At 55.2% G+C, this 126,457-nt stretch overlaps 4 protein-coding genes across 7 annotated transcripts; 2 read left to right on the top strand and 2 right to left on the bottom strand.

Moving 5' to 3' along the window:
* Window positions 1-6,808: 6,808 nt before the first annotated feature.
* On the top strand, window positions 6,809-63,979 carry Plch2 (phospholipase C eta 2). The gene is made up of 22 exons (XM_075945159.1): window positions 6,809-7,108; window positions 37,511-37,657; window positions 39,580-39,823; window positions 40,001-40,130; window positions 43,037-43,207; window positions 44,743-44,836; window positions 46,731-46,934; window positions 47,178-47,298; window positions 48,522-48,693; window positions 49,295-49,402; window positions 51,034-51,192; window positions 54,891-54,989; window positions 55,304-55,386; window positions 56,432-56,529; window positions 56,633-56,815; window positions 57,002-57,109; window positions 57,626-57,750; window positions 57,829-57,913; window positions 58,107-58,253; window positions 58,352-58,431; window positions 60,446-60,743; window positions 62,375-63,979. The coding sequence occupies exons 1-22, from the start codon at window positions 7,078-7,080 to the stop codon at window positions 63,667-63,669; spliced, it is 4,182 nt and encodes a 1,393-aa protein (XP_075801274.1). The 5' UTR covers window positions 6,809-7,077; the 3' UTR covers window positions 63,670-63,979.
* Window positions 63,980-66,010: 2,031 nt separating this feature from the next.
* Window positions 66,011-82,636, bottom strand: Pank4 (pantothenate kinase 4 (inactive)). Of its 2 annotated transcripts, XM_075945285.1 has the most exons (19): window positions 82,493-82,636; window positions 77,414-77,496; window positions 76,835-77,049; window positions 76,412-76,595; window positions 76,126-76,218; window positions 75,639-75,792; window positions 75,063-75,244; window positions 74,455-74,536; window positions 74,114-74,214; window positions 72,124-72,279; window positions 70,146-70,258; window positions 69,941-70,028; window positions 69,263-69,414; window positions 68,605-68,660; window positions 68,373-68,422; window positions 67,780-67,884; window positions 67,243-67,343; window positions 67,054-67,122; window positions 66,011-66,639 (listed from the first exon to the last, which is right to left on the bottom strand). In XM_075945285.1, exons 1-19 carry the CDS (start codon window positions 82,614-82,616, stop codon window positions 66,426-66,428), a joined length of 2,322 nt encoding a protein of 773 aa, XP_075801400.1. In that variant the 5' UTR covers window positions 82,617-82,636; the 3' UTR covers window positions 66,011-66,425. The 2 variants fall into 2 exon arrangements, with proteins under 2 accessions (XP_075801400.1, XP_075801401.1); XM_075945286.1 differs by lacking the exons at window positions 75,063-75,244; window positions 75,639-75,792; window positions 76,126-76,218; ... (2 more) ...; window positions 77,414-77,496; window positions 82,493-82,636 and having other exon boundaries at window positions 74,114-74,253; window positions 74,455-75,056.
* A 1,552-nt stretch (window positions 82,637-84,188) lies between these two features.
* Hes5 (hes family bHLH transcription factor 5) lies at window positions 84,189-85,705 on the bottom strand. The gene is made up of 3 exons (XM_075946405.1): window positions 85,519-85,705; window positions 85,267-85,432; window positions 84,189-85,184 (listed from the first exon to the last, which is right to left on the bottom strand). Exons 1-3 carry the CDS (start codon window positions 85,570-85,572, stop codon window positions 84,904-84,906), a joined length of 501 nt encoding a protein of 166 aa, XP_075802520.1. The 5' UTR covers window positions 85,573-85,705; the 3' UTR covers window positions 84,189-84,903.
* Window positions 85,706-117,714: 32,009 nt separating this feature from the next.
* Window positions 117,715-123,896, top strand: Tnfrsf14 (TNF receptor superfamily member 14). Of its 3 annotated transcripts, none has more exons than XM_075945876.1 (8): window positions 117,715-118,093; window positions 118,650-118,758; window positions 119,207-119,332; window positions 119,431-119,586; window positions 120,276-120,397; window positions 121,942-122,105; window positions 122,756-122,787; window positions 122,946-123,896. In XM_075945876.1, exons 1-8 carry the CDS (start codon window positions 118,025-118,027, stop codon window positions 122,984-122,986), a joined length of 819 nt encoding a protein of 272 aa, XP_075801991.1. In that variant the 5' UTR covers window positions 117,715-118,024; the 3' UTR covers window positions 122,987-123,896. The 3 variants fall into 3 exon arrangements, with proteins under 3 accessions (XP_075801991.1, XP_075801992.1, XP_075801990.1); XM_075945875.1 differs by lacking the exon at window positions 120,276-120,397 and adding an exon at window positions 120,398-120,488 and having other exon boundaries at window positions 117,725-118,093; XM_075945877.1 differs by lacking the exons at window positions 120,276-120,397; window positions 121,942-122,105 and adding an exon at window positions 120,398-120,488 and having other exon boundaries at window positions 117,722-118,093.
* Window positions 123,897-126,457: the final 2,561 nt, after the last annotated feature.

The following is a 126,457-nucleotide window of genomic DNA, read 5'->3' as shown; positions in this document are numbered from 1 at the left end:
GCCCAAGCAGGTCTTGGGCTCAAGGCCCTTCTCCCTCAGTCTCCTGAGTCCCAGAACCCTGGATTTTGATGGCTGCCTTCGGCACCCATGGGTCATCAGCCAGTGTCTAGTACATTTTGAAGTGAAACTACCACCAGTGTTGCTGCAGGGGAGTCTGGCAGCTTGTCCAATTTGGAAACTCGTTTCCAGGAGGCTGTGGGTATGAGGCAGCATTTGATGTCCTCTGGGTTCTTTGAAGTTCAGCTTGCTGAGCAACCGGAGGAGGGGCCTGGCTGTGTGAGTGCCAGTGAAGCCGTATGCTGGCCTGGCCTGGCCTGGAACCTGTGGGGTGCCCCATTGCCGGTCCAGCATTAGCCCTGCCGGGTGCAGAAGCAGAGTCTTTTCTTTTTATAAAAGAAATTGCATCTGTCTGTCTGCACGTGTGAGCATGCAGCATGGGTGTGGGGGTCAGAGGACAGCTTTCCTTCCACCAGGTGGGTCCTGGGGACTGAACTCTGCCTGACAGACTTAGCAGTTAGCATCTTTAGCTTCTGAACCATCTCGCTGGCCCTGGAACCTTTTCTCAAAGGCGGAAGGATGCATGGACTGTCCTGGAAGACATCTGTGACTAGGAACGTGGCCTAATAGCAGCCGCTTAGGAGCTCCCTGGGGCTGGAGGCGTGTGTGAGTTGGGGTGGAAGGTGGAGAAAACCTTGTCAAGAGAACCCGGAGCCGCTGTGGGATCCTCTGGGAGCAGCTGCTGGGCACTGGAGCCCAGGTGCAGTACTTCCTCTTTCTGATCTAAAGTGATTGGCTGGTAGCCCCAGCTATCCTTCTAAGGATGAGAGACTGGGATTCAGAGGAAGCCGCTGGCGAAGGATTGGTGGCAGGGGAGACCATAAGCCATTAAAGAGCTGGTTCAGAGACACTACTGCAGGAAGCCCGAGGCGTCCTGGCAAGGTTCCAGCTCGGGGTGGACTCAGTTTGGGATACCCGGCCAGAGGAGTTGGGAACTAGCTGGCCACCCGGGACTTTCACTTTCAGAGTCTCTCACTGTGGCTAGGTATAGGGCGCTGGAGCCTCCTCTCTCTCAGGGCACGCCACTGGGCCGAGCCTTGTCCCTGGGAAGGAGGGAGAGTTCCTGGCATGTGTGGCCAGGTACTAGGCTATTCTTGTCTCCTTGTCACTGGCCCTGGGTATGTGCAGGAGACCCCGTCCCATCGCAGTGTCTCCCGTGGGCTGGATTTCAGAGGTCGGTGCAGGTCTGCAGAGAGAGGAAGGTGTAGGCAGAGCGGTCAAGTCCAGCTAGGGTGTCTGGAAGGAGCAAGGGGGACATGAAGTCCTGTTTAGCCTCCGTCAGCTCTGTTCTCAAGAGTGGGTACATAGCCTGGCTGGGCTCTCTCTCGTCACTGAGATAGCTCTGTGGGCCTGGTACACAGTTGATGCTAATGGTTGGTACAGCCTGTTAGCCCATAAACAGTTGACCCCAGAGGGCAGGCAGTGTGGTCAGTGAATGAAGACCTAACCTCTGGGTGAGGAATCTATTGGTCCTGCTTTTTTTTCCCAGCCTCCCAGCGAGTGGTCAGCAGTGGTTCAGAGTCCTGGTGGGCTGCCACCTCCTCTTCTCCGAGCATGATGTTCTGTTTTGGAGACTCGGGTTCTCCCCTATCCCCAGTGTCCTCCCCGTTGCTTAGCTTCCATTCCAGCCCATGCCAACTGGGTGTGGCCATGGCCACCTAGATGGCTCCAGCTGAATGCCAAGCTCAACTTCAGCTCTCTCTGTCGCCAAATAGTGCCGACTCCACCAGAGTCCCTCTGCCCAAACCCATGTTATCCACCCACCCCGTGGGGCTCCTCTGTGCCTCAGGCTCGTCCATGTTTCCTGTCTCTTCAGCTTCTGCCCCATCTGAACAGCCCTCAGATCTCACTCCCTAGCTGAGCAGGGGCCAGTGATCACACCGTCTGCTTCTTCTCCCAACCCACAGATGTACACATAAACATACACATGAACGTGTAACACGCAACATGTTACACACACACACCGAACTCACGACACACACGTACATAGTCACCCACCCACCTGTCTTGGAGTTCACCTGCCAGCATCTCACCTGGGTGGCTAAGGGTCTCACTGACCAGCCCCTCTCTTCTCTCTAGCCTCCCTCTGCCCTCCCCCTACCCCCACTCTGCTCCACTACCTGCACTACACCCCACCTTTGTCCAGAACCCCCTGCTGGGCCCCCAAGTCCCCAAAGAATCTACTATTACAGCTTGGTTGCATGCTTACTTCACACCAGCCGCCGGGCAGAGGACCCTCCTGGCAGGGTACAGCAAAGGTCAGCCGGGTGCCCTGGGCATGCTCAGAGATCACCTGTGGCCAGCTGTAGAGCAGGAGGGTGATCCCGTGAATGAATGATTAGCCTAGCAGAGGGCGCTGCAGTGGAAGGAAGGGAAGGAGGCTGAGTCTTGCAGGTGCATCCTGTCCTACCAAGGACCCGGGATATCCTTACCCAGTGTCCAGGAAAGGGATGCCAGGACATCCCTGGCTTGAGCAACTGAAGAAATATCTTCACCCTGAGCTGAGAGTTGCCCCAGCACCATCCATACGTCTCCACTGGCATGGTGGTTCATATTATTTTGAACACTGTAGCAAACAATCAGCCACAGCATCCCAGTCCATGTTTTTGTCCCCCTCCAGGTTTTCCTAGGGTCTTGCAGGCTGGGAGACTTCTATCATCTACCCACCACCCTTCCACCTTCCACCTGAGCTAGAAGGACCTGATGGCTCTAGTCTCAGGAGCACTTTCTCTGAAGGTCCCAGGGGATGGAGAGGCCTAACGGGTTTGCTTCGGAGGAATGTCCAGGATAGTCTTATGTCTGCCTATCTACCTGGGGCTTCTCCTTCCTCAGGCCTTCTTACCAGGGATGCTCTGGTCAGGGGTCTAGGATGGCACAGAAGGGGCAAGGCTGGCTCATGGGTGCCCTATCCTGGAAGACCTAGATTTAGTATTGCAGTCTATCAAAGGAAGCGGCGGTTTGGGACAGGGTCCCCAGGTTTCAGACACCCCAAGCAAGTGACTTCCTTTCCAGGTACCTCAGTTTCCTCACAGGAGGGGCCAGTGAGATACCTAAGGGCCAGCAGTATCCAGAGAGATGCCTCTGAGCCTCCCAGGGTTTGGAGGCCTTTCCCTGAGCCAGAGGTCAGGTCACCATCCCCACAGTGCCGGCTAGGTCAAGACTTCCTTTCCTGGGTGCCAGACCTCAGGATTTGTGTGTGGGAAGCAAAAGCTGTGGGGAGAGAGAGCCAGCCCTGCACGTTATCTTGATTTCTGATTGAGAACGGGACGTCTTAAGACCAGATGCTGGTAGAAAAAGAAACACACACTTTCTAAATTTAGTCAGTTGAGAATTGCACATTTACCCAATTAGATGTATTGATTTGGCGAGCGTGTGCTTGCTCTCTCGGTGGTGCCCCGGCTGTGCCTCTTGCTGCCTCTCTGTGAGCATCCCTGCAGGCCTGTGTGTCCATGGTGGTGACCACTGGCTGCAGTCTAGGTCTCTAAGCTGTGTTCCTGCCCTGAGCCATCTGTCGCATCTAGAGCTGGACCCTGCTGTCAGCAGGGGAGTGTCTCAGGGTGAGGTAGCGGGGCCAAGCCGCCAAGGTGGGACAATACTTGAAGATCCCCAGAGCCAGAGCTGTTCGGTGTGTGTGAGAACAATGTGCACATGGCTCCCCACCTACAAGGAACTCACACTTTTACAAGGAAAATTGACTTAAAACAATGGCAATGCCACGTCCTGGGTCACCGTGAAGGACAAGGCAACCCAGGAAGCTGCCCAGGGTTTGGGAAGCAGACAAAAAGGATGGGGCGTAAGAAGCAGGAGGAAGTCTCTGTGCCATGTTTTTGAGGGAAAGGATTATGATGTAGCCAGCACCCCAACAGCCCAGTGGGTATTTCAGAGAGGCCAGCAGGCCTGGTTGGGATGAGAGTGAGGGCTGTATTAGAGACCTCAGGCAAGAAGGCTTACTGGGTCACGGGATCCTGGGAGGCTCTTGTGTTTCAGATAGTGGTGATCTAGGGGGCAGGCTGTCTACTCTGGATGCCAGAATTGAGTCAAGAGCACCTTGCTATCACAGTAGGTGCATGCACCTGCCACACTGTGTGTGCGTGTGTGTGCTCAGGTACATACATTTGCACATGCATGCATGCGTGCATGACAGGGATCCTGCTTCTAGCAACCCATGTCAGTTCAGGAGGGACCTTCCATGCTCCAGACAAAGCCATCACTGTCTGGGGAAGGTGTAAGTGAGCATGATCTGGAACATACTGCCTATTCCATGTCCAGAAAACAGAGGGAGCTGGTCTGTACCCAGCTCTGGGGATCTCTAAGCTTGGACAGAGGTGCTTGGGACTGTCACACTGAGAAGGAGCCTTTGGAATGGCTGGGGATGAGCAAAGCCCAAGAGGAAGCCCAGCCTTCCAGTGCGAGTGGTTACCAGGACAATACCCGTTACAAAGTTGCAGAAGCCAAGAAACATTGGCACCACAGGTAAGCTAGCAGAACGCTCCATGGTTTCCCTGCAGGAATCTCATCCTGGCCTATGTTTGGCTGTATCTGCTCGGGCAGGAGGCTGGGATTCAGGCACTCTCGAGACAGTTCTAAGAGCCCCTGGCTTCTACTCACTTACCCTGTCACACTTGATTTATTTTAAAGATTTTAGTTTCAATTGTGTGTGTTCGTGAGTGCAAGTACCTACGGGGGCCAGAATAAGATGTTGGCTCCCTTGGCAATAGAGGTACAGGCAGTTATGAGCTATCTGATGTGGGTGTTGGAAATCAAACTCAGGTCCTTTTCCAGAGCAATACTGTACTTAACTGCTGAGCCCTCTCCCTAGCTCCTCATGTACACTTCATTTATTCCTCCTTTATCCTCTTCTGGACACAGGGGTCCTAAGAAAGTCTATGCTGTCGGGGAGGGAGTGGAAGATGGGAGTGTGTGGTTCAGGCCTGTGCATTATTCCCTGTGTGTGGAAGTGGGTGGAGAGAGAAGTTGCTGGAGATTGCTTTCCAGGAAAGGAAGCCAGGTAGAGTCTGGGGACTATGTGTACCTGTGTGATCACGGCAGGAGAAGTACAGAGTTGGTACCACAGGCCCCTGGGAAGGAGGTCTGATAATGGCCTCCACAGCAGGGCTAAAGCGGCCTCAGCTCCTGGAGCAAGGCTCCGGTCATCTTTCCTGGTATGATGTATGGTATGACTGGGGGTTGTGGCTGTGCTAGGAATACCTGGTGCTACTTATCCCGGGCAGAAACTAAACACACCCAGCTTCAGTCAGATGAGGCATTCCAGAAGGTGTCTAACAGAGCCTCGAAAGCAGAGTGTCTTGGGGTTCAGGTGCCCCACAGGTATGACGTGTCATCTCTCGTGAGTCAGCTTTGGTCCCAGGATCTATGGCAGAGCTAAGGAATCAGAGGGTGGCTTAGGAGAGTCACGGATCTGTAGAGAACAGGGAGTTTGCATCAGGGGAAACTAAGGCTGGAGGGGAGGTCCTGGGCATCTCATAGATCTGTAGGGTCTGCGGCACGAACTCTTTATGTCATTAGACCACAGCCAATGAGTGGAGAAGATCTGTCCTGGGACAAAAAGAACAGACAATATTTGTCCCCAAGGATGCCCTTATAGCTCCATATAGCTCCATTCCACATGCGTCTCCTGCACCTTGCCTCATCCCGGCTTAGAAACCTGCTCCTGGTATGCAGCGATGGGTCTCATTTCAGATTGATTTTCTCCTGCTGGGTGACATTCAGGGTTTAAGTCTTCTCGTTGGGTCATATGCCCTTCTTTGGCTAAGATTTCCCATCCCGTTCTGAACCATCCCAGGCCAGACCATAAAACATAGAGTCCAGGACCCTATTTGGTATGGAAACAGCACAGAATGGGCGTAAGGGCCATGAGTCCTCTGCAGTCTGGGGTCTGGGAGTGACTTTCTGGCAGGATGGGACCCTGCCTGGGCTATAGTTGGCAAAGTGGGTTGACCAGGAAGCTGCTTCTCAGCCCCTAGCCAGAGCATCCCCTAGGAGGGCAGCACAGGTGTGATTGGGACATTTTCTCTTGGCCCTTCCCCCTCTGCCTCTCCATCCCTGCTCGCCACGGGCAGGGGTGAAGGTGGGGGCACCCTAGGAAGAAAAGAGCTAGGGGCTACCGAGAAGCCTAATTTGGTCCCAAGGATCCAGGGCCTGCCTATGCCAACAACTATGGATACCCTCCAGGACCTGGAACAGCAGGGAGAGGCCAGTATTCTGTTTGCAGTCCCCACCCTGGTCCTTTCTCCAGGCCTGAGCAGCGGTTTCCAAGACAGCAGCACCAAGCCCCCTCCCACTCTGACCCAGAATCAGTTCTCCAGAAGGAAGCCAAGGGATGTTCCTATCCAGCTCTGAGGGCCGAACAATAGTTTTCCACTGGTCTTGGGACCGTCAGCGCTCTGCATGTGACCCCTGACATTTTGTTTGGGGAGAGGTGACCCAGACCCTCCTCTTCAAGCACCTGGGGTAGAATGGGGGGCAGAGAGCAATGACCTCCCGCTCAGGGCTTTGCTTTGGCAGCATCCAGATGGGGGAAGCGCTCTCGGCCCCGCCCCCTCTGGTTCAAGGCTCTGGCCACGCAGAGGCAAGGGGGGAGGCTGCGGGTGCATCTTTGCAGAAAGAGTACTTTGGTTGCGGCGGGTGCGGGGCGGGTGCTAGCCCCGCTGTCCGCTCCGTGCCCGCCCGGCGCTCGGTCTCTGTGCGTTGCGCTTACCCGAGGTTCCACGTTGCGCCCCGCTCTATGCGCAGCGCAGCCGGGGGCCCCCCAGGCCCCCTCCCAGCGTGGGGCGGGCAGGGGGTGTGGTGCGGGCGGCACGAGTGACAGCGTGCTCCTCGCGCGGCGCCTCCACGGGGCTCAGTGTCACAGCGCCCGAATGTGCTGCGCGCACAGCCCGCCGCGGGCCGCCAGCCCTGGCGAAGCGATGCCCTCGGAACCTTAGCCCGAGTCAGAGCCCGGCCACTGACCACCCGAGTCCGCGCCCTCCTTGCCATCTCGCTGCTGTCAACGCGGAGACAATGGACGCGGGAGCCGCCCCGCAGAAGCACAGTAGGTGCCGCTCCTGTTGCTGCAGACACCGGGCTGGGGCGGGTAGACGCGCGGGGGCGCCGCTGCTCCTGGCCCGGGTAGGGGCTGCGCTCGGGGAGGGGGGACTTGCGGTTCCGAGCCGCATGCGGGGCTCAGCTGCTTCTTTTCTCCATTTGGGCACCCGTGCGCAGGTGGGATCGCAGCAGGACAGGCAGAGAGAGGTCCAAGGCTCTCTAGGTGGCCTCAGGTACCGGATGAGGGATCAGAGCGCTACCCCCTGCAAACTTTCCTCTCCAGGTTTCAGGACGGTGTCTTACTGGGACTGTGATTCTGTGTGGAAACTGACCCCTGCCCGGGTGGGGGTGGGGACGCCCCTACTTCCTACTTAGCGGTGCAGCAGGGCCACTGCCGCGTGAGTCCACCCCAAGTGCCGGGTGGACAGCTGCAAGACAGTCGAACACCTCACACATCTGCCTGGGCCGGAGTGGGCTGCACCTGCCCAGCCCCCAGCCTTGGACTCTGTGGGGCCAGGTGGGAACCACATGATCCTGGATGGCGGTGTGGGGGGGGAGAGTTCAAACGTCCACTCTGTGTGGTGAGTCCTGGGGCTCTGGGCCTTCAAGTCCTTATAGGGCGTCCTTTAGGGGATGGAGTACCTCTAGAACTCTCTAAAGGGAGATGGCAAAGAAATAGGCCTCCTCTCCTCTCCCCTCTCCCCCTCTCCTCCCCTCCCTCCATCTCCCCTCCTTTCTTCTCTTCTTCCTTCATTTCCAGCCCCTCTCTAGGCTGACTGGTGACAATTGAGGCATATGAAGTGATCACAGACTCTGTCCCAAATCAGGCCTTTGTCCCCGATCTTGTTGCGTCACCACGAAGAGGTACCAGTGTACACACCTTGCTTCCTAATGCCCTGGGTTCTGGAGGTAGTACCCACTATTCTCTCTAGCCTGGGTCACAGTACTGAAAACATCCATCCAGGGATGCCCACTGGTGTCCCACCAGGACCCCTGAACAAAGAAAGGCTCAATTTAGAAGCTGCAGCTGTGGAGGGAGTCTGGGCACCATGGACGGGAGCAGGTCAGAGGTCAAGCCTACCTTCTGAGCTCTTAAGGGTCCTGGCCCTAGTTACCCCTATCCAGAACCTCTGCATTTACTCCATAGCCACTTTTTCTCCAAGTCCCCGTGAGAAGGGCTGGACTTTAGATAGAATGGGGTTCAGGTGGCAGCTGGCGTGTGCCTTCGGCTTACGTGGGGAGCCCTATGGTCCCATTCCCAGAGGCTTAGCTTCTTGGGGGTCCAATGTAAGATGACAGCTGACCCCTCACACTCTTGGAAAAGGGGAGATTGGATAGTGGATTGGCCTGAGAGTCGCTCCACAGTGTGTGCTGTTTGGAGCTCCAGGGTTTGGCTTGGTAGCCTTGATGCCTTGGAGGAAGCTGAGTAAGCCTGGGACTGAGGCAAACACTCTCTCTTCTCTCTCTCTGTCATTCAGTAAGACCAATACACTGCTATTGGGTAACAGCCGGCTGTGGGGTCCAAAAAGGTTTTTAGAGTGACGGTGGGTCCTCCACTGGGTAACCCTTCAGATAATGCTTTGGCTAGACCCGTGGCCCTGGGCCCCCTGCAGGTCTTGCTGCTTACGAGGGAGAGAGCCCCCCCTGCAGACCCTCCTGGGAATAAGAAGCCCTGGTGCCTGAGGCTCTCAGTCCTAACACCAATAGTTCAGGTTACGTAATCCCCCACCCCACACATGGCTTGCTGTAATCGGCAGCAGCCAGGTTTGACAATGTGAGTTGTAATTGGATTTTAATTTTTAATGCCTGCAATAGATGAAGAGCTATGGGCCAATTTGTATAGACTCAGTTACTCTGCGCCTAACAGGACTACTTCATTAGCTGCCAACTATCGCACCCACCCTGCCTCCTGGGCTCCTGGGAGGGGTGATGAGCCTGGCCCAGAGCAAGGGTGACCCGAGGGCAGCCTGCCACCTGCTGCAGTGGAGGGACTGCCTAGGGAATGAGTTACCTCCTGGATCTCAGCGTGGACTGCGGATGGGGCAGAAGGACCCCTCCTGCTGCCTACCACTCCTCCTGTATCCCTGCAGCTCCCAGCTTACATGGGGCTCTGTCTGCTCTTGGCTGCCAGGAAAGGGGTCGCCATCCAGGACCCAGGCATCAGGATACCCAACCCAAGCTGCAGCTGCCTGCTCTTGGCCAGGGCTCTTGACCCCAGGGCCAGCAGGCACAGGTGGCTTTGGGTCCTCCGGACTCCCAAGTCACCCTGAGAGCTCTGGGTGGGGATGGGAATCAGGACTGCAGCAGGTCTCCTAGGTGCTGTGCTGGGGGGGGCACTGGGGGGGCGGCACCTGGCCTCCACATAAACTGAGTCTCAAAGAGGAGCACGGTCCTTTCCCAGGGGTTCCTCCCACCTCCCCAGCTGGAGGGGTCCCAGGGCGAGGCGTTCGTCTGCGACCGCCCTTTAGATTATTCTTAGGTCTGTTGTGTAACAGGCAGCTTCGCAGGCAGATGGAGGAAGGGCTCCTGGAGATGTCTCCAGTGGCAGCAGCTAGCCAGCCGGGAGCGAGCTTTTGTCCTTTCTGCCTGCCCAGCACAAAGGGACAAAGGAGACTGCTTCTGCCGCCCAGTCCCGCCAAAAGCTGGCCATTCTGGAGAGGGGCTCAGAGTCATGGGGTCTCAGTGCCCCTTGGCCTCCCAGGGCTCCCTGAGTTGAGGATGAACCTGACTGGGAGCTTCTCAGACTCCTGCCTCTGCAGCCTTCATGCTTGCACACGCGCGTGCGTGTGTGCATGCGTGTGTGTGCATGTGTGGGTGCGCGCACGTGTGTCTCTCTCTGTGTGTGTGCATGCCTATACTCTCCTCCCAGATGAATTCTGAGCAGGGGTTTGAGGAGAGAGTAGAAGTGCCCACCCTGGGTCCAGAGTTTCCTGCCCCTTGGTCTTCTTCCTTCCTCACCCCACTTTCCTCTCCCACCAACTTTCAAGCTGAATTCCAGGGTCTCCACCTCCACAGATTGGAGCAGGCTCCTCGTTCCTTTTTTTCTGAGCTCATACTGGGCATCAGACCCCAGTGAGCAGGGCGTGTCAGGAGGAGTCATTTCTGATGACAAGCAAGAGGGACTTTGGAGAGACTGAGAGGCCAACGAGACTATGGAGTGGACTCTTCCTGCCATCAGAGGCTGCTGGAGAAGGTCCCATAGATCCCAGTTCGCCTGTATCCTGTGGACTCATGGCCTTTGTCACCTCACCCTTCTCCCATCTTCTGAGATATCTATATATCCTGGAACACCTGTGCAAATACCTGGGCACATACATACATGAATATGTGTATATAGCTTACACATACATGCATAATCTGCACACTTACATAGACCTACTTCCAAGGCAGAGGCACCAAGTCAGCCTGCGGATGGAGCAAACTGGCTGGCATCTTTTTTTTTTTTTTTTAAAGAATCAAAACAGGGTATCACTTTGTAGCTCAGGCTAGCCCTGAACTCCAGACAATCTTCCTGCCTTAACCTCCCAGGTGCTGGGATTCCAGGCACGTGCCACCACACGTGCTGGCTTTAGCTTGCTGGGGTTCTCGAGGCTCATGCTCTCTCCCGGGGCCCTGATGTGCGTAAAGGGCATCAGAGAAACGAACTGTGCAGGGGCTTGAAGCTCTGGGTCGCTAATCTACTTATGACCTACGATTATGACCCATCTGCTGAGAACCTAAAATGCAGGGGTCGCTGGGGGATGGTGAAGGACAAGTTTCTGAGGTTCTTGGTTAGTGAGGACCCAGGGAGGCCACTGACCTAAGCGCTGTACCAGAACCTCCAGTTTAGACTCTTGTCATGGGCCAGCCTAGATGTGGACTGGGGTCACTTGCCGATCTGACGCTTTCATGGGGCGCCATGACATCTGGTAGTTGTTCTGTCTGTGTGAGTGCCCCCCTGAGCTGACGCAGAGGTGCCCAGAGGTGACACTAAGGATGTTTGTGCAGCGCATAGGAGCTTGGAGTCCCGTGGGCAGCGGGGATTGGGGGATGGGTTTGCTCTGATCCCTCTGACGGGTTATGGGAGCAGGGAGGTCACCTAACCATCTGTGAGTCCCTTTCTCCTCTTCAAAGTCACATTGGCAGCCACCCGCTCCAATGATGCTGCAAGCACTGTCTGGGCCATTTAAGGAAGCACACGGCTCTGTGCTGGACTGGGGAAGTCTCAGGGCCCTGTGGCTGCTGGGACCTTCCCTACAGGAAAGCCTTCGTGACAGCTAGCCTGGACTCTTCTTCCCGGGACTCCCAGTTGTCCACCCCAGCATGAAGGTTATCAAAGAGGTTGCTGGAACCAACTGCCACACACTGATACTAGTCCTGGTGGCCGCAGGCCTGACGTGTCAGGTGCGGGTGGGGTCGTGCTCCTTCTGAAGGCTCTGTGGGAAGGCCCTTCTGTCATCATCATGTGGCCATGGTCCTCTTTGGCATCCGTATGTCTGCACAGCTTCTCTCTTTGCCTCTCTCTTCGGTGTCCTCTGCGTTCTGCCTCCCACACTCTGTCTCTTGAACCTTCCCCTTTCTTCTGTGAGGCTCATTGCTCCTGGTGGAAGGTGCTGTCCACACCCTGGCCCCTGTACACTGCCGATGGCCATGGCCAAGGCTCCTGAGCCTCTTGCCCTGTCCTACCTTACCCCGGGTCCCCGATGTGACATGTGAGCAGGAACCTACCATTGGACCAGGATGGCTGCTGATACATTAGGCCCCTTGGGGTAGCCACAGGTGCTCAGGGTCATCACCTCAAGGTCACCAGCTTAGCCTTATTTGCAGAGATGCTTTCCCAATGTACCCACACTTGTGGGTTCCAGGGACACACACACATCTTTGTCATCACTCTGCCCACCTCAGTGGTCATGCCATCTACCCTGGCATCTCCCTGACTCAACACTGATGAGCCAGAATCAGGGGCACAGATCTCCTGCTACCGAGTCCCACAGGCTTGTGGCATGCTGACAGTCTGAACATGGCTATTCAGCTGGGGAAGTCCAGGTTCTCCCCACCCTCGTCTCTAACTGGGCTGCCACTGTCTTCAGAGGCTAGTAGGATAAGTGGAGAAAAGCTGGGTTCTCCCAAATGTCTTTTTCTTTAGGTCTACTTCAAAATAGCAGGTTGAGCCCCTGGGCTGCCAGGTATACACAGCATCTGTTCTTCCCTGGCAAGGCCATGAAGGCTGGGCAGTAGCTTTTCCAGGAAGACAGGATGGGGCCCAGCAGGGTAGAGACCACAATCCCGGGACTGGACAGGCAGGTTGGACCTTGGTAAGCTCAGCCATGGTGTCTTCTATTGTGTAGCAGCCTCTGATGGACAGAGCTGCCCACACTATGGTCCTTGAACATGGTAGAGGGCAATGGCTAAAGAGCTTGAACCTCTTACGCTGTCCCATCCCACCTCTGATCCTCGATGCTCCGCCGAGACTCAAATCTTTCCTGTAGAACAGTGGCCCTAGATGGCTGGTCAGTAGCTGCAGGTTCCTGTGACGTGTGAACAGGAGAGTGGCGTTGAGCCAGGATGGATGCTAGGACTCGAGTCTCAGTTCCCTTGAGCTTGACCCTAATGACTTGCCACTTACTGGGAAGAGTGGGACTGTTGCTTTGTACACAGTGTCTCAGCATCTCCACTGGGCTTTTCTGAAATATCCGGGAAAGCCTGTGGCACCTGTCCAGCTCAGCTGTGTCCCCAGGGCTTATCTAGGTAGACTGCTTGGGGCAGAGACAGCTCTTCTGGTGATTACTCCATTGTTGTGACCGACACCAGAGGAGCAGGCTGCTTTGGTCTGCAATGGTGGCCTGAGGCTCTGGTTCTTTCTGAGATTTTTCAGGTGGCTCCCTTCCTTGCTGGTGGCCCTCCCCCATAGGGTTGCTGTCCTCTGGGTACCTTGTTAAATTATGGAAGACCCCACTTTTCCAAGAACTCCGATCAATTCCTCGAGCCTCTTGCACACAGTGGGGACGTGCCGGTCTTCTGGGAGGCAAAGCAGATGCGAAAGGGGCCAACTAACAAGCTGGTCCTCCCTGGCTGGTCCTCCCTGGCGTCTCTTCTTGCTCCACAATCCCCATACCTGCCACACTGTTCCTCGCTCAGATGCTCCCGCCAAGTCGCCCACGACCAAGTTCAAGGTCCAGAGCAGGTGCAGGGATCTATGGCCCACCTAGGTTGTTCCAAGCGGCTCTGACAGGCCCCTCGGGCTCCACAGTGCTTCTAAGGATGCACAGGCTGGAGCTTGTGTCCTTTGGGAAGCCTGGCTCCAGCACTGCCCCAGGCTGCAGCTACTTCTCACTTACCAGAGGAAGCGAGGAAAGTGCAGGCCAGCCTGTCCCTGCTCCTGCTGGCCGTCTCTGGAGAAGTGTGCCTTCCAGTGAGCCTCTGGACTGACGCTGTGGAGGGAGTGGAGGAGGGGTGGGCTCGGGGCCAGGTCTACATGTGACCTCTCCTGTTCCTGGAGGGGGTTAGTTACCAAGAGCTCAGTTTTCTCATCTGTAAGAAGGGGATGGATGCCACTGGCCATGAAAGTGGTTAGAAAAGGCGAGGAACCTGCTAGAAGGCTTCAGTGCTGCCCGTCCTGGGCTTCCTGGTTCCGGGAGAAGAGCATTTAGCTCCAAGGAGACACCCTGCCCTTGAGCCTTGTCTCTTGGGCCCATTGCTTGGATATACTACCAACCCTCCCCTCCCCCGGTCCCTGGAACATGGTCTGGGATGAAGCTTAGATGGGTCTGTATAGCAGACAGTGGACACACTTGGGTGTCCCCATGAGTTTCATGTTGCCAAGATGCCAGGTTACTGCCCACCCCCCCCCACCCTCTTCAGATGATGGCAGGCTGCTGAGGCTTTGTTTTAGGTCCTAACTCAGGGAGTCCTAGCCGCATGTGTCTCCTCCAGCCCCGATAACGATATGCAGTATCCTCTTCGATGGATAAGACTTCCAGAGACAAGTGAAAAATTGTAGCCAAGAACACGGCTAATGAAGATGGATTTCAGGGCTGTGCCGATCAATGCCGGCCTTGGGGAAGCCTGGTTAGCTCCCAGCAGCTGGAGAAGGTGACTTCCATAGAGCCCTGCTTTCAGAGTAAGGCCCTCCTGCTTGTTCCTTATCTCTTCCAGCCCTAAGAAGTGTCACCAGGAACCACAGTCCATCCCATTCCATCTCTGTGGATCACAGCCCTGCCAGGGAAGTGACCCGGATCTGCTGTGGGCCCTCTAGATTTAGAGAAGGGGTAGACAGCCACCTTGGAACCTGATACCTGTGGTTGACCATGCCAGTGCCAGCCGTTCTGAGGGGCTAGGGGGATGGGCCTTGTTCCCCTGAGTTCCACTGGGCTGGACCATGGTGCTCTTGGCCTCATCCTGGCTGATGATTCAGGCCCCAACTGCAGGGGAGGTACTGTCGTCTGCATGCTGGTACGGAAGTGTCTGTTCACACACACAGAAAAAACACATTCTGAGCCCGGGATCTTTGTCATCTTAGAAATGCCATGTCTGTTAAGTGAGGGCTGTGTTCTGCCACGGGCTGGTGGGGTGGGAGAGGAACAGAGCCTACCCTAGGCTTCCTGGTTTTCTCATTGGATGGGGTGTCCCTGGGCATGGAAGTGGGGGTGGTGGGCAGCCCTTGCTGCACTCTCAAGCTGTTTGGAGTATTGCTCCGTTGTCCTCCAAAGTCACGGGGAGCTTCATATCCATCCAAGTTTACAGAAAGCTAAGACTAGAGAGGAGCTGGGATACGTGTTGGACCGAAGGCTGTGGACCCTCAGGGAGCAAGCCGGAGATTCCCTAGGAGCTGCGGAGGCCTGGGTCCCTCCACCTGGGCCTTGCCCAGTGGGTGAGCAGCACTGCGGAAGTATTTCATCTCAGTTCAAAAGCAGCAGCTGTTGTCCCGGAGTGAGCCTGTGGAAAAGGGCTGTCGTGGGGACTCGGAGTCCTTGATCCTGCCCCTTCCTGCCTGGCCTGCCCTATCTATCTGCCCCTGCTCCTAGCAAATCTTGAGGAGTGGAACTGTGAGCATGGGGAAGGCTGGGGTTGGAGTCTGAGGCTGGGGTTAGAACTATAGCCAGAGAGGCTGGGGCTGGGACTGGGGCTTGGGCTACTGCAGAAGGCTAGGCTGTGTCAGGAGGCTAGGTAAGCTTGCTTCTCTTAAGAGTACCTGTAAAAGAGCCACAGGCAGGCCTAGGGAAGTGTCATAGGGACAGAAGACAAGGCCTGCTAGTCCATCTTGGTTCTGGGAGGGAAGGTGCTGGGCAGCTCCCTTATCCAGCCTCCTAGGTCTTCAGATGGTCTTTCTTGGTCTCTGGTCTCATTCACAGCAATGCACAGTAAAAGCCCTTACTTGGATGGCCATGAGCTCCATGGAACCCTGAGAGAGGCTTCCCTCAGGGGGTCCTGTCTGGGCTGTACTGTCCAAGCGCAGGACCAGGGAAATAGCCAAGGAAGAGACCTTGCTGGTTCCCATCCCTCTTCTCCCTCGAACCCCAGCTGAGTGTTCCACAGCTGGTCACCCCATCCTGCTTTGGGCCACACCCACCCCACCTCACACTGTCTGACAACAACCTCTTGCTGGTCCAGTTCCTGAAAGCTGACAAAAGTTGGAACCATTTATCAAAACAAAAACAGGCCCACCCCTCACCCTCTCGACACCTGCTGTTTCCTCTGCTCAGAGCATGACCTGGGCTACCATGCTCCCCGATGGTGCACACGAGACAGAGGTCATCTTATGTGTGTGTTTACAGCTGGTCCTGTCTTGATCCCATCTTGATGATGAGGAACTTGAGTCTGGAGGGGGAAGGACTTGCTGGGGTCTCAAGACCCTGTGGAGGTTTGGACAAGGGTCTATGGATAGAGCAGGCACTTGCTATGTGTGCTTCCCTTTGTGCCTGGAAGAAGAGCTGTGAGGACTGGGCATGCTGGAAAGCAAGTGGCTCTCTCAAGGGTGCCTCCCACAGGGTCTAAAGCCAGGCCCTGTGGGGGGACATGGACCTCCTTACTCTACCACCTCTCCTGTCAGCTCCTCTGTCCCAGAGCTCAGTTCTCTCAAGAGGGAGAAAAGAGCCACATTCAGCTTCTGGCTCCTACTGTGCTTTTTCTGGGGTCCGTGAAGAGCTTGCTAGCCCTTCATGGCCGTGTCTGTCAGCGGTAGCCTCCATCAGTGAATTCAGCTGGTGCAGCTCAGCCAAGGCTAAGGGGTCCTGACTTCCTGTGCCCCAAGATTGCAGTGGGGCAGCAGCTGCTGAGAGTCTGGGTTACCTGAGGTGATGTGTGCTCTGACCAGGGCCCACAGGCTAAGGCCCGCGCTCCTGCTGCTGAGCCTGTGTGTGCTCTGACCAGGGCCCACAGGCTAGGGCCTGCTCTCCTGCTGCTGCAGGCCTGACAAGACACCCTGCGATGAAGCAAATCTCACGCTCCGCCAGTTTCTGAGCAACAGCTCTCAGGTCAGGCCTGTGGCTCACTTCTTAAGCAGTGGGGCTGTTGTTTACAGCAAAATTTCAGGGCAGCAGGGGTAGCTGTGGCCTGGATAGGTGAGGGGCAAATGCTAGCTTTGGCTTAGGCGCCCTTGGCACTCACTTGGGGCAGGAACAATGCTGAAAAGGCAGCCTTCCCCAAGGTGGAAACAACCTGTGCCATCCAGGCCTGAGTGATGCACCCATGCCCATTCTCCTCCACCATTTTCTTTAGTCTTCATGGGCCAGCAACCCCTCTGGCCAGTGCCTGCTGCCTGCCGGGCCCTCAGTGGATTTTGAGACTCAGTGAGCAGGGATAGACCTGATAACCAGGATAACAATCCTGTTATTAGACTGTCATTGCTCACAGATGACAGGTGGAGGGAGCTGTCTTGGCTATGGGTCCAGCCAAGCATTTCTTTCCTCCCCAACTGCTCTCCATGGCCAGCTGTGCCCTGCTCTTCCTTCTCCTCTTTCAGGGCTGTTGTGGACCCAGCCAGAGATGCAAGCTCAGATGCCTGGACCTCTCTCCCATAAATTGTTAGGTTGGCATTCAGGATGCCCCAGTGGCCCCAGTAAAGGGGTCTCATATAAGGCCACTGGGGACAACTATTCTGCTCTCTACCTTACTCAGAAAGTGGCTGGGTGGTCTCATGTGGTGTGGTGGCTGCCCTCTGGAGTGGGTTGTAGAGGACCAAGGCCATAGACCATTCCTTTTGGGGTTGAGACAGCACACCCTGAATGAACACCCCCCCCATTACCAGACAGGGATAGTCTGATGGCTAACCCTGCCTGAGTGGACACTACCCCCTGCATTACCAGATAGGGATAGTCTGATTGCTAAACCCGAGTGGACCCCCCCCCCCCCGCTGTGTTAGCCGACAGGGGTGGTCTGACGGCTAACCCTGAGCTTTCTACCCTCCACCCTGTATTTCCAGACAGGGGTGTTCTAATGGTTAACCCTGAGCTTTCCTGGTAGAGTCTTATGAAACCTTGGAGCTCCTGTGCAAATGAATCCCCGAGTCTGGAGAATGGCTCTGATGAGTTTTTCCAGCAGCTTCCAGGGCTTGTCACTTCCAGGCTGTTGCCCTGGCCCAGCCCACTCAGCATCCTGACTCCTGCTCAGTAGTTCCAGACAGGGGCCTATCTTTGAGATTGCTGGCCTGTCCCCGTGCCTCATTTGGAGTGACTGAGTGACTTTAGGTTCCTGGAGCTGTCTGTCCTTTTCACGAGTAGGGAGTATTCCCTATGAGCCTGCTGTTCAGACTAGAGTGCATAGCGGCTTGGGTTTCAAGTGGGGAAACTGAGGGCAGGAGAGGGCGGTCGTATATTGGCTCCTTTCCACAGCCTCTGCTGGTCCAGGTCCCAGGATGTTTAGCTGTGGGAACAGACTGCGTTCCTTCCTATTGTTCATATCTGTGCCAGCACTGTGTGAAATACCCCGGGGCCAGCCTGCCCAGGTTCTCAAGGCCAGTAGACCCTGGAACCACCTGCTGGCTGGATACTTGATGCCTGTGAATCCCTCCGCCACTCTGTCTCTGCCCCCAACCCCAAGAGTAAAGGTGCCAGCGACGTCCCCTTTGGCCTGAGAGCAACCGAGAGCTGGTCTCTCCTTTGATGTAGTGTTCCGTGCCAAGTACGCAGGTGCTGGGTACCCTTGGGTGAGGGGATTCTGGCCAGGAGACTCTGGATTAACAGGAGACTCTCATCTGCCTTCCTTTGAGCCCCAGGGAGTGAGGAGTAGGGTCCCCCTCCCTCATGTCCCCAGCCTCACCCTGCGTACCTGTTGAGCAGGGCCCGTGGGTGGAGGCAAACATCCTTCCAGGCAGCGCTCACGTATGCCCGTGTTTGTGTGTGCCTCCGTGTATTTTTAAAGCAACTTGCAGCTGTGTTTGAGTCAGTCCCATTCTCCCCCCAGAGCTCTGCAAGCCTCACACTGGGGTGTTATTTTGGGCTTGGCATTATTGGGAATTATTATATTCTGTTCGAAAGGAGACAATGCAACTTGGGGATCATGAGGCTGGCAAGTGGGGACTTGATGTGATTTGGGAAGTGGGATTCAGAGTGAATCCACCTATGTCCCTTTGGGTCATCAGAATCAGGTCTCATATCAGCACTTGACCTCAGATGTCTTCTTCTAGGGACCTCTCCGATTTGAGCCTCCTCTCCCTGACTCCAGGTGATATTGGAGCAGAGCGGAGCTGCCGGACTTCCTTCTTTGGAAGTGTCTGGAGATTGGCCCCCTCTCAAGGGCACTCACTCCCAGCTTCTCAGCAAAGCCCAAGGAACCTCGTCTCTGCCATCCTGCAAACACACCATTCCTGGTGGCCAGCTTCTGTACGACCCCTGTAGGACTTAAGGGCAGGCTTCTTCCTCAGGAAGGAACTGCGGACCAGGGCAGGGTGCAAAAGCATCCCACTGCGGCTGGCGTCTCCATACCCTGTTCTCTGCCGTGTGTTCCTGCGTCTCCTCAAAAAACCTAAATTACCCCTGCAGTCAGCTGAGCCTTAAAAAGCTGCAGGCATGACTCAGACGTCACTGCTGCCTCTGCCCCAGGAACACATGAGGTCACAGAGGTGGCGCCTTCCGGCAGCACAAGCCAGGCTGGACCCTGTGGACCTTAGATGACATTTGACCCTTGCAGGTCAAAGGATCATATGGACAAGGTGGTTCACCAGGAGAGGTGCCTAGACACTATACATTCTTACCACGGCTAGTGACTGCAAGCAAACCTCCACCTCTGGGTCTTCATTTTCCCATCTCAAACCAGAGAGCTGGGCTTTCCTCTGACTGGGGCTTGTACAGGAATCTTGGTGTAGGACTAGTTCCCACTGTGAACAGGACAATCCTTGCGTCCTTTCCGGGGAAGAAAAGGGGCTGCGAGGGACCCTCACTTGGAAGAGACCTCCGCCCCTTGACTCATGCCTTGGCTCCAGGGCTATGAGGGATGGCTGTACCTCTCCGACAGCTCTTGGTCAGGCTTTCTATCCCAGCCTATTGCTTCCTTTCTTAGGGGACAGAGCTGCTCCTAAAACCCACTTGACATGTCCAGTCCTCAGACATTCAGGTGTAGCTGCCCCCTAGGTATCCTGCTGTGGTCTAGGGTATTCTGTGATGAGAAGTACCCAGGGATATCAGGGGGTCAAACTGAACTGACCAATCACCAGCAGGGATAGGAATGAAGTCTGGCTCTTGTGGATACCGTCCTCATGGAGTACCTCCTGTTCTGCTTGAAGCGGAACCAGAGAGAGAGTGTCCCGAAAGCAGCTCCGCAGGCTGTGATAACAGGGTGAGGCACCTCTGCCTCAGTCTCCCTAACCGTGTGTCTTCTCTTGGGGCTCCTATTGCATGGTTATAGGCATTCCTTCCTTTCCCTCACACTCCAGGAACCGGTGGCAGTCAGGTAAGTGTCTCTGAAGGTGGCAGCTTTCTTAGAATGTCTAGCCATGAGGGAATGACAAGTTTACCTTGAGTGGTTGCCAGAGCCAGGCACCTGCAGCCTTGGGGTGGGGTGGGGGTGAGGATGTTTCCATTTCTACCCAGCGGCTTCTGGCTTGCTGGCCTCAGCCTTCTGCTTGAATACTCCCAGTGACTCACAGGATTTCTTCTCTCTCTCTCTCTCTCTCTCTCTCTCTCTCTCTCTCTCTCTGCACTAAAGGAAAAAAAATAAACATTTGCCTGTGTTACATTGGGTGGCTGCTGGGCCCACGCCATCTGCAGGTGGCACTTGGTTGGGGGGCTGGGCAGAGGGCAAGGAGAGGGGCTGGCACCGGGGGTAGGCAGATCAAATGGAGAGTCCCCATGCCCTGTGGGTGAGTGTGTGTGAAGGTGTGGTGCGGTGACAGCCATGGGGCAAAGAGAATAGCATGTTTCACCTAGACCCAGGACCCACACGGCAAAAGGGAAAGGATGGTTAGGGTTGAGGGCATCTGGCTGGCTTTCTGGGAGTCAGGACCAAGTTCCCTGCTGTCAACTTGCTGAATACCTGGCCCTGGTGGGACTGAGAATAGATGCTTTGGTGGGAAACAGTGGCTTTACCCAGGCCTTTGGCTGCTGGGAGTGAGGGAAAAAATCAGATCCTGCTGGCTGTGGAGGCCGAGCACCTTGACAATGGTGCATGGGTCTCAAGGACCGGATAAGCCTGAGAGTGCTCCCTGTGAGCACTCCCTCCTGAGCTCTGTGTCTGCCAACGCTTCTCTGTTTCCATACTCGCTCTCCACTCCTCGGTCGTGTGTCCACGTTTCCCCTCACCTGTTTGTTTAAACTTCCTCCGCGAGCCGTGTGCTCACACCCCTTCCCTGAGCTGTGTCTTGCTCATACCTCCCAGGTCTGTTCACACTGACCATTGGTGAACTCTGCTCACCTAGCCTGACCGCTTCCTTCTAGCCACTCTTGGAAGATGCTTAGGTATGTTTCCTGGCAGAGCGGCAAAGACTTGCCGCTTGGGTCGATATTCAAGGAGGATCATTGCACAAATAATATGAAAGAGCTGGCCATGTGCAAGGTCTCATGTAGTGTGGCCACTGGCTGTGCTTCCAGGGAAGACCCAAACGGACCTTCGTGCCACATGGGCACAGCCTCTTCAAAGACACATCTCAGAAATGGTCCCATGGCTAAGGTTCACGCCCTTCTTGTTTTCCCAGGGCCTCTTCACCTTTAGTCTCTGTTTTTACATCACCAAGCCACTGTCTACAGACGAGGTGGTGGGGATGGCACATGTAGGGCAGGATACGTGTTTATACGTGTTTATACCCTTGGAGAGGCAGCCCAGGAACATGGTTTGATGGTGCCCCGTGTCTTCAGTACCATTGGACTGCTGCCTCCTGGGGACCCAGTCCCCTCCGTGAAGTCTGACTCCCACTCCCTGCAGCCACTCTGGGCTTGGGACTCGGGTGGGCAGCAGGGATGAGCAGGGAGCCCAGCCAGTTTGCAAAGCCCTTACAGCCCATCAAGGACGACCTGGTACACAGACTTAGAGTTCTATTCTCTGTGGCTTCGTGGAATGTGGTAACCAGTTTCGCACTGACCACAGGCATGCTGTGGCCTGTGTATCCTGTTTTTTGTTTTGAATGTATGAATTACCACTCAGTATTTTAAATTCTACCACTGGCACTGGCGAGCAGTTTCCAGAGGAAGTGTTGGAGCTTGCGCCGAGATTGGCATGGGAAGCCCAGCATTGGAGGATACTTCCAGGCGACCGTCAGCAATAGGAATATTCATCCCATGGTACAGTGAGGGGCAGGTGCTGATGGCCAAGAGCAGGGTCCTATGGCTGTGCACTTTCTGAGTGTGTGCTCTGAGCTAAGTCCCATGCCAAGTGTTCTTTTGAACTGATGGTGTCCTGCTGGCAACGGCATGCCCTCAACTTCCTCAACTCTGGCTCCAGGTCTGGTCCGAGGTACCCAGCCCATACTCCAGTCTGATCTCCAGGGAAGAGGTCCCTTTCTCCCTGGCTTCTCTGAAGACGGCTATCTTATTCTTTCTGTCCAGCGTGGAGCCACTGCAACAGCCCTGCCCGCCCAGACAGGAGCCCCCTAGGACGCGGGCTGCTTCTGAGGAACGTGTTACTGCCTTCCTAGCCCTGAGCAATGCCTGTACACAGCAGGCGCTTAATAAATGGTGACAACCGAGGAATAGGCAGAAAGGAGAAGAACAAGAAAAGACACTGGATTGGCCATCTCTGGCCCTGAAATGGGGGATCGTGTGGCCTGAAGGACCCCTCAGGCCTGAGAACTAGGGAGCAAGGGCACATCTGCATACATTTGCATGCAGGGCGCATACTTCTCGGTTTTGAGGGATTTTTGATTGATTTATATATCCAGAGGGCATAGGGTGGCACATGGGCATATAAGACCAGATGCTGGTCATACAGCCCTGTGGTGCAGGATGCCAGTCCTGTGGGGTGAGCCGACCTGCTTTTGAGCAGAGGCTGTAGGTCTCTGGCCAGCATCTGGGGCTGCTGGAGCTGAGCTGAGGAATGGCCACAGCAGGCCTTGTGGCTTCACAGTCTAGGACCCCTCGCTCTAACCACAGAGCTGCCGGAGCGGGAAGAAGATGGCAGAGAGGGTTTGCCCTCCTCTGTCTTCTCTTCCTCTAGCAGGTGCTTGGGTAGGGGCCAGACCACAGAGTGGAAGCCAAGGGCCCCAGAGAGGGAGGGATTCGGAAGGGTGGGCAGCACACATGGAGCCCCACACCAAGTGTATCTTGGGGCCATGCTAGTGGCCATGTGGCTGTACTGGCTCTGGATCCTACCCACTTGTCTCGGTGCCAGGCTGGCCGCAGCTCCGCATCGCTGCTGCACACGGGCACAGAATCTAGGTCAGGCTGGTGCAGGGAGGCAGGGGGAGCTGCCAGGGCAGTGTCTGCCCACTTTGGCTCTATCCAGGCTACTGCCGCTCCAGGCGGGGCTCTGACCCATTGACCTAGGCCGGACCCCTCCCTTTGGTGCCTGAGCAAGGCTAAGAGGCCCTCCCGCAATGGATGCAGATGCCTTTGGTGCAAGCAAGATGCTGCCTGCCTATATGGCCAGGCCTGTAGCACGGGGGGGGGGAGAGGTCAGCCCCCACGGTTGTGACAATTTAGGCCAAACCCTTTCTAAAACCTCTTGACCCTCCAGCTGCCCAGGCTTATGCTCCCTGCCTCTCTCCCCATCATCACCCAGACTGTGCTGGTGTCTGTGTTCACTGCAGTCCATGGGCCCTGGGTACCAACCTGAGGGCCTCAACAACTCTTAACCTGGTCAGAGCATCCCTCTCCTATGCTGTCTCCCTCCCCCCGTGGATCCCACCTCTGGCTGTTTCTGCTTTGTCTTGTTTCTTTGTCTGCCTTGGAATCGAGTGATGTTTCTTTTGAACCTGACTCCACTCGGCTTGGGGGTAGGGCAGGTGGGCTCGCCAGACCTAGAGTGCCGGTCTCCTACTTGGGTAGTCCGAGGCAGCTGTGGTCCCTGGGGCAATCAGTTGTGATCAATGGGGTAGATATGGCCAGCCTGGACGGCCAGGGTCACTGGGGCAGCTGTGGTCACTGGGGCAGCTGTGGTCACTCCGAGGCATTTATGGTCATTGGAGCTGTTGTGGTCACTCTAAAGCAACTGTGGTCACTTTGGGGCAGCTATGGTAATTGGATAACTGTGGTCAGGCCAGTTCTCTTGAGGCCACATACCCCTCTGAAGCATTCATCCCGAGAATGAGGACCTGGGCTCGTCAGTATTAGTGTGACTCCATGAGGGGACCTGATGACCATGGCAGCGGGGGTCTTCTGTACTAGAGACACTACCTTCCACATTCTGTCACCTGCTACCCAGGTCAGGAGGTTGCTCAGCCTGTTCTGGTATGCGGAGTGTGCCGGGGGGGGGGGGGAGGCTGTGGGATGGTTGGGGGATCCTACCTCATCCCCTGAAGCAGCTTTGGTTCCTCACTAGAGGTGGTAACATCATTAGAACTCTCAGACAAGGCAAGAGACAACACGAAATTGGATTTGGTGTTGAATAATTAATAAAACGTCTTAGGCACAGGCTGCGGGGCCCGTGTCCCTCCCAGGTGCAGGATTGTCGGCACTGACTCGATACCCGAGGGGCCTGCACAACATTATCCAGCACTTCTGAGGTAATTACAGTCCACGTCAGTGGACCCTGGTGCTCATACTCCAGGGCTCAGGAGGGTCAGAGTGACGGTGGGACCAGTCCACCCCAGAGGGTTTCTCTCTCTGGAAAGGAAAGGGATTGAAATCAGTGGTTTCTCGAGCCTTCCTGATTTGGGCATTCTGAGAGGGACTCACGGGAGCAGAACTGGGGCCTCATTAGGGCCTCTACCCCTGTGCCTGTTTCCTAGAGACGTGCCCAGGCTTCTGTGCAGTGACCATTGCAGAGATGCGGAGCTGGGCACACAGCTGGCCTCTGGAAGCGTTTCCTTGGAGATTTATGTAGGACAGAAGTTGGAAGTTTAGATCTGAGGTGCCCCACAAAGACTTCAGAGGTGTGAATCGCTCTGCTGAGTTTGGGGATGCGTTTTTTTCTCCTGGCCTTCTGTTTCTGGAGATTATTGGAAAGTGGCAGCTGTTGCCCATCTACAGGCAGAGCTAATGACCCCAGAACCATGGAGCCAATGCTCCCAGGTCCCCTTCTTGTAGTGATGGTCATTAGAAGAGACTTGGCCCTTCTGCCTGTGGCCTGGTGGGCCACAGAGAGGGTCCTGCCTCCCACCTACAGGACTCCTCTTCTTCCGTGGAAGGAAAGCCTCAGCTCAAGTCTCCAGGCTTGCCCCTGCTCTTCCAGGCTGGCCCCTGCTCTCCCAGGCTGGCCCCTGCTCTCCCAGGCTGCTGGTTCTCCCTAGATGCTGGGTAGGAAAGTAGGCCGGAGAAGCATTGCATTCCAGCGGATTGCTCGTAGGTAGCAGAGCTCTAGGATGTGATCTGTAATGTTTCCTGGCCTTGGCGCTGCTTGCCACGTCCCTTCCTGGCTGAGCTCAACTCTGTGGTGGCATTTGCAGGTCTGGTGCTGTTTCCTAGGATATTCCAGCCTCCTCTCTACCCTACCCAGGTCCTCAGCTCAAGGACCCAGTCTCAGCTGAGCTGGCCAGCCTAACTTGTGCCTTGCACCACCCACAGGTTTCCTATGGCACTGAAAGATGGAGACACTTTCGTGTAGGACCGTGTGTGTGTGTGTGTGTGTGTGTGTGTGTGTGTGTGTGTGTGTGCGCGCGCGCGCGCGCGCGTGCTACTTTATACCCTTCAGATAAACTAGGAGCCTAAGCAAAAAGCAATGTCAGGGGAGTCAGGGCCCGGCTCTCCCCAGACTGCTGCCATTCACTGTGGGACACTAGAGCCCCCTGGCCTCTCTGACCTCTGTCAAAGCTGTAGGGCAAAAATGCTTACAGCTGAGAAACTAGAAGCAGGCCCTTTGGTGCCTAGGGTGACCCTGTAAGGTGTGCATAACACAGATAGGCCGGATGAGCTCTCAGCACATAGCCATAAACAAGGGGCAGACCCGGGGGTATGTGTGAATTCACGTGTAGTGTTTTCATGAAACGCTGAGGAGAAGGAAGAGGTTCTGTTCTTCTAAAGGCCTCTCGGAGTGTATCATCCTCCTGCCTGTCTCTGACAATGCCACTAAAGATAAAAGCAAGGAGAAGGCACTTAGATCCAGAAGGTGAGAACTGGTCCCCAGGGAGCAGAGTCCCCTTACAGAGGAGCTCGGGTCCGGCAGAACCTTCTGGCCTGCGGGCACATGGACGTCCCCCCTTATCTGAACATGTGGAGCTCACGCTGGAGGAACATTGTCACAGCAGGAGCCCCCGGATGTGTACCCTGCCCCTGTCTGTCTGGTGGTCCTCTTCAAAGGAGAAGACTAAACTTCTCCAGCCTCCTAACCCCTTTAAGGTCACAGGCTCTTTCTTTCCCGGGGAGTCTCCCTGCACGCGACCAGCCAGGCCAAACGCTTTCAGAGCAGAATTCTGCCAAAACGCCCAGGAAAAAGAGATCATCATCCGAGCAAATTAACATGTGCCCGGTGGGTTTTAATCACCGTTTTTAATCGCGGCCCTGGTGCTGGATTCATCTCCTGGCTTCATGGGGGAGGGGGTGGAGCCGACTATGCAATGGATTATTCATGGCAATGTGAACTTAGGTTTCACCCAACTTCTCCAGGGAGGTTCAGGGGCCTTTTGTCCATCAGGGAGAAGGTAGCCCCACTCTGGGTCGCTCTCCAGGGACCTTGTCACCTGCCTGACTCATGGGAGCATCTCCTTCACCCCCGCCTCTTGTTTTTTCTTCTCTCTCCCTGCCTCAGTTTCTTTTCTTTCTCCTTTCTTTCTGAGGGGGCTGCTAGTTCCTGGAGGAAACACATAAAGCTCAGCTGTGGGCGCCTTCCTGAGATTTCTCTCCGCTGTGGTCCCCCGGCCTCTGGTGCCCCCGTGTGACTGTGCTCCTTCTTCCTGTCCCGGAACCCACCTGTGCTCCAGAATGACCTCATCAGCCAATACATACCCAGAGGAAGGGCACCTTTCTTGCTCGGATCTTTCAGTGGGATGCACATAGACCCTGGAGTTGTACCTAGGCTGTGTGCCAATGAGAGACAGAGTATCTACCCAGAGGGGCAGCTCCTATTGCCCAGGACAGAGCGACTCTGATATAAAAAAAAAAAAGCCAGAGCACAGAAACAGCGAAGAAGGGAGGCTGCTCCTTTAAGGGTGCCAGGCAGCAGGGCCAAGGGCCTTTCCTGGCAGAACCCAGCTGGTAGTACCCACAGAGGCTCTCCTCCCCCTTCACACCTGGTGCCCTGCACGGCAGGAGGCTGTCACACCTTGGAGGTGGCAGTTCAGAGAGCCCATAGGTGGACCCGTGTTTATCTGTTCTTCTGGATCCCCACTGACTGTCCCTCTGGGGTGCGAGTTTAAAGCCCCACCAGATGCTGGGGGGGCAAAAGTCATACTTTTCGCCACCTCCCCTGAGCTGGAGTGAGCAGTCAGGAGGACGGAGCTTTGCCCAGATGCTGTGCATAGACCAGGCAGATCCCAGAGAGGCGAACCCAGGCTGGACAGACCATGCCCCTTACCCTGAGCCCTGCATAACCCAGGGCAGGTGTACACAGGGGGCATTGCCTGCCATGCCAACAGTCATCCCCCCACCCCCCAGACCACACAAACCTGTGCAGCTAAGCAGAAAGCACTTAACAATGGGCACATGGAGTCAGGCGGAGGAAACCTGGGTGGACACAGGGTGGGGCTTTTACAGAACTAGCCCTTGGGCTGAGCCTCTCCAAGCCTGGATCCTTCCAGCCAGGGAAGCTGATGGGAAGACACTTCAGCAAATTTGGAAGGTCTAGCCACAAAGTCTAGAGTGTGGTGGTCAAAAGGACTCTGTGGTCACCAGGAACTGCCAGCCAGATTCATTTGGCTTCTGTTCCTTGAGGGTGTATAACTGCCCCCCTGGTAGGAGGGACTGGCTTGGAGAGAAAGGTGGGCATGGTGAGTGGTCTTGCCACTGTGGGGGTCTCAAGCGGCCAGCACTGCCTCCTCTTCTGGCCCCTGAGCAATGCTGGCTTGGTGCCCATCTGAAACTCCCTCCTTGATTCAAACCGATGCCCCTGAACAGCAGCCGTGGCAGGCCAGGAGCCGGACATCCAAGAGTTAAGGGCAGGCGGGGCTCCCGTGGGAGGGGCGGTCCCAGTGGCGGTGAGGCCTCATCCCGCCCCTCCCCTCCCCTCCCCTCTTTTCCTTTGCTAGCAAGCAGCAGTGGCAGCTAGCTACAGCGGGCTTTGAACCGGTATGGGCGCTGTGCGTGGGGCGCCTTGGATCAGGCTACAACTCTGGGGACACTGGGGACCAGCACAGGGTCCCGGCCCCCTCGGGCCGTGCCGGTAACAGTGGGGCTGGTGCCTGCGGGCCATGGAAGAGCCTGGGTCCACCGGTGGGCTTAGCCAGGACCAAGGTAAGGGCAGGTAGGAGGGTGTCTGGAAGAGGCTCATGACTCCCAGCTGGACTCAGACCCCAGAGCAAGGGCTATGCTATGCTCGGTCCCCCTCTTAGGGTCTCTGGGGGGACAAGCCTGGTGACCCCATTCCCTGTCAGCTGCTATACAGTGCAGCACCCCAACTACCCCCATTTTGGCATCTTGCTAGTAGATGCTACCTGTGAAGGTACTGAGGTTCCACTCTGCAGGACGAGGTGCGCCTGCCCCACAGCCACTGTCCCCTGATTTCCAGACCAACCGAGGGGATGTCCGGAGGAGGGATTGTCCGGAGCTGTCAGGGGCTGTGGGCTGGGGGAGAGGGGCAAACGCCTTGAGATCTAGTCAGCACCATGGACAGAACCACCGCCTTCCCTCCCAGCGGCCCGAGGTTCTCTAGAGCTCAACTCCCTTGCTTGGATCTGTCCCACTTTCCCTGTCTAGGGAACTGGCATTGCCCTAGGCAAACAGCACGGACCAGCAGGGGTGCACGAGTCTTCCAGGCTGCCCACAGGAGCAGAGCAAAGGGGGTTGGGTGTGAGGAGGCATCTTTAGTGGGGGTGGGAAAGGGCTTCTCCTCGGCAGGGTCTCAGCCCCAACACAAAACTTGGTTTGGGGTCAGGGTGGGAGAGACTAAAACTGAAAGAGACCCAAGGCTATGGCTGCATCAAAGTGATCTGAGTCAGACAGCAGGAAGAACTTCCTGATCAAGGCCCGAAGTTCCAAGGGGAATGGGCTACACCGTCTTGATTGGTTTGGCTGGTTGATCTGGGAGTGGACTTGTTCTGCTCCTGACTGACATGGATGTTGAAGAGGGGCAGGGGAGCTTAAAGGGGTGTGTGACTTCCCTCCCTGAACCTGCAGGGAGGGGAAGGGAAGGTGCGGGGCCACCTCATAGAGCAACTTGTAAGGTATTCAAAAGCTGTCTGTGGTGTCCCACCACACCTGGTCTGTGCGGTTGCTCCAGGCTGTTCCTTTTCTCTGACTCTCCTATTCTCTCTGCTTAAGATGCTTTTTGTGAGTTGGGGACAGCATGGCCAGTGCGGTCAGGGTACTGAGGTCCCAAAGGCATAGAGTTTGGATATGCCCCTTCCTGAGCACTGTCCCTGTCCTAGCGTAGCAGCTGACCTGAGAAAACCTGGCTGGCCTGCAGAGTACCCATGGAGTCTCCACCCTGGGGTTACTGGACTTAGGACAGCTGCTCATCGAAGGGCCAGGGAATGGACACTGCCATGTAGCCTTAGGTGGCAGGGTCCAAGGGACTGGACGTGCATGGGGTTTTCAGCTGCCCGAGGAGAAGATGGGTGGCCACTGGAGGACTCCAAGCCCACTTCCGTCTTCTGGCGACCCCAGGAGAGACGTACGGCAGCTGAGTCCTTGCAGTTTCAACGTGCAGCTGAGGACGGAGCAGATGGGCTGCCGTCCTGAGCCTGGCCCTCCATCTGCACCACTAATGAACCGATGACGAAGGCTCCCTGGCTCCTGGCACTGCCCTGGGCAGGTGTAGGTACAGGAGCTCCTTCTGGGCCAGAACTTGTGGCTGCACCACAGAGAGAGATGGGTGGATGAGAGCTGTGAGGACTGAGTAATAGGATGAGTGAGCCTGCTTATTCCTGGGAGTTTGCTTTCAGCACAGAGTACGTGGGCTCATGGCTGGCTGGACAGACTTCCTGTGTGGGGAAAGGAAGGGGCAGGGTGGGGGAGGTGAGTACCAGCCCTAGGACTGGGTGTTTTCTTTGATTTCTGGGCATAGGAGCCTTTTGCCAGCTAGGAGACATTCCTGAGCTGTGGTGGGTAGCCGCAGGTGACTGAGGTAAGCGGCTGGGATAGCTCAAGGGACAGCCTTGAGATCCCTTCCAGATCGCCCCAAAAAGGAAGCCTTCAGGCATGAGGGTGGAGCCCTGACTTGGACAAAACTGGCCAAACAGTCCGTGGAGGAGGTCCTCAGCCTGCTTAGACTCCAGGAGCAAGGTGGGAACAGAGCATCTGCAGGTAGATGTCCAACAGAGTAAATGTCCAGACAGGTGTCTTCACCTTCAGGAGACACGGATACTGTAAAAAGTCAAACTTGGCGAGCCAGCTCAGCGTGCAGAAACGTGCTCTCTCCTAAGGCCCACTGGCCCGTTCTGGCCCCGTGGAGGGCCCAGTGCTCTCTAGCCTCAAGGTGGCTCTTGTTGCCCAGCGCTGGGCACTTATTCAGGGGCTCAGATCTCGTTCCCTGTTGCCCCTGACACCTGCTTGACCATACCCAGAGGCTACTCACCCGGTTTCAGCTGTTGCCATTCCTCCTGGCCTGGTCTGGGATCCAGGGTGAGCAGCCGGGCAGGATTGGCTCTTCTTGTTACGACTTGCACTCTTGATAGAGATCCCTACCTGGATCTGATGGTTTTCCCGAAGGGGCTTCACACAGATGGTTACAGCCTGCTTCCCATGACAGCTCACTCCTCCAAGGGTGTCCTGGGCAGTGGCTTGGGGTCAGACCTGTCCACCTTCAGGAACCCAGCATGGCTGCTGACCAGGCCCTGCTGGAGGAAGAGAGGGCAGCTGTGGCCTCAGGGAAGTGAGTGACTCTTGGCAAAGATAGGAACCCCCAGGGACACAGGAATGAGGGCCACCTGAGGGAGCAGAAAGCTGTGAAATGGGATATTAATAGAGTCCTTTCCCTAGCGGGGCTGTCGAATGTGATTGAAGTCACTCCTGTGAGCTGAGCTGCTACATGCCACCAGCTAGTGATAGCCAGGGATAGTGAGAGGGTCGGGGGTACCAGTTCTGCTCTGTAGTGACCCTGACTGTGGCCTTGGAGCTCTGCTAGAGATAGAGGAAGGCCAGAAGCTGGGACCTCTGTGGGCTAAAGGCGCCAGACCCCCATGGCCATTGCAGGCATAGTTGGAGGCAGGCTTGGCGAGACCGGTTTAGACCTGAACATGTGGGGACTTCTCTCAGTGGAGGCCTTGGGAAGTGTGGACGCTGCTGACCTTTGAGAATGCCTTGTCTGCTGCTGCTACTGTGGCTGCAGCTGAGTTCTTGACCTCCGACGCCTTCGCACGCAATGCGACGGCTTTGAACTTGGATTCACCGTCACTCCTCTTGGGCTAGGGTGAGAGGGCTGGACTGGGTTGGGGCTAGATTCTGAAGCTGGCACCACCAGCTAAGGATGGGCCAGGCTGCTGCCCGGTCTTCGCTGTGCAAGGCCAGGTCCCTGAGCTGCAGGAACGGTGGCAGCTTAGGTCAGCTTGTGAATGAGCAAATGAGTTAGCATGGTGACTGGGGCATGGAGAGCCTGTTTCTACCCTCTAGGCTGCTCATATGCTTGGCTGCCCCAGGCATCAGAATGAGGTCTGGTGGCCTGTCTCAGTCCTCCTCTGGCCCTGCCCACTGCTCGGTCAGGCGGTGCGATGGGTCAGGCCCACCCCTCCCCGCACCTGACAGAACTTGCCTCCTCCTGCTGGAAGCTGGAACGGCATGCCACGGGGAAGACACTGCTGGAAGAAAAGGCCACATCCACCCAGCAGAGCGGGCCTGCTGTTCCATGCCCAGGGCAGCCTCAGGCCTGGTCAGATGGCCCTGGGCTGGGTGGTGGCTATTGTTTCTACTGCTACTCAGGCCCTGCCTCAGCTCAGGTGCCTCCTGTGTCTGGCCGGGGAGGGCAGGAACAAACCGGCTCACACTCCCTGATACAGTAAAAATAGTTGGGGAGAAGGCGCCCAGACGTGCGGGGGGTTGCGTTGCTGTTCTCAGACGTTTAAATAAGCTTGGCCATATGTGTGTGGGCCTGTCCCTCCCTCCTGAGTGGCACAGGGCCAGGGGCCGGGCTCATCCCGGTGGGTACTGTGGGGCTGGGGCAGGACGGCTTCCTCCTCCCTCCACTCCACCCCAGGCACCATCTAAGTGTTGGCCGGGATGACCTGCAGGTTGGGAGGCGGCTGACAAGGCTCAAGGCTGCAGGGAAAGGGCTGGGTCAGGAGCTTTGCTCCCTCATGCCCCATGCTGCTGACCTGTGGAGCCCCACTCACCAGGGAACACACGCAAGTCCTGGCATGCTGGTGGGATGAGGGCCACGGTACCCAGAGGTGCCCCTGTGTAGGTATGCATGATATGTTGGTTTATTGGGAGAGTAAATTGATTTTCTAGCTTTCCCCGGGGAGAGGCGAGTCTGTTGAACGGCTGCTGCTGTCTTGTTCGCGGCAGCCATCAAGCCGAGTTGCCCACTGTGTTAGGACAAGATCGATCTCCCTCGCAGAAGTAAAATTGCACCAGTGGGCCAGCATGGGCTCCTTCTCCTTTCAGCAGCTGCTGGTATCTGTGGGCTCTAGGCAGGAGGAGCCAGGGCTGTGGGGGACTGAAGCACATAGGTAATGAGAACACCCGAGTTAGGGACCACGAGTACGAGCATGGCCTGGGGGGCATCGTTGCCCACAGCTCCCAGAGCAGACTGTGTGACCTTGGCTCTTCTTGGTCTCCCTCATCCATCCTGTCCCTTGCTTGCTGGGTACTGGGTGATTTGGGACAGAGCAGAGAGGAGACCCTCGGGGGCAGGTAGCATTCTGTGGAGGAATTGTGTAGGTCAGTGTAGGTCAGGTGAAGTTAGGACAGAGGCGTTACTGTCCTGCCTACCTGTCCTGGAGATCGATGGTTGAGGCAAGTGTGTCTCTCTTGGTAGGCAACCAAACGCACCTGCTCCTCTCACACATGAGTCTTTGTGGGGCTGGTACACGGCAGTAAGTTATAGAGGTCACACTGCAGCACCTGCCTGAGCCACAAGAGTGAGGTCCACGGTGGCTGCCTTAAACTTCTGGAAGCTGCAAGTCCTTGCCTCCTGAGGGTCTCTAGAACTTCTGGGGGAGCAGGGGGAGCTCCAGGGCCTGACCATGAAGGAAAGCAGGGGTGACTGAGCACGGCTCAACTGTGAAAGACAGTCCGGGGTCTCAGAGTCCCTCTGTGTCCCTAATATGGGAAGATTACTATCTCTGAACTCCGAAGGTAGCCTCAGTCAACCCCTAGGGGCAGATGGGAGTTTTACCCGTTCCTGGACCTGGTCCTAAGCATGACTAGGGGCTGCTGGGTAGCTCTGGGTGAATGTGGGGTCCTGGTGGCATTGGAAGGGGCCAGGGTGCTCCTCCTACTCCATTGCCTTTAGTTCTTCTTGGATTGGCTGTCCGTCTTTCTGTGCCGGGGTAGAGGGGTATGTCTCAGCTTCCTACCTGGCTGGGGTGGCCAGGTGGTCAAGTTCAGGCCAGCTGTTGATGGGTTTGAGCCCTGTGTGGCCAGTAACCTGGGTGCCTCTTGCTGCCTGACCCTGGTCCAGTGTTCTAGGGACAGTCTGCCCCTGGTAGCTGTTCTCCACAGTCTTCCTCAGCTAGGGCACTGGGTTTTTGCCTGACCCTGGTCCAGTGCACTAGAGACAGTCTGCCCCTGGTAGCTGTCCTCCACAGTCTTCCTTAGCTAGGGCACTGGGTTACTCGGTGGCCACAGTGACACTTCCACCTGTCTTTTGCAGCATCGGCGGTGGATAGGGTTACCTTGGTCCCCAGGACAGTAGGAGAGGCCTTACTAGCAGAACCCTGTGTGAGGGCGGATTAGCTGGGCCTCTGCCCGCCTTTCAGTGGAGGATTATGGCCTGGGGCCACTAGGAGGGTCAGAGAGTCCGGGTTCAGTGATCTACATTCCTCCGCTGGGGCTGCTGGTACCCCTGGATCTGTGTCCCTCCTACAGCCCCTGCCTAGGCACCTTCTCCGGCTGATGGTGGGAGACGAGTGATTAGCGACAAGTGGAGGGGAGAGGACAAAGGTATCCAGTTCTGGCGAGATTTGGGGAGCATGAATGGCCCTAGTCTGGGCTAGTTTGGGGGAGATCAGGTGTGTCCAGAGGCAGGGTAGCTAGAGAGAGCAGGAACTCTACACATCCTGGCACACAGTGAGCTGTGAGCACTGAGTGGGGCTGGGATGTGGGCAGCAAGCAGAGGGGAGGTAGCATAGCCGCCATCCAGGGTGGAGAATCATGTGACCCTGGGGCACTTGGAGCCTGTGCCCCATCTTGCCCAGCCTTAGCACCCCCATGGCTTTCCTGACTCTTAGTTCTTCCCTTTACCTCAGCTTTCATTCCACGACTCACTGGGGATTCTGGGCTTTGCCTACACAGAGGACCATGCTGTCAGGGCCTCCTGTGTCCTGTCTCCCAGGGGAGGGGAGCTGCTAGGGCTGTGCTCCTTCCTGTTCTAGCAGTAAATGGCTCCCTAATCTAATCTGTGGCAGAAAGGGCAGGCCGCCTGTCGACCTCCATCCAGCAAATGAGGCAAGGCCTCTGGCCAAGGCTCCTAATTGGGTCCTGGGTTTGGCTGTGAGTTGATTACACTGGACCTGGCCCAGTGGGTCCTGATTCCCTGTGGCTGGGCTTCCTGTTGCCCAGGACACATGAGCAGACAGCCAGGGTCAAGAGCATTCAGGGTGCCTTTTGAAGTGGGGTGCTTTGGCTATGGGAATGTGGAGTACCCCAGCAGGGATTCTCAGGATGAGGTTAGGGAGGAAGTTGGGATGCCCATGACTCGGAGGCAATGAAGCCAATATGGAACCCTACCTCCCATTCCTACTGTCTCCTCACTTCTGGTTGCCCAGGGAATGGGATGCAGAATTGAATGCAGCACTTGGGTACTTGGATGCCCCTTAAGGTTGCTTATGGCTGGTGTGGAGTGGTGGCTTCAGCTCTATGGTCAGTGTCCTGATAGGTGGATAGGTCCCCTAGGTCCTAGGACTGTCATATGGGGTCTGGCTGTCCAGATACGCCCAGCCTTGGGTGCAGAATACAGTGGGAATGTACCCTGGGTCACGGGATACCTCCATAGCTCCACTTTTGGTGGACACCAGGAGAGGCCTGGTGGGGGCAAGGGAGGGCTGGGCTTTGGAGTGGAACCTGCCCTGGCTCAGGGAACCTACATTGTTCTCCTCATGCTGGAGGTCAAAGTGGAAAGGTGTCACCTCTGCCCTGGGTCAAGTTCCTTTGGGTCACAAGGTGCTAGGCAAGTAGCCTGCCCTGGCTTAGCTCTGGTCTCCAGCCAGAGGGGGCTGGGTTCTTGGCCCTGGGCTTTCTCCCACCTGAGGACCAACTCACTGCCACACTGCGGGGGCCCACTTGGAGGTTTCTATATGTGCAAGGATTTCAGACAGGAGGAAGTGAAGCTTGAAACAGAGGCTCAGATACCAGCCCTGGCTGGGCGTGGTGGTGCATGCCTTTAATCTCAGCACCTCTGTGAGTTTGAGGCCGACCCGGTCTACAGAGAGAGTTCCAGGACATCCAGGGCTGCACAGTGAAACTCTGTCTCCAAAAAGAAAAGAAAAACCAAAACAAGAAATAAAAATCAAGCAGATACCAGACCTGGATACCTAGTATGGGCAGGATTTAGGAAGACAGCCTCATATAGGAGCAAACCTATGGATAGACAGCCCCTCCTAGGGGAGATCTCATAGAGGCCTTCACGCCAGGTCTTGCAGCCACAATTTTGTGTCCTACGAGGGTCCCTTGTCTGACCTGTTATCCTGCCTCAGCCTTAAACACAAGTCTGGTTTCTCAGACATGGGGCAGCCCTCTCTGAACTGGCAGCTGGGCATGCCCCTGGCCTCAATCCTTTGGCCAGCTGGGCTGGATCCAGCAGGATTACTGTGGGGATTGGCCAAGGATGACAGGGTGAGGCTTGGCTGCTCCCCCACCCCTGGGATTCGTCTCCAAACAGACCTGTGAATTGTAGAGCATGGGTGGGCTGGCCTGGGGACCAGCCAGGGCTGCAGGTAGCAGCTGGGTCAATGCCAGTGGAACCTGCAAGCAGCCCAGGGGGAACCTCAGTGGGCTCCAAGGAGGAAGAGGTAGAGGAGAAAAGGGGAGCCCCGAGGAGCCTCTGTGCCAGCCGCTGCCTCGGGTGAGCCTGTCACCGAGGCCCTTTCTGGCCTTGGGGAGCAAGCCTCCAGCTATCACTGGGATATGCCTGATCATCAGCCGGCTGCTGCCAGTTGGACCACAGGAGCTGTGGCCTGCCTGGCAGAGGCGCTCCTATGGGTTGGAGGGAGCGTGGTGGTGTCACCGCAATGGCAGCTCAACCTCTTAGGTAAGAAAGGGCACAGAGCGGGTCCCTCCTGAGGACTGGCCAAGCCCTGGAGGACCACAGGGTGCATAGCTTCCTAGGGTTTTCAAAAGGCCTGGGTTCTCTCCTGCCTCACACCGACCTCCCATTCCCTCTGCATTCTTAGCAGAGCTCGGAGGTCAAGTGGGGAGGGAGCCAGGCAGAACTGGAGTGAGAGCCCTGGTTGTACATGCTTCAGAACTCTTTCTGGGGGGTCCTTGGAGTTTTATGGGGCAGTGATACCTTCAGCCTAGTTACTGAGGCATGCAGGTATAGATACCATGGCCTCTAGATAGTGTCAGAAGCCCCTGGACCATGTGGCATCGAAGAGAAGGAAGAGGGCTGCTGAGTGGTCAGTGGGAAGGTCCAGGGCATCTCAGGAAGTCACAGACACCCTGGTCAAGAATGTTAGATTCACCACTCCTAGCTCCAGGAGCGGAGGGTGCACATTCAATTGCCTTTGTCTGGATCAGTATGAGTAGCATCAGGGGCTTGTCCTTGTCCCCAAACCCTGCCTCAAGTGTACCCAGAAGCCATACCTGTGTCTCCAAATTAGCTTTTTCCCCTAGAGAGTCCTATCTACCTTGCATGCTCACCCATGCCTACAATTCCCTTCTGCTTTTGGTCAATAATAGCTTCCTCCAGAAAATTCCCCCTGGGCTGGCACTACCCGTGGTTTTCTGCTCCGCCCACCTGGGGATGCCTCACTGTGGGCACTTGTGAGATGCAGTGCCCTCTGGTCCTGAGCTTCCTGTGTATAGATAGGTGTGCAGCCTGAGGAAGAAGGCTTGGCCCTGGCCTGGACTCTGGGATGTGCGGACCTTTCCCGGGGACGGGAGGCCGAGTGGACAAGGGTGGCAGGTGGCTCTAGGAAAGAGCAGGCTGTGGATTTGCACCCAGCACCTCAGCCTCCCAGTTTTGTGCCTCCCTATAGGGCATCTCTCTGACATTGCTGCCCATGAGACAGGTGATATTCCCGACGATACCACAAGAAGGGGCAGCAGGCTCTCAGGGTGGCTCATGTCTGGGAGTAGGAGCCAGGCTTGGTGCATGGTGCATGGTGCCTAGGCCCACCTTGTGCCGAGTACGGGAGCTCCATGCACAGTGCATTTGGGAATTGGCCTGGCCTCTGTTCCTGGACTCGGCTGGGCGGTCTAAGTGAAGGCCACTTAGGATCTCAGTGGTTTCTGGGACTGGTTGTGCGTAGCTGAATGTCCTCCCTGGTGTCTCAGCCCACCTCAAGTGGCCCAGGACATCAGAGAAGGGGTGGTAACCACGCTGTCTGATGTTTGAACAGGGCCATACAGGCACACAGGGCCCTTTGGAGAAAGGTGAAATTACCAGAGCTCTCATGGTTTCCGTCTTTCTGTCTGTCTGTCGTCTGTCCGCCTGTGTCTAGTGGAGCGATGCATGACTGCCATGCAGGAGGGGACGCAGATGGTGAAGCTCCGTGGCAGTTCCAAGGGCCTGGTCCGCTTCTACTACCTGGACGAGCACCGTTCCTGCCTCCGCTGGCGGCCCTCGCGCAAGAATGAGAAGGCCAAGAGTGAGTGAGCAAACAGCCCAGGGGAGGGGCTGGGTGGGCCTGAGCCTGGGAGCACAGGGCAGGGGAGGCTCCCGAGTGGGCTAAGACCCCGTTGAGATGGTGCGCTGGTCGTCTCTAGGCTCCGGTGGTCTAGGGCTTCTGCAGTGCACTCTGGAATAAGGAATAGGAACAGGTCATATGGTCCCTGGGCAGCTGTGCCCTGGCAAGGCTGTGGGACTCCATGGGGACCGGATGTCACACGCTGAGATCAGTGAGAGGCAAAGGGCTGTCAGGCCAGCCGAGGGGAGGAGATTGTTCTGAAACCACAGAAGCCCACACAGTCCGGTACACCAAGGGCAGGGTGGACGCCCAAGCTAACTTAGGCAGCACGGGTCAGGGCACCTGCTGTGGTTTGCGGGAGTCACTTGAATTGCTCAGCTCGGCTGGAAGTCGGAATTGGAGTACGCAGAGGATCTAGGATCAGGGAGAGACACCAGAGTCTCACAGGCTGTGAGAAGTGAATTCCTGAGATCCCCTGGCTTTACCAGGAGTGACACCCAGGTATGCCAGGGAAGGCTTCAGTTCAGCATTTACCAAGGATACCACTGTGGAGTCCCAGGAGATGGTCACTCTGCCAGGGTCCCAGGGGGCCCATGTGAAAAAGAGCCCCATGGTGAAGTCATCCTGGGCTGAGTGACTTCTGCTGGCCCCAGGAGCTGGTGTAGACTGGCCCTGCCCTGGGCCTGAGATTGGTGGAGCTGCACCATGGTTGCGCAGGCAGAGGGAGCCTGATGCCTGGCCGGGAGCGCCACACCCAGGGAGGTAACTGGAAGAATAGACTGAGGAACAGGGACTTGTTCAAGGGCCTTCAGTCCTCCCTCCCTACCCCTGGAGGCCCAGTGGGTGCTCCGGACTCAATGCAGAGGAATAGGGTGCTGTTCTGATCGCTGGACCAGACTGGAGCCCATCTTGACTACCACACTCATGCCAGGGAACTTGAGAGAGGACAGAGGCAGAGTGAGGGCTAGCTGGTGTCTAGAAGGGGACCCTGGCCACCTGTGGGCTGCATATCCGTCAGGGGGTCCTACCCAAGACATAGGGACAGATTATAAAAGTATCACCTGAGCTCATCTACTCCAGAGATTGTACTGAGCGGAGGTTCCATGGGGCTGGGATGGTGAGGCCTGCAAAAAGAGACCTTGTGGAACCTAACCTGGGCATGCGGATACTCCTGCAACCTAGCACATCTGTGAACTGCAGCTCCCTGCTACAGCTGGCTTCTCACCTGCAGTGCTAGACTTGTTACTGAAGTAGCTGCAGGATCTAGTCAGGGCTGGTGCAAGTGCTTTTCAGGATGGAGAGATGAGCTGGCTAGGGTTTGATGGTGGAGTGAGTTGTTCCCATGTCCCACTGTGGCCCCTCAAAAAAAAAAACTCGGTCCTGGAAAAACTGGGTGCTTGGAGGCATGTGTGCGTGTGCACACACGTGTGCATGTGTGTTTGTGAGCATGCATGTGTGCTTGTGTACCTGCATGTGTGTGTTCGTGTGTGTGCATGTGTGTGTGCCTGAGTGTGTGTGTGCATGTGTGTGTGCCTGAGTGTGTGTGTGCATGCATGTGTACTTGTGTGCCAGCATGTGTGAGCATTGTGTGTGTGCCTGAGTGTGTGTGTGCACGTGTGTGTATGTGTGTACGTGTGTGTGCGTGTGTGTATGTGTGTGTTCTCACTAAAGGGGAACTGGTCAACAGAACAGGACGAGGGGGGTCAACCAAGCATACTGAACTTTCACTTCTGAAGGGCAGAGAGAGGGCTTAGTGAGCAGATGTTGAATTAGGGTGTCAGTTATTGAGGGCAAAGATGCAATCTGCTTAGCTCATGGTGGGCCTAAGGGATAGTGGGACACTTGGGTCATTGGTGACCTTTTATCCCCCCACTTGCCCACAGTCTCCATCGACTCCATCCAGGAGGTGAGCGAGGGACGGCAGTCTGAGATCTTCCAGCGCTACCCGGACAGCAGCTTCGACCCCAACTGCTGCTTCAGCATCTACCATGGCAGTCACCGCGAGTCGCTGGACTTGGTCTCACCCAGTGGCGAAGAGGCACGTACCTGGGTCACTGGCCTTCGCTACCTCATGGCTGGCATCAGTGATGAGGACAGCCTAGCCCGTCGCCAGCGCACCAGGGACCAATATCCTTGGGCTCCGGGGGTGGGGAGAGTCTCCAGGAGCAGACTCCATTGTCCAGCTGGGTGGGAAGGGAAGACCAGAAGGGGTGCTTGGGCTGGGGACTCTTGCTGCCTAAGCTGGAGGGCGGAACAAGTAAGGCCAGGCCCGTGGACTGTGTTGGCCCCTAACTCAGCCCCAAAGTGGCTGAAGCAGACGTTTGACGAGGCTGACAAGAACGGGGACGGCAGCCTGAGCATCGGTGAGGTTCTGCAGCTGCTCCACAAACTCAACGTGAACCTGCCCCGGCAGAGGGTGAAACAGATGTTCAGGGTGAGTGCCGAGTGTCCAGGCTTGAGGCCGCTGTGAGAGGTCCTCCCAGTGTGGGCGGTCTGTGCCCAGTGCTGCTCTGCTGACTGTGGGCAGGGCACTGAGCACTGTGCATAGGCTGTAGCTAGGGAGACCACACGCTTAGGGGAGGCACCCAAATGCAGCTACACTCCATTTGTCGGTTTCCTATGGTCCCCAGCCTTAAAGACACATGGTCCAGCAAAGAGCTGAACTGGTAAGCAGCAGCTCTCGGTAACCACCCTGATGTTAGGAGCTATGAAAATGCATCCCTCAGACACGCACAGCTTTTATTGTCTGTAATTAGTTCTGTCTTTTGGGAACCTCCATGGGAGAGAAACTCTTACGTTGGCAAGTCCTGGTTTGGGGCAGGAATGGGCTGAGCCAGCAAACTCAGATCTTTGACCTTGTTTTCTTGCTGCAGCCTGGAAAGGGGTTTCTGTGAGCATGGATGCCAGACCTGTCCCTAATGTGCACACATGTGTGGACACACACGCACACACAAACACATGCACGCACACACACATGTGCGCACACACACGTACATACACACACATGCACGCACGCACACACACACACACACACACACACACACACGCTCTTGACCTGACAGCTCCGCTGTGTCTGGCCCTCAAAGGTTCCTGTGTGTGCACTCATGCTAGACGGGCGGTCATGCTCAGCTGCAGTAATGACAGCAACTATCGGGGTCTCTGTGTGAATGACGGGCAGCTAGCAGGACACTCTCGACTGCCCACTGAGGACCGTGGGAGTGTCTGCTGCCCCTCTGAAGGCCCCTGTTGGGTCAGTCAGCTGAGCAGCGGGGCCTAGCAGACAGCTTGTATCTGATGGGAGCACTTCCCATTCTCTGCTGCCTGCACTGAGCCGTTCTTAACCCTTCCAGGACAGCCCTGGGCTCAGGGTGAGGATGCACTAAGGACCAGGCAACACCTAGAACAGGATTCAGGGCTCAGAGCGCCCTGAGAGGAAAGAGGGGGGGAAACACTCTGGGTAGGTTGTGTGCTATTGGAGGGTTTAAGCTCCAGGCCTTGGTTGGAGCTACTCCATGTAGAATCACTCCGGAGTCTGCTTCCCAGCCCATTGTGAGAGGTCAGGCCTCTGGGTGCTGATTAGTTCCCGGGGTCTGTCTGGGTGATCTCAGACCTACCTCCTCCAAATTGCCTATAGGAAGGAAGCCTTGAACAGAGACAAAAGACCATGAGCAGAGAGGCAAACAGCTGGGGTGTGTGGGTGGGATGGAAAGGAAGCTGTGGGGTTCTTGCCTCCGAGACATGGGCCTTGTACATCAGCTCACACAGCTCAGACTCAGTAGCCTTTATCATCTGTGGTGGTCAGCCAGCCACAGAGATCCTAAACCTCCCTGCTCACACAGGGTCCCGTTAGGCCAAGCACCTCATGGTAGCCTCCGCAGGCACTTGGAACCCCAGGATAGGAATGATGCCCTCCGCAAGGCTCAGGTCACTCTGATAATCAGTGTTAGGATGGTCTGGATCTGTTTAGTCAGAGCAGAGGCCTGTGAAGTGGATACAATGGCTGTGACATAATTTCATTAAGTCTAAAATAAGATGGGAATGAGAGTCAGTGCACTGGTCCTCAGGTTTAATGGCCCAAGAGTATCTTTGGGCTAACCAGGGCTCAACCCAGAAGAGGCTTGGCAAAAGGTGATTTTGGTGGATTCCTTTCCATGCTGCCAGGGCTCCACTTGGGTTAAACAGTCAGTATCAGACTGGGTTCCTCCCATCTTTCCTAGGGAATTCTCTTCAGTCCATGGATGGCCAGGGGGAAAGAAGCCACTGGGTTAATATGAGTGCCCAAATGTGCAGAGCCTCCATGAGGCCCTACAACTGTGGTGTGGCAGATTTGGTGATGCCCATTTGCCATGCCACACAGGACATATCTAGAACTCCTACAGAGACCCGAGGAGTCAGCCAGTGTCTGCGGACAGCTGCTGACTGGCATCTGTATACCCAGATCTGGGATGACGAGTCACAGGATAGAACCTGACTTCAGGGCCCATGGTCAGTGGAGGACAAGAACTGAACCTTGGACAAGCTGTGGCTGGGATCCTGGCAACTCTGTGGTGGTTCTGAGCCATTCAGGCCACCCCAGTCCTGTACTGGGCACTGTCCCCGGCACTGAGCCGTGGTCCCCTTGGGGTAAACTCCCTACAGGAAGTGTCCACCCACAGGTCCTCGCAGAGCTAAAGCCCAGTCTTTAGAACTCAAGCAGCCTCTTCTTGGGCCAATCCTGAGCCCCTGAGGACACTGTTAAGTCCACTTCAATCCCTGGCATCCTTATTTTCTGAATCTTCCCCTGGCCTGGGCCCGGGGTATGCACTGCCTCAAACGTCAGCATCCTAGGGACTGGCACCCTTGGCAGATGCTTCTTATGGCTATGACAGATGGGAAGAAGTCGTGCTTCCTTGGGCCTCCCGTGGAATGGTTCCTGGGGGTATCTTGCGAGCCTCCCCTCTTTCTTTCAACAAAAGGAAGACAGTGACCAAAAGCACTTCTCTACTATTGATACCTGAGCCAGGACACTGCTGGGTCCTCCGTCAGAGGGCGGATGGCCAACTGTAGCTGCAGGGGTAGGCACAGAGCCCAGAGTGGAAGACACTCCGGTGAAAGCCTTCAGCTCACAAGGCAGGGTGTTGGTGTCCACAGCTTGGGTGACGGTGGGGTTTGGTTACAGGTTGGCCTTGCACTGCACGGCGGAGGAGCGGGGTGGCACCCATCTGTGCTTTTTCTGGTGGGAGGAGGGAAAGGGAGCCGTTGGAGGGGTGCCCTGGGTAGCGGCAGAGGAAGGGAAGCTGGGCTGGGGACCGGGAGTAGGAAGTTGCAGTTAGGGTGGTGATCTGAAGTTGGGTGTTGCAGGAGGCAGACACAGACGACCATCAGGGGACACTAGGTTTTGAAGAGTTCTGCGCCTTCTACAAGATGATGTCCACTCGCCGAGACCTCTATCTGCTCATGCTGGCCTACAGCAACCATAAGGACCATTTGGACGCCTCCGACCTGCAGCGCTTTCTGGAGGTGGAGCAGAAGGTGAGGCCTGGCCGAAACTGTGTAGTTGGTGGGCGTGGCTGGTGGGCGTGGTCGGTGGGTGTGACCGGCGGGTACGGCCGGAGGGTGTGGCTTCAACTTCAGCCTTAGTTTCTGCCATCACGTGTTCGGAGATTCATAGCCGAACAGGACTGAGCCTTTGATATTGCCAGACAAGTGAAGAAGCTTACAGTTTTTTTTCACAGACGAGGGGTCCCCTGGTCAGCTCCATTCTGGCATTGGGTCTCCACCGAAGCCTCCAGAGGGTCACACCTGCCCTTGGCGTTTCATGGGCCGGGTTCCATGGCCTAGCCTTCGAGAACCACCCTTCTCTGTGCCTGTCTAGACACGTGTCCTCCCTGACTTCAGATGTGGCCTCCTGCAACTACCTGTCCCTTCACCAAACATATGAATACCCTAGGACTGTTTACCTTGGCCCCAGGAAGTCAGTCCACCAACAGGGAAGCAACAGAAAAGTCAGGTGCCCCTAAGCTCTGCCCTGCTGCCTAGACCATTCACTTCCACAGCCTCAGAGCCCGCCCCTCCCACCTTAGAACTGGGCACGGATGAGGAGATGGCAGGGACACGGAGGCCAAGTGTACAGAGAGCACTTCCATGGAAAGTACAGTAGCTTGTGGCTCCCTCTGGTGGCACCTTGAGGTCAAGGGTCTTCCTGGATCTTTTCTCAGGAGGAGGGCTTGCCTTGGGGCGTAGGTACCGGCTGGGACTTGCTCAAGGTCCTCCGTTTTGCACAATTTCATGCCCAGAGCCCCCCTTACAGTGACTGACCATGTCTGACCACAGCAAGGAGGGGACTAGGTAGGTGAACAGCAGCTGTGAGCTTGGGGTTTGAGGTTTGGTTCCTGGCTCTGCCCAGGATTGCCCCCTCCCCACCACCATGGCCTACTTCACTCCACAAGGTTGCCCCAAACCCAACTGTCTTCATTTCTTTCCTGTAGCTGTGATAAAACACCATGACAAAAGTAACTTAAGGGAAAAGGGTTTATTTGGCTTACAATTCCAAGTTGTAGTCCACAGTGGCAGGGAAGTAAGTCAGAGTCAGCAGCTTGAGCAAGCAGGGCCGCACGGTTTCCACAGTGAGTGCACATGTCTGTGTGCCCAGCCTGCATTCTCCGTATTACACAGTCCAGGGCTCCTTTCCCAGCCGATGGTCCCACCCACAATTAGGATGGGTCTCCCACAGCAATTAACATGAAGACAGTCTCCTCTAAAGCTGTCCCACAGCCTAAGACAAGACATCTCACGGAGACTTCTTTTCCTGGTGACAGTTCACCCTTTGGAGTACCACCCCGCCTTCAGGTTTTCCCCCCCTAATGTCATGGCTGGATCCCACCCTATGGCAGCCATATTTTCCCCCCTTAACCAGAGAGTAACCCCAAATCCATGTGACCTGTAGTCCACTGGCTGCCAAGTTCCAGAGAAAGGGCAAGAAATGGTGATGGCCGCAGGAGGAAGGGGGAGCTGTCTGGAGGTGGCCCATGCTGTGACTAAACAGCCCTGCCTCTGCTCTGGCCTAGATGAACGGTGTGACTCTTGAGAGCTGTCAGAATATCATCGAGCAATTTGAGCCTTGCCCGGAAAATAAGAGCAAGGGGGTCCTGGGCATTGACGGTGAGTGGGGGGTGCCAGGCGTGGATGGTGAGTGGGGGGTGCTGGGCGTGGATGGTGAGAGGGGGGTGCCGGGCGTTGACGGTGAGTGGGGGGTGCTGGGCGTGGATGGTGAGAGGGGGGTGCCGGGCATTGATGGTGAGTGGGGGGTGCTGGGCATTGATGGTGAGTGGGGGGTGCCGGGCGTGGATGGTGAGTGGGGGGTGCCGGGCGTGGATGGTGAGTGGGGGGTGCTGGGCGTGGATGGTGAGAGGGGGGTGCCGGGCATTGATGGTGAGTGGGGGGTGCCCGGCATTGATGGTGAGTGGGGGGTGCCGGGCGTTGACGGTGAGTGGGGGGTGCCAGGCGTTGACGGTGAGTGGGGGGTGCTGTGCCGGGCATTGATGGTGAGTGGGGGGTGCCGGGCGTGGACGGTGAGTGGGGGGTGCCAGGCGTGGATGGTGAGTGGGGGGTGCCGGGCATTGATGGTGAGTGGGGGGTGCCGGGCGTTGACGGTGAGTGGGGGGTGCCGGGCGTGGATGGTGAGTGGGGGGTGCCGGGCATTGATGGTGAGTGGGGGGTGCCGGGCGTTGATGGTGAGTGGGGGGTGCCGGGCGTTGATGGTGTGTGGGGGTGCTGGGCGTGGATGGTGAGTGGGGGGTGCCGGGCATGGATGGTGAGTGGGGGGTGCTGGGCGTGGATGGTGAGTGGGGGGGTGCCGGGCATTGATGGTGAGTGGGGGGTGCCCGGCATTGATGGTGAGTGGGGGGTGCCGGGCGTTGATGGTGAGTGGGGGGTGCTGGGCGTGGATGGTGAGTGGGGGGTGCTGGGCGTGGATGGTGAGTGGGGGGTGCTGGGCGTGGATGGTGAGAGGGGGGTGCCGGGCATTGATGGTGAGTGGGGGGTGCCCGGCATTGATGGTGAGTGGGGGGTGCCGGGCGTTGACGGTGAGTGGGGGGTGCCAGGCGTTGACGGTGAGTGGGGGGTGCTGTGCCGGGCATTGATGGTGAGTGGGGGGTGCCGGGCGTGGACGGTGAGTGGGGGGTGCCAGGCGTGGATGGTGAGTGGGGGGTGCCGGGCATTGATGGTGAGTGGGGGGTGCCGGGCGTTGACGGTGAGTGGGGGGTGCTGTGCCGGGCATTGATGGTGAGTGGGGGGTGCCGGGCGTGGACGGTGAGTGGGGGGTGCCAGGCGTGGATGGTGAGTGGGGGGTGCCGGGCATTGATGGTGAGTGGGGGGTGCCGGGCGTTGACGGTGAGTGGGGGGTGCCGGGCGTTGATGGTGAGTGGGGGGTGCCGGGCGTTGATGGTGTGTGGGGGTGCTGGGCGTGGATGGTGAGTGGGGGGTGCCGGGCATGGATGGTGAGTGGGGGGTGCTGGGCGTGGATGGTGAGTGGGGGGGTGCCGGGCATTGATGGTGAGTGGGGGGTGCTGGGCGTTGACGGTGAGTGGGGGGTGCCGGGCGTGGATGGTGAGTGGGGGGTGGCGGGCATTGATGGTGAGTGGGGGGTGCCGGGCATTGATGGTGAGTGGGGGATGCTGGGCATTGATGGTGAGTGGGGGATGCTGGGCGTTGACGGTGAGTGGGGGTGCTGGGCATTGACGGTGAGTGGGGGGTGCTGGGTATTGACAGTGAGTGGGGGGTGCTGGGTATTGGCAGTGAGTGGGGGGTGCTGGGCGTTGATGGGGAGTGGGGGTGCTGGGTGTGGACGGTGAGTGGGGGATGCCGGGAGTTGATGGGGAGTGGGGGGTGCTGGACATTGGTGGTGAATGGGGGGTGCTGGGAATTGGTGGTGAGTTAGCTGTTCTGGGGGATGATGGGAAACTCTTGGGGCAGCTGCACACCTGTGGGGCAGGTAGTTCCGAGCTGAGCCCAGTGACAGAGCTACACTGTGCCACACTCTTGTGCTCCACTGCAGGCTTCACCAACTACACCAGGAGCCCCGCGGGTGACATCTTCAACCCCGAGCATCACGGAGTGCACCAAGATATGACACAGCCCCTGAGCCACTACTTCATCACCTCATCCCACAACACCTACCTCGTGGGGGACCAGCTCATGTCCCAGTCTCGGGTAGATATGTATGCCTGGGTCCTGCAGGCCGGCTGCCGCTGTGTGGAGGGTAAGCGCTCCTGGTCTCTGCGTCCTCCAGCACGGAGGACCAGTCTTGGCTGCAGATGGCACCTCCTTCGGAAAATGGGCTGGACTTGAGGAGCCATGGGGGCCTCTGGCAGGGTTCCTTCTCTTATCACTTAGAGAGCAGACCCCCGCCCCCCAACACACCATGGTTGGAGTCCAGGGACCCAGCCTTCCTAGGCTCACACAGCCAAGCCCCTTGGGCTAACCAGGCTCTGCTTGCCCACAGTGGACTGCTGGGACGGGCCTGATGGGGAGCCTATCGTGCACCATGGCTACACTCTGACCTCCAAGATCCTTTTCAAAGATGTCATCGAAACCATCAACAAATATGCCTTCATCAAGAACGAGTGAGTGGCCAGGGCTTCTGGGGGCCAGCTCCTGTGGCAGGCAGGGGGAGGGCAACTAGGGTCTCTTTCCTTCTGCGTTTCCCTGTGGGCTGTGACTGTAACATCCAACTGGCAGGTTTTGTTTAGAGATTATTCTCTGAGGAGAGTGGCGGGGGGGGAAAGGATGACTGTGTGCATAGCCTATCCACACACACTTAGTGGCATCTCTGGCCTCAGCCACCCATAGACATGACGATCCGAGTACTAATTACCCCCAGGAAACCACTCTGTGTCCAGACTCCATTTGCTGTCACTCAACTGTGGCCGTAGATGCTGCCGAGAAAAAAAAAATCCAATTTGCTGGCTGGAAATAGAAGACATTACCTTGTCTAAACAAGACTCTGAAGCAGGGGTGGGGCTGGTGAGATGGGGAACCAGGTGGATTCAGGGAACAGAAGCAGTTTTGGGGGGAGGTATCAGTAAGGCTCTCGGGATCGTGGCCGAGGAGGGTGCTACAGCTCAGGAGCAGCTGGGATGCACAGACGTCCTGTGACCGACTGGGGGTTGTTTCTGTGAGCCGGCATCATATTCCCCTCAAGGCCGCTGCTCTGTCTGTCCTTTCCACATCATGCAATTACCTACTTCTTGTTCTGGGCCCCTAAGGTTTCTAAACAGGTCATGATTGCCTTTTGGTAAAATCAAAGTCAGATGTGTATACATACAGTTAAAAATAAACAAACCGCACAAGCAAAGCAGAGCATTTAAAAAAGCTGCACCTCACACGCTTCATTCTGCACCGAGCAGGCAGCAACTCTTGTGCTTGGTGGTGCACGCCAGGCTTAGGTTCCTTCCTGGGACCCCTGTCGGGACTCGAGGGCCATCCGCTGTCTAGCTCACCAAGGTTGTGTTTTTCACAGTTTATTCATTATTCTCCATTATTTAATAATGCCATATTCAAACCATGACTTTTTCAGACACCCTACTTTCCCGGAGTTTATGGTTGCCTTTGTTTTTTTTTTTCTCACGCTTTCTTTACTCGTCCCCCAAAATTTCTCAGTTTCTTTCCTACCCGTTTATTTACTTTTCAGAGTTCTTGGTGGGTCACCTCTTAGAGCAGATGGCAGATCTTTTACCTAACTATTCTATCATTCGAAGGTATAGGTGGCCTGTTTGCCTACAGACGTAGGGCCTAGTCGCGCTCTAGGGTCCTGGCCTCTTCCCACCCTCTTGTCTTGGTACCACAGGTACCCAGTGATCCTGTCCATTGAGAATCACTGTAGTGTGGTTCAGCAGAAGAAGATGGCCCAGTATCTGACCGACATCCTTGGGGACAAGTTGGACCTGTCTTCAGTGAGCAGCGAGGATGCCACTATGCTTCCTTCTCCACAGATGCTCAAGGGCAAGATCCTGGTGAAGGTGACTTTGCTGGGGCCACCACTGTGATGGCCTGGGGCCAAGCTGGAAAACTGCAGTACCTATAGACAGATTTGGGGGCCACTCACTCTTGGGATGACCATGTCATCTTGAGAATTACAGTATCTATAGACAGATTTTGGGGGGCACTCACTCTTGGGATAACTATACCATCTTAGGAATTACAGTATCTATAGACAGATTTGGGGGCACTCACTCTTGGGATGACTATACCATCTTGGGAATTAAAGTATCTATAGACAGATTTGGGGGCCACTCACCCTTGGGATGCCCATATCATCTTGGGAATTAAAGTATGTATAGACAGATTTGGGGGGGCACTCACTCTTGGGATGACCATATTATCTTGGGGATTACAGTATCTATAGACAGATTTGTGGGGCCACTCACTTTCAGGATGACTATATGATCTTGAGCCACTTCCCTTATATGCCCACTGCCACAACAGCAACCGGCCTGGTTGTCCAACCCCAACCCACTTGCTGGCCTGAGACTCCAAGAAGGAGCTTGAAGAAGGCCCCCTCCCTAGTGCAGTTTCTCCTCGTGGGTACCAGCTACTGGTTTCCTGTACCCCTTTCCCCAGGGGAAGAAGCTCCCTGCCAACATCAGCGAGGATGCAGAAGAGGGTGAAGTATCTGACGAAGACAGTGCCGATGAGATAGAGGACGATTGCAAGCTCCTCAACGGGGATGTGAGTGGGGGCCAGACGCTTTGATGGGGGTCCTAAGGGTAGGGAGCCCATGGTCCCCAAGGGGATGTGCCAGACGCTCTGATGGGGGTCCTAAGGATGGGGAGCCCATGGTCCCCAAGGGGATGAGCCAGACGCTCTGATGGGGGTCCTAAGGGTGGGGAGCCCATGGTCCCCAAGGGGATGAGCCAGACGCTCTGATGGGGGTCCTAAGGGTGGGGAGCCCATGGTCCCCAAGGGGATGAGCCAGACGCTCTGATGGGGGTCCTAAGGGTGGGGAGCCCATGGTCCCCAAGGGGATGCGCCAGACGCTCTGATGGGGGTCCTAAGGGTGGGAAGCCCATGGTCCCCAAGGGGATGCGCCAGATGCTCTGATGGGGGTCCTATGGGTGGGGAGCCCGCAGTCCCCCAAGGGATGAGCCAGACGCCAATGGGGGTCCTAAGGGTGGGAAGCCTGTGGTCCCCCAGAGCAGCCTCTTGGCCTGGTTGACAGGAAGAGTGACAGCTGGGAGGGATGGCCATAAGGTTAATGCCCATGTGGTGTGCAAAGCTGCCTAGCTTCTGAGGTTGTTCTATGCTAGGGTCTGTTTGCCGCCTGCTTGGCCCTCTGATAAGAGACGTGAGTCTCCTGTCCAACCCGCAGGCCAGCCACACAGCTACTGCTGCCCCACTCTGGTGTCCATTGCTAGGCTGGCTCTTAGATTTTGTCTCTGGTGCTGACCTAGTCCTCTTGGCCATCCAGTGAGTGGAGGCACCACTGAGCAGGGGTCGGGGTGAACTTTGGGTTCCACCTCAGCTGCCTGGTCAGTCCCTGCCCAGTTATCCCAGGCCCAGCTCCAGTGCTGAGACCTCCTGTATGGTGGAGACCTCCTGTGTGGCAGGCCCCTCTAGCGATCACCTCCACTTCAGCTTGTCTGGACCAGGGCTGGGGGCTGTGGAGGGGGCCTGAGTGGTCTGCAGGAGCCTTTGCTGTTGGGGTTGGGGGTTGGGGAGCTGAGTGGAGGCAGGCTCTGTAGCTGACATCTCTCCTCTGAGCATTGCTCATCCACTGCTCTCAGCAAAGACTTTATTTCCCCCCGAGGAGTCGTCAGATGAGAAAATAATTGTGCAGGAGGCCTCCGGGCCAGAGTTGGCTAATTGTTTTAGAAAACCCTGAGACAGCAGATTCTTCCTATTTTGGGTGTGCCTGCACATGTCTCTGGCTGGCTCAGGATGGTGGCAGAACTTATGACTGTGACATCCTTAATAGCCACTCCATCCTGAGCACCCAGGGAGTCCTGAAGTCCCAGACCGAAGTCTTCCCTCAAGCGCTACAAGTACATCGGTGTCTCACTGGGCTTATCTTGTCAGAGAGCGCACCCAGCTAGGGTTTGCGGTTTCTCCAAAGTCTGTCCTGTCCCTACTGTCCACTTGACATGTATGGTGGCCAGTGTGTGGGTCCCATCCTCCTCCACTGGGACCCCCCAGGCAGGACTGCATGTGTCTGGGTTTTAGTGCTATCCATAGCTGTCCAGGGAAAATCAGTCTCTGCACTGAGACTCACAGGGGATGTACAGGGACTATTGATGGTTGCCCCCTCTGCTGCTTACTGGAGTGGGGACAGATGCCAACGGGCTGACCTCTGGCTGCGGCAGGCCTCCACCAATCGGAAGCGTGTGGAAAACATTGCCAAGAAGAAGCTGGATTCTCTAATCAAGGAGTCCAAGATCCGCGACTGCGAAGACCCCAATGACTTCACTGTCTCTACGCTGTCCCCATCTGGAAAGCTCGGGCATAAAGCAGAGGCCAAAAAGGTGAGACCTGTGTTGCTGACACACGCTCCTCCAACAGCCAGTCTGCCGGCTGAGTGAGGGCCCCAGAATATGTGGTAGTAAATGTATATACACACACAGGTGCTAGTATGCAAGGTATATCTATATCCATATACACACCCGTGAGTACACCTGCACCTGTGCTCATGCTGGTACACATACATATACCTGCATCTAAACACATACGCACAATGCTTGCGCATATATACCTGCATGCCCGCCTACAGACACATACACCTCTGCACATACACTTGCATGCACACATGTACATATGCATGCTTGTGTGCTCATATTGCACAAGACTCATACATCTGCACATACCTACACACATATCTATACACACTCCTCCGCACATGTCTGTACAACACTCACACATGTTCACATACCTGCATACCTTCCTGTACACACTCATATATTTGTATGTAGTCCCGTGGGGACCTATGACTTCTCTCAGAGAGGCTTTGAGCACTGCCTACCTTGGTAAGGGTTTCGTGGGTGACAGAAAGGTGGACATCAGGACCTCAGGGCCCAGCCAGTCCTGGGAACTGCCCACTACCTGAAGCAACTCACAGATATGTGGGGAAGTACAGAGAGAATAGCCTTCAGAGACTGTCCTGGCAGGTGTGGTGGGGTGGAGGCCAGAGCCAGACAGGCTGGGCCAGACGGTGCAGTCAGTCGGTGCACCTCTGGAGGGTGGCAGCAAGCCAGGCTTGAAGGACAGGTACCCTGGATAGTGGCCTGAGTAAAAGATTCATATAGCAGCTGGCAGGTTGGGCAGCTGGCCTCCCGGCTCAGCAGGGCGTCTGCAGGGTGAGAGATGGCTGGAAGAGCTCCCATTGCCTGGGAGCCTTCCCTCCCCTCCCCTTCCCATCCTGTGGCACTGGCTCACTCTTCGCTGCTTCCAAGGCTCTTGGGAGGGCCGGAAGGGGGCCTGTCCCTGATGAACAAGATCTTCTGCTGCTGTGTTTTTAGAGGTGTGTTTGTTTCCACCCACAACACTGGAGGGCTTAGCATAGGTGGTATGATAGCCCCGTGCAGGTGGCTCACACAGGTCGCATGCATGCAGCCTTCTTTTTATTTTTAGCTCCCAGATATTTGGGCAGGAGAGGCTAGCCTGCCTGATGCTTTGCCCAGCGTTTGCTAGCAGAGGCTGAATGGAGGTGGGGCCCTGTAGCGGGTCCAACCCTAGTGAGGGCTACAGGAGTTCTGCTCTTCTTGGCCAACAAGAGGGAACCTGGGTACAGGAGCACAACTTGGCCCCTACTGTGTCTTTTGGGAATAACTGTGCTCAGGGAAAGCTTCTTGGAAAAGGAGAGGAGGAGGAGAAGAAGGAAGAGGAGGAGGAAGAGGAGGAGGAGGAGGGCAGTTCCTTTATTTGAGATACCCAGGTTGGGGGAGAAGCTTGGACCCCCAGCCTGACAATTCACCAGGCTGTGACACAGGACAGACAGAAAGGGCATGCGTGATGAAGCTTGCTGAGCTCTAGGGGCTGAAGAACTGTGGCACAGGGCACTGACTAGCCAGGGAGCTTCTTGGCCTGCAGTCCAGATGGAGGGGTAGATATCCGTGCGCCTACCATGAGCCATTCTGGCAATTTTTTTTTTTTATTCTCTGGGCTAGGTGTCATTCTCTCTGCATATGAACCTTGAGGACACGAGGCTCAGCTTAGGAGTTCTTGTGAGGCAGGAGGAGGGTTTGGAGTAGCTTGTGACTACGAAGGCGGGGCAGAGGAGATCCCCTACTAGCAAGCAGTTAAGCATAACTCCAGAGGGTGCAGGATAGTACCACTGGGGTCCTGTCCCTCAGGTTGGCCCCAGAAAAGGATTTCTTCTGCTGAGGGTGGAGCCTTAACTCCTGTCCTTGTCTGTGGAGATGACCCTGCCCCCTGCCCCATTGCTGCCTGTACTACTTTGCCCTGAACATACCCCATGATCAGCTGCTCACAGCCCCCCAGGGCGGCCAGGTCAAGCTGCATATGTGTGGTATTTCTGGAATGGTGGTGGCTGCTAGCCTCGTCGTGTGAACTGTGGCTGGTGAGCGCACACCTGTGTGGTTAGTGCACACTTCTCCTAATGTGTGTGCATATTTTGGTCATTCAAGCATGATGACGGCAACAGTTTGAGCAGTACTTAAAAAGCCCAGAAACGTGTCAGCCTCATGAGGTTCTCAACACGAATGCGGCTTCTAGGGCTTCTCCCACCGCATGTCTCCAAACTAAGAGGAAAATGGACTATCGTCATTGGGGGCTGATAGGCTGAAGAAAGGATTGCAGGGCACAGGTAAACCTAGTACCTCAGCTGCTGGGATTCTGTCTCTGGCTCTGGACCTTGGCAGTCTAGTGGCTGGAAGGGCCTGGCTAACACGGGCCTCAGAAAGGGCCAGCCGCATCTGGTCCTGACCCTCCTGGAGGAGAGAGGAGGAATTCAAAGTGAAGGCAGCTGGCAGGAGCTCGAGGTCATCATCACGTCAGTAAGATCAGCAACAGGGGGAGCAGCTGAGGCAGAAGAGAACACGGGGAAACATCAGCCGTTTCCTGAGACAGTGGGAGAGAACCCAGAGTTCTCTGTGGTCACAGAGACCACAGTTGCTCACGCCATAAAGACCATGACGTATACAGGGGTGTGTACATATGTGTATGGTGTATACAGGAGTCCACAATATGTGCAGAAGTCCACAGTGTGTGCAGGGGTCCATAGTATGTGTGTGGGTCCGTGCTGTGTTCAGGTATCCGTGGTGTGTGGAGATGTCTATAGTATATGACGAAGTGTCCGTATACATGTATAGGTGTGTCCTTGGGCTGGTGAGTAGGGCTGTCCGTGGTCTGTGCAGTCACATCCATGCTATGTGCAGATATGACCTGTGCATGTACGGGATACACAGCATGGTGCGTGGACAGTTTTCACACGTGTAGTATAGGGATACATGCTGCATGTCTCTCCTACTGACACCCTCCTCTAGCAAGGATCACCAGTGGCAGGTCCACGCTCTACTGCATCTGATAGAGACCATCCTCTACCTAGGTCAGGGGCACCTCCTGACTAGAGCTCTCCTGAGTTCCCAGGTGTCCGTGCAAGAGTTGTGGGGGCGTGAGTGAGAATAGCCATAGCGATCTTGGAGAAGCATGCGTACAGTACAGTTGTTCAGTGTGAACAAGCATTCAGGATTGGGTCCTGGGCCCCAAGGGCAGGGCCTGGGAGGACCACTGGGGTGTGTCTACCCTGTGCCCAGTGTGTAGGTAGTCCCACCCTGTACTTCCCAGCCTCACGTAGCTGGATCTTGGATTATTCACCTAAGTTGTGTAGAAATCGGCTGGGGCGTTGGGCTTCAGGGGTTTTCAGAAAAGAATTATGTAAGCAGAGGCCACTGAAGACTAATCCAGATGTGAACTGCACCTTATTATGCAGCCTCCATCTGTGATAAAGGAATCTGGAGCTGGTTACTTGGTTTAAACTATACGTCATTGAAGCTAGTGTGGGCAGATGAGTCAGTGCTGCTTCTGACCCAAGTCCAGCCCTTCAGGCATCTTCCTGGTAGCTGTGTTTGGCTCCCCCAAATCAGTGCCTTGCTCCCAGACCTGGTCAACTCTGCTTTCTCCAGAAAGGCCTTCTGGGGCCACCCGGGAGCCGCCCTGACCTCCCTGGATGGTCAGAGATTGGGTTCAACTCCTGTTTGCCTCTCAGGGTCAGAGTAAGGTGGAGGAGGATGCGGAGTCAGGGGAGGACACCGGGACAAGCAGGAGGAACAGCCGTCTCCTCATGAGCAGCTTCTCCAGGCGCAAGGTGAGCAGAGATCCTGGGCTGGGGTGTCCCATCTGGGGCTCCTTTCGTCCCTGTACCGTTCGCTAGCTATGGTTGGGGTTAGTGTCCCAAGGTCAGGAGCTCTGACTACTGCCCTCCCTTGGCCCACGCTGGCCAATGTCTGGGATTCAGATATCCCATGACTGTCTGAGAGTCCCCCAGGGCCAGGGCACTGCAGATACCTCTGTGGGTCCAACAGGGTAGGAGCTCAGAAACCTGGGGGTGAATAGTCCCTGCCCTGCACGTCCTGGCTTGACCCATGGCTTCTCAAGTCCCGATTCTACCTCCTCGCACAGAAAAAAGGCAGCAAGATAAAGAAGGTGGCCAGCGTGGAAGAAGGGGATGAGATTCTGGACTCCCCGGGAAGCCAGAGCCGAGGGTCAGTGCCCGGCCCCAGTGTGTGTGTGTCCCTGAGTGCTGGGCAGACACAGACGGAGGGCTGGTGTGGGATTCCATGCTCCATTTTCATTCTGAACACTTAAGTAACAAGAAAGTGAAGCTGCTGTCCAGGCAGCTACGGAAAGGGTTGTGAAACAGGCTCAGCCTAGTTAGGGTGGTGGTGGGGGGGGGCGGGGCTGGTCCTAAGGTGCCGCCATCTCCTGGGCACAGATACTACCTGACCCACCAGACTGCAGTTCCCACCTCTTCCTCTCAAGTCCTCCACCTGTACATTCCCTTCAGGGGCAATGTCTGTCTGTCTCCGTGCCTCCTACACCCCGTAAGAGTGCCAGTCTGTTCGTTTCCACTTGCTTCCCACAGCACCTTAGAGAGTTTTCGGGTCTCATACCTATTAGTCCAGCTCGGAGCTCATTTTCCCCAATTCCCCACAGTGGGCTCCCCTCCTCTTCAGCCCCTCTCCTTCTCCTTCCAGGCCCTGTTCTTTCTGTGTCACAGCCAGTGTCTCCCCCACCGTTTTGTGTCTGCAGTCCCAGCTCTGCCATGGCACGCTGCTAAGACACCATCACTGGCCAATTTCCCTCCTGCCCAGAACCCTTCAGAAGCTCATATTCCTTACAGCACTCCTTGGCTGGGCAGGCATCCCCAGCCCTGATCTTGTACATGCTTAGGGCAGCCAGGGTCTTTGTCCCAAAGATCCCCTGAAGGCTTCGTGACAGTCCATACTCAGCAGACACACATTCCCACAGCCTCATCACTGACGGGGGTGACTCCTGTCCCCCCTCCTGTGAATACCCGGGTGGTAGATACATAGAACAGAGGATACTGAGTGACCAGGACACTGGAAGGTTGGAGGGGGGTGTTTTCCTGCTGGGAGTGAAATGAACCTTAACTATCGTCTATAAGACCCAGGTTGGCTGGGACATGTGATCTGGGGGAGCCTGAGTGGAAGAGCCTGAAGGCTGGCTGGGACTGGATGGGAGGGGCATAGCCACAGGGTCCTGAGCAGCCTCGCCACACCCTCATAGGACTGCCCGGCAGAAGAAGACCATGAAGCTGTCGCGAGCCCTCTCGGACCTAGTGAAATATACCAAGTCTGTGGGCACCCATGACGTGGAAACGGAGGGTGAGGGCCATGTGGAGGGTGGGGCCAGGCAGGTCAGCTGTGGGGTGCAGGCTGGGTAGGGTGCAGGCTGGGTGTGCTCACGCCTGGCTGGTCTGCGCCCCAGTGGCATCCAGCTGGCAGGTGTCGTCCTTCAGCGAGACCAAGGCCCACCAGATCTTGCAACAGAAGCCTGCCCAGTACCTGCGCTTCAACCAGCACCAGCTCTCACGCATATACCCCTCCTCCTACCGTGTCGACTCCAGCAATTACAACCCGCAACCCTTCTGGAATGCTGGCTGCCAGATGGGTGCGTGCAGGCCTATGGTGCAGGGTGGGATGGTGGGAAGGGCCACTCCAAAGGCCTAGGGTGACGTGAGGAACACCCTGTCTGTCCCTGCACCGCTAGCATGTGTGCTGGGCTCCCGGTCCCAGAACTCATGCGGAACGGTGTGTGAGCATCACTGACCCACACAGCCTTCTCTCTTCCCTTCAGTTGCCCTGAACTACCAGTCCGAGGGGCGGATGCTGCAGCTGAACAGGGCCAAGTTCAGTGCCAATGGCGGCTGTGGCTACGTACTCAAACCCCAGTGCATGTGCCAGGGTGAGGGGCTCAGGCTGGGGTGGGCTCCTGTGCGGCTACCCTGGATACTGGGACAGTGGGTGCACAGAAGAGGGGAGGGGAGGGCTGAGACTGAACTACCAGGACACTGGGAGGTTAGGGAGGGATAACTACCTTCTAGGGGTACTGTGACCCCTAGCTATGTCAGGGGCCTGAGGGTGGGGATTTAGGGCCCTGGGCTCTGGGCTGCTTGAGATTCAGGACTTGTCTGGGGCCCTGGTGTGCTCTAGGAGATGGAGGCTCAGGACCAGTCCCTGGTGGGCATGCCAGGAGCCATCCATAGCATTCTCCCAGCATGCCTTGACACGAGCAGCCCGAGCAAGTCCCCACCTGCCCTGTGACCAGGGTCACCTGCCCCCACTATGATGCACCAGTCCCATTCCAGGCCAAAGCTTTCTGACATCCCCATGGGGCTGTTTCCCACCAGAGGCGCACACACTGATAGTTAGGGGTTTGTGCCATAATCCGGGTGTTTGGCTTACACCTGTGTCCTCTCAGGTGTCTTCAATCCTAACTCTGAGGACCCCCTGCCCGGGCAGCTCAAGAAGCAGCTGGCCCTGAGGATCATCAGCGGCCAGCAGCTGCCCAAGCCACGGGACTCAGTCCTGGGTGACCGTGGAGAGGTAGGGACAAGCCCGCATGGACACAGTGGGTGGTGGGAGGGCCCGGGACCCTGGTGCCACCACTCACCCTGTCCCCAGATCATCGACCCCTTTGTGGAGGTGGAGGTCATCGGGCTCCCTGTGGACTGCAGCAAGGAGCAGACACGAGTGGTGGACGACAACGGTGAGGAGGGCACCAGATGCCAGTGTGTGCCCACGGCTGCCACAGACCCCAGTGGGATATGAGGGCCTGATCCCAGAGGAAGCAGTCAGGGCCACCTGCTTGGGGCCCAGTATCCTGTCCACTCTGGGGCCCTTTAGGTGCCAGTCATTGGTTCCAGCTTCCCACCTGCTGATTCTGTCCCCACGATCTCTAGGATTCAATCCCATGTGGGAGGAGACATTGGTGTTCACTGTGCACATGCCCGAGATTGCACTCGTACGCTTCCTTGTCTGGGACCATGACCCCATTGGACGTGACTTCATTGGCCAGAGGACTCTGGCCTTCAGCAGCATGATGCCAGGTAGGGAAGAGGCCCAGGCCTAAAGACCTTTGAGGAAAGCAAGAGTTGGCAGAGTAGGGAGGTGGGGACTTTGATGACTGGTGACCCTGTTGCTCCAGGATATCGCCACGTGTACCTAGAAGGGATGGAAGAAGCCTCCATCTTCGTACATGTGGCCGTCAGTGACATCAGTGGTAAGGTGAGTGTTGCCTCCGAGTCCTCCGTAGCCACAGGAAGAACAGTACCAGCCCCTTGCTCCCACCCGGTCCACTTCTGGGGCTAGGGCCTGGCATTCACCTCTCTGGGTCTCTTCCTCAGTCTTTGATGCGGGCTATTGGGAAGTGCTGACCCTGGATACCACCAGTGCTGCCTCTGCCTCCCAAGGGGTTTGGGGCATCCAAGTGTGCAAAGCGTCCCTGTCCCGGGATGGACTTCCCTTGTGCCCACCCCCTTGCCCTCCTCTGTTGCCATTGCCAGTCTCCGTTTTCCTCAGTGCCCGCCTATGCCCGTACATCTGGGAGCACTGACTGCTTGGCTTCTCAGCAGAGACAGAAAACCGTGACCTCTCCCGTGCCTTTCCTTGTCCCGAGTGTCCTATCCCTCTGCTTCCTAGTCCCTGAAAGGGATCTACCTGCATTTGCCCACTACCTGGGCCTTGGGCCCCCATCCCATGTGCCCTGCCCCAGGTCAGAGCAGGAACGGTTCTCAATCTGTGGAGTCCAACTGTCTGGGTTCTAAGTGGGGTCTGATACATCCTTAGGGTACAACTTGATGCAACCAACCCTTCAGGGCCTGTGACCACAGTAAGTGGGTCCCACTGGGCCCACCCCTGACTGCATCCATCTGTCCCGTGTCTGCCTGTCTCTGAGGGCCAAGGGCTGGGTAGGCCCTGCTCTGGCCGCCATGGCCACCTCACCTGCCTTCACTCTGTCTCTTTGGTCTTGCAGTCCCAAGCCTACTTTTAGAAGCTCAGCCTTGTTAGGAGTCTCAAAGGTACCCGGCGCCGCGGGACGGTGTAGCCCGCCGCCCCACCTGCATGCCAGGCCGCGCCCATTAGCATCCGTGATTCTTGGTAGCATTTTGGAGACTTGTCAGCTCATGTGACATGGATCATGACACGGTTCTGGGGTTCCCTGGGCCATCCTCAGCCAGAGAGTGGCATTTACGAGGCAGATCCAGGATTCAGCCAAGGCCAGGGGCCTGTCCTAACTTCCTGTCCACCCTCTGCCCTCTCCCCTGCCACTGAAGCTCTCTCCAACACAGCCCTGCAGGTCCTTTCCTGCCCTTCCCTTCTCTCTGTCTGCCTACGCCGTCAGTTCTCAGCCTGTCTAGCTCTCTCCTCAGTCTATGCCAGGGTCTTAGTTGGGGTGGGGGTTACCCAGTAGGTGCTCCAGCTCGAATCCTGGATCTCCTTCTAAATGGCTTTCCAACCATGTTCACCAAATTGCATTGGATTTGGGATCTTGAATCAGGAAGCTGATTCAAGTGCTGGCCATTTTCTTGCCTCTGCAGAAGGGCCCCTGGCCACCAGGCCCCGGGCCGCTCCAACGCACGAGCACGGCCCATCTCGGGGGAACGGTGGGTGTTGTTGGTGGGATGTGTATGGCATGTGAGGACCCCTGTGGCCTCTGCCCTCTAAAGAGGTAGCTGCATATACTCTCCAGCAGTGACCTATGCAGAGGGGAATGCAGGGTGGGACTGGGCACTGGTCAAATGCTGAGCCAGCCTGGAGGAAAGGCGGCCTGCTAGGAGGCAGAAGTACCTGGGAAGTAGGGAGGCAGAGCCCAAGGGAGATCAGGCCTTCCAGGCTGCTGCCACACAGGGCAGGGTGAGTGTGACCCACAGCGGCAACAGACCCCCACTCTTCTCTCTCCCCATAGCTGGGAGCCGCAGCTCTCAATTCCTCAAGGCTGGGACAAGTGGGTGGCCAGGGTGTAGGGATTGCGGTCTGCCCTTGAGATAACATGGGGACGGTTCTCGAGCCTCCCTCCCAAGTTTGGGAAAGGACACATTTGTAGTCTGAAGGATGACATGGTGTTGTCCTTAGCAGAGCTGCCAGGAAACCCTGCTCCCTGTATGTGGCGCTCCAATGTGATCTTCTGGCAGTCCATGACACCCACAGGCTCAGAGCCTCTGGAGAGCCAGTTCTCCACTGCAGCCACACTTGGGATGGGTGGGCCAGGCACCGGTTATGTGGTCTCCTTCCCTTGCAGGTCAAGCAGACTCTGGGTCTAAAAGGTCTGTTCCTGCGCGGCCCAAAGCCAGGCTCACTGGACAGTCATGCTGCTGGACACCCCCCGCCCCGGCCCTCCGTTAGCCAGAGGCTCCTGCGGCGTACAGCCAGTGCCCCAACAAAGAGCCAGAAGCCAAGTCACAAGGGCTTCCCAGAGCTGGCCCTGGGCACACAGGACGCGGGCTCCGAGGGGGCAGCTGATGACGTGGCACCCCCTAGCCCCAACCCAGCTCTGGAGGCCCCTACTCAAGAGAAGTCAGGCAGCAGCAGTCCCCGAGGTAAGGCACCAGCGGGAGAAGCAACGGAAGAGAGAACCCCGGCACAAGTGCGGTCCCCGCATGTCCCCGAAGGCCCTGGACCTGCAGGGATGGCCGCCACATGCATGAAGTGTGTGGTGGGCTCCTGCGCCGGGATGGACATTGAGGGCCTACGAAGGGAGCAGCCGCCCAGCCCGGGGACTGCGGGCAGCCACACAGCCATCAGCCAGCAGCCCCGGGCCCGGGTGGATTCACTGGGGGGCCCTTGCTGCAGCCTGAGCCCTCGACCCACCTTGGGGAGAAAGAGAGAGGCCCCCAAGGGTCCTAGGGCTCGGCGGCAGGGTCCAGGCAGTGGCTCTGTGTCCTCGGACTCCAGCAGCCCGGGCAGCCCCAAGGTGGCCCCCTGCCAGCCAGAGGGTGCTCACAGGCAGCAGGGGCCACTGCAGGGAGAGATGAACGCCTTGTTCGTTCAAAAGCTGGAGGAGATCAGGAGTCATTCCCCCATGTTCTCCACGGGTAAGGCCCGCCATTCCTCTGCGTCCCATGTGCTGCACACCGCTGCACACCTGGCATGCCTAGGCAGCCCACGCCTGCTGTGTTCTTGTGGCTCTGCTTCACCTGCTCCATCAGCTTAACCTGCGGCCTGTCTGCCCCAGACCCCTCCCCTCTGCCCTGCACTTTGGAGGGGTGGGGAAGAGAGCAGTGTGAGTCACCTTGGCTTTTCTGAGGGCTGCATGCTGAGGAACCTAGGGATGTCTGGCCAGACCTCAGTAAGGGCTTCCCTGGTGCCTTGCTGGCTGCCCCAGCTGGTCTGACAGGGTCTAAAAGGTTCCAGCTCCTAGCCCTGCCCACCCTCCAGGGCCAGAGTCAACGACGACTCTGTACTTCAGTCCCTTCGGGAAAGTCTGATGCCAGTTGGTGGTGGTACCAAAAGGTATCCCTTGGAGTCTCCTCCAAGACCAGGCTAGAAGGTGCTTAGAACACAGTGCTGAGAGAAGCTCCCAGAGGCCCTCACTGCCCAGATGGCACGGTGGCGCTTAGCATCTGTCTGACCACCCGCCGTCTGGGCTCAGTTCCTGGCCTGCCCCTTGTCAGCAGCAGTATGAGGGAACAGGACTGAGCTGGTCACCTGAGCCCTAGCCTGGCGGGAGGGGGCCTGCCTGCTTCCATTGCACTTCTGCTCCTGCCCAGCCTCATTGTCCGTCTGTCTGTCTGCCAGCCTACCCCACACTGACCGTGTTCTCCTTTCTGTCCCTGCTCCCTGTGCTGCTTCCATAGTTAGGGATTGAGACCCGCGAGTGCCAGGTAACAGGCCTGACCCCTGTGTGTCCCCATGCTGCCCCAGCCCAAGGAGGGCCAGGCCTGGCCTGCCTGCAGCCCTGTGTGGGGCCCAGGCACCTCTCCTCCAACTTTAGCGGGGAGGGGGGTATTCTGAGTGCCATATTATAGTGTATAAATGGAGACGCCCAGCTGCTGGGATATCCTGGGATGGGCTGGCCCCTAGGCTTGGCTCAACACTCATTGATGAGATCCATAATCTCTCTCTTTCTGTCTCCCTCCCTCCCTCCCCTCCTCCTGTTCTGTTTCACTTCTGTCTCTAATCCCTCCTTGTCTCCATCCCTCTCCGCCTCCTCCCGTCTCTTCTACTGCAGATACTCGCCTCTTCCCCCTGCAGCGGCCCATCTCCCCCCTGTGCAGCCTGGAACCCATTGCGGAGGAACCAGCCCTGGGCCCTGGCTCCCCACTACAGGCAGCTGTCCCCATAGGTCCTTCTCAGGAAGGGCCCCAGTGTCCTGTAGAACCAGGAGCCAAAGTGACCAGCCCCCAAAGGACAACTCTGGGAGCTTTTGGAACCCTCCAGCTCCGGACTGGGGGCAATAGGGACAATGAAGAGCCACTCCCCAAATCACACAATGGTGGGATCCCTAGTGGGCCACGTGAGGGGACCTCTGGCAGACAGACTGACAGCAAGAGCCGCTCCTGGGCCCTAGGCCACCCGCCAGTGGTTAGAAGGGCCAAGAGCGAGGGCCAGGTGCCCTTGGAGCCTTCTCCCGTGCCGGCGGTGTACTCAGACGCTACGGGCACCGACAGGTTATGGCAGCGGCTGGAGCCTGGCAGTCACCGGGACAGTGTGTCCTCATCCTCCAGCATGTCATCCAACGACACTGTCATAGACCTCTCATTGCCCAGCCTGGGCCTCTGCCGCAGCCGAGAGAGCATGCCAGGGGGCTCCTTTGGACGCCTGACCCCACGGCCCTGCTTGGCCTCAGCTGCCCGTCCTGACCTGCCTCCTGTGACCAAGAGCAAATCGAATCCCAACCTGCGGGTTGCTGGTGGGCTGCTTCCCGTTCCCGATGAGCTGCAGCCCCGGCCTCTTGCTCCACGGCTGACCAGCCTCCACCCACGGCCATCCTGGCATCACCTCCCCTTGGTGGGCCTGCAGGACTGCCCAGCGTCTGCCAAGTCCAAGAGTCTGGGGGACCTGACAGCTGACGACTTTGTTCCCAGCTTTCAGGGCAGTGCCAGCAGCCTCAACTGTAGCCTGGGTGTGGGGCATCAGGAGCTGGAGCCAGGGTTGAGGCGAGACACCCTCACAGAGCAGCTACGCTGGCTCACTGGCTTCCAGCAAGCTGGGGACATCACATCACCCACCAGCTTGGGCCCAGTTGGGGATGGGCCTGGAGGGGGCCCTAGCTTCCTAAGACGGTCCTCCTCCCGTAGCCAGAGTCGTGTGCGTGCTATTGCCAGCCGGGCCCGCCAAGCTCAGGAGCGCCAGCAGCGGCTAAGAGGCCTGGACTCACGAGGTCCCCCGGAGGAGGAGCGGGGTACCCCCGAGGGCGCCTGTTCTGTAGGCCATGAAGGCTATGTGGATGTGCCAATGCCCACCAAAGGGGCCCCTGAACAGGTGTGTGGTGCTGCTGAGGGCCGGCTGCTGCTCAGGCTCTGACCCTGCCTGACTCAAACTCGAGCCCTTCCCTGTGACTGCCTACAGGGGAGGCTGGCCTCAATTCACCCTTTGCTCAGGAAATGAAGCCACTGGGTCCCCAAAGTGTTGTGCCCCACCTGTTGTCTGTGGAGCACCCAGTAGCCTCCCCTCAATCTTAGCTGTCCTCTTGTCTCTACCCTGGAAAGCAAGGTACAGCACCGCCCACCTGCCCTAGTGGGCAGTCTCCACACTTTAAGATATATATACATAGAGAGCTATTTAACTTTTTAGAACCCAAACTTCCACAAAATTAAAATGATTCTGAGCCCTCCCCCACTGTCCTACCTGGTGTCTGCCCCAGAATGCCTGTGACACACCGCCAACTGCTAGGATGTTTGTCCTCGTGTGTCTGTCTGTCCCTGTGGTCTATGCCGTGTTGTCTGCCCCAGAATGCCTGTGACACACTGACAACTGCTAGGATGTTTGTCCTCGTGTGTCTGTCTGTCTGTCCCTGTGGTGTATGCCGTGTTGTTTGCCCCAGAATGCCTGTGACACACCGCCAACTGCTAGGATGTTTGTCCTTGTCCCCCACCCCACCGTGCATCTGGCTTGTTCTCAACAAAACACCCAGCAACTGCGTAAACCTGGGAACACAACTCCAATAAATGCATCAGGCCTGTTCTGCGTGGACTCACCTTGCACCCTTCCTTCTGGGCCACTCCCTGCGGCTGCAGCAGATCCGTCTAATAGGGCAGAGAGGGCAGTCTTCCAGGTTAGGCCTGGGTAACCCCCTCAAGGGAGCATGCTCAAGCTTCCGCTGTGGGTGCTGTAGGGCAAATGACTTCAGGCCCATCCGTTTCCTGGAGAGCTGTGGTGCTGCGACCAAAGTGAGGCCTTGACTTCTCCTGGGGCCTTCAAACCGGCTGTTGGCCAAGAGAGCTCCACCCAGCCCTGCCAGGAAGGATACACCTCTGGGGAGGACTACTCTGCCCTCACTCTTCTCCAGCCACCGCAGGGCCACGGGTGTGGTCTCAGGGAATGGAGCAGACTCCACTCTAAGAGACGGATGAGGTGCAGACAGGGTCGTCTGTGGGATGACAACTATTTGGCCACAGGCTGGTCCCCTCCCCATAGTAAGCAGTTGAGGTGGGGACACAGGCAGGCCCCAGACAGTACTAACTTATGCTCAGAGCCCTGATCATCCTCTTCTGTCTCTTCCCTTCTAAGGGCCCAGCCAAAGCAGATTGGAGGCCCAAGGGCCCTGTAACCCAGCCTCATGCTGGGCCTGGAGTCACCCTAAGGTGGGCTAGGATTGAGGATCTTTCCAGTTTAGGCAGCGGGGCCTGACTGCCTGGAGTTCAAGGAAAGCAGGAAGCCTACCCTAGCAGGGAGGGCGTCCCCATCCAGGGACCAAGGAGCATACCCCAATTTGTGAATGGGGACTTCTGACATTAGATGCTTGGCTTGGGGCCTACTGGTACCTGGGCTGATGACTTGAGGCCCTGGGCTAGGCTGGCAGTTGGGGAAGCGGGCCCTGGACTCAGAACTCCAGGATGCTGCTTTTGTGGTGCCTGCTGCCCCCTGGTGGCTGTCTGTTGGAGAGCACTCATCTACAGGCACGGCATAATGGCTGGTACAGCCCAAGTCAGCATCCGGGGAAGGTCGCAGAGACATCAGGTAGGGCCTGAAATGGCCTCCGAAAACCTCTGAGGGCAAGAGGAGTGGGGTAAGTCGAGAGGACCTGGATCTAGGCACAGGCCCAGAACTGAGAAGGCTGGATGCTGGTGGTCTTAGTGGAGAAGAGGCGGAAGGCAGAGCGGCCCCCACCATGAAAGGGAACCCTCAGCTGGTGATGAGCATCTGGCCGAGTCGGCTGCCATTTCTTTCCATGGGGGGGGGGGGGGGGAGACGGGACCCAGCAGAGCTGGTGTTGGCCTCTTCAGTCTTTCCCACTGGAGCTCCAGGCTCCACCCCTGCAGCACAGCCCTGGGAACGCCTGCGTGATTCCACCACACAGCCTTAATGCATGGCTGTTTGTGGCCGCACACCTACCCCTTGGGTCAAGTCAATTAAGGAGCCCACGAGCCTTGGTACACCTGAGGCACCACACAGTGCAGTACTCCCAGGTGCTGAGCCCTGGGGACTGAACTCAAAGCCACAACAGTAAACCACATAGGATGCCGGGCTTTGCCCAGCTCCCTTCCAAGAACCCTTGAGGGTCCTTCATGTCAAAGCTTCCTCTCCAGCAGCTCTTGAAACAGGAGAGCAGCTTAGCAGCTCGTGCGCTCCCAGGAGCCGGGTCAGCAGACACTGGTGTTTGCTCCTTCTGAGTCAAGAAACAGGAATGGCAGAAACACTGGGACCCAAGGAGATGATGTAATAGGCCTGGCAGTTCAGCACTCGGTAGCTCCAGAGGTGACAGAGGTAGTTGGCTGGGGCCGCCACAGACCACTGGGGCTATGGGCATTTTCTCAGCAGCACACAAAGTGGATCTGGTCTCTGGGAGACCTGTTGTGCCAGGCACTGCTTCCCACCAGGTGAATACATGTGTATTTATATATTTATATATATATGTATATATATATATAAAAGATTATTTAACAGTTAAATACATCCCAACAGCAGTGTCCCACAGGACAAATGCTAGGTTGGGTGGCCCTGGTACATGTGCTGTCAGTCACAGAAGCACAGTTTCAATACTCCGGTGTGACTTAGGTTCCTCACAGTAAATCATATTCCTGACGAGGGACAGGCAGGCAGGTCTGGCAGTGGGCGTCTCACTCGGTGGGAACCTCGTATTTGAAGATGACACTGAAGAGCTGGCCCCCTAGCCGCTCTGCCAGCCAGGCGTTCTTCACCACTGCCAGCTTGAGGCTCTCGCAGCGCAGCGATGCATGGTAGTTGGTGTGGATGGCACGGCCCATTCCCTCGATGACCACCAGGTCTGCACCACGTTCCCGCACCAGCACGGCCAGCCCCTTGTCTAGGCGGCTTCAGGGAAGAAGGCGGCAGCAATGTTGGGCAAGGGGCTGGACATAGTCTGCTCTGAGCACACCCTGGTGAACACCAACCCTGTTCCCTTGGAGGTGGCAACCAAGCCCACCCTTCCAGCACTGCCTGGCTCCAAGGCCTGCATTTCTGACATGTCCTTTGTCTACTACAATCTAATTCTTTGCAGAAAGCATTAAAGGGAGGGCTAGCAGATGGCTCAGTGGGTTCAGGCACCTTTCACAGAACCCACTGCTGTGGGAACGATGGGGCAGAGCCCCTGCTACAGGAGGGTGCCTGCACCTGGGTCAGTTGCCCATCTGCCTACAGGCTACAGGAAGGAGTGGCTACTGCACCGGTCATATTTAGGGCAGGCAGCACCATGTTGCCTAGCAGAGGAGAGCAGGGCCGGGTTACCTGAGATCCAGGCACGGGGAGCTGGAACCAGTTTGCACCAGCAGCAGCCTGTCTTCTCTGAGTGCAGAGCTATGGGAAACGATGCAGTCAGGCCCAGTAAAGCCCCCCTCCCAACCCTTCTTTGTAATATCTCTGAGTCCCTCTTATGCCCATCTCCTGCCTGGCTCAGCTTGGGCGGCCAGAACCTACCAGACGATGGGGTCCATGGCCGCAATGCGTTCTGCCACAATGAGGGACTCACTGTAGGTGACATCGTTCAGGGCAGGGCCTGAGTTGCATGCCAAGATGACCTATGGTGAGGGGGCAGCGGCTCTTTAGAACTTGGGCCAAAACTCACCAAGCTGTCCCTGGCAGATTCCAAGTAGCAGCCAACTGGGCAGCAGGGCCCCAAAGAATCTCAGGGCTCTGTGGCTTCTGAGAGGCAGGGCTGTGCTCAGAGCACACTATTGCCTCTTATCCCATCCTTGGCCTGCCTTCTGGATCAGGATAACCTCTCATGTATGCCCAAGTCTCTGGTAAATGCCTTTCCAGGAAACAGGAAGCAGAGAGAGCCCAGGCTTTAATCTACAGCCCACACCCACAGGCCCAAGTACTCCCTGGCCTCACCTGCACTCACCTGCCACAAACGTAGGAGCTCTGACCACGGCCAGAAGCCCACAGCAACGCCAACCCCGCCAATAGTGAAGCCCAGGGGAAGGGTCCCACCCACCCGGCCTTCTCACTCACCTCCGTCCCTCTACAGAGTAGCTCCCTGACAAAGGGGAAGACTCCCAGAATGACGTCTATCCCACTGTTATCTGCGAAAATTAAGGCACATTTATGAGGGGGCCCCTGTAAGACAAAACCAGGACGTTCAGTTGGGAACAGGTGCACTCCAGCGATTCACACCCCACTGTCCTCTACACCCCACAAACCCCCGCAGGGGCTGGGTCCAGGCACAGGTCTCATGGCAGGTGATGGGGGCAGGGCAGTTTGTCCCAAGGCCAGGTGACCCAGGTAGTGGTCACTGCAGGGGCCATGCAGGGAGTAGGGGCATCTTTCTCGCTTGTGGTGCTGGGGATGGAACCCAGAACCTCATTTATGCCGAGCAATTGTTCTTTTACTGAGTCACACCTAAGCCTAGTTCCTCAGCTGGGGGCTTGTGAGCTCTAAGTGGTGGGGCACAGGCTATACCTGTGTCCCAGGGCCACTGAGGGGGGGGCAGGGGCTGCTACACCCACCTCACAATAAGCCCAATGCCTCTGGTGGCCACCCGTCTTGGCCAGGTCCAGACTCTGTGTTCCAACCCCCAAGGGCAGAAGCAGAAGCACCTTACGTACCTTTAACCTCTGGAGCCACTTGGTGTAGGAATCCACAAGCCAGGGCCGTTCTGTGAGGAGACAGGAACTCCAGTCAGGGAAGCTGAGGCTCAGTGTCAATGGCTTGTTTCGACAAGGGCTGGGCTCTCTCACCTCAAGCCCACATGGTTACTCCTGCCCCACTGCCTAACTTCTCCAGGGTCAACCACCTACCCACCCACACAGCACACCAAAGCACCCACGGTGTCCATACCTTGCAATTTTCTTTTTGCTTCTTCAAACCCAAACTGGGGGTCTGATTCAAGGACACTGTGTAGAGAAGAGAAAATTAAAATGAAGCAAAAAACACAAAGCAAGCATTCCAGCCCAAACCAACACGGTGAGGCGTCTCCCATATGGACTGTGCTGAACTGCTGGCATCTCCACTCAGGGGGCAGCCCAGCTTGGGGCAGAGCCAACTGCAGATATGAACAGAACTCTTCAGTAGAGTATAATAGTTCAGACCTGCTCAGAGCACTGCAGCCAGCTCTCTATGCCTGGCAGCCTCGGCTACCCCACCACCACACAGTGGGGCCTGCATCTCTAAGGGGCAGCTGTGAGGAGGGGGAGGCAGCCAGGTAGCATGACCATGAGAGGCGCAGGCCTGGGGTAAATTACCATGAAGTCAGCAACTCTACAGTTGTTGTTCAGTTGGGGCCGACATCTTTGTAAGACCCCTTGATTACATCAGACACTAAGTATCATCCGTCCCTACAGAATTTAGTGACTATGGATTTGGACTTTTACCCTGAGAATGTCAGCCTAGAGTCCAAATCTACCCCACTATGATATGGGCCTGCCCGGAACATGACGGGTCTGGATCTAGATGGCCTGGTGGCAGGATGGACTGGCTGAGCAGGCCTGACACCTACTCAGACACAGCTTTGGCTCCCCAGTCGAAGACATTCCCAGCTAACAGCCCCTTCACCAGGGCCAGCTGCCGCTCTTCCCAGCCTAGAGAGTCCAGCGAGCGCGTCACACTCTGAAAGCACTTCAGTGCGAGGCCGTTTTCTTTCTGCTTCACCTGTGGGGAGGACACACAAGCACCACTTTATTGGTGCTCACCCTGGAGGCGGGCCCTGACCACCCTTTGTAGCTTCTCCACACAAAGGAGGCTCACTGAGGATGCAAACACTAACAATACCAGGGAGGTGATAGGGACACTTGCGGTCATGCTCCTGCGAGGTACCCCCTGTTGTGCCATGTTACTTACTGATTTGGGGCAGTCCTCAGGTCTACATTGCGTTGGATAAGGCAGAGCGGCACTTTGGCACACAAGGGGAGGGCAGAGGATACACACCCCCAGAGGCCACTGTGCACGGGTATGTGGAGAAGGGACAAGATGCCCAACAGCAGGGAAAAGAGGGGGCCCACAGCTTCCAGCCAGAGGATTGAGGGGTGTTGACACATGGGACAACGGTGGCTGCACCCCAGCTCCTGATTGGAGCTGTCCACTGAGAAGCAGCCAGTATAGGCTCAGACCTCCTCATCTGGGCACAACAGAATGCTACCGAGTCCTCTGCGCCCTACCTGCAGCCTGAGGAGCTCACCTTGGAGTACGGATCTGGGAAGTTGAACTCATTCAAGCAGTGCTCTCTCGTGTCCAACAGGCTGCGCACAGTCAGTGTCCCGTAGGCACTGTGGACAAAACCAGGATGGGGTGTGGCTGAAGAAGACAAGTCTCACAGAGCCCAGGAAAGCCCAGCGAGACCCCTCACACAGCCAGAAGAGACCGCACCACGTCACAGGACTCACAAGGGCTGGTGCCGCAGTGTCTGCAGTTTGCTCCAATACTTCTGCCGGAACTTCTCCGCCCTCTCAGCTGCATCGATGGACTCTGGCTGGCTGGCAACAGCTCGCTTCACCACCTGCCAGCAGCAGAGGGGTCAAAAAAGCTCTGCCCTGCACCTGGGCACAGCCCGAGGGTAGGCACAGGTTGGTGGGGCTTTGCCCAGCTGTGCTGGAGCACACCTGCACAGCTAAGACCAGTCTCTATGGCAATAATGGGGATGGCCCTGTCTGATGTTTCAGCTTTTAAAGACACCATCCTTGCTGAGCATCCCCCCTGGGGCTTTGGGAGACAGGAACAAACTGCAGGGTCTTACTGGCAGCTACAAACAATACGGCTCAAATTTATGTCCACCAATAGGGGTCGTTTGGGGTCCAGGGCTGTGTCCCACACTCAGGCTTACCCAGATGTCTAAAAGAGGGTTGGGTATTCCTACTGTGGTCACAACCACCTAGCCTGCCTGAGCTCCAAGATTAGCGGCTGTAGCCCTGCCGTCACACCTCCCTGGGGCTAGCACTACTACCACACACAGCGCTGGCAGTGGAAAAGGAAGGAAATGCACAAGAAGGCCCACGTGCTTAAGGCTTGGTCCCTGGTGCAAGCAGTATTCAGAGATGGACCCTGGAAGGGGAGCGGCTCACAAGAGCTCTTCACCGATGGAGTCCACTGATGGACTTAAACGGGTAAGACCATCATGAAGTAGAATGTGAGAGGCGGGGTCTGGCTGAGAAAGTAGTCACTAGGGGCTTGCGTGCCTTGGAAGAGTGTAATATGCATGTTTGTATGTATGTATGCACGTACATATACACTGAGATAGGATCTTACTATGTAGCCCTGGCAGGCCTTGAACTCACTATGCAGACCAGATTGGCCTCAAACTTGCTGAGATTTGCCTGTCTCTGCGTCCTGAGTGCTGGGAGCAAAGACCACATTAGCCTTGAAGAATGGATCTTGCCCTGGCCCCTTCCAGTCTCTCCCTATCTGCTTTCTGGTTGCCACAGAGTGAGCAGCTTTGCTTTCCCGCACCCTGCCTCTGCAATGCCCTGCCTCTGCAATGCCCTGCCTCTGCAATGCCCTGCCTCTGCAATGCCCTGCCTCTGCAATGCCCTGCCTCTGCAATGCCCTGCCTCTGCAATGCCCTGCCTCTGCAATGCCCTGCCTCTGCAATGCCCTGCCTCTGCAATGCCCTGCCTCTGCAATGCCCTGCCTCTGCAATGCCCTGCCTCTGCAATGCCCTGCCTCTGCAATGCCCTGCCTCTGCAATGCCCTGCCTCTGCAATGCCCTGCCTCTGCAATGCCCTGCCTCTGCAATGCCCTGCCTCTGCAATGCCCTGCCTCTGCAATGCCCTGCCTCTGCAATGCCCTGCCTCACCACAGGCCTACAAGGGGTCAGGAGACCCTAGACTGAAGCCTCTGAAAGTGTAAGCCAGAAAAAGTTCTTGTTTCTGTCAGACTAAAAGAAATGAACAGGGTAGAGGTCCCGCAGCAACACAGAACCCTATTCATGTCAAAATCAGATCATGTGCGTGGCTTGGTGACATAGGCTGCTACCATCCCAGCACTCAAGACAGCTGAGGCAGAAGGATAGTGAGTCTGAGGTAAGTCTGGCTACATAGTTAAGTTTCAATCCAGCCTGGGCTACAGAGTAAGACCCTCCCTCCAAAAACTGCCAAAAGCAGAGTCTGTGTAATGGCTCGCTTTCTGAAAAGATATAAACAGTAAAAGTACATGGTGTTCTGTAGAAAAGGCTTCCCTGAATCGTGGCCTCACCCCAATATACCCTGCCTGAGACATTTATTTTCCTTACTAAGACCACATGGCCTCTGGAAAATGTCCCTGCCCTCTTCCCTGCTGACCCTTGGAGGGATGGAGCCAGCTAAGCCCTGGAGCAGCACAGGTGGCCCAGAGGCCCATGGGGGCCACTTGCTGTGTCTTGAGCCTCACCCCATCCAAGGCCTCCTCAAAGCAGGTAAGCCAGTATTGGCGGGCCAGCGCATCGTCGGTGAGGTCCACGGTGTCAGGGACATAGGAAGATGGGTCCAGAAGGAGGGGCAGGTTGACCAGGGGCCTCTCCAGCCGGTCCATCTCCAGCAGGTCAAACTAGGAGGAAAAGAAGTTGGTGGAAATGTCACAGAAAGATCACGATCCTGAAGAGGTCCGACTTTATCCCAACTGCCTCATCTCTGGGCCTCTTCTTGCAGCCACCAACCAGACTTCCTGGATCCAGCTCACTGCTCGGCAGTGGAGTAGGTCTACTCTTAAAAGCTGCAGATCAACTCCCACCCTCCTCCTGAATCAACAGCCCCTGTGGCTGTCACCCTTAGTTCCACAGCAGCATTTGGTTCCTAGGCTGCCCCACCCTCCGGCTGCTCTGACACCAGTTCATGCTGTTTTGAGTTGGATCTCTAGGTTCTCTACAAGCCCTGCTTCTGGCTGCTCAGTGCCCAACGGCCCTGTGACTCAGTTCTGTTCGCATGAGTTCTGGCAGACTCGTGCTGGCACGTGCCTTAGCCTCTGTCCTGTGCTCCTGATTTGCTGTCTGCAAAGCCTTCCAGGGCCGTTCCTCACATACTGGCCCAAGATGCAATCAGGAAGACCAGCTACATTAGCGGCCACACGTACCCCATAGCCATGGGAACCACCGTTTGCCCCACGGGCACTGTCTATTTTAAGTTGGAAAAGCTGAGTCAGCGAGCAGATAGGTGAGGTGAGCGTGGCCAGCAGCAGTTCTAGGCCCAGAGAAACTATCAGGACACAGAGTCAGCCTAAGCGTGACTTCTGCTCCAAGGCCACCTCTTTCTGACCTCAAGTTGCTACCAGTTGCATCACACCCTTGAACTCAAACCCGTTCGGCCAGGGAATTTCAACAGCAGTGACTGCACCTGAACTCTAGGTTAAGACTCAACTTGGACGGAACCACAGGGACCAAAGTTTGTGAACCTGGGAACACATACAAGTGGCCTGGTAAATTCCCGAACCAACCAGAAAGGGGCAGGATTACCTATCAACCACCGGCTAACCACCAAGTGCCCCAGTCTCCGTGCTGTCCGCACAAGAGGAGACACGGCACTCCAGGCTCTCGCTACAAGTTTCCCATTCCGCAGGTTTGGGCATTGCCAAGGCCTCTGCTGGCTTCCCTGGCGGACCTCAAACCTTAGTTACGGCCTCTCTTGGCAATATAAGCCTCAAAGGACTGCTCGGCACCTGCACGTCAGACACATTACTTCGGCGTGGGCTGTGCAGACCCCACTCACCCTGCCACGCTCTGCTGAGGGCAGCAGGAGCCACCCTCAGTACAGACAGGACAGCTTTGATTGCTGCTGCCTCCCTCCACCTCGGAATCCATGTGGCAGGCCTCAACAAAGCCATTTGATGAGTTAAAAACCAAGGCTGGAAGATCTCCATCTGAGCAGCAGTGCCTCCTGGCCTGGCCCACTGACAAGGGTACAGGGAGACATGGAGAATGCTCTCACTGCAGAGGCCTGGGCTCACTACCAAGGGAGGCTGTGTCCACCATGAAAAGCTGGTTTCTGCCAGTGCTGGCAACCTTGCCCATGGCTCACTCCATGCTTCTAGTGGATGCTTTCATTCCAACCACTCTTTCCCAGATGTGTACACCAGAGTGGGCATCTAACCCGAGAACGCCTGTCAGGAGCCCTCATCAAGAGGATGCTAACTAGGCATGTGCTAACGAGTCTCCTACCCAAGAATTGTGAAGCTGCTGGCAGTGAGCTCAGACCAAGGGCAGGCCTATTCTCCACTTTTGTTGCAAACCAAACAGGCCACCAGGCCACTCAGGCTCCCAAGAGCTCTGGAAACCTCGGTGCCTCCCGCTCTCAAGTCTAACTTGCTATCAACACAAAACCAGTCTGTGTGGTGAGAGGCCACAGTGGAGACGGCTGGGCAGGCTGCTCCGGAAGGGCCTGCTACTCACTGTGCCGCTCCTCGCCCGCTGTGTCGGGCACAGCTCGGGCGACGTGCTCATCAGCCCGGAGCTGGCTGCGTAGTTCTCACCCCAGCTGTACTGGTTAGGATCTGGAAAAACGAGAAGCTGGTCACCGTGTCAGCCTCGCCCTTGATTCAAAGGGGAAAGTAGAGGAGGAAAAGGGATAAAATCACTGGTCTATTACACGCTAAGGGATCACCCCTTTCTGGGGCTTCCTCAAACCTCATGCCCCACCCCCTGCCCCCACTCTCCCACCCAGATATCCCAATCCGGGGCACAGGCCGCTCCCTACACAGCCTGCCACTGCTCAGTGCAGTGACTCTACTCACTGTCTTGCTCGGCTCCTTTTAAAAACGCCCCGATGGCTCCCAGGTAGCCTTCGTGTCTCAGGAAGAGTGCCTGGACTTCGCCCTGCCCCAGCCAAGCCCACAGGTAACTGGTCAGTGTCCAGTAAGAGCCACTCTGGACCCATCACACCAACCTCTGCAAGGCTGCCGATACCCTGCCGACAGATGGTACCTGTATGCCACAGGGCAGCCCGGTGGCTGAGGAACCTGAGGGGAAGCCTGACTATACAAGGCTGCTTGGGTTTGCCACTGCCTAACTCTGCTGGCCCAGACACCTCAGACCCACGTGTGGCCTCACTAAAGGACAGTCCCTGAATGGCCTTCACTATCAGGCTTACACTCTGCACAGAACGCCAAGCTGGCCAGTGGGAAGGCGGTCTGCCTGCGGACACTTATCTTCCCAAGGAGACTGGTGGCAAGAAACTGTGGCTGTGTCCCATCCCAGAGCCTCACACGTGCCCCCCTTGGGTGCAAAATGAGTTTTGATCGGCATGTCGCCACCATTGGGGGTCTTTACAGAGTATACTGGAGCAGCTGGAGTGAGCTGAGCCCACACCAGTGCCCAAGGACAGGAAACTGGCTACAGTCACCTTGGAGAAGAAGTTAATGCTGTAGGTGATGGTGCGCATGGTCACAGGGTGGCCCCGGATGAAGAAGCCCCCAAAGTAGACCCTGTCCAAGCCGTGAAGCTTGGCGTAGAGACAGGCGAGCTGTCCAATGTCATTGCTGATCATGTGCAGCAGGCTCTTGGCCATGTCTTCTTTGGAGAACTCTGAGAGGGAAATGAAAACAGAATCCAGGGTGTGATGTGAGTTCCCCCGGCAGCAGACAGCTAGAGGGTGAGGGGCACAGAGCTCTGGGGTGTGAGGCGAGACTCAGCTCTGGACAAACGAGGTGTTCTTTTCAAGAGGAAAAAAAATATCCTAACTGCTTTAACTGCTTTTCCTAGCTTGCACGTCCCTGGAAACAGAGGCTGAGGAAGTTATCTGGCAACATTCTAATGAGCCAGAGCAGGATGTGAGGGCGTGAGCCCTAGAGGCCCAGAAAGGACAGTCTCAGGGGGAATCTGTGAGATTTGTCTCTCCACACTAGTGGGCAGAGTGATGCCCTGGGCACTGAAGCTGGCCATGCCTTTGTCACCATGAAGGGCAGATCCTGGCAGGTACCTCTGTCGGCAGTGGCTGACTTTCCAAAACTGCTTGCGATGAGATTGCCGCTCAACCCCAGGGTCTGATGGGCCCCACCATAGATGTCCTGTACCAGCATGTCAACATTGGCGTGCCGGCCTCTGGAGGCCAGCTGCAGCAGCTCATCAAACTTCTGTGGAGGCAGAGCAGGGCAGGGTAGTGAGGGGCCTAGCAGCTGGAGGACCCTCACCACCCTGGACACCAAAGAGAAGCCAGCCAGGTCGGATGTGAATGGCCCTCTCTCAGCACATGGGGTAAGGGCAGGGGCTGGCAAGCTGGACTCCTGACCACTGAGCTGGCAGAATTCCAGCAGCTCAGAGCCACTGTCTTTCAGAGTATAAATAGCTCGGTCTCAGGGCTCTAAGACCTGGCATTCAAGCCGGGATAAAGGCTTGGGAACAGCTTCTACAAATGTGTAGCAGGGACTGTCTAAGGGCCACAGAGCAGAGGTTCTAAAGAGGATAACCTTTGTTTTGGTGAGCAGAGCCCCCAGCCCCCAGAAGGTGCCTCCTCCAATGGAGCTTCCACCAATCCACTCAAACCGGTCCTCAGTCTCCACCTGGGGAAGGAGGGCAGACACATTAGGCATCGGGGTACAGGCCACACAGCCTCCCCAGGAGTTTGTCATCCTCTTCTGAGTGATCCCTGGGCGGCTCAGACCTGTTCCTATGTTCAGTGAAGGGAGTGACCCACGGCATTGTCCACAGCTAACAGGGGCTGGGCCATTCACCTATCGTTCTGTGGACTCTTACTTTCACAATGGAGACTCCAGAGCCAATGTTGACGAGGAGGTAGGGGAAGATGTTGGGGTGATTTGTTTGAAATCGGAACTCTGGGTCTGAATCTTTCTGGTACATGAAGGCCTCGTGTGGGATGTTCTTCAGCACGAAGTTGCACCCCTTAATCAAGCAGGTCATGACATCTTCCTTGTCCACCCTGTGAAGGAGGGAGCACAGTCTTAAGAATCAGCCCTGGTGTACTTGCCAGGAGACGGTGTAGGGCAGCCAGACTGTACCCACAAGGTCCCCAGCATGGCCAAGCTTCAGCTTCCGCTCTTGACAGGTTTGCAGCTAGCAACGGCACCAAGACAGCACACACACACAGCACCACGGTCTGCACCGGAGTCCAGGGCTTCCCAGCACACCACAAGTACCACAGGTAAGGTTACCACTTACTTCAGGCGTAGCTTCTCCTCAATGAGGTCCTTGAACTTATAGGCTCCACCCCCTGTGGCCTGGATGACCTTGGTCTCAGTGTTGACTAGGTGGTCTCTGATGAAGTCCAGACAGGCTTCCATGTAGGTATTCTCAAATTTGATGAAATGCAGGCGAGCTGTGATCTCCTCCTGAACTGAGACCTCATAGGGTGGCTCATGTTCTTGTTCTACGTCCTGGAAAGAGTTAAGTCTTTATGACTCAAGAATCCACACAGTCTTGGGCACCCTGCCCCAGCACAGTAGGAACTCACTCAACTGTGATACACAAAATACTTGATGTTAGCTTGGGCCAAGGCAGAGAAAGCAGGTGAAGAAAGGAGGTCTAGATACCCAAGACCCTCAGAGAGGACACAGGAGCAGGAGAAGGAAAGGCATTCCCAGGAAGGGTAGGAGAGACAATATACAAGGAGTCAGGGAAGAATCAACTCTAGGACCACAGTGTTAATATGTGTACACAGTAGGGGACCAAGGCCAGAGGGAAGCAGCCAGCCTGTCTAGCTCCCCTGGTGCACATGCATAACCCCCTCGCGAGGCTTACCTTTCCTGGGTGGTCAAAAGACCTCACTTTGGCCACCTTGTGCTGTACAGTAGAATAGTATGCCAACTTGGTCAGTGATCCACCTACAAGGGGAAGGCACAAACCAGGCAAAATTCAGAATGGGTCAAAGGAGACCCTGAGATCCACCTCCTATAGGCTCTTAGAGGGCACTCTGATGCATCAGCAAACAGCCTCTTCCTTGAGCACCCAAGTCTGTGTGGACAAGGTACTGAGTGTTGTGTGAACTCAGAATCCCTGTGGGCACAGAAGAGAGGAAAAGGAGATAAGCCACTATGGCGTAGCATCTCTTCTACCCCCACCCCCAGATTCTTAAGTAATCTGTTCACGGTTTCCCTCCCCACACTCACAAAGCAGAAATGGAGCCAACCTGCTGCCTCCGAGTACACTTAGCTGTTGCCAGTTTTTAAGAAAATTTTGTTTACAGGGGCTAGAGAGCAGTCCGGTTGATAGAGCATTAGCCTTGCAACTGTGAGGGGCTGAGTTCAGAGCCCCAGAACCCAATGGGGTGGTAATAAATGCTTGTAATCCCAGTGATGACAAAATGGGAGGAAAAAAGACAAATTCCTGGGGTTCACTGGCCAACTCGTCTGCCTGCTTGGTAAAGCTCCAGGCCAATGAGGGACAAAAGGTAGATGGTGCCCGAGAAGCAGCCTGAGTGTCCCCTACCTCCCACCCTCCCCCGCAGACCTCAGTTATAGGGCCTGGCAGGGCAGACCTGCAACCCCAGCTGACTGGAGGCAGAAGCAGGCACAAGTGTCAGGTCAGCCCAGGCAGCTTAGCGAGACCGCCTCACAATAAAACAAAAATGTGGGCTGAGGAATAGAGGACTGGATGAAAATGTGGTATACTTGTCTGTGGAATTCTTTCCCAGCCATCAGAATAATGAAGTCATACCATTTGCAGGGAAGTCATATTAAGTGAATTAAGGCAGCCTCAGAAAGACAAATATGTACTCCTTTTCTTTGTGATCCACAGATTTTATATAGGTATGTAAAACTATGTGTGTAGACATGTGACATTCCCAACACACAAGATAAAGAGGGCTGGGCTGGAGTTCGTGGTAGCACTCACCTTCCCATGTGGGGTCCAGGTCCGAGCTCCAACACTGAAAGCAGTGCAGACCCCAAAACTGACCAAACCACATGTGTCCTCTCCTCTTAGCAAATCAGGGCAGGCAACACACAGCGTCTTTGAGACACAGAGTCAACAGGTAGGGTTTACCTACACGGGGACTGAGGGTCAGAGAGTTCAGGACCGAGCTGATGGAGCAGCCAGAGCCTCAGAAGTAGCCAAAGGAAGTGAAGGCCTCCACAGAACCCGCCTCTGGCTTGTTGCTTTTAAAGTGTTGGGAGCAGTGAGCCCCCAGATCCTGAATTTCTTGTAATCCCCTGATCTGAGTGCCTACAGCTGCTCTGAGCACGAGACCTTGAGGAGTTCCTGATGACAGGAGAGTGGTTTCTGGTGAGTTTGGCTGGGGCGTGGCTATCTCTATATAATCTGTCCCTGAACACAATAAAGGGGGCATTCTTGGGGAATTCAAGGATGACCCATGTCACTGTCTCTCTGTGTGTGTGTCTGTGTATTTTAATCTCCAGCCCCCTTGCCTGAAGCTCGGGAATTGGGTGCCAGCGCACAGAACGCAGACACGGGGGTGGGGGTGGGGGCGTGATGCGCGGCATTAAAATTTTTATTTTTATATATTTTTTTTAATCTGAGGGTTTATTTTTATTCTGTGTATGGATATATTGCTTACATAAATGCCTGAACAACACGTCCATGCAGTGTCTGTGGAGGCCGGAGGATGCCATCATATCCCCTTGTAAGTGAAGTTACAGATGGATGTTAGCCACCAAATAGGTGCTGAGAATTCAATCTGGGTCCTCTGAAGAACAGTCAGTCTTCTTTAGTGTTTATCCTTTTCTTCAGTTCTATTGTGGGTTTTTGTTGTTTTGTTTTGTTTTTTGTTTTTTTGAGACAGGGTTTCTCTGTGTAGCCCTGACTGCCCTGGAACTCATGTCATAGACCAGACTGGTCTCTAACTCACAGATATCCTCCTGCTTCTGTCTCCTGAGTGCTGGGATTAAGGGAGTGCACCACCACCTTCTGGCCAGTCCTATTGTTTTTTGAGACAGGGTCTCACTATGTAGCCTTGGCTGGCTTGGAACTCACTATGTAGCCTGAGCTGGTCGCAAATCGCTAGAAACCCAGGTGCCTATACCTCCCACGTGATGGGATTCAAGGCATGCATCTATCAGCACACCTGGAGCCAGGCAGGCTCCTGGCATCTTCACAGGGCCTGTCACCTATGGAACACTGCCCACAGCCAGCCCCCCTGTGCTCTCCAATTGAGCCACACACTCCAGGGAAAGCTGCCCAAAGGTCCAGGGAAGGCAATGCCAAGAACAAACCCCTGCAGGCAGAAAAGGCACTTTCCAGTTTGTAGCTGCAGATTCACAGGCCTTCAAAGGACACGGACATGTGGGGAAAACGGGAACCTCAGCACCCCACTTCAGCTGCGCCTCTCACAGGCTGACAGAAACAAGGCAAAGGTTCCTCAGCAGCAGAGGGATATGGCTGAGTTATTTCCAAGTGTTTTTTTTTTTCATGATAAAATACTTAAAGCACTGACTACAGGGAGCAGATACTCAAATTTATAGACATGTACGACCAGAGTGCTTCGGGGTCAGAGCTCCCCTCTTGGTGAAACTAAAACAATGCAGCCTGTCCCGTGCAACCAAGAATGACCATAATGCAGCCTGTCCCGTGCAACAAAGAATGACCATAATGCAGCCTGTCTCGTGCAACCGAGAATGACCATAATGAAGCCTAGCTAGTTTGGTTTAGTGAGTGTATCATGAGCTTAAACTCATCCCTGGCCATAGTCCTAAGCCTCCTGATCCCTCTTTCTTGCCCTCAATCCCAGCCTGTCCTTGGGCTTGTCTGCTTCTCTACGCCTGTCCCATTCACCTCTGAGGATGCACTGTTTTTGAAAAGACTATGCAAACTGATGGAAAAGTACTTTAAGCAACTCATCAGAAATTATAGCGAGGCCGGTGAGATGATTAGATAAAGGTGCTTGCTGTCAAGTGATGACCTGAATTTGATCCCAGGATCCACGAGGTGGATGGAGAGAACTGAATTCCACCGAGCTGTCCTCTGACTTTCACATGCACATCACAGAACCAAGGAAGGGCAGGCAGTCCAGCATTTACTCCCTGGAGCCTCTCCATACCTGTGTGCCCCTCGGGGACCCTCCCTACTGCCTGTGTTTCCAGGACTGAATCAACCTAGTTGACATGAATGTCCCCATCCAAGAAAGGAAAAGAGCTCGCCAAGAACACAGATCAGCTGAGGCTTCCTAGTCCAGAGACATAGAAAGAGGAAACAGGAGAAGTCTATTTTTAAACAACACTGCCAGCAAGCATGTTGTTTTGTAGGTGCCTGAGTTTTTGACCCCATGCTGAGTTCCTGAGTTGTGATCTCCCATCAGCTATGGCAGAGGGGGTGGGGTGGGGGGGGTGGGGGGGGTGGGGGGGGTGGGTTTGTCCTCAGGAACAGTAAGCATGTCCTTCTAAGCTCTGATCCAAGGCCCAGGCTAGGAGACAAAAACCAACACTGAACATACCCCTGCAGTGTCCTTCTGCCAAGGGAGTCTGTGTCTGACCTGAGGCAGCCCTTCACTACAGCGCATGCTTTGTGGCTTCTGGTTGGATGGTCTCGGGGAGCCACATACATTATCCAAGGTGAACCCTATTTTCTCAACTGACAGATGATATTTGCAATCAACTTCAACTGCTTTTCAGACATATTTACTAAATTTTTCTTCCCAACAAACAAGTGTAAGACCACAGGACAAAGCACAAAACCCAGCCCTGAGAGAAGGTTTCAAAAGCCTGGGGTCAACTGCCTTAGGACTTTTGGAGAGGTCTGGCTGTGGAGAGTCCCCTCTGCTGGGCCTGTAAGATCACCACTTTCAGCCCAATATCCAGTCAGTCAATCACCAAGTTATCTCAGGGGTTACTGGAATCTTTTCTACTGCCTACTTCCCTTCCCCATCACCAACCCTCCTGAGCCCTTGATAACAGTGGGAGCTCAGACCAGGCCATCTTTGCTTTCAAATCCACTCCCCATTCCAAGAAGGGCACCTCAGAGAGACAACCCAAAAGCATGAGGGTAGAGAACACATTCAATATTCCAGAAGTAACGAGAATCATAAAGCCGTTTAACGATCCAGACTTTTCAAGGAGGCTAGGAGCCAGCAGCACACCCATTCATTCACGGAGTTAAGTCCAAGACATCAGATGCCGCCCTGCTGTGTGGGCCTCATTGACCACGCTGGCATCAAGAGGCACACGGGCAAAACTCCCCAGTAACAGGATGCACAGCAGAGCGGTTGGGGATTGGCCGGGACCCATCCTGGCTCTGCTATCTACGAATTGACCGATCCCCGAGCTTGGTCTCCACATCTGCACACAAGGATGACAGAATCTCCTTGTTGGGAGCTATGAGGTAGCCCAGCAAGGAAAAGGGTCTAAGGCCGGCCGGTAGCTGATCGGCAGTGAGGTCAACCACCAGGCACGCAGGAGGAGGCGCACGTAAGAGGTAGTGCAGGCGCCCAAATCCACGGAACACGCTGGGAGCTTTACACCCAGTGCATGAGTGTCCGGACCCCACGTCTCTATCGCTGTCTGGGAAGTGGGAGGTCCGGCGGACTGTGCGGCGCGCAGCCAAACCCCAGGGGATCTGACTAGGACCTCCGAGGCTACCCGCCCCGCCCGTCCCTCCACCGAGCCCTCACAATCGGCCGGCGCCGTGCGGACTACGAAGCCCGACATGCCCCACTCCAACCGCGCAGCGCCTACCGGGAGCTGAAGTCCCGCAGCCGGCTCGATCCCGCACCTTGGCGCTGCACACACTACAAGTCCCAAGAGGCTGTGCGGCGACCCGTGAGGCTGTGCGCATGGCCCGCGCCTCCGCCCTTCGTCCTTCCCGCCGCCCCCGCTGGCCGCCTATGCCCACTGTTCTGGCCACCCGCTCGAGTACCCGGACCGTGGCTACCTATATCAATGGCGAAGCGCTTGGCGTTCTCCAGGTTGCGGAAGATCTCGTCGGGGGGCAGTGTGATGCTCTTGTCCAGACTGTCCCCGCCGCTCCCGCCGCCACTTGCTCCACGCTCCGCCATTTTGAAAGTGCCTGGCCAGCCTCATCAGCCATGGAGATATATGCGCATACAATTGACTGCTAAACGACCGCGTGCATAAATTATGCTAATGTGGTCCCGCCCCCTCCGCCTGTACTGGACACGGTGCCTCTCGACGGTCCCAGACAAGTGTCCCAAAGGCCAGGATTGCGGAAGGGAGTGCTGTTATTCTCCAGACTACTAATACAAAGCTTCTGGAATATTGTTCCGTCGCTGAGCTGTCTGGGTGCTAACTTGTGCCTAGCCCGCCGATCCTGCTACCAGACCACCTGAGTCCGGCGCCCTCCTGCTGTGAGGTTGACTGATTTCTCACAGAAACTGGAGTAGTTTTAAGGACCCTACACTCAGGAGTGCCCAACCATGGGGAAAGTGGACATTTTAAAGGCAATCTGCAGAAAGTATAGGCAAAAGGAGGGAAGGATCCCTGGAAGAGGGGGCAGGGTTCCAGAGTGGAGGTGATCTGTAGTTCCTGCTGACTTAAGTCCCTTGTCAGCATTGTGTCCTCCAAGAGGCCCGCCACATAACTTAGTATCTTGCTCTCAGGTTCTGTCTGCAGGCTCCTGGAACCCAGGGTTGAGGCCATACACAGCGCAGCTGCCACTTATCTGGACTGACTCAGGGAGGAGGCAGCCATGTTCTGTATGTGCCTGCCAACAGGATGGGCACACTCTGAATGGAGAGCCCCCTGCAGGGTGGCAGGGCTCCTTCCAAGAGCAAGATGGCCCAGCAACTCAGTCCCTGTCAGTGGGGTATGCCCAACAAGGGAGTGGTCTCCTCCCTGGTCATAGATAGGCTGCTGATCCCGTGGTAAGCAACATGGGTGGAGATGGAGATTTCTCACTACATCTAGGGGCTCAGCAGGGACTTCAGGGGGGCACTGGAAGAGTAGATGGGAAGGGATGACTGCTGAGTGAGAAAGATGGGCAGGGCAGGGCCCACATCTGTGACTAGTCATTCAGAAGACATGTGGATGCATCCAGCTCCTCCCCACTTCCTGCGCCACGGATTTTTACTTTGGGGCACCTGGAAGCTGTGAATTTGGCCGTTGTCCTGTAGCCTGCCTCAAAGTAAGCACCCTGTCTGAGGCAATGAACCATCCCTACCAGGTTCACGGCCTGAAAGGAATGGGCCAGCCCTGACCCTAGTCAGTAAATCGCAGGAGGAAATTTATGAATTAGCTAAACAGCTGCACTAAAGGAAGCAGGAGCTGGGACTGACACTGTCTCGGGTTTGACGCAGCCAAGCCTCTTTCTGCTACATCAAGGGATCCACTGCGGCCCTCAGTTTCCATCTCAGTGGACAGAGCAAAGGACCTATGGTTACTAGGCTGCCTTTTCCCCCACCCTCCCCTAGTAAAAGTGGGTGACAGCCCACCAAGGTCTTGTTTTCAGCGAGAGCACCAACAGCTCTGCCTGCCCATCTCTCTTTCTCCTCCTGCCTCTCTCTTGCCTTCCCTTTCTCTGTTAGGCGACCACCAGCCAACCCCCCCTTCCTGACCCCTGTTTGGGGTAGGACACCCCTATGGCTGCCAAGGACAGACAAGAGGCACAGATATAGCGGGCTTGATGTTTTATTAGAAGCCTTCAGAGCAGTCCGTGGTCTCCCACGTGACCAAGAGTTCAAATTCTAAGTACAAAATCGTGCCCACATGCACCCACCCACACAGAGGAATCCTTTAAGGATCATCGTGGAGATCCCACCCTCCCAGACAGCCCACTATGAGCGCGCATCAGAGAGCCAAGGCCACATGGACCTTCAGGTGAGGTCCCACGGGCCCTATGCCCACGCAGGCTGAATGCTTTCCTATGAGGAAAAGCCTGCAGTTCCGCCTTCACAAAAGGCAAGTGTGCCCAGGGCACAGCCCACCTGCAGGGTGCTTGCCCAGCAGCAAGGGGCCCTGAAGAAAGTCCTCTACAGGCTGGGGCACCGGTAAACCAACCCCTGACTCTACAAATATCATAGAACCCCGGGTGACCGGGAACTTCCCAGAAGTCACTTGCTGAAATGCAAACGCAAAACAACCCCATGGGGTCGGACACACGGCAGAGGGTGGACCCTGATTATCCCCAAATGAAAACTCTGCACATACATTCTCTAAGAATGACCCTCCTGCTGGCCAGCCAGCCTGGGGGAGGGAGCCTTCGGAAGAAGGTTGCGGTCAACCTGGGGCTGAACTGCCACTGGGGAAGGCCTTCCCTACACGGAGAGGAACAAGAGGAACCGGCTCGTCTGTCCTCTGGTTCGCTCCAGGCATCCGTTGGCCGCGGGGTCACCAGGGCCGCCAGAGGCCACAGGCGGGTTGTCGAGAGGTGGCAACGGCGGCAGAGGCCTTAGCCGGGGAGCGTGAGGGGTGCGGCGCAGTGCCCGGCGCCGGGGGCTCCTTGGTAGGTGCGGTGGGCGCAGGGGGCCGCTGGAAGTGGTACAGCAGCTTCATCTGCGTGTCGCTGGCGGCATGCAGGGTCAGGAACTGCACGGCCTCTTGCAGACACCACGAGTAGCCCTCGCTGTAGTCCTGGTGCAGGCTCTTGGGGCCGGCAGCCGCGGCGAAGGCTGAGGAGAGACGGGGCGGCATGAGTGGGGCGCGCGCGGTGGAAGTGACACCGGCGGGGAGAGGGAGGCAGGCGCAGCTCACCTTTGCTGTGCTTCAGGTAGCTGACAGCCATCTCCAGGATGTCGGCCTTCTCCAACTTGGAGTTGGGCTGGTGCCGCGCGAACTCCTGCTCCAGCAGCAGCTTCAGCTGCTCTATGCTGCTGTTGATGCGGTCCCGACGCATCTTCTCCACCACCGGCTTCCGCAGCTGCGGGAGGAGAGGCGTCAGGTGAGCGGCTGAGACCCGAGGCCCCGGGGGAACCAGACGCTGCGCGCCGGGCGAGTGGCACTTACTCTGTTTTTCTCCTTGGGACTGAGCATCTCTACCGCCACGGTACTTGGGGCCATGCCTGGCGCTCAGGAGGAGATTGGCGAGCGGAGCGGAGAGGAGAGGAGCGGAAAGGCAAAGCCAGGCGTCCCGGGCTGGCGCGGCCCCGACCCCCGCGCGACAGCCCTATATAGGCGCGGGCGGCGGCTCGGCGCCTGGGGCCCGGGCGCCGCGGCCGTTCCCACACTCAGCGGCCAATGGCGGCGCCGGCCGCACAAAGGCGCCGGCCCATTAGCGCACGCTAAATTGCCTGTGAATTGGCGCGGGCACAATGGTCGCTCCCCGAGGAGCAGGTGGGCCGCGCGGCACAATGTCCGGGCTGTGGGAACGCGCTCGCCCTCATTAGCATCCCGGGGCCTGATGCTGAGAGCCCCGCGCCTCAATATGCTGCCTTTTCCCAGGCCGCGGGGAGGTGGAGAGGGCAGGAAGGAGCGCCCCCTCCCCCATTCTCTCCCTTCTTCCCTCCCACTCCCCAGCGGCTCCCCACCGCTGGCTGGCAGAGGCCACAGACGCAGAAAAAGGAGTCTTACAATTAACAGACAGCCGCTTCCAGAGGGTGGGCACGGGTGGGCACGGGTGGGCTCCCTCCCCATTTGGAACCTGTTGCCCACAGGGAGAGTGTGTTGAAGTGGGCCACACTCTCCCAAACAGGTGCTGCCTGTCACACTGTCCACAGGTAGCGGATGAGAGAGGGACTCAGGCTCTTAGGATCAGCGTTACTAGTTTTTATTGCCAGTCCCCAAACTGTCACTTGGGAGAGTGATTTCTGCAGAGCTAGAACTGACTGGGTGTTAAAGTGTGCAGCCTGCCAGGCATACCACCTGAATTTGCTTCGGATAGTATGAAGCCCCACACTTAGGAAGCCTGCGGAAGCCTCCGCACTCACAGGGTGTCTGGATTGCTCTTGGGTCAGCCGGTGCCATCAGAGCCTTCTCTCCACCCTGTGTGGACCTGAGTACCACTATGTATAGTTCTCTGAGTAGGAGGACAATGCCTCCTTCACTTGCCTGCGATCCCTACTCCTGCATGGCTCCTTGGCTGCCCCTAACTCCTCTCACAGTCCCCCTCGTGTGTGTGTGTGTGTGTGTGTGTGTGTGTGTGTGTGTGAGTGTGTGTGTGTATTCCTGTTTTACTCAGCATTTTGTGGGGGTGGGTGCTAAGTGGCAGAACCGAGAATAAGGCCCTACATGGATGTTGTGCCAGCATAGTTGGTCCCCTTTGGATGACCTTAGTGGTGTCTGGCCAGGTGACCTGACTAGTCCCACCCTAGACTCTTAGGGAGTGCCACCTGGAACCTGTACTATTTCTCTGATAGTCTCCAGGGACCAAGGGAGGGGATGAGGCCATTTCTTCCTCCTGAGGCAGCCTAAGACCTAGTCGGGTGCAAGTAGGAGGCTGGCATCAGAACACTGCAGCCAGAGCCGAAACCAGCTTCTCTAGATGGATGTCAGCCATGTCTGACTGAGCCCAGGAATCGAAGGGCCTTCACTAAGGTCCACTCAGGAAACACCTTCCTGCCATGGCAGTGACCGACTGCTGTGTTTGCCTAGGAACAGTGGGGATGGCCTGGCCACAGCAAGATATAGGTGTACAGGTATGTATAGTCATCTCCCACACCCTCACCCCGAGCTGGAGGCTTCTCTCTGCCGTGTGTATTTGATGGAGAGGAAGGGGAGGCTCAGACCTGCATGTCCTGAGGACCTGTGGCAAGCAGCCCCCACAAACCACAAAGGAGAGGGAGTCCCGATGGTGCTCAGGGGGAGCGTTGTTTGCAGCCCGAAAGAGGTTCATGCCATATGGTAGTCAAATTTAGCCGTGCTATGGATCTGGGCTCCCTGGGGGTGGAGAGAACAGGATGACCTGGACACCTGTGTACCTGTTCCATATGTCCTGTCAACCCAGGGCCCAGGAGCGACCAGGTGATCAACAGAGGGGTAATGCAAACAGACCGGGAGAGCCTGGAACCCACCACCTGGGAGCAGGGTCTGAGCCCCTGTGAGCCTTCACCATTTGCACCTGGATGCTGGCAGCAAGGACCCAAGACTGTACTCGGATTTGGGGGTCATTCACGCCCAGACTTTGCTCCCCCAGGCTTTGGTGGGGGCAGTTGGCTAAGGCTGGTGTTCTGGACTCCCCGTACCCTCCCCTGAACCAGCTCCTCACCCAAATGAGACGCGTGCCAGGAGATGTGGTCCAACCTCCATCCCACCCCAACTGCCCGCCCACCCGTGGTGGGTTAGGAGAGTGGCCGACTAGGAGTGAGGGTGGTGGGTGGGCCATGGGGAGGGCAAACCCCTCCCCGCTCCTCCTCACCACCACCCCCTCCCCAACCCGAGCAGCTTTGATCCAATTTTCAGTTGTGGGAAATATGAAATGAATGGTGTTAAACCGCAGCCGGATGAAAGACCGGTTGCCTCCCCGAGTGCGGGCCAGATGGCAGCCCGGGCGGCCTCTGAGGCACACGCCTGGCCTTTGTGGGCCGTTTAACACTGTGAATGGGGCCAAAGTGTGGGAAACTCGCTGGGCTCCTGGCTCACACCATCCGACTTGAGTAGCTCGCATAGGGGGAGGGGTGAAGGCTGCCTCTGGCTGGCTGGCGGGCTTTGCCTTGCAGAAGCACTGTGAGCTGGGGGAGGGGGTGGAAAGATCCGCTGCCTTCGCAGCAGCATTGGGTGGGATGGGGGTGCCCTGCGGGATGGGGTGCCCTTCCCCAAGTTGCCCTTCATATACCTCCCCGAGTTCCCCACATGAGAGTTCAGTAAGTCTGGGGGAAAGGGCAGGAGATGAAATGGAATACAGTCTGGAGTTGGCGAGGCCCTTCCATTGAGTAATCACACGATTTTGTAGATGGGAGGGAGGCCGCAAACTGAGTTGCCATGGTTATGCTTAAAGTCACAAACCCAATCCCTTCTTCATAAGCTGACTGAGAAACTCCCTGGATGAGGAAGGGCCTTAGGGAGGCTGCAGGGCGATACTCTGCCCCCAGTCTCTGAAAGAGGGCTCAGTTTTGGATGGGGTACAGCACTCTAATAAAACAGTTTGGAGGACCAACAAAATTTAATGGAATTATTTTGTAGTTCAGAAATTCTGCTTCTGTGTCTATGCTCGAAAAGTTAAAAGCAGAGGCAAACGCTCTCATACTGGTGCCCACAGCTGTGACTGACACAGAAGCCAAGGAGCCAAGGCCACCCAAGTATTCACAGACCTGCGAGCAGATAAAGAACAGGCAAAATATCTGTAGAGTGGGAGACCGCTCATGTGTACACAGCACAGGTGAACGTTGAGGATGTTGGAAAAGGACAGGTTCTGCACGACTCCAATCACAGGAGGAACCCAGACTTGTGAAATCACGGTCAGAAAGTAGAGCCAGGGTGGGAGGAAGGTGGGGTGGCAGTGTTTAACGGGGACAGTTCTAGCTTGGGAAGAGGAACGTAAGTGCTGGTGGCGGCTGCACAACATCGCGAGTATATTTAACACGCGTGAACAGCACTTGGAAGTGGGTGGATTTTTATGTTCTGTATATTTGGGGCACAACTGGGAAGCTGTCTAGAGAAGAGATGGTCGTGATTGTGTGGCGGCAATACTGCCGGGGAACGTTGGGTGTCAGGAGTACCAGCACCCCCATCCTGCTGCCCCTGGTTCCCAAAGCATCTGCAGGGGATGAGATGAGGGGATAAGTGCAGCTCTGGAATCAGGATGTCCCGGGAAAGGGAAAGGGCAGCCTCTTGTTCCCACTGATCTCAGAAGCCCTCATGGAGCCTGGGAGTAGAAAAAGCCACTTGCCTGGGAACTGGGGGCAAGGAAGTGATCTTATTTGGGATTGTGGGCACAGAGTCCCTTCAAGTTGTGACCCCAGCAGGGTTGTCATATGCTGAGCCCTGTGTTCCTTCCATCCAGCCTTCTGCTGCAAGGAGGGAGCCGGCCCTGGGAGACAGAGGAGCACTTGGGGGCCAGGAGGGGTGGGCTCTCCTTCATGCTCCAGGCAGGATCTGCAGCGGGGTTGCGTGTGGCCAACGTGTGAATAAGAGCTCACCTGCGAAATGCGGGGCATGGACCTAGACCAGCAGTGAGAAAGAGTGTCTGCAGTTCACACGAACAGAGGTCAGGAGGCTGGCCAAGGCACGTGACCACGGCTCAGCTCACCCTGTGTGTCCTCAGAGCTGCCAGCCGCTCCCTATGCAGTTTGCCATCCTTTCCCAGGGTAGACTTGGAGGCGCCCACCCACCAGTCACCCTCTTGTGGACTGACTGCCACTGCAGAGAGCAGGATGGAGTCCAGGCGGGGCTTTTTTTTTTTTTTTTTTTTTTTTTTTTGGTTTTTCGAGACAGGGTTTCTCTGTGTTGCTTTGGAGCCTGTCCTGGAACTAGCTCTTGTAGACCAGGCTGGCCGCAAACTCACAGAGATCCGTCTGCCTCTGCCTCTCGAATACAAGATTCTCCTGCCTCACCCTCCTGAGTGTTGAGATTACAGATTTGTGCCACCACACGTAGCTAACCCTCAACAATTGCCTACTTTCCTTCCCTAGCCAAGAAGGGAGGTGGGGAGCAAGGAACTCAGGACCGCGAGGGGTGCACCCACACACTGAGACATTGGGGATGTTCTATCAGGAACTCACCAAGGCCAGCTGGCCTGGGTCTGAAAAAGCATGGGATAAATCCGGGCTAGCTGAACATAGAGGGCAATGAGAAATACTGAGAACTCAAGAACAATCGCAGTGGGTTCTTGATCCTACTGCACGTACTGGCTTTGGGGGAGCCTAGGCAGTTTGGATGCTCACCTTAGGAGACCTGGATAGAGGTGGGCGGTCCTTGGGCTTCCCACAGGTCAGGGAACCCTGATTGCTCTTCGAGCAGATGAGGGAGGGTGACTTGATTGGGGGAGGGGGAGGGAAATGGGAGGCGGTTGCGGGGAGGAGGCAGAAATCCTTAATAAATAAATAAATTAAAAAAAAAGAAGGGAGGTGGGCATGGCTTCAGGAGAGAAGAATGTACAGAGCAGAGGGCCAGGTGATCATGTGAGCCGTGGTTGGGGGGACTGTCTCTGTTGGGACCATTTGGAGTCCCGGCCTCCAGCTGCTCTTCCCTGCTAGAGATCTTTACTTTCCTTCTGATTTGAGTTACTGAAAGCTGTGTCAAAGTTGTTTACCAGCTCTGCTTCACGAGCACGTGTTGCCTTGGGCCTCAAGGATCAGAGGATAAGGTTTTCACCTGTTGGCCCACCTGACTGTTGGGTATATAAGCCTCCGTGGCGCTATTGCGTAAAGGGCTTCTTACCAGGGACTAGAGGTTCGTGTCTCTGTGTGTGTTTCAACCTCCAGCCCCTTGCCCGAAGCTCATGAACTGTACGGTAGCGCATAGAGTACAGACATGTCTCTAGAAAGGGATGGGTACATTTTGGGGGTAGACGGATGCTGGAGCTCCCTAGTCTGACCTTTGGGTATGCACCCCAGGTGTGAGGAAAGTAACATGCCCATCGTTTGGAGCCCATGCTCCAGATGGCAGGTGACCAGATGACTCATTCAGGGACAGGGCGGCCATGCTGCAAAGGCTGCAGGAAGATACATAATGTTTTTGTCAATATTTTGACTTATGGGTCTCCTGTGGGGCTAGGAGGAAAGCCTCCCTTCTCTCCTGGGCCAGCGATCTGAATCTTCCCCTCTCCCACGAATTAGACTGAGGAACTGTATCTGAGATGGCGTGGTTCTTTCCCCCTTCCCGCCACACCTTTCCCCTTAATCAGTAGAGACAGTGTACGGCTGAGCACAGGGCAAGCTTGGCCCTGCGTGTGGGTAGAAGATCCTCACATGTGGGAGGTGGCTTGGGGGCTATAGATTATGACATGGAGTTACAGTGACCGGAGTTACAGACCAGGAGGCTGACTGGACACGGCAGGAGGAGGCATGCATAGAACCCTCAAATGTCAGCATGGTTTGGAGCATGAATTTGGTTAGCTTTTCTTATTGACATTTTCATCTTATATTTACTATGTGTGTGTTCAGAGGACAACTTGGAGAAGTCAGTTTTTCCCTTCCAATATGTGGCTTCCAGGGATCAAACTCAAATCATCCGGCTCAGCAGCAAAGGCCCTACCTAGTGAGCCATCTCACTGGCCCCTTGGTCATATTTTCTTAAGTGGGCACTCACCACTATGTAATGTATGAAATGCTTTCCACATGTACACCGTGTCACATAAGCCACACACGTAGAGACACGCATGCAAGTACACATGCATGTAAAGCCCACGTTTCTGCTCTCGCAGGCCCAGGGAGCACACTGGCGTGCTCATTTGCACAGTTATGTGTGCTCATTCCTGTATGGGTGTCCATGCACAAATGCTATGCCTGTGTGCACATATGCATGCCATGTTTAGTTGCTCTCAGGGCCAGTGTCCCCAGCCTGGCCCTGCTTCTCTCACCTCTCAGAAGGCCCCGGTCACCCGAACATTGTTCTCTGCCGCCCTTCCTCGGAACAGATACCCGGGTGCTGTGATAGTGGGAGGAACTGTGTGGTCACCACTCTCCTGTGCCAGTGACGTGGGGCTGGGTCAGACCCTCAGCAACCCTCAGAGGAAAGGGTGTGTCTGTGCTGCAGGTGAGGAAAGAATTCGCCTGTGAACCAGTCCCATAGACTCTGTCTGAGCTGCTGCTGCCCCAGCCCCAGAAGGCGATTTGAGAGGGGTTTTACCGTCCTCGGCAAAGCTGGGCCATTCTCTGTACCTCTAACATGGAATGGCCTTCTCATAGTGGGATGCAGACATCTTCCTTCTGAGTGGGAACTGGACAGACAGGCACTCCTGTGTCCTGCTAAGGTAAAGTCAGCAACTCCTGAGTCTCTTGGGTGCAGAGGCCCTGGGAGGGGCTAGGTGACTGCAGCAGGGGCTCTATGGGCTAAGGCTTGTTAGCGTTGGACCTATTGCACAGAGGAGGAAATCAAACTTTCATGGGGCTGGGGGCTAGGCTGCTTCTGGGACCCCCACTGGGCCAGCCTCCCTGCTTCTGTCCAGCAGCCTCCCTACCAGGTGTTCTCCAGGTGTAGCTCTCAGGGACTGAAATCAGCTTCCTGGACCCGTACTTCCCCTCCCACGCTGTTCTTGAATTTACAGGGTCATGAGAGCTACAGACACAGCTGTGAGATGGTAGCCCCATTCTGTTCCACTGGGCGAAAAGAGGTTGCGTACTATCCGTCAGGTTAACAGTACAATCTGACCCTAAGGTTCATAGTTCACTGGGTCTGCACCACCCCTGCCTTGGAGACATGCCTCTGTCTCCTGTGGCCGTTCAGTGATGTACTTTGGAGCAACTTGACTCTGCCAGCTTCCTCCACAAACAGGATTGCTTTGGGGAGTTCCAAAGAGCCGGCCGGATGGGGTGACAGAGGGGCTGGGCCGGGTGAAGGTTCTGCTTTGCCCTGGCCTTTCTCACACAGGTGAACAACATATCTTGCTCTTTCTAGAAACTCAGTTTACTTGTCTGTAAATGGGCTATTATTATACTGTTATATTATTTGTGTTTTAATAAAGCTTGCCTGAAGATCGGAGTGTGGAGCTAAGCCACTAGAGGCCACGGAGTGGGGTGTGCACCTTTAATCCCAGGATTCAAGGCCACTCTGGGCTGTGTGAGAGCAAGTCAATCTAAAAGAGAAACAGAGCTCACACCTTTGATCCCAGCACTTGCAACGACACACCTTTAATCCTAGCAGCCACACTAGTTAGCAGTAGAGGCAGGGCAGTGATGGTGCATGCCTTTAATCCCAGCACTAGAGAGAAATATAAGGCGGGATGAGACAGAAACTCGCTCTCTTTCAGTCTGGAGGGTTCTCTAGTGGCTGACCACTTTGCTTCTCTGATCTTTCAGCTTGAACCCCAATATCTGTCCCTGGATTTTTATTCGTCATGCTACACACCTGGGTCTTGAGGAATTGACTCCAGGTTGTGGGCAGACACAAGGAGGACCTTGCTGAGAGGGACCTCTACTGGGCTCCAGCCAGAAGGAGCATCTGTGGTGGGGGCTGCCTGTCACCTGTACCCAAACAAATGCCTCAGTGTCTGCACTGGACAGTACAAAGCCAGGGGCACCTGATGAAGAGGACAAGGCTTCCCTACCCGCCTATTGCCCTCACACCAACCTGGCCCGAGAGTGTGTGAGCTGAGTGAGACTCCAGAGCTGCAGAAGCACAGAGCCTAGGCCACCCCTCTGCACAGTAGGTCCGGTGTTGGCTCTAACACTGTAGGTCACAAACCTGGTACTCTGCTTTGGCTCAGGCAGCTCAGCTCTACTCCGTACCCTTCCTCTGTGCCCACTTCTTCTGCTGGCTGAGTGCTCCATCTGCCTAAGAGCCATTTGGGTGGCTGTGAGGTGGGGATCCATACTCCCGAGGCTCTGGGAACCTCGCACGCACGCTGCAGCCCAATCCAGTCCACATTCATTCAACAGCAGGTTCTACAGCCCCAACCTTAGTCTGTTAAAGGGGTAGAGAGGGCTCAGGACAGCAGAGGGTGGTGGTGGGAAAACAGGGAGTGGAGGATGCTCTCCAGGCAGTAAAAGGGATTACGTTTACCCGGCCCACGTGGCCACGTTCTGTCCACCAGCCCCCAGAGGGCCAGGGTAGTGCTGGGGTCACGGTCCCAAGCTGGTTGAAAACTCCGCGGTGTCAGAGAGCAGCTCCTTCCCAACTCCTGAAAGGCAGATGAGCCCTTTATTGCTCTATTATAACGTCAAGCCAGATGGTCTTTTGGGAGCTACCCTCCTCATGCCCCCCACTGCCGCCCTCATTCTTTCAGAGGCAGGCCCCGGCACTAATGCCTCGGGGCTGGGCACGCTTCCCGCGCTGCCGCGGCCACCACGGTGTGGGAACCGAAGCCTAGCGTGAAGAGCACGGTGACAAGGAGGGAGGCCATCCCCGTCTGGGCAAGAGTATCCCCACCCTTGGCTCTCAATCTGGAGAGGGGATACAGAGACGTCCCCAGACACCATCCTCAATCCTCGCGTCTCCCCGGATGTGTGGCCTACTACATCTCATTTAAACCTGCTTCTGTCTCAGTTTTCTTATCTGCAAAGTGGGGGCAATGGTAGGATCCCTCCATCGGTTTCGGGATCAACGGCAGGTAGCTGGTGGGTACGGAGCACCAGGGCCCCATTGCCCCCCAGGAATGGTCTTTACATTTTGAAACAACCGACATCCAAACAAGAAGATTCCATGATGTGAGATAGGAGATGGAGTTGAAATGTCAGGGTAGCGAATGAAATCTTGCCGGTGTGCAGCTGGCTTGTCTCTTTCCTATACCTACCTTGATTTAGTACCAGTGGATGGCCAGGGAAGAGTTATCAGGCAGCCCCTTTTGGGGAACAGATGACCTTACTCCCACCCCAAGGGCTTCTTCCTTTCTTCCTCTCACGTCTGAGGCTGGTATGGAAACTTTTGTTGGAGGACGAAGCTGGTTTACATGAAGCGGGATCACCTCCAGAGGCCTGGCATCATCATACCCATTGGACAGATAGACAAACGAAGGCCCAGAGAAATTCAACGCCAAGCTGCCAGATGGTGGCTCAGGTCAGAGTGAAAAGGCCCTGGATTGCCCAGGGCAGGGGTTGAGGCAAGAAAGGGAAGCCTTGGACCCTGGCAGAAAGGACAGAAGTGGGTTCCTGAGTCCATGGTGTATTGCTCACACAATCCCCAAGTCAGCCACACGCACTTCTCCCAGGGCCTGGAGTTGCGATTGCCCATGTCTTGTGAGTTAGAAGTGTCTGTTGCTCTTCTCCAGCCTGAGTACTGATTGGCCTGGCTTTTGTTTAAGGGGCTCCCCAGACTTTCAGGGTCACAGGGACCCACTAAACAAATATGGAGATGCCATGCTTTCAGAGGGAAACAGAATCCAGGGGTGAGCATCAGTTTTAAAGAAATAAGGGAGCCTTTGGTAGATGGCAACTGATTGCACCTGAACATGGTGCAGAAGACCAAGGGCCCTTTTAGGGTCGGGTGCCCAGGCAATGTCTGAGATGGCTTCTATAGTAGGTCGAGTCCCCCAGGAAGTCCTGGAGTGGGGATTCTAGGACTCCGATTGGAGGTCCCTTCTCTCTGCATGCTGGTTAGCAGAATATTGACCCCTACCCTGCTGGTAATGTTTGAGACAGGCAGGATTCTAGCGCTGCAAACACAGAGAGACTTGAGACTCTGCCTTTCAGGGAGATTACAGAAAGGGGCTCAGGCACATAACCCAGCCCTCCTCTTCCTTCTTCTCCCTCTTTTGTTTCTGTTTGCTTTGTGTAGCCCTGACTGTCCTGGAACTTGCTCTGTAGATCAGGTGGGCCTTGAACCCACAGAGATCCACCTGCCTCCGTAGCCCACCATTGCCTGGCTTCTAGTCTCTCTTGATGCCCAGCTCCAACTCCAAGTTAAGATCTTTACCTCATCAACTCAACTCTCCTTTTAGAGATGTGCCCTCGGGTTCCCATCTCATTTACCATACCCTGACAGTTGACCAGCTAGGACCAGCTATCAGAGATGGGGGCTTCTAGCCCAGTGTGGAGGTCTCTGGTGGGGCTCACAATAACCCGCAGGGAGGACACGCACCCATGGCCCTGGTCACACCTGACACTACCTGCAGCAGTGGGTGAATGGGCGTCTGTCTCCTGGGACCCGGATCACAGACGGAGAGACTGGAGGGAGGTAAACCAGCTCCTGTGGCTTCCAGCTCAGGAGGAGGCAGGTTCAACTGCCCATCTCCCACAGGGCAATACCTGTCTGCTTTGACAAGTGGCCACCATGTGACAGGTCCAGGGGTTTGTCCTGGAGCCTGGCCTCAGTGTGCAGAGTGGGCAAAGGAGCAGTTGCTCCCCAAATCTGGCAGTAATTGCCACTTTCAGCCTCTTATCTTGAGACTTGGAAGTGCCCTAGTAGGTCCCAGAGTTTCCTGCTCTTTCCACAGGTGCCCCAGGCAGTCATGAGCCGTTCCTCCAGGAGCCCAAGGAGCCCCTGCCAGTCCCACTTCCTGCTTTTCTCTGTATGAGAGATGGGAGCCAAGCATTTCTGTATTGCGTGGAGCCCCATATGTCTGCCTGATGCCATGTCGTGGGGCCTAAGGGTGCTGAGGCAGTGCCTAGGGCTGGTTCTGCCTTCTTCCCAGGCAGCAGCCCCCCCCCCCAACACACACACAGAGCAGGGGAATAATTCGGGCGGGAGGCCCGCTCCGGGTGGGTTCCCACACCCCACCCCCTGCCTTAGACATTCATCCTCCACAAAAGGCGCGTGCGCGGCAACAAACTCATTCGCCACGGGGCTGCCTGTGCTTTGTGAGCCAAGCTCCTGGCCCCAGAGGCCATCTGGGGAGCAGTCCTCAGGGCGGGCAGGGTGGGGGCTCCCTCTAGGCTGCCTTTGAGGCCTTGGGCAGCGGCAGCAGCTCCCTGGCAACCTCCTTGGATGTCAGCACATCTGGCCTCGAGTGCCCTGGAGTTCTCACAGTCTCTTGTGTCCCATTATGTGAGAGGAGGGCACTCTAGGGAAGCTTGCCTCTTGCCCTACCCACGTATGTAACAGAGCTGTGAGCACAGGGTCCAAACCCATGAGCTGCTACTATAAAGAAGCTGAACTGTCTGGGCCTCAGTTTTCTTATCTATGGAATGGGGTTGATGGTCCCAGCACAGATGTGCCCTGAAGAGTAGGGTGGACAGAGGAGACTTCAGAGTGTCCTTGGAATCAGAGCTGCTGGAGGTCAAAATTCCTGAGCCCTAGGCTCTTCCTTCAGTTTCCTGGTGGGTGACCCAGAGCTGAGCTCTGGACTGCACGGATCTGGCTGATAGATCCGGGAAAGGCCAGAGTGACAGACAGATAGCGAGGTGTGGTCCTCCCATGTCCCCAACTCTGAGCTAGGAGGGGGACATTCTACTCCACTCTGTATGCTGTAGGTGTTAAGTGCCCATCTCTCTGCCAAGCTTCTCGCCCTGGGCCTGCCTTGGGCACACAGGGTGGAGAGGACTCAGATGGGTGCCAGCCCTTTTGCTGTGCCTGGCAGCCCTGCCTTGTAGTGGGCATTTCTAAGTCTGGGCAGCTGGGCTGGTGGGGGGTGGACGGGCAAAGTGCTCCAGGGTCTTTCCACTCAAGGACACTTCCTGGCCAGAGGGCTTCTGGGGCCAGCGCCTGGTGGACAGACCCTCTGTGGGGGTGTCCCTGCCCCCAACCTTACTGGGGAGGGGGTCCTTGAGAGGGTGTCCTACAGGCTGAGAGATAATCCCGGCTTTTGAGAGACTGTGAGAGGCTGGCCCGGGGACTTTCCCACAGCCCCACATAAAGGGCCGGGCGCCAGCTGCTCTCCCACAAAAGATGCCTGGCCATTCAGGGCCTCCAGGCAGGCGGGGCCAGCAGAGCAGCTACCACAGCTACCTGGCCACCCTTGAGCCAGAACAAGTGCCCAAGGAGGTTCCTCTCTGTTGACCAGTGAGAGGCCGAGATGTCCCCAGAGCTGGGGACCTAGGTGCAGTTTCATAGAGCCGCACAGGGCAGCTACCCCTCCCTTTTGCCCAAGGTTGGCACCATTCCTGGCACTATCACTCATCCTCAGTGCCCGGGGAAAGGACTCCCAGGAAGACAGCGCACACTCTTGCCATTATGCCTGGCGCAGTGCCTCTGCCATCACTGGGCCGTCCCATCTCCTCTCCTCCTGCCACACGTCCTGCCCAGAGTCACACTGGCTGGCACACTTCCTTGCTCACGGGTGTGCCCATGTTATTCTCACTTCCACCCCACCCTCCCAGCAGCCCTGCCTGCCACTCAGTCTGAGGGACAAAGTGGGGTATGGTGGGCACACAGCCAGACAAGGCCTTCTCGGAACACCTCCGTCACCTTATCTGATGAGGAGCAGCAATGTCCCATCTCTGGGCTTAGCTGTTTAGAAATCCCGGACTGGGTATGGTGGTGCACCTGTAACCCCAGCATTTGGGAAGTAAGCCCAGGCAGGGTTATCAGGAGGCTAATGTCATCTCTGGCAACACAGTGAGTTCAAAACTAGCTGGGCTGATGTGACCAAAAGCCAAAAGCAAAACCAAATAAAAAAGGGGGGGGGAACCCACTAAGTCACATAGATGTGAGGGGATCGATTAGGGGTGCCCTTCCCTAGGAATTAACTACTGGGACCAGCACTGTGATGACTTCTTGCTATCAGAACTAGCCTGGAAGAGGAAGGTGTGGGGGACTTCCTGGAGAAGCTGACTGCTGGAGCATTGAGTATCCTGTTGATGGAGGCTGGGTCCTCTGGGAGTGATGGTTTTGACAGAATGACTTCTGAAGTCATTAAAAAATCGACTGTGTGTGAGAGAGACAGAAAGAGAGAGCATATGCACGTGTGTGCACGCATGCACATGTGTACACGTGGGACAACTTGTCGGATCAGGTTCTCTCCTGTAATGTGTATTTCTGGGCTTGAACTCAGGTCGGCATCAGGCTTGGCAGCAAGCCCCTTTACGGACTTAACCGTCTCGCTGACCCTGGCCATGCTGTTAAGTCTCACCAAAACCACCAAGTCCCGTGTGTCTTTGGCCTGGGCTAGACTCTGCAGATGGAGGATGGAGATGAGCTAGGGGTGTGTGTGTGGGGGGGGGTTCCCCTCAGACAAGTCAGATGGATAGATGGAGGGACAGGGGACATTTGTCTTGTAGGAAGCTGAGGCCAGGGAGGAAGCTGCCAGTGACACCGATCTCCGAGATCCTGGCTGCAGTGTGCAAGGCAGTCACAGCTCTCTCAGGGTGAGATCCAAGGGCAAGGAGCCTACCAGGCAAGTGTCCAGGATCCCCACCCCTCACCCTTGAGGGAGAATGGTCCAGCCCCTCTGTGGGAGGGCTCAAGCTTTGTTGTACGATCCTGGCTCTCCATTGGCTGCTGGATGTGAGAAAGTGCTAGAGACCACACCAGCACCTCCGCCCCCAGTAGCATAAAGACACAGTGACCTCTGGTCTGGCTGCTGTTTACAGGGTCCCCAGCTCTAGGAGCGAAGAAAGAGGCCCAGTGCTAGCAGTGTGGGTCCAGCAGAGACCCGGAGGCAGCCTGGAGTCTCCCGTTGGAGGTTTGTGGGGGGGGGGGGGGGGAGATGGGCAGTAGCCATGCCAGCGCTGGGGGCGGGGAGGCAGCATCTTTGGCAAAACCTTGGCCTGGTGTGTGTGTGGGGGGGGTAGCTGGCTTACTGCCCCGCCTTGGTTCAAGCGCCTCTGGGCCTCTTCCCTTTACTCTGCAGCAAAGAAACATGGCAGAGGGAATGGGGAAAGGAAAGGTCAGAGCCCCAAGTGCTAACCTAGGTGAAGAGCGATCCCTGCGGCCGTTCAAGCACAGTATGCTGGACAGGACGGAGGAGACCTCATGGCCGTGGTGTAAGGCCCTGGGAATCAGAGGTGATGGTCAAGGTTACTGTCAGGGCTCTTCCTATAGTTGGGACTCTGCGTCCCCTTCTACTTTTCTGACTGGCTCCAGTGGACGGGTGAGGGGTTGGTTAGCTGCCCCAACAGGGGCCCTGAACCAACACCTGTCTTCATATTAGAGACCAGGCCCGGGGTTTGTAGGTTCAAAGGCTGTACACAGGGGATCTGGGCCAGCATTCCACGGGGGATGGATGTATGGGGAGCATCTTCATGCCAGACCAGAGCTGGATCCTGCTCCTGCCTCGCTGTGGAAGGGCTCCATGTTTTATATTAAAATAGGTTGGGCCGGGCGGTGGTGGCGCACACCTTTAATCCCAGCACTCGGGAGGCAGAGGCAGGCGGATCTCTGTGAGTTTGAGACCAGCCTGGTCTACAGAGCTAATTCCAGGACAGGCTCCAAAGCCACAGAGAAACCCTGTCTCGAAAAACCAAAAATTAAAAAAGTAAAATAGGTTGGGTGAATCCATGCTGTACCTCAGTGCTATGCACTGTGCGCTGTTGCATGCAGTTGCAACTGCGTATCCCTTGGGTGGTGGCGGGCATGTGTGTGGGTGCTCACAGTGCATACTTCAGAGTGAGAGCAGCAGACTTTGAATAAAGGCGTTGGTCAAGAGTCTTCCAGAATCCGAGTCTGTCATCTGTCTTAGACTGGCTGTAACCCTGAGGTCCTGGGCACCCACTTTGGCCAGAGACCTTGCTACTGTCCAGGATGTCCCTGTGCTGAGGGTTTCCTGGGCTGGATCCTTCTCTCGCTGGCTTCGTCCCTGGGTCTGTGGTTAACGACAGTCCACTTATTTGGTCCAAATGACTGGGGAGACCCTCCGAGAGTGTTTCCAGCTAGGTTAGCTCCTCTCCCTAGTGTGATCTGAGGAGGCTGACTCACCCAGAACCCCAGGAGCGATGGCGGGTATTACCTGTCCATGCCGTCAACTCTTCACAGCTCCAGGGACAGAGCATGTCACCATCATTTCAGACAGGAGCGTTCATCCATCCGTGGAACCACGTGAGGGGCATTAGGACGTCAAGTAGAGGTGACAAAAGGGCTTTCTGCCTCTGCCAGAGCTGCGCTTTGACTCCCTGCCCCCTCTTTATTCCTCTCAATTCCCTGACCCTGCCCAGCATTCATGATCCATAAAAACCAGTATCCGAGCGGGGAGCCCTTGTGTTTCCCCTTTTCCCCTTGGTGAGGGTGGGGATGTGGCATTCTTAAGTAAATACAACCACTATAGCCCCCAAACCTCCTTCTGCCAGGGGATGCCTGGTGGTGAGGCTAAGTGGGGTCCACCAGGCCTGGGTTTTGCTGCCCTCTAGTGGCCCCTGCTCCGAACCATTTATAACCCAAAGGAAGGAAAGTGGGTAGGGTTTCCCACACAAGAGCTGGGCTCCAGGCTCCCAAGTGGATATCTTGGAGTTCCTATCTGCCACCAGAGGTCACATTTCAGCACTGGGCTGACCAGGGAGGAGATCTGCATGGTTCTTTCCCAGGTTCTGGGAAAGTCGACGGGTGGGTGGGGACTCAGACGAGAAGTCACCTGTCAGGGAAATTCCCTGGCCCTGTGAAGAACCCCAGAGTAGCCAGCACAACCTGACAGAGGCCCATGGGACCAGAAGGGAATGGAAGTCTTGTCTTAGAGCTGGTTGTTGTGGTGGTGCACAACTTTAATCCCAGCACTTAGGATGCAGAGGGAGGTGGACCTCTGTGAGTTCGTGGCCAGTCTGGTATACAAGGCAAGTTCCAGGATAGCCAGAGTCTCGGGAGGAGTGGGGGAAGCCTGTCCCTTCCCATAGAGAGACAGATCCTCTGTGGGCAGTGACCTTGACTAGCCTCTGGCTACATCCGTAGTGGCCTTGAGCCTTCTGTGTCCATGTGGTCTGAGATGCTCCCCTGGGTGCCCCCACTTCATTCCCACCTTCCAGTTACTCTACCTGCTAGCCTGTTTTCAGGGATAGGATAACCTGAGCCCCCCTGTGCCCCACTGCCCAGCTTCAGTAGATGCTTCATAAATGGGTTATAGAGTAAGACTCTTGGGTCACAAGGGGCAGTGTCTGGGACAAGGGCCGTATTCAGACTTAGCTGGGGCTTCTGTCTGGAGGCAGGGGCTTTCTTAGCTATGCAGACAGATAGAGAAGCAGTCTCTATCCAGCTGAACACAGATTGGATGTCTGTTTTATGGTCTCCAGAGCCTGCCTGTTAGTGGCGTGTGTGTGTGTGTGGTGTGTGTGTGTGGGGGTATCTATGTGTGGGGTGTGTGTCTGTGGTGTGTGTCTGTGTGGTGTGTGTGTCTGTGTGTCTTTGTGTGGTATGTGTCTGTGTGTGTGGTGTGTCTGTGTGTGGTGTGTGTGTCTGTGTGTGTGTGTGTGGTGTGTGTGTGTGTGGTGTGTGTGTCTGTGTGAGGTGTGTGTCTGTGTGTATATGGTGTGTGTGTCTATGTGAGGTGTGTGTCTGTGTGTATGTGTGGTATGTGTGTTGGGTGTAGAACTTGACAGCACTTCTTTGGGCACAGTCTGAGGACTGGTATCCGAGTACTTTGGGGTGCCACAGAATTCAGGCCTAGAGTCCCATCACTGAGGGGGTAGCCAGGAGGGAACAACCTACATCAGCAAGCCCATATCTTCTTGGGGGTCCAGGCCTTCGATCTGAAGTCCACCCTGCACAGGCCTTTGTGCTCAGATGCCTCTGCCTGGAGCTGCTGTCCCTTGTTCTGGAGATGGTGGTCATGCTCACAGGGTTCATTCTCTCAGGGCACAGGTGGGCTGGGCAAGAGCTGACGGGCACAGGTGGGCTGGTGTCACATTCCACAGCCTCCAACTAGGAGCTCCACATGTCTCTCGATCCACCATCTCTGTCCACGGGAGGTAGGCTATCCTGACAGAGATATCTGTGAGAGAAGTTTGCTGAGAGAGCTCGGAGGCTGCCCTGTTGCTGGACTGAACGCCCGGCTTCCTGGAGCCTGCCTGTGGGACCTTGGTTACCACTTAATGACTGTGCCACAGGACTCCTTCCTTGGGACACTGGTTGCCATGCCTTCTATCCCTGCATTGCCCTAAGTCCGTGACTCTTCTATCAACATGCTGACCTTAGATTTTGCTGCTCCCAGATCAGGGAGATCTGGACAATATTGGACTTCCTGGCATGTTGTCAGACCTTTGGGCTGCCCCATAAATCCTGACCGAATGCTCAGGAGGAGGCAAGGCGAATGAATAAGGTCCCAACGAAGTGAATCCAAGCATGAGAAGAGGATTGGGTGATTGACTAGATGAGTTAGTATTGTGTGGGGTGCAGTTCATAAGTAAGGGAGGGGGTGCTTCCCTTCAGACCTGGGAAAGTCCCCGACCAAGTCAAGGCTAGGGTCTTGCTACACATCGATACTTACATATTCAACTTTTTCTATGTAAAATTATGTTCCGTGATCTGGTTTATGTAAAAAAGAGAGATCATATCGAGAACCTCTTGTTTTCCACTATAACGAGTTGGTGGAAAATAAATTCATGTGTTTTTTCTTTTAAGAAGAATCCTGAGCCTAGCAGGCGGCAGGAAGTGCGGCTGTTGGAGGTTTTGACCTTCCCCTCCCCCTGGCTTCCTATTGTGCCCAAGGAAACCAGCCTGTGAGCTAAGCTGAGCCAGGAGGCCCAGCTCTTGGGTTATGCTCAATAATTTCCTAGGCAAAGTGCAAATTCTTGCTCTCCCGTGGGTCCTTTCTTCCTCTCTCCTTCTTCCCTCTTTCTTCTCTGCTGGTAAATTGTGAGACAGGACAAATGTCAGAAACTCCTGTGATGGTCGTCTCGCCCACGTTGACCCGATCATAGTGAAGACATGAGATCTTCAGTCCCACCAGACTCCGTCCTGGTTTCCTTTTCCTTTAAAATCTGGGTGCAGGAGGGACAGCTCGGATGTTAAGAGTGCATACCGCTCTTTCAAGGACCTGTGGTGCTCACAGCACCACACTGGACAGCCCACAACCACCTGAGACTCCAGCTGTGGGAAATGCAGCGCCCTCTTCTGGTCTGTGAGGGCACCACCGTCACATGTGCACATTCCCACACAGAAACACAACATACATAACCAAAAATGAAATAATAAATCTTTAAGAAGCGTAGAGTTGCTGTTTTGATATTTTGAGATGGAGTCTTACTATACAGCTCAGCCTGGCCTAGAATTTTTTGTCCTCCTGCCTCAGAGGGATGGGATCATAGATGTGACTTTTTAAGAAATCTAGTGAGCCAGGCATAGTAGTATATGTCTTTTAATCCTATCTATTGGGAGGCAGAGGCAGGTGGATCTTTGTGAATCTGAGGCCAGCCTGCTTTACACAGTGAGTTCCAGAACAACCAGGGCCACATAAAACATGCACAACATAAAGTCTAATGTTTTAACCATCCATTGTGGCAGGGTTTCTGTCCTGCCTGGTCCCACAGCTGTTCGGTCCCAAAGAAACACACAGAGGCGTATTTTAATTATAAACTGTTAGCTTGTTAGCTCAGGCTTATTATTAACTAACTCTTACAATTAAATTAACCCATAATTCTTATCTATGTTTAGCCATGTGGCTTGGTGCCTTTTCTCAGTAAGGCATTCTCACATTGCTTCCTCTGTGTCTGACTGGTGACTGTGTCTGACTTTTCCTCTTCCCAGAATTCTCCAAGTCTGGTTTCCCCACCTATACTTCCTGCCTGGCTACTGGCCAATCAGTGTTTTATTAAACCAATATGAATGACAAATCTTTACAGTGTACAAGAGCATTATCTCACAGCAATCAATAAGATTTTTAAACACTAGTGCAAAGCACGTGCCTGATTCTTTTAATAAAGACTAATTTTTTAATTTTTAAAATGTTTAGTTTTATTTTGTATATAAATGTTTGCCTATATATACGCTTGCATGTGTGCCACATGCCTGCAATGTCTGATGAAACTAAAAGTGGGTATTGGTCCCCCTTGGAACTGGACTTGCAGATGGTGTTGAGCTCCCAAGTGGGTGCAAAAGCTGAAAGTAAGTCCTGAGCCATCTCTGCAACTCCTATTTGTGTGTGTGTGTCTTTGTGTGTGTGCCTCTGTGTGTGTCTCTGTGTATGTGTCTGTATGTCTCTGTGTGTATGTGTGTCTGTGTGTGTATCTGTGTGCCTCTGTGTGTGTGTCTGTATGTCTCTGTGTGTGTCTCTCTCTGTGTGTATGTGTGTCTGTGTGTCTCTGTGTGTGTCTGCGTGTGTGTGTCTGTGTGTGTGCCTCTGTGTGTGTCTGTGTGTATGTGTCTGTATGTCTCTGTGTGTGTGTCTGTGTGTCTCTCTGTGTGTGTATGTGCGTCTGTGTGCCTCTGTGTGTCTGTGTGTCTGTGTGCCTCTGTGTGTGTGTCTGTGTGTCTCTCTGTGTGTGCCTCTGTGTGTGTCTGTGTGTATGTGTCTGTATGCCTCTGTGTGTGTGTATGTCTCTCTGTGTGTGTCTGTGTGTATCTCTGTGTGTGTGCCTCTGTGTGTGTCTGTGTGTATGTGTCTGTATGCCTCTGTGTGTGTGTCTGTGTGTCTCTCTCTGTGTGTATGTGTGTCTGTGTGCCTCTGTGTGTGTGTCTGTGTGTCTCTCTCTGTGTGTATGTGTGTCTGTGTGCCTCTGTGTGTGTGTCTGTGTGTGTGCCTCTGTGTGTGTCTGTGTGTATGTGTCTGTATGTCTCTGTGTGTGCGTCTGTGTGTCTCTCTCTGTGTGTATGTGTGTCTGTGTGCCTCTGTGTGTGTGTGCCTGTGTGTCTGTGTATATGCACGTACACTGGAAACTGGAGGACAGCATCAGATCCTCTGGAGCTGGAGCTACAGCTAGTTGTAAGTTGCCCAACAGAAGGGTTGGGAAACAAACTCAAGTCCTTTTCAAGAGCACTGTGTGCTTTCAACCTCTGAGCCGTCTCTTCAGTCCCCAGACTCCTCATTTGTGTATAGTGATCAGCACTGTTCACATCCAGGACTTTTTCAGTATCCTGTGGACTTCTCCCAGCCCCCATATATCTGCACTGCCTTTCTCCTGTCTTCTTCCCGCTGTGTCTTCCCCCGCATGGATCGTTCAGTATCTACTGTTCAGTGTCTGGCTTCTGTCTCTCAGCACGGTATCCTCCAGATTCATCCGTATTGTATCACACGTCAGTGCTCCGTGTGTGTGTGTGTGTGTGTGTGCGTGTGTGTGTGTGTGTATGGCCGGATAACTTTTCACAATAGGAGTTTGTTATCTACTCACCAGAGCACAGCTACTTGGTTGCCTCCACTTTTCATCTGTTGGGGATCAAGCAGATATGAAGGTCCACGGTCCTGCCCTGGAGGTGGCCTCTGGAGATAAAGGCTAGACCCAAATTCCCAAGTCCAGGGCTGAAGAGTGAGGCATGGGGAGAAGCCTGACTGTGGGGGTCGTTGCTGGGGAAATCATGGCCTCTTGAGTCCGCCTGGTGGTCCAGGCTTCACAGGGCTATGCGTGTTCATCCATAACTTGCAAATGCTTTTCTGGTAAAGGCGCAATGTCTGTCAGAGACGTTCAAGCCAGGCAGAAGTGAAAACAAAATCAAAATGGACTGCAATGCTCTCCATCAACTCCCTGAGGGACATGCTGGCAGTTTTTTCAGGACACAGATGAGAAGACACATCTTACAGACACAATCTCTTACAGACATTGAACATGGAGATTCATATTCTTGTGTGTGGAGTGTGGGTGTAGATGTTTCTGGGAATCCAACTGGCCCTCACACTTCTGCAACAAGCACGTTACTTTTACTGACAGAGGTATCCCCTTGACTCCTGGGGACGGGGCTTCTGAGTTCGTACTGAGCCCAATGCCTCGACTGTCTGAGGGTGGCACTTTAGGTGATTACGTAGGGGTCATTAGAGTGACCTTGAAAACAAGCTAGAGGCACCAGGGGTGTCGGTGAACAGACAGAAAATGAACAGACAGAAGGTGCTGGCTGTGGCTGGGAAGAATGGGGTTGAGGGGCCAGCCGTGCCGCATCCTTGAGCCAAGTTCACACCCCGTAGAACCGTGAAGGTGTGACTGTTTCTTCTTTCTGCCACTGAAGTAGATGTTTGAGTCCAAGTCTCACATAGACCAGACTGGCCTCAAACTTGCTATGTAGGCAAAGACGACCTTGAACAATTTCTTTTGAGACAGGAGTCTCATGTTGAGCCTGGCTGTCCTAGAACTCCCTCCAGAGACCAGCCTGACCTCAACTCAGACATTTGCTTGTTTCTACTTCCAGAGTTACCTTGAACTCTGATCCTTCTGCCTCTACCTGCAAGGGCTGGCATAGCCACAACACCCAGCTTGAATGCTTGTCTTTTAGTCCCATCCGTGCTGTCTTGTCACGGCCACCAGACCAGCTCAGATGACCCCACCTGGTCACGTGCTTTCTGGATCTTTCTGCCCCCCCCGTCACCCCCGACTGCTCTGCTTGTTCCAGAGATTTGCTCAAGTGCAGTCACATAGTGTCTTCCTCTGTGTCTGCCTCCTCCACACAGCTCGGGCTCAGAGCACATGTGATATGTGTCCACAGTTTATCCTGCCCTAGTTGCAAAGTCGGACCTCAGCTTGGTGTCCCTCTGCTGGGAGGAAGAAACTGAAACCATTTCATTCTCAAGTGGTCTGAAGTGAGTCGTTACCAACTTTTCTCTAGAACTTACCTATGTATGTATTTGTGTGTGCATGCGTGCACATGTGTGTGTACGTGTGTGCATGTGTGTGTGCACATGTGCATGCGTGTGCACATGTGTGTGTGTGTTGTTTTGTTGGTTGTTTTATTCTTTGACTCTTTGGGGGCTCGCCACCCAGCTCCCAAATAAATATACACAGAATCTTATTCGTACTTATGAGTACCCGGCCTTAGCTTGACTTGTTTCTAACCAACTTTTCTTTTTTTTTTAAATTTTTTTTATGGTTTATTTAATTTTATTATATGTGCATTGGTGTGAAGGTGTCAGATCCCCTGCAACTGGATCTTCAGACAGTTGTGAGCTGCCATGTGGGTGCTGGGAATTGAACCCAGGTCCTCGGGAAGAGCAGTCATTGCTCTTAACCGCTGAGCCACCTCTCCAGCCCCTAACCAACTTTTCTTAACTCAAATTCTGTCTACCCTTTGCCTCTGGGCTTTTAACGTTCTCTATGTCTGTATTTCTTTTCTTTGCTTCTTTCTCCATGTCTGGCTGTGTGGCTGTGTGGCAGGGTGGCTGGGTGGCCCTGATGTCTTCCTCCCATTCTTGCTTCTTCTTCTTCTCCCAAATTTTTCCTACTATTTATTCTCTTGGTGTGCCAGACCCGCCTATCTTTTCTCCTGCCTCACTATTGGCTGTTCAGCTCTTTATTAGACCAATCAGGTGTTTTAGACAGGCAAAGTAACACAGCTTTACAGAGTTAACAAATGCAAAATAAAAGAATGCAACACATGTTTGCATCATTAAACAAATGCTCCACAGTGTAAACAAATGTAACACATCTTAAAATAATATTCCACAGTGTGTGTGTGTGTGTCTGTCTGTCTGTCTGTGTCTGTGTGCAAGTGCCTGTGTGTGTACGTGTGGAGGGCACAGGGTGACACTGAATGTTTTTCTCCATCACTTTCTACACTATTCTTTTGAGACAAGGTTTCTCACTGAACCTGGAGGTTGCTGTTGTAGCTAGAACAGCTGGTCATTGAGCTCCCTGGATCTGTCTAACTTCTGACCCTTCAGTACTGGAATTCCAGACATATGCCACCATGCCCAGTTTTCAAGTGAGTGCTTATGATCTGAAATCAGCACTTTAACTAAAGTTAGCACTTGACCCACTGAGTCATCTTTCTGGTTTCTTCTGTGTACATACCTGTGTGTAACTTGGTTATGTCCCTGGGAACTGAAATGCTGGCCACACAGATGGTATGTATGCGACTCTGTAAGGCTTCCCCGTACCGTTGTTCAATGTGGTTGCACCATCTAACGTCTCACTAACAGTGTGTGAGAGTCTTCGTTGCTTCACGTCCTTGTGATGCTTGATTGGGCCAGAGCCTTCTAACGGTGGAAAGGCCTCTCTTGTGGTTTTAACTTGAATTTTCCTAATGGCTAATGATGTATAGAGTGTCTTTTGTATTCTTTGGTGCAATCAGGTTTTTTTTTTTTTTTTTTTAACACAGGGTTTCTCTGTGTAGCCCTGGATGTCCTGGAACTTTTGTGACCAGGCTGCTCTTGAACTCACAGAGATCTGTCTGCCTTTGCCTTCCGAGTGCTGGGATTAAAAGTGTGTGCCACCACCACCCAGCTAGATTTTTTTTTTTTAATTTTGAGAGACAGGGTTTCTTTGTATAACAGTCTTGGCTGTCCTAGAACTCTCTTTGTAGATGGGGCTGGCCTGAACTCACAGAGATCCACCTGCCTCTGTCTCCTGAGTGCTGGGATTAAAGGTGTGCGCCACCACACTTGACTAGATTTTCTTTTTCTTTTTTATGTTAAGAAAAACTAGGTGAGTCGTGGTAGCACAGACCTTTGATCACAACACTCAGGAGGCAGAAGTAGGTGGGTCTCTGAGTTTCAGGCCAGCCTGGTTTACAGAACAAGTTCCAGGACAGGAAAAAGAAAGGAAAGAAGGAAGGAAGAAAGGAAGAGAGGGAGGAAAGAAGGGAGGGAGGAAACCTAGATTGTTGGGGCTGGAGAGATGCCTCAAGGTGTTAAAAGCACTGACCGCTCTTATAGAGGACTAGGCTTCAAGTTCCAGAGCCCACGTGATGGCTCACGATCATGTAGCCGTCCCAGGGGCATTGATGTACTCTTTTGGCTTCTGTGGACATTAGGAAACTTGTGTGCTGCACACACGTACATGCAGGCAAAACTCCTATACACATGAAATAAAAACAAACAAAATCCTTTTCCCCAAAAAACTCTTAAAAAACCCAGCTAGGCTGTTTTTTGCTACAGGTTAACATGCTACCCAAAGGCCCAGCTTGGGACAGTACTGGGTAGTGGTGGAACCTGCAGGAGGTGGAGCCAAGTGGGAAGAAGTTAGGTTCCTGGAAACGTGGCCTCAAAGGGAACCATGGGACCTGTGATCTCTCTGCTTCTCATCTGTGTCAAGTGAGCAGCCTCCTCCACAATTAGTTCAGCCTTGGTGCTCAGTCTCTACCATTTCAAAGCCCTAGGGACATTGGTAGCGGACAGAAGTTTTCGTCTTTAAAAGTTGATTATCTGAGGCATTTTGTTGCCATCACAGAAAAATCGAATAACTTGTTTGTCTTCTCATTAAATTATATGAACTAAAAACATGTTTTGGCTTTGTGATTTATGTGCTGCGAGGGTTTTTCCTGGTGTGTGGCTTGCCTCTCATTTCCTTAACAACACACTCTGAAGTGCTGACAGACAGATGTCCTCTGTCTTCACAAAGCCCAGCTTCCCTTGTTTACTGCTTGTGTGATTTCTCTCCACTCAAAGATACCCTTACCCGCTCAAGGTCGCAAACATGTTTTCCTACGTTTCCTCTTGGTCTTGCAGGTTGGACATTTCCGGTCAGGCCTATGGTCTATCCAGAGACTGGACTCCACTACAGTGCTAGAGATGTTGGAACACACCATCGACGTCTTTGCTTTCATTGCTGTTTTATGTCTGTTATTTTGACATGACGTCTCACTGTGGCGTTCAGGCTGGCCTGGAACCTCCTTTTGTACACCCCTCCCCACCCCAGGGCTGCGATTATAAACCCCCTTTGCTATTCTTTTTCTTTTTAAAGATTTATCATTTATTTATGAGTATGTGTGTGGACACATGCACATGAGTACAGGTGCCTATGGAAGTCAGACGAGAGCATCAGATCCTTTGGAGCTGAAGGTAGTGTGGGGTGTCCATTGTGGGTGCTGGGAACTGACCTCTGCTCCACTGCAAGAACAGCAAGTGCTCTTAACCCCCAAGATAGCCAGTTCCCTGATAAAGTACTGTCTCTGCCCATTGGCAGCCATTTCTCTAATAAAGTTGTCTCTGCCATTGGCCTCTTTCATAACAGGCAGTATGAGGTCTAATATCCCGGGTCCAGCCACATTTTTCTTTTTTCTTTTTTTTTGGTTTTTCGAGACATGGTTTCTCTGTGGCTTTGGAGCCTGTCCTGGAACTAGCTCTGTAGACCAGGCTGGTCTCGAACTCACAGAGATCCGCCTGCCTCTGCCTCCCGAGTGCTGGGATTAAAGGCGTGCGCCACCACCGCCCGGCCAGCCACATTTTTCTACCCTGTAGATGACTAGCAATTTCTAGCCAAATGCTAGACACCATTTAACCACTTAGCCTGGATTCTTCAGGGCAGGGAGGCGCCTCCTCTGAGGGATGCTGTGCCCTGTGCAATTGTGTAGCCAGCGTGGTCTCACTTTGTCCTCCCTGCAGCTGCTCTCAATGTTACGGCAGCATTCCCGTGGTTCTCCTCTAGGACTCAAATCCTGGCCTTCCCAGGGCTCACTGACTGCCTGACTTACTCCCAGCGTAGTCCCACGCCGGCTCTTGGGAGTTCTCCAAGTCGGGCCTACATCCCCTAGCTTTCCAGCAGCTTGCTGTTCAGGGCTGGGGGAGCACTCAGCACACACAGTTGACCACCTGCGCGTTTCTGTTTCCTCCCTTCTGAGCACGATTTAAGCATCTCTGAGGCCTGCAAGGTAACATGTCCAGGCTTCTGTGCAGACATCACAAAGCTCAACAAATGCTGACCCATGACTCCTGTGACTTCTCCTGTGCTTTTTCATGTTGCCCAATCTTTAAAAACAGTTGATTCATGCATTTTCAGTTTCAAACTAACCACTTCTCTTTCCCCCACTTTCTTTGTTTCCTTTTTGGAGACAGGATCTCTTTATGTTTGTGTTAGTGGTGGTGGGTTCTCTGTGTAGTCCAGACTCACAGTCCTCCTGTCTTTACCCAGAGCGCTGGGACAGGTATGTGCCAACAAGCCAGACTCTACCAGGTCTGTTTTGGTGAGCGTGTGCACTGAAGATCTAACAGTCCCGAGCACAGCAAACATGGTGCTGACAGGCTTTGCCCTTTACTCTTCTCTCGGCCGTGCTAAAAACAGCTCAATACATCCCCAAAGCTAGTCCGCATGGCTGCTGACTCACTCCTGAGACTAAACACCAAAGTCCAGCAATCAAAATTAATTACACAACTATTCTGGCTAACCTGTCCAATCAGGACTTACCAAGTCTTTTCTCCATAAAAACCCATTCCTGAAAAACACACCCACTTGCTGCCTGCTCCCTGTCTGCCTTGGTCCAGCCCAGAGGCAGCCCCCTACCCCTCTTGTCCCTCTAGGGTAATAAACGTCTTTAGTGCTGAGAACTTGGTGTCTGGGTGAGCCCTGTACCCAACTCTGAGGGGCCACCCTCCTTACACAACTGTTTCCAGTGTCCCCTTTATTCTCAGGGTAGCCTGAGGGGCCACCCCCCTTACACGACTGTTTCCAGTATCCCCATTATTCTCAGGGTAGCCATGTGCCTCCTTGTATACATTCCTCATGCTTGGCTATTTCTGAATCAAACTGGGAGTTGATGTAAACATACTTCCAACTTACAAACAATTTTCCAAATAGGTTTCCCTGGTGGGCAGTTCTAATAGAGGAGGGAGGTCCACTGAGTTCACACACTGTCTTCTTAGCCTTCATGGCATGTCCAGTGCTGGCCCTCAGGATGTTTCTTCCAGGGGGTGCTCAGTCTCTCCTTCCCAAGATGAGCACCCTTGCCTTTCCCCATCCCTGTCTTCACAGATGCCCCGCTCCCTCTCTGCAGAAGGCAGCTGCTGCCCATGCCTGCCCAATCTGGAGCCCAGGGTCTCCTGAGCTCCTGGAAACCTCCATGGAGCAATGACCGTGGCTCTTTCCTAGGTCCAGTTCCCTCCAGAAGGTCAGGGAGTCCAATGATCCAGGAGACAGGAGGACCCTCCCCGCTGGTCCTCTGTGGCTGTCTCCTTGAGCTGTCTAGGAGTGGTACAGGGTAGAGGCTCAGCTCTGGCACCCTGTCATGTATGAAGCTCTTAGCTCCTTCAAGGTTGCGACCCTGGCTCAGGGTGCCTCTGGGCTAGGTGGAAGGGCCAGGCTTAATGAGAGGGCTGTGGGTGTCCTTGCCACTGCAGGGTCACAGGGAAGCTCTGGTGATGAATGCACAGGCTAGAGAGGAAGGTGGAGTCTCTGGGTTAGGAAGCAAACAAGAAGAACAGGGATTCAAGGAGCCGAACCCGAAAAGGCACTGTAGAAGTGGGCACAGATTGTGGGTGGGCAAAGAGCAGGCGCTGGCGAGAGGCACCCAAGGGTGAAGGAGAGGGGAGACTGGGGGGTGCTCTGGTAGCCTGAAGTGTCCCTAAGCACTGCCTGGACACAGTGTGGAGAGAGGTGTGTTTATGAGCTCAGGGCAGGACAGCGGGGCTGGAGAGAGGGGATTCAGGGGCATCCCTGGAGCTCAGGACTGGTACCAGGCAGCAAGGAAGGTGAGGTGCAGACACTTGGCTTCTATCCTGGTTCCTGATCCTGTAGTCCCAGAGGAAGGTGGCCAAAGGTAGGCAGGGGCGGGGGAGATAAGAGGGCCACTGAGGTGTGACAATGGTGGGTGAGGCAGCAGCTGGAGCTTGGAGCTGAACCGAAGACCAAGCCCGGGTGTCACACGCTTCTGCCTCAGCGTCTGAGTCCTGGAAACCCCCAGGGCTTCTCTCTCTGCCAGCATCTTCCTGAACTGCACAGCACACCCTGCACCTCTGTTCTCTGTGCAGCTGCTGTGCAGAGCCTCCCTGTCCAGTCTGCCTCCACCATGACAGCTGGAGTGGGAGCCCCACTGCTCTCACCCAGCCCAGCCCAGCCCAGCTCCATCTCCGTGGTTAGCCTCCCCATCACGTCTGACTTCTCAGTACTTCTCTCCTGGCAGACCACTGGGGCCTGGCATGCCTCACCAGCCGCGGACCTGACGGTTCAATGTGTGCCCTAACAGAGACTGTCTTTTCCTCTATGCCATTGTCATCCTGCAGTAGCTCATCTGCCAGGTACAGCCCAGAGCAGTCTTGAGCACTGAACTATGGGAGGGAACCGTTTTAGAATGGTCCCCTCACTAGGGAATCTTGGTGCCGGACTTCAAGGTGAACAAACAAGAACACTGGGGTGAGTCAGGACCTCACCTTCCTTTCCCAGAACTGAGATCAGATGTTCTCTGCATTTCGCTTCCCACCGTCCTGACAAGAGAAAGAAGAAATACCATAGGGGAAATTCCAGATGCTGGAGACTTCCCTGATGGGGTCAATGTACCAGGGGGACGACAGGGATGGGCAGCCCCTGCGGAGGTCACACTGATTAGGGGATATCCTCCAGAGGATGTCTAGATGATAGAGACAGGCTTTGGCTTGGGGCTTCTGCCCTGTGGAGATCAGAGTCTTGGCAGGGGTGTCTGTGTCTGTGATCGGATCTCCTTCTGCTTAGTTTCCCATCTTCATTCGGGGGAAGGGCTGTTATGGTCCCATCCCCAACCTCTCAGCCTCCCCTGGATCAGGTGGGCAACCAGCAGGAGCCTGGATAACCAAAGGGATCTTGGGGGTCTCAGAGCTCATGGGGACAGGAGGCAAGAGCCCAGGGATGTTCGCACCTGTCCATCTGTCAGTGGCTGAAGTCAAGGGGCAAAACCAGCAGGTGGCAGCCACTAGCGAATGCTTTGTAGGTGGGTAAGAGCTGGATCCGGCCTCTGCTGTCTGGTTTGTCACTGGGGACCCAAGCAGAGCTTATCTGGCAATGGGCATGGGATGGCCAGGGTTGAATGAGTGGCTGGGCACCTGTAAACGGGGACTGCTCGTTCTTTTTCCTCTTTGATAACACCACAGTCACCCCTAGCTTTCATTCAAGAGGTGGTGAGGTAATCCTACACAGGGTGGAGAGTTATAAGGCGTAGGAATGGATCTCACAGAGCCCTTCTGTTTAGGCCAAGATCCGTACATAGATAACATGGCCTTTATGCTGGCATCTGGTGGAGGGGCCGAGCAACTGGGCATTCCCTCTTCAGCTAGGTGCTCCACGGTATCAGTAGCTCCTGTCTCTTGCTGTGTCCCAGGTTCCTGACTGATGGATGATCTCCAATTGTGTATCGTCTGGGAATGGTGGCTCGGGAACCTAATGGTGTGCGTGTGTGTGTGGGGGGTCTTTGAGGTGCTGTACTGGGTTCAGGGATCTCATCAGAATCCTCTGGTCTGCCAGTGAGAAGACATGGAGACATTCTAGCAGACCAGAGCCTTCCGTGTGTTCTGAGGCACCGTGAGCTGTAGGCTCAGGCATGGGATGGGGTACAGGGGCTGTTCTTCCCTTCCTTGGAAACTCCTACAGTGCTATGTTGGGCTGCCAGAGCAAGAGTTGAAAGATGAAGCACAATTAATAAAAACTCAGAGAAATTGGGGTTCAACCTGAAGATCCAAAAGCAAATCAGCCAGTCACTGGCTTTTACCTCGACCTCAGTCTGAAGTGGCGATCCTGCCTCTAGAATCTCAGAATGAGACTGCCTGTTGAGAGTTGTTTCCTCCCATTTTATAATTCTCTCTAGGGCTGGAATTAAAGGCGTGAGCCACTGGGATTAAAGGCTTGCACTGCCTGGTTTCTATGGCAGCTAGTGTGGCTACTGGGATGAAAGGTGCGTGTTACCATTACCTGGTCTGTGAGGCTGACCAGTGGGGCTGTTTTACTCTCTGATCTTCATGCAGACTTTATTTATTAAAATACAAATGAAATGCCACCACAGGAGGAGTTGACCCTTCCACAGGCCCTCAGACTACAAGGTTAGAATATGAGTAATGAGGGGCTGGAGAGATGGCTCTGTGGTTAAGAGCACTGCCTGCTCTTCCAGAGGTCCTGAGTTCAATTCCCAGCAACCACATGGTGGCTCACAACCATCTGTAATGAGGTCTGGTGCCCTCTTCTGGCCTGCAGATATACACACAGACAGAACATTGTACACATAATAAATAAATAAATAAATATTTTAAAAAAAGGAAATGAGTGCTGAGAATCTCATGAAGGTCATAACCTGACCCCTATCTGGTCCCCCACTTCAGTTCCTCAGGAACTGGGAGTGCCAACCTCTTTACCCGTGGAGGTCAGCAAAAAGCCTCTGACCCCAGGTCGGAGAAGCTTCGGCCTGACCTGACAGGGCACCTCTGTTCATGCCCATATAGAAACAGTCCTCCTGCCCTAGCACCTCGATCTTCCTCTCTGGGTCTCCAGTGTGACTTGAGGACACTAGTGGCTGTAGCCAGTGTGACCCTTACCAGTGGACAGCCTTGCAGGAGATATCTGAGCAATGCTGTCTGACCCCAGTGCCTGTAGTTTGTAGTGGCTTGTCCCTGTCCCCGTGTCCTGTTTTACTTTCTGTGACTTGTCACCCTGAACTGTCTGCTACAGACAGAGCACACGAGGGGCTGTGTGGAACAGCCCCTGTAACATACAGCAGCCTCTTTGGTGTCCCTCTGGGGTGGGATTCTGGGGGACTGTGGGCTAGTGTCCTGGCTAGTTTTATGTCAGCTTGACACAAGCGGGAGTCATCTGAAAGGAGGGAATCTCAACTGAGAACATACTTCCTTAAGATCTGGCCAAAGAGCATTTTCTTCATTAATTATTGATGGCAGAGGGCCCAGCCCATTGTGGGTGGTGCCATCCCTGGGCTAGTGGTCCTGGGTTCTCTAAAAAGGCGGGCTGAGCAATCAATGGACAACAAGCCAGTAAACAGCACCCCTCCATGGCCTCTGCATCAGCTCCAGCCTCCAGGGTCCTGCCCTGCTGAGTTCCTATCCTGACTTCCTCCGTGATGAACGATACTGTGGAAGTTCAAGTCAAATAAACCCTTTCCTTCCCAACGTGCTTTTGGTCACGGTGTTTCATCGCAGCAGCAGTGGTAATCCAGAGTAGGACCCAGAAATTGCTATGGGTGGGTCCGTCTCCCAGGAGTTTAGATGGAGGGTCCCAAGGGAGCCGATGGGAAAATGTAGAGGCTCCCTGACCCCATTTGACAGTAAGAATGGCAAAGCAACTCCTCGACTCTGAGCCCAAACCACATCTTCACTGCAGCGCGGTGCTGGAGCAGCCCAGGGCAGCAGCCGTGCTCCGCAGCGTATGGAGGTTTCCATTTAGGGTCGCCAAGGTTCTCATCACCCAGAACTCACATGGTTGAAAGCTGTCTCCTCCTCAGCTGGCCCAACCTCAGCGACTGGAAACTGCACAGTGTTGTCATCTAGGCTGGCTCACAGTGTTTCCTGAACAGGGTGTGTTAGGTGTGGGCAAGCCCAGGGCTGGGTGCCAAGCAAGCCTGTGAGGCCAGAACATTGATCTGTGGTTAATGGACAACAGAGAGGACAGAGCCAACGGCGCAGGCCGAAGGATCCTGAGGAACTTGGTTTCCTGCGTTCTCTTGGGGTTGCTCAGTCCTCTTTGGAGCCTAGGTCTGTAGCAGGCCCCCACCTCCAGGCTTACTGAGGTCCATGCTCAAAGAGGGTGGATCTGGGCCCAGCGCACAACTCTGTAGTGAGAAGCCCCACCCACAATGCAGAAGGACTGTTCTGCCTGGGGGGACAGTGATAAGAAGTCCCGCTTCACCCCTTCGAGGGATAAAGGTTGGCTCCTATTCTTAGGGCCCCATGTACTCAGAAGTGTGTAGGCTGAGGAACTGGGCCGTGGCAAGCGGCATTGGGGAAGAACCCTCACATGGTGACTGGGAAGTGACTAGAAGCTTCTGGGGAAGGGTCCTGTGAGAGGGGTGTGTTGGGAGGTGGGTCAGCAAAGTTCCCAGTTGCTTGAGGCTGAGGTTCCTTTGTCAGAAACTCAAGACCAGCACCAAAGTATTTGAAGTGCCCTGGAGGGCAGACAAGCTTCCACAGGGTGTCCCTGCAGGCTGGGACTGTACGAAGGGGGACTCGCTAGTGTTCTCGTACTGCTGTGGCTGAGGCTTCAACTGCTGTTCTGGGACTGGCCCTCCCAGATCACCCTCCTCATTACTCTCGGTACCTCCCCCAGGCTGTCTGGGTTTCTCTTTCATTTTCCCTTCTTGCTAATGGGCTGAGGAAGGTGTCTGTGTGCAGCCCAGGCCCACGGGGCTCCGGGCCTTCAGTGCCTTGGTCAGGAACATGGAACCTCTGCCAGGATGGGAGTCTTCACCCTGGAGCCAGGCCCCCACAGCCAACACCTTCAGGCTGGTGAGTCCTTGAGCCTTTTCCTGTCCCCAAGCTCTGTCCTCCCCAGCCGAGCTCCAGCAACAGCACTGATCACCCCAGCCATTTCCTGTCCACAGAGAGGTCTCCTAGGTTCTCTCTGGAACACAAGCTCCCGAAGCTCTTTGTTCCTGGATGTCCAGATCTCTGGAGGCGATTGAGGACAACCCTATGTTGGGAGCCTACCGGCAGGCTGGCCCCAGGGGGCTCCACTCACAGACACCTGCTGTGGCTCTCATTCAAGAGCAGGTGGTGGTGCCCTGGGCATGGGGGCACTTGGTAGGCCCTGCAGAAAGCGGTCAGCACTATGCAGCTCTGCCCCTGAGAGCAAGCCCCTTCCTACTGTGGAGGTGGACATCAGGCCAGGCCAGCAGGAGCCAGGATGTCTCTCCTGTTTGCTCAAGTACGCGACTGACCACAGACACAGCTGCTCTCCCCTGGATCCTGAAGAACTGTTCCCACCCCTGCCCTGCAGGGGGAGGGAGGGAGCCAGGGAGATGGAGGGAAGATTGTCCTCTCCAATGCTCATCCTGTCTCCCAGGGGCTGTGTGTCTTCCTTTTGAACTTCCTGTCCTGTGTCGCTGTTGAACCCTTATGCAAAGAGGAGGAGTATTCTGTGGGGGACCACTGCTGCCCCATGTGCAACCCAGGTAGGAGCAGCTCCAGGAGCAGAGCTGTGCCAGGGAAACTCCTGGACTGAGTCTCTTGACCTCTAGGTGCTCAGTCCAGTGGCCCAGTGGGTCCAGGCTGTACAGTGTTCAGTCCGGGGATATCCCCTGGCCGTCTGGATTCCTCAGCCGCTGGGACCTTTGTGGTGGCACCCTGTAGGGTGGGCCTGGGACATAGGGAAGGCCCAGCTTAACGGGAGGCTGAGAGTGAAAATGGGCTGCGGTCAGAGGCAGTCCTGGGTGAATTAGGAGGCCCCTCACTGTGAACTTCTGAATCACCCATAGAGGACACAGAAGGCAGATGGGCCAACGGGTCCTGTGGGGTCCTTGTTTTGGTCAATGCGGTAGCTGCCGGAGTTCCGGGTGAGGGTACAGGGTAGGTTTCTGTAGGCTACCCCCAGCACTGAGGAACTGTGGTCTGTGGCTGCAGGTTACTATGTGAAGCAAGCCTGCAGTAATTGGACAGGCATAGTGTGTGCCCCCTGTCCCCCACAGACATATACTGCCCATTCAAATGGCCTGAGCAAATGCCTACCCTGTGGAGTCTGTGATCCAGGTAGGAGCTCTGTGGAGGTGGGCTGTGCGGAAGGCAGGCCCTGGTGCACTGGGACAGCCAGAGGACGGCTGCTCTCATCACCCTGTCTCTGACGGCAGACATGGGCCTAGTGACCTGGCAGGAGTGCTCCAGCCGGAAGGACACCGTGTGCCGCTGCAACCCAGGCTACTTCTGTGAGACCCAAGAGGGAGACCACTGTTCCACGTGCTCGCCACACACCAACTGCTCTCTGGGACAGAGGGTACTGGAGAGAGGTGAGCTGGCTGACTGTAGGTTCCTCCTCTGAGGCCATTCTTGTCCCAGTTCCCCTGCTGCCTGGTGTCCAGAAACTGTCCAGCTCAGGGATTGCAGGAGGAGCTGAAACCTTGACCACCCCAGGCCACTCACCCCAGAGGAGTCCTGCTGGCAGGAGAGGCAGGAGAGCTATAGGCAGACAAGGGAAGGGAGGGGGAGAAGCAGAAGATGGGGAGGGTGAGAGAAGGGGCAGAAAGGGCACAGAGGGCAGGAGAAGGCAGGAGGCAGGGATGACAGGAGACACACAAGGCAGGGACAGGCAGGAACAGGCAGAGACAGGCAGGAGAGGGCAGGGAATCTGAGATTTGGGGCAGGGAAAAGGCTTTCTGGTGAGAGTCAGGAAGAGGACAGAGGGCAGAGGAGGGAAGGAGACCTGGGGCAGCACCAATGTCTCTCACTTCTGGTCTAACCGCAGCTATCCAGCTTCAACCCTGATGCCTAGCAGGAAGCCTGACTTGTAGGGTAACCTAGGGCAACCTTGCTACTCACCAGATGTGAGTGTGAGGCCAGTCTTTGTTTTTCATCTGGAATCTGGCCAGGACACCCAAAGGACCCCTGGATTATTAAATCAGGTCCTTCCCTTGCCCAGGATGTCCTAGAATTACCCAACCCCTCACACACATTCTCAGGGTGTCGTCTACCACTGCAGCTCTCAGAGAACCATGTGCTGGAAGGTTCCAGAGCAGACAGACCCAGGCCTCACCCCAGGGAAACCCAGCTTCCTGCCAACCTGAGCCCAGAGTTTTCTGCTTGTCTCTCTCTGACCCTCAGGTAATTACATCCAGGACACTGTCTGTGCTGACTGCCCGACAGGGACCTTCTCACTTGGAGGGGCTCAGGAGGAATGTCTGCCCTGGACCAAGTAGGTGACCTGTACCCTGGGGAAGGAGTTATTCTGTTCCCGGGGAGAGGAGCACCCAAAGCCTGTAGAGCTGCACCCTTGATAGGCAGCAGTCAGCACAGCATGGGGAGCCTGTGCTCTCAGAGATCATTGGGCCTTAGGCGGGAGGTCACAGGCTGTGGCCAGTTCCCACCTATGAATGTGGCACCCGGGAGTCATGGATATGGGCATTATCGTTTTAGTTAGGGTTTCTATTGCTGTGAAGAGACACAATGAACCCGGCAACTCTTATAAAGGAAAACGTTTAATTGGGGCTGGCTTGAGTTCAGAGGTTAGTTCATTATCATCACGGCAGGCAGCAGGGCTTCGGGCACATGGTGCTGGAGAGGTAGCTGAGAGTTTTACATCTGGATCAGCAAGCAGAAGGAAGAAGAGGTGACACTGGGCCCAGCTTGAGCTTCTGGAAACCCAAAGTTGGCCCCCAGTGACACAGTTCCTCCAACAAAGCCAGAGGCCACACCTCCCAATAGTGCCACCATGAGCCGATGGCAGCCTTTTCATTCAAACCACCACAATAATGACCTCAGGTGAGGTCCCATCTCCACCTGAGCCAGGACCTCTTTAAATGAGGACCTGAGACCCGAAAGCTCACCCAAGAACGCAGGGTCTCTGAGGGTTATGTGTCCTTGGGTTTTCAGGTGTGGCTTCCCAAGGGAAGGGCACAGTGGTCCCCCCCTTCTCTCCTTGTCTCTCTTCGCTGATATCAGCTCAGTTCCCAGCTTTGCCCCATCAACCCCCTCACTCTCCTTCCCTCCTTCTCTTTCTCCCACTTTCCCTCCCTCTCTCTCTCTCTTTCTCTCTCTCCCTCCCTCCTTCCCTCTCCTCTCTCTCTCTCTCTCTCTCTCTCTCCCTCCCTCCTTTCCTCCCTTCCTCCCTCCCTCCATCCCTTGTTTTTTGCTGTAGTACGAGTTCTAATTAGTCTTAATAATAAAAATCCAGAGTCAGATTCTAGGGGCTGAAAACTGAAAGACCAGAGAAGCAGAGCAGCCCCCCGCTAGAGCTCCTACCTCAGACTGGAAAGAGCGTGAGCTCCTGTCTCCTCCTGTCTGCTATTCTTCTCTCTGCCCAGTCTGTCACTTCCTGTCTGTCTGTACAGACCTCCGGACCTCTATGGTTAACTAGTGGCTGGCTCTGGCCTCTAATCTTCAGGCAAGCTTTATTTGTTAGGGTACAGACAAGGTGCCACCACGCTTTGCTGCTTTTTCCGCCCTGCTCCTTCACTGGTTTTCCTTTTCTTTTATTTCTTCCTTTCTCCGTCTCCCCAAAAATGGGCTTGATGACTGTGGCTGACCCGAGTCCTGCCTCAGAGCTGTTGACTACCTGAGTGTCTCTGAGCTTCATGGACCCTGCCTTAGCCCTGCTCCGCTAACAGCTCCCAGTCTGCTGACCTGTTCCCTTGGCTGCTCTCTCCTAGGTGCGATGCATGGTATCAGAAGGTAGAACACGGGACCAGCAGCACAGATGCCACCTGCTCCAAGTCCGGGCTGTTCTACTTTGTTTGTCTCAGCCTTTTTGGCGTTATTTTGGTGGTTGTCGCAATAGTTGTTCTCTACGTTATAAGAAAGAGATCACATACCAGTGAGCATCCTTTCAGGTCTTACAACCCCAGGAGTCCTTGCAGTCTTTGGGTCCCTCTTTGTGCAATGGCTAGCGGTGGAGGCTTTCCCCAGAACCCAGCTGTCGGGTGACCTCTCTGGAGCCCTCCCGTCTTTCCCTCCCCCACTTTCTCCCTCCCTTCCTTTTCTCCTTCCTCTGTCTCAGCCATGCTGTGCTGAGCTGAGTACCAGAGACCCGCTTGCAGACCAACTCAGGCCTGGGAAGCTCTTCATGGTTCAGGGAAGTGAAAAAAAAAAAAAAACCACTAAGGGCCAAACAGGCCACACTCTTGGCGGTGAGGAAGCATACTCCTGTGTGCTCACCTCTGCATGTTCCCAGTATAGGTGGCCTCTCCTAGTCTCCGAGGTGGGTCAGACAGCTCATCCCCATCCCCTATATATGGGAGTGAGTGAACTCCAACTCTGTCAAGTTGACTTTGGCTTCCAGGAAGGTGGGCCTCCTGTGGGTTTGACACATGTCCACGCTCACTTCCTCTCTTTGAGAAGGTCAGACTATGGGGGTAGACCACACAGCTGGGAGCCCAGAATGTGGGTTCTGCATTGCTGTGTACCCATCTCCCCTGGCCAGTCTTGTTTCACTATCTCTCATGACCTGATGTCTTTGTGTTACAGGACCGGCAGCCAGGGAAGAGGAGCCCTTGCAGGTATCATTGCTAGAGGTGTTTGGGTTGGGGGAGGAGTTCCCAACAGCATGAAGAACCCAACCCCTTGGTCTATGCTGAGCTTTGTCTGTGCCCCAGAACTATGCAGCCCCTGGCTTGGTGCCTGAGAGGCGGGACTTCACCCTGGGTTTCTCTGGCAGAGGCAGGAAAAAGACAACACTGTCAAGCTTCCTGTCCTTGAGGTTGGGTCTGCTGAGGAGGAGACAGCTTTCAACCGTGTGAGTTCTGGGTGATGAGAATCTTGGAGACCCTGGATGGAAACTTCCATATGCTGCGGAGCATGGCTGCTGCCCTGGGCTGCTCCGGCACCACACTGCAGTGGAGATGTGGTTTTGGCTCAGAGTCGAGGAGCTGCTTTGCCATTCTTACTGCCAAATGGGGTCCAGGAGCCTCTACATTTTCCATCTAAACTCCTGGGAGGTGGTGACCTAAAGCCTCCAGTATCAGTGACAGCTACCACTGACCCTACTGCCCGGCTATTCCTGTCAGCTCACAGCATTCGGTCTAAACCCTAGGCTGCTGCCTGCCCTGGAGAACAGGTGGGCTGGTGAGCGCTGGTCTGGGGAACACCCCGTGAGACATGAACCAGGGGATTCATTTATTTTGAGGGTCTGGGGCTGCAATCCCAGACCTTGACCATGCAAGGCTTTGCCACTGAGCTATATTCCCAGCTCTCTCTTCATTTTTATTTTGAGGCAGAATTATATGAAATTGTCTGGGATCACTTTGGACTCATTCTGTACCTTGGGCAAGCCTCAAACTTGACCTCTCTACCTCAGCCTTTCAAGTAACTGCGATTACCTCAGTGGGCCTCCAGGCTGGGACAAGATTCTTTTCTGTTCTTCTCTTTCTGGTTCGTGCGCGTGTGTGGTGTGTGTCTCTTCAGTGCTGGGAGGATAGGCACACAGTACTACACCAAACTTTTTAAGTGGGTTCTGGGGATGAACTTAGGTTCACGAAGTCATGACCTTACGCTTGTGGGTCAGTTTAGTGACTGAACCATTCCCTCGCCCTCAGAACAATTTTCTAAATTACATTTGTATCTTCTCTTATTTTTCTACTTGTTATAAGAAATAAATATTTTTGTTACATGCCCTGTCTCTTTGTAGACATCTGTGTCTCCTCAAACATTTGTTTGTGATTGCGACGGTGGCTACTCCAGAGTTCCTGTGTCAGGCGGTCTCTTGGTGAGGGGCATCTACAGGCATCCTTGGGTTTTTTTATCCTGCTCGCTGGAATTCATTCCGTCGCTGCCTTGATTTCTGGCCCTGTACCAATAGGTGTCTATTAACGTCTCACACTCCATGGGAGTGATTGCCTGTCAAGCCAAGCGCTGCACTCTGGGCTCCCTTGTCCCCTTGCTCCGGTCCTGGCATCACTCTCCAAATGACTGTATTTATAAAAACAGTGTTGAGGGAGGTTGAGACTGCAGCAAAGTGTGCTCCATCGGAGGTGCACAGGGGTCAGCCTTGGTTGTCAGTTTGATTGAGTTCAGGGGTGCCTTTGAGGTTAGCGAGACATATTCGGGGTGCACTTATGGAGCATCTAGAGAAGGTTTGCTGAGGGGAGGTTCTCATCCTGAGCACGGGTACAACCATCTGAGGGGGCGTGTCCAGGCGGGAGGAAAGGCAGACAGAAACCCAAGAGCACAGCCTTCCCCGTCTGCTTCCTGGCCGCTGTGAAGTGAGCGGTTCTGCTCTGCCATGCGTATCTGTTGTGGATACTGCCAAACCACAGCAGCAACGGAGCCAGTGACCATGGACACCGCCAAAACGGTGAGCTGAAACACATCCTTCCTCCTGGAAGGATTTCCCTCAGGGATTTGCCACAGTGATGGAGAGTCTCACTGACGCTCTACAGCCCAGCTCTGTGGATGTATCTTTTCATCTCTGTGCTAGTTCCTGTTCTGTTGTGAAGAGACACTGTGAAAAAGGCAGCTCATAAAAGGAAGCATTTAACTGGGGGCCTGATCCCCGGTTCAAAGGGTTAGTGCATTATCATCATGGCAGGAAGCAGACAGGCCTGGCACTGGAGCGGTAACTGAGAGCTTCATATCCTCATCCACAGGCAGGAGAGAGAGAGAGAGAGAGAGAGAGAGAGAGAGAGAGAGAGAGAGAGAGAGAGAGAGGAGAGGGGAGTCTTGATATGGGCTTTTTTAAAGTCCACCTTCAGAGACACACTTCCTAATTCTTCTCAAACAGTTCCACTAACTGTGGCCCAACCATTCACAAATACGAGCCTACAGGACCATTCTCATTCTAACAGCCACAATCTCTGCATCTATTTTTCAGACCTTTCCCGTGGGCCCAGCTGGTGAGCTTCCTCTGCCCTCTCTCATCTCTATCACCCATCTATCTCCTCTCTTTATCACCTGCCTTTTCTTATCTTTCGTGTATCTTTCTTCTTTATCGCGTGTAATCTGGCTGCTCACCTACTCACTAGGTGACTAGAAGAATGTGTGTGTTGTTACTAGGAGTTAAGGGAGTTGAGCTGGGAGGAAGAGAAGGGCAGGTTGCACAAGTGCCTGTCATTCGCTGAGATACAGTTGGACTGCAATCAGACTGTAGAATGAGCCTGCAATAATGTCTCACAAAGAGGAACCGGTGATCACGAGGAGAGCCTCCAGTAACTCTGTTCACCAAAGACTCCTGCCAACTTTAAGTGTGTGCATGAATGCAGCTTGTCCACGGTAGCCGTTGACCTGCCTGGTCTGTGTTCAGCAATAGACTCCCCGCAAAGTAAAGGAGACAGAACCGTCGGGGTGCAGCATGGAGCCTTTTGTGCAGACTGTGCTGTCAGCACCCGGATGTGCTTGATGCCCCTGGTGTAAGCTTGAAATGAACCACGGAGACCAGGCTTGGGTGAGGTCACTTTTCTCCTGACCACTTTCTAAACTCTTAATTCTGATCTCAGTTGCAGGGATCAGCGTTCTGCCGCTCAGGCCCATATTCTGTCTGTTTAGGTCCCCAGCAGAGTGCTCCTTGGATTGTTCTAGATCTGTTAACCTCTGGCTTTGCTCTGACTGCATCTAGGGCCTGGTCTGTGAACACAGGGCCCAGGTTGCTCTAAAACAGCACCTGTGGACTCTGGATGAACAGAAGAGACATAGGAGGTGGGGGAATGGTTGTAAAGCGAGGCTGGGGCCCAGGGGGCCTGAGCACTGTTCTCTCTGCTGTTGTCAGAATGGATGTACAGAGACACGAGCAGAGCCCAGAGACCACTGCCCTCTTCTGCTCTTGCAGGGCCCTCTTCTCTGCCCTCTGCCCTCCTACAGAAGGACAGGACATGTGTGATCAACCAATCAGAGGCAGAGTTCATACCCACTCAAATAAATGGAGGCCTGGGGAAGCTGTGTGGCACCGTGTTCCTCGTGTTCCTCGAGCTGGCTGTCTGAGGCTGTGGAGAGTTCTGGAGATGCCCAGTCTGGATCCACTTGGAGCTCGGGGTCCCCAGAACCAGTATCTCCAAGCCACATTTACTCCTGCTCCGAGAGAGGTGCAGTAGGATCCCAAAGGCTCTCTTGGTCTCTGTATCCAGCTGTCCACACAAGACGCCTGCTCCAAACGTGGTTTTCTTCTGATGGTTTAGCATCCGGAGGATCACTTCTCCTTATGAGAAGTGCCAACTCCTGAATCCAGGAAATAGAGGCCGG

The sequence above is a fragment of the Microtus pennsylvanicus genome, chromosome 13 (assembly GCF_037038515.1).
Source record: "Microtus pennsylvanicus isolate mMicPen1 chromosome 13, mMicPen1.hap1, whole genome shotgun sequence".
Taxonomy (NCBI): domain Eukaryota; kingdom Metazoa; phylum Chordata; class Mammalia; order Rodentia; family Cricetidae; genus Microtus; species Microtus pennsylvanicus.
The sequence above is the reverse complement of the archived record's forward strand: the minus strand, read 5'-3'. Positions and strand labels throughout refer to the sequence as shown.

Bases quoted from the DNA above. Each gene is read 5' to 3' on its own strand.
- Hes5 (XM_075946405.1), bottom strand. From the start codon at position 85,572: ATGGCCCCAAGTACCGTGGCGGTAGAGATGCTCAGTCCCAAGGAGAAA. The intron at 85,433-85,518 runs GTAAGTGCCACT...CTCCTCCCGCAG, and splicing joins GTCCCAAGGAGAAAAACAGA to CTGCGGAAGCCGGTGGTGGA. The intron at 85,185-85,266 runs GTGAGCTGCGCC...GTCTCTCCTCAG, and splicing joins CTACCTGAAGCACAGCAAAG to CCTTCGCCGCGGCTGCCGGC.
- Pank4 (XM_075945285.1), bottom strand. From the start codon at position 82,616: ATGGCGGAGCGTGGAGCAAGTGGCGGCGGGAGCGGCGGGGACAGTCTG. The intron at 72,280-74,113 runs GTGAGTAGCAGG...TTTTCCTCCTAG, and splicing joins AGCGGGCGAGGAGCGGCACA to TTTGACCTGCTGGAGATGGA. The intron at 66,640-67,053 runs GTAACCCGGCCC...TCTTCCCTGAAG, and splicing joins TCCCCGTGCCTGGATCTCAG to CCGCCTAGACAAGGGGCTGG.
- Tnfrsf14 (XM_075945875.1), top strand. From the start codon at position 118,025: ATGGAACCTCTGCCAGGATGGGAGTCTTCACCCTGGAGCCAGGCCCCC. The intron at 119,333-119,430 runs GTAGGAGCTCTG...CTCTGACGGCAG, and splicing joins CTGTGGAGTCTGTGATCCAG to ACATGGGCCTAGTGACCTGG. The intron at 122,788-122,945 runs GTATCATTGCTA...TTTCTCTGGCAG, and splicing joins GGGAAGAGGAGCCCTTGCAG to AGGCAGGAAAAAGACAACAC.
- Plch2 (XM_075945159.1), top strand. From the start codon at position 7,078: ATGGACGCGGGAGCCGCCCCGCAGAAGCACA. The intron at 55,387-56,431 runs GTCAGTGCCCGG...ACACCCTCATAG, and splicing joins CCGGGAAGCCAGAGCCGAGG to GACTGCCCGGCAGAAGAAGA. The intron at 57,751-57,828 runs GTAGGGACAAGC...CCCTGTCCCCAG, and splicing joins TCCTGGGTGACCGTGGAGAG to ATCATCGACCCCTTTGTGGA.